Here is a 144179-nt window from a genome sequence, read left to right on the forward strand (position 1 = left end):
ATACTATGGTCCTTATCCTAAAATAACAACAACAACAACAAAAGTACAATACACTCCAGCCAAGAAACTGTTTGCATTCTGGTTTCATTCAGCTGCTTGTCTAATTGTTATCTCCTAACAAGCAAGGCCAGAGGGGTGGGGCCTTAGGTCTTATCCAATCAGGGAAGCTGCATTAAGAATTATTCAATCAGGGCGGCATCTGTGGCTCAGTCGGTAAGGCACTGGCCCCATATACTGAGGGTGGCGTGTTCAAATCTGACCCCGGCTGAACTGCAACAACAACAACAAAAAATAGCTGGGTGTTGTGGTGGGCGCCTGTAGTCCAAGCTACTCGGGAGGCTGAAGCAAGAGAGTCACTTAAGCCCAGGAGTTGGAGGTTGCTGTGAGCTGTGTGATGCCATGGCACTCTACTGAGGGCCATAAAGTGAAACTCTGTCTCTACAAAAAAAAAAATAATAATAATAAAATAAAATAAAATAAAAATAATTATTCAATCACAGCTACAGCCTGAAAATAGCGGTGGATCCAGGATCTGGTGCAGGATTTTTCTGTTGCTCTGGCTACTAAGTTGTAGTCTTCTCTTCACTGTGGCATCTCCAGGGGCACCCAGGTATATCTGCTGCAGCTTCTCTCACCTTGTGACCTGCAGGTCTGGGGAGATCTGTGGGAGATCTGTAGGGAAGTAGGAGGGACACCCTAGAAACGGAAATGGTGAGTTTATTGGATGAGGTGTCCTGAGAGTGGGAGCTGTCTAGTTGAAGACAAAATGGCTGTAGCCGGACCAGGGGCCATGTCACTTTAGCTTTGAAATCTTAAAACAATAGTGTGCTACTGGCACCCCTGGTCTTCATAACAGTCTTGGTTAAGGTTGCTGTTGGGCAGGCAGCTGGTGCATGGGAGCCCTGCTGCTTCCTCGAGTGTTTACTTTGACCACGTCCCAGAGAAATCTCTGAGCAGCGGTTTGGTTTGCCTGCACGACCATGTCCCTCCAATGTGGTGACAGTGTAGGGATGTTCAGGGAACAATTCCAACTGGGTGTATGCGGCTAGTTGAAGGGAGGGCCTGTGGTCCGTGAGGCCCCCGGCCCCTCCATTCTTCTGTTAAAATAAACTGAGGTACTATTAAAAGGTTAAACAGTTCATTTTTTTGAACAAACAGCAATTCATGAATAGGAGGACCCTCAGCGATGAGTTGAAATTCGGAGGCCTCAGGTTGGAGGTGAAGGGAGATTAAAGGAAAGGCTTTCACAGGGTGCATAAGGAACCAAACCAAATTGAAGAACTGACTGGGTATGGTTATTCATTCACCTTATTTGGACTATCCAGGTGAATCTTCCCTGGTTTTGCAGAGAATTAGCGGTTTGTGATTACTTAAGCCTAAATTTTCTTCCCTGCTTAGTTGATGTTGGGGTGCAGAAAATGATTCTTCCAAAAATTGTAGGTTAGGCGTTCTGTCTGTTTTTAAAAATGGAAAAGCCTTTCCAAAATAAGCCTGAATATGAAGGTCTTTATAACTTAGTACTGCTTTCCTCACCCACAAGAGTAGAGATGGACTCACTAAAATGTCCTTATGTAACAAAAAAGCTTCTTACCCTAAAATACAAACAGTTGCCTTCTATTGCTTTCCTGTTACCGCCTTACCCAGTGAAGGTGGAAAATCCAGCCATTCTTGCAGCATGATTTTTTTTACCCTCAACAAAATTTCTGCCTCTCAAGTTCATTCAGATCCCTAAAAGAATAATTTAAAAGACAGTTGATTTCCCCCTGGTCAATGCATTTTCTAATCATTTTTGGGCTTCCTGAGAATGGTCTATATCCCCATTTCTTATTTTATAAAAAATAATCTTTAAGCTTCTGTACCCCAGGGGGTGGTTGGCCTAATCTCTCTGTGATTTCCCCCATACAGTTGGTACATTAATGAATTTGCCTTTGTCTTTCGAATATGTCATTTGTATCAAAGAATAAAGGGGAAGGTTTTGCATTAGAGAGAAGTGGGTTGTTCAGTTGGTCCTGCATGGGGGATGGGAAAATAATCTCTCTAGGGCAAAATTAGAGTATAAAAGTCCACATTTATTTGCTACCCAAAGGGAAGAAAGTGGGGGCAGATGTGAGAAAGACAGATGAGAACAAGTCGTGAGTGAAGAGAAGATGTGAGAGAGAAGTAGGGAGACAGTTTGGCATCACAAAGAATGAAAGGAAGAATGGCCAGGCTGAGGTATGGTGGGTTGCAGAATTTAGTGGGAGGCGGGGAGGTAACTGCAGCTGAATTCTCAAGGCATTGTGAATGTGAGTGCTGCCTTCTTTTTGCTCAGGAGAGTTTGAATACAGATGTTTTCTAGGTGTTTCCAATCCTCTGACCTGACAGTTCATGAAGCCCATTCTACCTGGGCCATTTAGGCTTACAGGAACACATTCTAAAAGACAAAGGAGCCAAGGAAATGTAAAAAGAAAGAATATACGTTTTCTTTTGATTTGTTGGGTTCCTGGTTGGTTCGCCCAATCAGAAATGCACAGTGGGTGGGGGTGCCTTTGTCCAGAGACAGGAAGCAGGTGGAGAGATTTTTTTTTTTTTATTCAGAGTCTCACTTTTGCCTTAGGAATTGTGTCCTGGCATCATAGCACACAGCAACTTCAAACTTTTGGTCTTGAGCTATACTCTTCCCTCATCCTTCAGAGTAGCTGGGACCATAGATATGTGCCACAATGCCTGGGTTCTGGTTTCTTTTTTTGAGACAGAGCCTCAAGCTGTTGCGCTGGGTAGAGTACTGTGGCATCACAACTCACAGAAACCTCCAACTCCTGGGCTCAAGCAATTCTCCTGCCTTCACCTCCCAAGTAGCTGGGACTACAGGCACGCGCCACAACCTCCACCTATTTTTTGGTTTAAGCTATTATTGCTGTTTGGTGGGCCCGGGCTGGCTTTGAACTCCCCAGGTCAGGTGTTTGTGGCTGGTGCCTTAGTCGCTTCAGCCACAGGTGCCAAGCCTGGTTCTGGTTTTAGTAGAGACTGGGTCTTGTTCTTGCTCTGGTTGGTCTTGAACTCCTGAGCTCAAGGGAACCACCCACCTTGACCTACTAGAGTTCTAGGATTCTAGGAGTGAGCCACAGTGCCAGGCTTAGACTGGGAAATATTTGAAAATCTTATTGAGAATCTTTGGGTTAAAATAATATTTTGAGAATTGATAATGATGGTTTAATATATTGAATCTTTCCCTGTGTCGTGGTTCACTCCTGCTATCCTACCACTCTTAGGCAAGTTGATTGCTTGAGCTCAGTAGTTCCAGACAATCCTGAGAAAGAGTTACAACCCGAGTCCTCTAAAAATAAAAATACAAGTTGGGCCTTGCGGTGAACATTGTAGTTGCAGCTGCTTAGGAAACTGAGGTAACAAAATCTCATGTGCCCAAGAGTTTGAGGTTGCTGTGAGCTAGGGTACCCAGCACTCTAACCTTGGGCAGCAGAGTGATACTCTTTCTCAAAAAAAAAGAAAAGAAAAAATTGGAAACAATAGAAATATTCATTCAGCTGTTTTATTTTTTATTGTGAACTGAAGTAAGTTTTAAGGGTCTCCAGTCAGTAACCCCCATTTGGCCTAGAAGATTCCTAAAACTGAGTTGCTAGCCAGGAGGCAGGAGAAAAGATTTGCCTCCTCATGCTTCCCTCCTTGAAGTCCTTTGTGACTCCTAGGCCTACGGCCCTGCCAGACCCCAGGTCCTCACTGTACACAACAAATCAATTGACTCTGCCAGGCCTTTTGTCTTCAATTAACTTACCAGGTATCTGAGACATTTCTTTTTCTTTTTTCACATTTAAGGAACTGAATCTTTAATCATTAAGTGATTTAGCCAAAGAATCACTGAGTTCTCCAATTATTGTCTATAATTTTTGTTACCCATGGCAGAAGCCTCTTGCGTACTTTCACTTTGATTTCCAGTCCCTCCCTTATTAATTTTTTTTTTCTATTGTTGGGGATTCATTGAGGGTACAATAAGCCAGGTTACACTGATTACAGTTGTTAGGCAAAGTCCCTCTTGCAATCATGTCTTGCCCCCAGAAAGTGTGGCACACACCAAGGCCCCACCCCCTTCTCTCCTTCCCTCATTCTGCTTTTCCTCCCCCCCCATAACTTTAATTGTCATTAATTGTCCTCATATCAAAATTGAGTACATAGGATTCATGCTTCTCCATTCTTGTGATGCTTTACTAAGAATAATGTCTTCCACTTCCATCCAGGTTAATACGAAGGATGTAAAGTCTCCATTTTTTTCTAATAGCTGAATAGTATTTCATGGTATACATATAGCACAGCATGTTAATCCATTCTTGGGTTGTTGGACATTTAGGCTGTTTCCACATTTTAGCGATTGTAAATTGAGCTGCAATAAACAGTGTAGTACAAGTGTCCTTGTGATAAAAGGATTTTTTTCCTTCTGGGTAGATACCCAGTAATGGGATTGCAGGATAAAATGGGAGGTCTAGCTTGAGCGCTTTGAGGTTTCTCCAAACTTCCTTCCAGAAAGGTTGTACTAGTTTGCAGTCCCACCAGCAGTGTAAAAGTGTTCCCTTCTCTCCACATCCACGCCAGCATCTGCAGTTTTGAGATTTTGTGATGTGGGCAAATCTCACTGGGGTTAGATGGTATCTCAAGGTTGTTTTGATTTGCATTTCTCTAATATATAGGGATGATGAACATTTTTTCATGTGTTTGTTAGCCATTCGTCTGTCATCTTTAGAGAAGGTTCTATTCATGCCTCTTGCCCATTGATAGATGGGATTGTTGGCTTTTTTCATGTGGATTAATTTGAGTTCTCTGTAGATCCTGGTTATCAAGCTTTTATCTGATTCAAAATATGTAAATATCCTTTCCCATTGTGTAGGTTGTCTCTTTGCTTTGGTTGTTGTCTCCTTGGCTGTACAGAAGCTTTTCAGTTTAATGAAGTTCCATTTGTTTATTTTTGTTTTTGTTGCCATTGCCATGGCTGTCTTCCTGATGAAGTCTTTCCCCAGGCCAATATCTTCCAGTGTTTTTCCTATTCTTTCTTTGAGGATTTTTATTTTTTCATGCCTTAAATTTAAGTCCTTTATCCATCTTGAATCAATTTTTGTGAGTGGGGAAAGGTGTGGGTCCAGTTTCAGTCTTTTATATGTGGATATCCAGTTCTCCCAACACAACTTATTGAATAGGGAGTCTTTCCCCCAAGGTATGTTCTTGTTTGGTTTATCGAAGATTAGGTGGTTGTAAGATGTTAGTTTCATTTTTCTATTCTGGTTTTCTATTCAATTCCAAGTGTCTATGTCTCTATCTTTTTTGTTTGTTTGTTTGTTTTTTTCTATGTCTCTATTTTTGTGCCAGTACCATGCTGTCTTGACCACTATGGCTTTGTAGTACAGACTAAAATCTGGTATGCTGATGCCCCCAGCTTTATTTTTATTACTAAGAACTACCTTAGCTATACGGGTTTTTTTCTGGTTCCATACAAAATACAGAGTCATTTTTTCCAAATCTTGAAAGTACGGTGTTGGTATTTTGATAGGAATGGCATTGAATAGGCAGATTGCTTTGGGAAGTATAGACATTTTAACAATGTTGATTCTTCCCATCCATGAGCATGGTGTGTTCTTCCATTTGTTAATATCCTCTGCTATTTCCTTTCTGAGGATTTCATAATTTTCTTTATACAGGTCCTTCACCACCTTCGTTAGGTATATTCCTAGGTATTTCATTTTCTTTGAAACTGTGGTGAAAGGAGTCGTGTCCTTAATTAGCTTCTCATCTTCACTGTTATTGGCACATACAAAGGCTACTGACTTGTTGACATTGATTTTATATCCTAAAACATTACTGTATTTTTTGATGAGTTCTAGGAGTCTTGGGATTCTCTAAGTATAAGATCATGTCATTAGGAAAGAGGGAGAGTTTGACCTCCTCTACTTCCATTTGGATTCCCTTTATTTCTTTGTCTTGCCTAATTTTATTGGCTAGAACTTCCAGCACTACGTTGAATAGTAAAGGTGACAGAGCACAACCTTGTCTGGTTCCAGTTCTAAGAGGAAAAGCTTTCAGTTTTACTCCATTCAGTAAAATATTAGCTGTGGGTTTGTCATAGACAGCTTCAATCAGTTTTAGAAATGTGCCACCTATGCCTATACTCTTCAGTGTTCTAATTAGCAAAGGATGCTGGATTTTATCAAATGCTTTTTCTGCATCTATTGAGAGGATTATATGATCTTTATTTTTGCCTCTGTTAATATGGTGGATAACGTTTATGGACTTGTGTATTTTAAACCAGGCCTGCATCCCTGGGATGAAACCTACTTGATCATGATGAATGACTTTTTTGATGATAAGCTGTAATCTATTGGCTGGGATTTTTTTGAGAATTTTTGCATCTATATTTATGAGTGTGATTTGTCTGAAATTCTCCTTTTTGGTTAGGTCTTTTCCTGGTTTTGGTATCAGGGTGATGTTTGCTTCATAGAATGTGTTGGGGAAGATTCCCTCTTCCTCAATGTTTTTGGAATAATTTCTGCAGTATAGGAATAAGCTCTTCCTTGAAGATTTGATAGAATTCTGGAGTGAAGCCATCTGGACCAGGGCATTTTTTGGTTGGAAGCTTTTTGATTGTTTCTTTAATCTCTGAGGCATTTTTTATCCCTGACTCCTAGTCTTTTAGACAGCCTATCTGTTTCAGTCAATTGTCAGCATAAGTATCTTTAAACTCAGCTACAACCTGTAAGTTCCCCCTTCAGGATGTTTCACCATTTGTGGTGAACTGAAGATGATATGTTTTTCAAGTATTGATTCATGACCTCACCTGTAATCCTTGGCTCCCTAAAATGTATAAAACCAAACTGTAACCCCAACACCTCCCATTCATTTACCTGAGATTTCCTGGGTGTGGTTCCAGTTCTTGGTCCTCAAATTTGACTCATAATAAGCCTCCTTTAATATGAGGATACAAGTGATTAGGTTCCATTGTTTGTGCTTGTGTGCTCAAGTTCCCACATCAATCCCCTTTCCTTCTCCCCTGTAATTTTGTTATTATTTCACTGTAAAGACCAACCTCTTTTTTTTTTTTTTTTTTTTTGTAGAGACAGAGTCTCACTTTTATGGCCCTCGGTAGAGTGCCGTGGCCTCACACAGCTCACAGCAACCTCCAACTCCTGGGCTTAAGCGATTCTCTTGCCTCAGCCTCCCGAGTAGCTGGGACCACAGGCGCCCGCCACAACGCCCGGCTATTTTTTGGTTGCAGTTTGGCCGGGGCTGGGTTTGAACCCGCCACCCTCGGTATATGGGGCCGGCGCCCTACCGACTGAGCCACAGGTGCCGCCCAAGACCAACCTCTTACAATTAGTAATTTATAATGAAGAGGATACCCAGACAAAATAAAATCTAAAAGAAAAAAAGACTTTGCCAGTGCTGCATGTAATCCCAGTACTTGGAAGACCTACACAGGTGGATTACCTGAGCTCATGAGTTCGAGACCAACCTGAGCAAGAACAAGACCCCATCTCTAAAAAATAGCCAGGCTTTGGGTGGGGGGGGGCCCTGTAGTTGCAGCTAACTGGTAGGCTGAGGCAAGAGAAAGTGAAGAGTGGTTTTCTTCCATAGGAACGCAGTGCTCTCCATCCCTGTCTGCCTAATTGCCTCCTGTGTATTTTAAAATTCTGCAAGGGAATATTTTCTCCTCATGTTTTCCAAAGGTACAGAAAGCTGAGTCTACATCTACTCTCTGTTTCCTCAGCCTAACTCTTCTAGATTTTACATTGAATCCTAAATTTTTAGTTCCTTTCTCGTTTTTCCAAATAGCAATTTCCCATCTAATTTGAATTATCAATTGTTATTTTTTCTTATTGCCATGTCAAACAGATGCAGTATTTTTGTTGTTTGTGATTTCTTTATATAACAGTGGGTGATTGTTTTGCAAAATTTTGTTTTTATGAATTTCTGAACATGTTTCATAAGAAGAAAGCAGACAATAGCCTGTGACACTTGGTGGTAGCAATCTTTGTGCTTTACTCCTTTATCTTGCCTAGGGACACACTCCTTCCCAGAAGGTCTTTGCATTGAGATTCCCCACTGTTAACTGTACAGGATGATGTGTCCTTACTCCTTGTTTATCCCCGTCCTGAGCTTGGCACTTGTCTGAGAATGACTCTAGATGACCGTAGCATCTCTGCTTTCTGGTATGTTCAAAAAAATGCCAGTCCTGGGACATTTTCTCCCAGTGCACAGCCTGAAGTCACAGGTTTAGGGATAGAATCCGGCCAGGGTCCCCAAGAAAGTGAGAAGATCAGTCCAGGGATTCAGGATAGGCTTTATTTTAATGGAGCAAAATGGAATCTGACCCAAAGTCATCCCCTCTCGCACAACTTCAAGAGACTTTTATTAGTGCAGTTAGAATGTGGGAGGGGGTCATGAGAGGCGAGAAGTCATTGCTGCAGAGTGAATGATGCTGGGTCTGAGAGTGAGATTAGCATTACTGCCTTCCACACAAGCTGTTCATCTTCCACAGAGGCCTTATCTTTAGAGCCAGCCCAGACCAAGGTAGGAGATTCTCATGTTTCCCAAGAACACCAGCCTTGAAGCAATTCGGGAGGTTGGGGACGGGGTTTCTGTGACCATGCCATTTGGTGTCTGACTTGCTTTCTATCACTAGCTGTCCTCCCAGGATGGTTATACTCTTGTCAGTGTGTCCTGAGGATTTATAGGATTTGGGAAGGGGGCTGCTGCAACCATGCCATTTGGTTTCTGGCCTGATATTTTTGGCTGCCTGTCTCCAAAATAGGTATACTTTTCTCAGGGTCCTGAGGATTTCTTCCCCACAGGAAGTGTGGGACTAGAGACCCTCAGGGGTGTAAGTGAATGCCTTTCAATTTGACAGTCCTCTCATGGTATACCCTTCATGTAAACAGTTACCCCATTGAAACTTTAATTTTTGTTATACTAGCCTCACTTTTCATTTCTGGGAAATTTTACTTTTCAGCTCTTCAAATGCTAGTATTCAGAGGAAAATGCAAAAATTATTTCCACCCCATGGATTCCAGATATTTCAAGGTAGGAAAACTATCCCAAAGGATAAGGATAACCCATCCCCAGCAAGGCAGTTTGAAACCTGCTACACAGTGCTGGGCCAGGTGGTTCAAGCCTATAATCCTAGCACTCTGGGTTGATGAGGTAGGTGGATTGCCTGAGCATCAGGAGTTTAAGACCACACCGAGTGAGAGTGAGACCCCATTTATACCAAAAATAGAAAAACTAGACAGGCATTGCAGCACATACCTGTGCAATGTCAGCAACTCAGAAGAATGATGTAAGAGGATCTGGTACCCAGGTGTTGTGGTTGCCATGATGCCATGACACTGTACCCAGAGTGACAGAGACTCTGTCTCAAGAAAAAAAGTTATACCTGGGTGGCGCTGGTGGCCCCATATACTGAGGGTGGTGGGTTCGAACCCTGCCCTGGACAAACTAAAAAATAGCCAGGGGTTGTGGCGGATGCCTGTAGTCCCAGCTGTTTTGGAGGGTGAGGCAAGAGAATGCTGAAGCTCAAGAGCAGGGGTCCTCAAACTCCACATGAGGCAGTGTGATTGTATTTGTTCCTGTTTTGTTTCTTTCTTACTTCAAAATAACATATGTGCAGTGTGCATAGGAATTTGTTCATATTTTTTTAAAACTGTAGTCTGGCCTTCCAACGGTCTGAGAGACAGTGAACTGGCCCCCTGTTTAAAAAGTTTGAGGACCTCTGCTCAAGAGAGTGGGAGGTTGCTGTGACAGCACAGCACTTACTGAGGGAGACATAGTGAGATTCTCTCAAAAAGAAAAATTACACAAGGGTGGTGGTACATACCTCTAGTCCCAGGTTCTCAGGAGGCTAAGGGAAGAGGATTGTTCTTCCTCAACTGTTTGAGGCTGAGCTGTGATGCCATGGCACTCTAGCCAGGGTGACAGAGTGTGAGTCAATCTCAAAAAAATACCTACCACAATTGCCACCCAATGGCAATACATATATTAGGTTTAACATTTTATAATAAAATAAGATGCATCAAAGTAATCAGAAGTTGAAAATTAGGCAAATAATATTAACCAAGTAGAGGGCTTTTTTTTCCTTTTTGTTAGTGACCAATATTAAAAGCATAGTGGGAATACATATTATCAATAAGCATTTAATACACCTTGTGTGAGATTTCATGTAAAGTCAATGAGGATAACAAGATGATTTCAGCATGATTTTTTTTTTTCCTTTTGAACCAGAGTTTGAGTATATCACCCTCGGTAGAGTGCGGTGGCTTCACAGCTCACAGCAACCTCTAAATCTTGGGCTTAAGCAATTCTCTTGCCTCAGCCTTCCAACTAGCTGGGAATACAGGTGCCCACAACAACAGCCAGCTACTTTGTTTTTGTGGTTGCAGTTCTCATTGTTTAGCAGGCCCACGCCAGGCTGGAACCTGCTTTCCTCGGTGTATGTGGCTGGCGCCCTACTTAATGAACTACTCATGTACTGGATGAAAGATTATTTAACACACTAGTGTCATCTTCTAATTTTTGTTTCTTTACTCAAAACTTGTCCATTTTAATTGAACATTATGTAATAAAAATTAAAAAATGCCAATCCAAAGTATTAAGAACAAATAAAAACTCATAGTTTAAAAAATATACAGGCATTAATTAAACAAACTTGAAAAATTTCAAAACTAGACTTTGCAAATTCATCATGTCCAACCACTTCACAATTTCAAATACAGATAGAACTGTACAACATATTCATATTCAGTACAAGCTGCATGGTCTTACTACTTCAGGCACAATAAGGAATTGCTGCGTAACATGACTTCATTCACTTTGGATGATTTTGACATACATTGGTGTTCATTGGCAAATTCTTGTTAATTTGTATCATGTATGAATGAATCTCAAAACTTTTTTTTTTAAGGCTGTACCTCACACAATTTAGAAATAAACCCCTGTGCATTTTTTAGATCAACAAAACATTTGTTTTCATAACAAAGTTATACATGTATAATCACTTTAAAGAGGTTTAAACATTGATATGCATACCTACTGTGCTCTGAACATCTTTCAAAAATAATTCATGATAAATAAAAGTTTTCATAAAAAAAAAAAAGAAAATGTTTATGGCTCACCAATGAGCCACTGAACACTGTTTTCAAATCAGTGACATAGTGCTCAGGGGTTCACCTGTACTCCTAGCACTTGGAAGGCTGAAGCAGGTGGATTGCCTGAGCTAGTCACAGGTTGGAGATCAGCCTGAGCCAGAGAAAGACCTCCTCTCTAAAAAGAGCCAGGCATTTGTGGCAGGAACCTGTAGTCTCAGCTAATTGGGAGGCTGAGGCAAGAGAATCACTTGAACCCAAGAGTTTAAGGTTGCTGTGTGGTATGACTCTGTGGTACTCTACCAAGGGCCACAAAGTGAAATGTTTAAAAAAAAAAAAGAAAAAGAAAAAGAAAAGAAAAGCAAAAAGAAAAAGAGAGAAAAGAAAAGGAAAAAAGAAAATGTCTTGAAAGCAGGGTATAGCTCTTACTTAATAATGGGCTCCCAAGCCCAGCACAAGCTAAATACTCAGTAAATATATTTTCATTCATTCAGTTTATATTTGTTAAACAGCTACTCTGTGGTAAGTAGGTGGCCCTGGACTATCTAGATGAATAATATCATGGTTCTTTCCAAAAAAAGAAAAGAAAAGAAAGGAAATTACAATACACTCCAGTCAAGAAACCCTTAGACTCCCGGTCTCCTTCAGCTTCTTCCCTAATCTTATCTCCTGTCACTCAAGGCCAGAGGGGTGGGGCCTTAGGACCTATCCTGTCAGGGAAGCTGCGTTAAGAATGATCCAATCAGAGGTACAGCCTGAAAGTAGAGGTGGATCCAGGATCTGGTACAGGATTTTTCTCTTGCTCTAGGGACCAAGCTGTGGTCTCTTCTTCTCTGTAACATCTCCAGGAGGACCCACGTGTCTTTGCTGCAGCTTCTCTCACCTTGTGACCTGCATTTCCTAGGAGATCTGTAGGACACCTTGGAAACAGAGAAATGGTGAGTTTATTGGATGAGGTGTCCTGAGAGTGGGAGCTGTCTGGTTGAAGACAAAAATGGCTGTGGCTGTACCAGGGGCCATGTCACTTTAGCTTTGAAATCTTAAAACATTAGTGTGCCACGGGCACCCCTGGCCTTCTTAACCAACTTGGCTAAGATTGCTGTTGGGCAGGCAGCTGGAACCACGGGCATCCTGCTCCTTCCTGGAGTGGTTACTTTGACCACGTCCCAGAGCAATCTCTGAGTAGCTGTTTGCCTGCAGGACCACATCCCTCCAATGTGGTGGCAATGGAAGGATCTGTAGGGAACAATTCCAGTTAGGTATACGGGGCTAGGTGAAGGGCAGGATCGTGGCCTGTGAGGACCTAAGTTCCTCCATTCTTCTGATAGAATAAACTCAGGTAACATTAAAAGGTTAAAGAGTTTAATTTTTTGAACAAAGGGCCATTCATGAATTCGAAGACCCTCAGCCGTGATTTATAATTCGGAGGCTCCAGGTTGGCCGTGAAGGGTGTTTGAAGGAAAGCAAGGTGCTTGAGCATCCAAACCAAATTCAAGAACTGATTGGGTACGGTTATTTATTCACCTTATTTGGACTATCCAGGTGAATCGTTCCTGGCTTTGTTCCCCAAGGATAATTAGCGGTTTGTGACTGCTTAAGCCTAAATATTTTTCCCCGCTAAGTTGATGTTGTGGCACAGCAAATATTCTTTCAAAAATTGGGTTATTTTTAAAAATGGAAAAGCTTTTCTGAAATAAGCCTGAAAATCAAGGTCTTTTTAACTTAGCATTGCTTCCCTCACCCACAAGAGTAGTGATGAATTCTCTAAAATGTTGTTATGCGACAACAAAGCTTAATAAAGCAAAAGTGGTCGCCTTCTATTACTTTCCTGTTACTACCTTAACTAGTGCAGTTTGAAAATCCAGTCATTCTTGGAGGATGATTTTTTCTTCAACAAAATTTCTGCCTCTCTAGTTCACTCAGATTCCTAAAAGAATAATTTATAAGACAGTTCACTTCCCCCTGGTTCATTCATTTTCTAATCATTTTTGGCTTTCATGAGAATGGTCTATATCCCCATCTCACCTTTTATCAAAGTCTTTAAGCTTCTGTACCCCAAAAGGAAGTTGGCCTAATGTCTGTGATTTCCCCATACAGGGAGTACATTAGTGAATTTGTTTGCCTTTCTCTTTCGAATATGACATTTGTGTCAGAGAATTAAGGGGAAGGTTTTCCATTGGCCTTTGCATTAGTGAGAAGTGTGGGAAGATGCTCAGTTGCTCAGTTGGTCCTGCATGTGAGATGGGAAAAGAATCTCTATAGGGCAAGATTAGAATATAAAAGTGCTCATTTATTTGCTATTAGAGGGAAGAAAATGGGGGAAGATGTGAGAAAGACAGATGAGAACAAGTAGTGAGTGAAGAGAAGATGCTCTGGAGAGGAAAGTAGGGAGACAGTTTGTCATGGCAAAAAATGAAAGGAAGAAGGCCAGGGTGAGATACACTGGGTTGCTGAATTTAATAGGGGGTGGGGAGGTAATTGCAGCTGAATTCACAAGGCATTGTGAATGTGAATGCTGTGGATTTTTTTTTTTTTTTGTAGAGACAGAGTCTCACTTTATGGCCCTCGGTAGAGTGCCGTGGCCTCACACAGCTCACAGCAACCTCCAACTCCTGGGCTTAGGCGATTCTCTTGCCTCAGCCTCCCAAGTAGCTGGGACTACAGGCGCCCACCACAACGCCCGGCTATTTTTCGGTTGCAGCTTGGCCGGGGCTGGGTTTGAACCCGTCACCCTCGGTATATGGGGCCGGCGCCCTACCGACTGAGCCACAGGCGCCACCATGCTGTGGATTTTTTGCTCAGTAGAGGTTGACTACAGATGTTTTCCAGGTGTTTCCAATCCTCTGACCTGATTGTTCATGCTGCATTGTTCTACCTGGACCATTGAGATGTACAGGAACTAATTGTCAATGGGAAAGGAGCCAGGGAAATGTAAAAACAAAGAATGTACATTTCCTTTTGGTTTGTTGGGTTCCTGCTTGGTTTGCCCAACCAGAAATGCACAGGGGGTAGGGGTGCCATTGGCCAGGGAAAGGAGCCCGGCTGAGACTTTTTTTTTTTTTTTGAGTCAGAGTCTCACTCTTGCCTTGCGTGTAGTACCCTGGCATCATAGCTCACAGAAACTTCAAACTTTTGGTCTTGAACCATCCTCTTCCCTCAGGCTTCAGAGTAGCTGGGACTACAGACTTGTGCCACAATGTTGGCTAGTTTTTCTTTCTTTTTTTTTTTTTTTTCTTTTGAGACAGAGTCTCAGTGTGTCACTCTCGGCAGAGTGCCGTGCTGTGACAGCTCACAGCAACCTGAAACTCTTTGACTTCAGCGATTCTCTTCCCTCAGCCTCCCAAGCAGGTGAAACTACAGGCACCCACCACAACACCTCGCTATATTTTTGCCAGGAGCCAAAAACTTAATGAACCCACTATGAAAAATTACTGCAATTAAGTTAGGTACAATGAAAGTTACAGCCCGTAAACATTTGCAGGCGATAAGAACATTCTGACCGTTGGCTCCAGGAAATAAGGTTACCACACCTGCTACCAGGAATTCCCCACCCACTCATATCTCATACCCCCGAGCAGACTTCCTCCTTTGCTTGTGCTTAAATAGCTGTTAAAAAATAAAGTTTTTGGAGCTTGATCAGAATCCTGTCTTGCTCTCGTTCCTTGTGTCTCTTGTCTTTTTCACTCCTTCACCCCCTATCCTAGGTCCCTGTTGAATTAGCCTCGCAGGCCGGGGCAACTGGCACCCAACGTGGGGCAATTTGGGTCTGGGTTCCGAGAGAGCGTTGCTTCCTAAAGGCTAGCCGCACCTTGGACCACTGCTTCAATGGAGGAGCGAGTGAAGATCCGCACCGTGATCGCCACAGAGTCACCCTCCTGTGAGACAGATCCGATTTGGGTAAGTGAAGCAACGAAATCATGGGACAAGCATTGAGTACACATGACTTATTCTTACAGGGACTTAAAGAGTCCTTCAAGACACGAGGAACTCAGGTGAAGAAAAAAGACCGTAAGAGATTTTTTGAATTTGTCGTTGATATATGCCCATGGTTCCCCCTTGAAGGAACAATTGATGAGAGACGGTGGGCCAGAGTAGGAGATTCTTTTAAAGATTATTATAAATCTTTTGGCCCTGAAAAAATTCCAGTTCAGGCCTTCTCTTATTGGAATCTTATTAATGATGTTTTAAAGATCCATAAAAAAATGGCCAGATATTCAGGAAATCATTATGGAGGGAGAAAAAGTATTACAAAGACTTTCCCGACCACCCTCTATTTGTGACTCTGTATCTATTCCCATACCTGAACCCAACATACCTGTATTGATAAAAGCCCCTACCCCCAATCCTAGTACTACCACACTTAAGCCGGTTCCTACAAAACCCACCCCACATGAGATTTATCCCTCCTTGACACCCCCCTTTCCCCCGGTCACAGATGGGCCTGATGACACCCTCAATCCTGATGAGGCTTCATCTCTAGAGGAGGAAGCCACCAAATATCATAACCCTGATTGGCCACCCCCATCAAACCCCCCCCTTACGCCACTGCCCCCCCATTTTTCACCCCGGTCCTAGACACGACTGATGAGGCTGACTACACCACCAGAGCTAAAACCCAACTTGCACAGAAAACAGCTTGCCTTAGAAAATTACTGGTTGAAAAACGAGAACATCTCCAACTGATAAAAGAATTGAAAGCCCTCCATCTAGAATTAGCCTCCCATTCCCCGCTGCCCGACACTACAAAAAATAAACCAAAACAAAAAGCCTGTAGATCTGTACTGGCTTTCCCGGTTACCAGAAGTAAATCCCAACCTCCTCCCGATAGTTCACATAAGAATGTCGAAGATGAAGAAGACCCCCCTGACTCAGATAATGCTGAGGCAATTAATGAGAATGCAACCTCGGGAGACTCTGATAATGAAAATGAACCTTCCGAGGACGCTGAAAACATAAAAGGGGATATTAAAAATCAGCATTATCGTCACCTTGGCTTTAAACATATGAAGGACCTTAAAATGGCAATAACTAATTATGGCCCCGTGGCTCCATTTACCATTTCCTTAATAGAAAGTCTAAGTGACTTTCTGGCTCACCCCCAACGATTGGTATTCTACAGCCCGTGCTGCATTAACAGGCAGTGACTATGTTCTTTGGAAAACTGATTTCGTTGAAAATTGTAGAGAAATAGCCGCTCGCAATTCTGAAAGCAAAGCTGCACGGGGATGGACCAAAGACAAACTTTTGGGACGCAGCCTTTATGATACCAATGAAAAACAGGCTCGATTCCCTCCTGGTCTTTTGGCGCAAATTCAAACTGCATGTCTAAAGGCGTGGAGACAGCTCCCCCCTAAAGGATCAGCCACTACCTTCCTGGCCAAAATCCGCCAAGGTCCCGATGAGCCTTACAGTAATTTTATCAGCTGCCTTACAGATACGGCCCACCGGCTTTTTGGACAGGAAGAAAGTGAAAGCGCCTTTATTAAACATATTGCTTTTGAGAATGCCAACCCCACTTGCCAGGCTGCCATAAGTCCCCACCGCCACGGTGCCGATATCTCTGACTGTATCAAATTATGTGCAGGCATTGGTTCCGCCCATGCCATAGGACTTGCCATTGGTGCTGCTATTAAGGATTTTTGCCTAATAACCAGCCTAAAACTTGATTTAATTGCAAACAACCAGGACACTTTTCCAGAGAATGCACCGAGCCTAAGGCGATACGTGCGCCTCCTCTCTCAATATGCCCCAGATGTAAATGAGGAAAACACTGAGCCTCTGAGTGCCGCTCAAAAACTGGCTCGCAAGGAAACCCCCTTCCTCAGAAGCAGGGAAACTCCCAGAGGGGCCAGCCCCCAGCCCCAAAACTAGGGCAGAACCCCAGGGCTATCAGGTTCGTCCCTCAAACCCAAGCCCAACCATCAACTCTCTCTACCGAGCCACCGCAGGCAGTGCAGGATTGGACCTTTGTTCCTCCACCACCACAGTACTAACCCCTGAAATGGGAACCCAAATTCCGCCCACGGGAGTCTATGGTCCTTTGCCCCCTAACACTTTTGGCCTCCTCTTGGGACGTGCCAGCTCCACCCTTGGGGGTTTAAGCATCTTTCCTAGGGTAATTGATAATGACTATACTGGTGAAATTAAACTCTTAGCCGCATCCACCTGCGGTCTCCTCACTGTAAAATCCGGCCAGAGAATTGCTCAATTACTTTTAATCCCCCTCCAGTTTTCCAATAAAAACTTCCTTCAGGATTTCAGAGGTTCGAATAACTTTGGTTCGTCTATGCTTATTGGGTGCAGAGTATTACCCAGGACAGACCCCTCCTTAAATTAAAACTAGAAGGAAAAGCTTTTAACGGCCTTATTGACATGGGAGCTGATGCTACAATTATTTCTCAGGCAAATTGGCCTCCCTCTTGGCCCCTTACAGCCTCACTGACACACCTGCAGGGCATTGGCCAAACTTCCAATCCTCAACAAAGTTCTAAAATTCTTAATTGGACCGATGAGGAAGGAAACAGCGACACTGTACAACCCTATGTTGTGCCCGGATTACCTATCAATTTATGGGGCAGAGATATTCTTACTCAAATGAATCTTATAATATGTAGCCCCAATGAAATAATTACCCGCCAAATGCTAAAGCAGGGGTTTCGACCCGGACAAGGCTTAGGAAAGTTTTCACGGGGAATTAAAGACCCTATTCCAATAACTGAAAAATTCGATCGTTTGGGATTTGGTGCGAAAAATTTACCCTAATGGCCATTGACATTCCTGTACCCCACGCAGACAAAATTTCCTGGAAAACAGATAAACCTGTGTGGGTTGACCAATGGCCATTAACTTCAGAAAAATTGGCTGCTGCAAAAGCGTTAGTACAGGAACAACTCCATGCTGGCCATATTGAACACACCACCTCTTCCTGGAATACGCCTATTTTTGTTATCAAGAAAAAATCTGGCAAATGGAGACTATTACAAGATTTAAGAGAAATCGATAAAACTATGTTTATCATGGGAGCTTTACAACCTGGTTTATCCACTCCTGTGGCCATCCCTACTGACTACTTTAAAATAATAATAGACCTTAAGGATTGCTTTTTTACCATCCCTTTACACCCTGAAGATAGACAAAGGTTTGCCTTTAGTTTACTAGTTACTAATTTCAAAGGACCTATGTCCTGCTTTCAGAGGCAAGTTTTACCCCAAGGCATGACCAATAGTCCAACACTATGCCAAAAATTTTTAGCACAAATAATACATCCCTTCCGTGACCTCTGGCCCTCTATTTATATCATCCATTATATGGATGACATTCTTCTAGCCGGCCCGGAAGGTCCTCAAATACTTTACTGCTGCCAAGAATTATCACAGAAACTAGCAGATAAAGGACTTCAAATCACTCCTGATAAAATCTAATTACATGATCCTTATATTTTTTTAGGATTTGAACTTTCCCAACAAAAAATTATCACTCAAAAACTTCAACTCCAGACAAGCCACCTTAAAACCCTTAATGATTTCCAAAAATTGTTAGGTGACATTAATTGGATCAGACCCTACCTTAAGCTCACTACTGGGGAGCTTAAACCACTTTTAGATATTCTTAAGGGTGATTCTAATCCCTCTTCCCCTCACACCTTAACCCCTGCAGCCACAAATGCCTTGCACTTAGTAGAAAAGGCCATCCGAGACCAAGGAGTTTCATTTATTTCATATAACGAACCTCTCCTTTTTGCAATCTGCGCTACCTCACATACACCTACTGGAGTTTTTTGGGAACAAGGCCCCCTTTTATGGGTCCACCTTCCGGCCTCCCCCTCAAAAGTACTTGCCCCTTATGCCTTTTTGGTCGCTAAACTCATTATTTCAGGACGTGAACAAAGCTGTCAATTTTTCGGAAAAGACCCTGAAAAAATAATTGTGCCATATTCTAAGGAACAATTAAATTGGCTTATGCAAACTACAGATGAATGGCCTATAGCTTGTTCCTCCTTCTTAGGAGTACTTGATAACCATTACCCTGCTGATAAATTACTCCAATTTGCTAGAATTCATCCCTTTATTTTTCCAAAATATACTTCTTTTCAGCCCATTTTAAATGCCTACTCAGTGTTCACAGATGGCTCCTCTAACGGAATGGCAGCTTATGTCATTAATGGACAGGCTACTTCCATCCGTTCCCCTTTTACATCTGCCCAACTTTTGGAACTTTTCGCTGTCTTACAAGTATTTCACTTATTAAAAGATTACCCTTTCAATTTATTTACTGACAGTGCTTATATTGCTCATTCCCTTCCTGTCCTCCAAACTGTCCCATATATCAAAACTTCCACAAATGCTACACCCCTTTTTTCCAAACTCCAAAAACTTATTGCTTCTAGATGCCACCCCTTTTTTGTCGGGCACCTTTGGGCCCACTCTGATTTACCTGGCCCTCTATCCAAAGGGAACAGTTGTGCTGACACAGCTACTCACCCGGTTTTTCCAGTATTGATCAATTCTTTTGAACAGGCCCAACAAAGTCATGCTTTACATCACTTGAATGCCCAAACCCTTCGTCTTCTCTTCAACATTACTCGTGAACAGGCACATCAAATCATTAAACAATGTCCTGCCTGTGTGACACTTCTCCCAACCCCTCATCTAGGCATAAACCCCAGGGGCTTAATACCAAATGAAGTCTGGAAAATGGATGTCACACACATCCCCAAATTTGGCAAGCTTAAATATCTCCATGTTACTATAGATACCTTTAGTGGCTTCATTTTTGCCTCCTTACAAACTGGAGAAGCATCAAAAAATGTTATAGCACATGTCTTGACCTGCCTATCCATTATGGGCAAACCCAAAATTATTAAAACTGATAATGGCCCCGGATACGTTGGCAAAAACTTTCAAGCCTTTTGCCACCAATTACACATCAAACACATCACTGGCATTCCCTATAATCCCCAGGGCCAAGGCATTGTTGAACGTGCCCATCACACCATTAAAAACACTTTACACAAATTAAAAAAGGGGGGATGGTATCCTCAACGAGGCTCACCCAAAAATATTCTTCATCATGCTTTATTTGTCCTTAATTTTTTGAGCATGGATGCTCAGGGAAAAACCACTGCTGATTGTTTCTGGCACTCTGAGACTAAGAACAGCCACGCCACAGTAATGTGGAAAGATCCCCTTACCTCTAAATGGAATGGACCAGACCCAGTCCTCATATGGGCAAGAGGATCAGCCTGTATTTATAACACCAAAGAAGGAGCTGCTCGATGGCTCCCTGAAAGACTAGTAAAACAGGTTAATAATGATAGCTTATCCAGGGAACCATCCCTTCCCTGAGAATACTTATCTCTTCTCTTTCAGGAAAATGAAAGGACCCTGCACAATGCTGCTATTCCTGTTAATACTTTTCCCAGACCAAACCTCTTCAACCTCGAACGACAAGTCAGTTACCAACCCATTCGCTTGGCGCTTCTTCTTTACAGAAAACTACACATCTGAGGGTAAACAATTCAGCCAACTCCTGGCTACAGCTGACTGCCCAACTGCAGGATGCCAGTCACCTATTTATCTTGACTTTTCAGATTTTACAGCTGGCACTACCTTCGTGCCAGTCTTATGTTTTTTATTTGATCAAACTCACCCTAACTGTAAAAATTACTGGTATGAGCAAAATGTAAGTTGTCCTTATTACTATTGTAATATGCATGAGCTCCGTTCCATTGGACAAAACTATCTGCTCACCTCAGTCAGTTATAACTCTCATCAGTTCTTTCACTCGCCAAACAACAAGATGTATACGTGGGTCATTTGGGACCCGTGGGACTCACCCTGGAAGTCCGGTGAAGGGAGCCATGTATATGAATAGATGCAATACATGGCCTAGCAGCAAATTATATGTTTGGCGCTCCCTTGTTCAAGTCCAAACAATCCTCCATGCTACTATTCAAAAGCAAGAAAAGGAATTAACTGCACAACTTTCTCCCACGTCTTCACAAAATCCCTTTTCTTGGCTCTCCCTTCTCAGAGAAGGCCTTTTAATTGCCAATGTTACCGGCCTTGGCAATGTTTCTGCATGCTTTCTTTGTGCTGCCTTAGGGTGCCCCCTGTAATAGCAGTCCCCTATCCCTCCTCACTTAATCATACCCTTACAACCGATAACCCTTTTGAGCCTGTTTTTGTTGTTTCCCTGTTCCTGACCCCTGAGCGAGAGCAATTTGATTTTTGTTATTCTAATGCTACTTCTCATCTTTGTAACACAACTTCTCCTCCCACAAATAACCTTACTGCCCCCAACGGCTTTTTCATTTGGCGTAATGGCACCCTTTCCAAAAATCTAACAACTCTTATAGATAAGGAACTCTTATGCCTTTCCATTACGCTAATACCTCAGCTTACTCTCCGTACCCCAGCTGAATATTTAGAATCATTTAACCCACCCCATTCTAGAGCAAAATGAGCTGTATTCCTGCCTCTAGTAGCTGGCGTTTCTCTCGCAACTTCTGTGGTGGCTGCTGGACCGGCGGGAGGAGAGTTAGGACACTGCCTTGTTACTACAGCTACACTTTCTCAACAGTTCCAATTAGCAGTAGAAGCCTCGGCTGAATCTCTAGCTTCTTTACAACGACAAATCACTTCTCTTGCTCAAGTAACTTTACAAAATCAGCGGGCTCTAGATCTTTTAACAGCTGAAAAAGGTGGAACATGCTTATTTTTAGGGGAAGAATGTTGTTATAATATTAATGAATCTGGTGTAGTAGAAACCCAAGTTAAGAAATTATATAAGCTTAGTATTGATTTACAAAAACAAAAATTTTCCGCTGCTGCTGATGATTGGTGGAAATCCTCTATGTTCTCCTTATTAATGCCCCTTGTAGGACCCCTGATTAGTCTCTTGCTGTTAATCACCTTAGGACCTTTTATACTCAACAGATTAACTAATTTTATTAAAAAACAAATTGACTCCTTGGCATCAAAACCCTTACAAATACATTACTACAGACTCGACTTGGCTGATAGAGGCCTGGCAGAACCTGAGAACGATAGACCTCCTTTGAGAACTGCATAGAACTCAGATCTATGCATTCTGGTTTGACCCAATGCGAACACAGCGTGGGTACCTATATGGGGTGCGAGGCAAAGCACTGCAAAGGGAGGAAACTATCGTCCACTCTGAGTCCCCTTGGAAGCAATCCTGATTTGCACAGAGGTTGGTGTCAATCTTCAGTAAAGCCACTCCATTAAAAGGCTCTACCTCTCCTCCCCAAAAGACACCAAGAGCCACCTAAAATGTGGAAAAATTCAATCCCGCGGGAGGAATCAGGTCAACACTTCCCCCCATAGGTCAATGCCCACTCATCCATAAATAAAACGCTCGTTCCTCACCTAGCCGCCTCAAACAAAAATATAAAAAGGGAGGAGATGCTGGGAGCCAAAAACTTAATGAACCCACTATGAAAAATTACTGCAATTAAGTTAGGTACAATGAAAGTTACAGCCCGTAAACATTTGCAGGCGATAAGAAAATTCTGACCGTTGGCTCCAGGAAATAAGATTACCATACCTGCTACCAGGAATTCCCCACCCACTTATATCTCATACCCCCGAGCAGACTTCCTCCTTTGCTTGTGCTTAAATAGCTGTTAAAAAAATAAAGTTTTCGGAGCTTGATCAGAATCCTGTCTTGTTCTCGTTCCTTGTGTCTCTTGTCTTTTTCACTCCCTCGCCCCCTACCCTAGGTCCCTGTTGAATTAGCCTCGCAGGCCGGGGCATATTTTTGTTGCAGTTGTTGTGGGATGTGTTTGAACATGTCACCCTTAGTGTATGTGGCTGGTGCTGTAACCACTGTGCTATGGGTGCAGAGCCGGTTTTTCTGTTTTTAGTAGAGACCGCGTCTTGTTCTTGCTGTGGCTGGTCTTGAACTCCTGGGCTCAAGGAAACCATTCATCTTGACCTCCTAGAGTGCTAGGATTATAGGAGTAAAGCACAGTGCCCAGGTTAGGCTGAGAAATTTTTGAAAATCTTATTGAAAATCTATGAGTTAAGGCTCAGTGCCTGTAGCTCAAGCCCTGTAACTCAAGCAGCTAAAGTGCCAGCCACGTACACCAGAGCTGGGGGTTCAAATCCAGCCATTGCATGCCAAAAAGCAATGACAAAATGACAACTACAACCAAGAAATAGCTGGATGTTGTGGCAGGCACCTGAAGTCGCAGCTACTTGGGAAGCTGAGGCAAGAGAATCACTTGAACCCAAGGTTTGAGGTTGCTGTGAGATAAGATGCCACGGCACTCGAAAAGTGATGACCAAATGAGACTCTGTGTCAAATACAAACAAAAAAGGCTTTTCACAGAAGCCCCAAGGTCACATTTACAAAGTCTTCCACTTAGTGAGTCAGTTTTTAAGAAAGTGTACAAACTTTCGTTGGAATGTTTCCTGGAACCTTGAAGCTAATACTTGTTTTTACTTCTATATAAGCCCAGGGAAACTGAGAAATGAGAAGGGCACCCAAGGACAAGGAAAAGACAGAGGCAGTCGGGGAGCTTGCTGAAATGAAGCCCTTTCTTCTTAAAGCACAGAGGTTTGGGTGGTTCTTTCTATCATGCCTTCTTTTGCTGCAACAATAAGAATAATTTTAAGTTAAAGTTTGGTTTTCTTAGATAGGGATGTAGTACTCTCCACCCCTGTCAGCCTAATTGCCTCCTGTATATTTTAACACTCTGTAAGGGAATAGTTTTCTCCCCCCATTTTCCACAAGTACAGCAAGCTGAGTCTACATCTACCTCTGTTTCCTCAGCCTAACTCTTCTATGTTTTACATTAAATCCTAAATTTTCAGTTCCTTTCTCATTTTTCCAAATACCTACTTCCCATCTAATTTGAATGATCAATTGTTTTCTTTCTTTATCACCCACGTCAAACAGATGCAGTATTTTTGTTGTTTGTGATTTCTTTATTTAACAGTGGGTCATTGTTTTCCAAAGTTTTGGTTTTTATGAATTTCTGAACATGTTTCATAAGGAGAAAGCAGACAATAGCCTGTGACACTTGGTGGTAGCAATCTTTGTGCTTTACTCCTTTATCTTGCCTAGGGACACACTCCTTCCCAGAAGGTCTTTGCATTGAGATTCCCCACTGGTAACTGTACAGGAGGATGTGTCCTCACTCCTTGTTTGATCCCCGTCCTGAGCTTATCTGAGGATGACTATAGATGACGGTAGCATCTGTGCTTTCTGGGATGTTCTAAAAATGCCATTCCTGGGACATTTTCTTCCAGTGCACAGCCTGAAGTCACAGATTTAGGGATAGAATCCGGCCAGGGTCCCCAAGAAAGTGAGAAGACCAGTTCAGGGATTAAGGATAGGCTTTATTTTAATGGTGCAGAATGGAGTCTGACCCAAAGTCATCCCCTCTCACACAGCTTCAAGAGACTTTTATTAGTGCAGTTAGAATGTGGGAGGGGGTCATGAGAGGCGAGGGAAGTCATTGCTGCAGAGTGAATGATGCTAGGTCTGAGAGTGAGATTAGCATTACTGCCTTCCACACAAGCTGTCCATCTTCCACAGAGGCCTTATCTCTAGAGCCAGCCAAGACCAGGGGAGGAGATTCTCCTGTTCCCAAGAACACCAGCCTTGAAGCATTTCAGGAGGGTGGGGAGGAGGTTTTTGCGACCAGGCCATTCGGTGTCTGACCTGCTTTGTATCACTAGTTGTTCTCCCAGGATGGTTATACTCTTGTCAGCATCCTGGGATTTACGGGAATATGGGAACAGGGCTGCTGTAATCATGCAGTTTGGTTTCTGGCCTGCTTTCTTCTACTCCCTGTCTCTCAAATAGCTACACTTTTCTCAGGTTCCTGAGGACTTCCTCCCTACAGAAAGTATGGGACTAGAGCCCCTCAGGGGTGTAAATGAATCCTTTTTTTTTTTTTTTTTTTTTTGCAGTTTTTTTGGTGTGGTCTGGGTTTGGACCTGCCACCTCCAGTTTATAAGGACCACCTCTAGTTTATGGTGTGGGTGCCCTACTCCTTGAGCCACAGGGGCCACCCATGAATGCCTTTCAGTTTGAGAGTCCTCTCATAGTATACCCTTAATTTTCGTTATACCAGCTTCACGTTTGATTTCTGGGAGACATTAATTTTCAGCATTTTTCAGATGCTGGTATTCACAGGAAAATGCAAAACTTATTTCTGCCTTCTGGATTCTCAGATATTTCAAGGTAGGAAAACTATCCCAAAGGATAAGGGTAACCCATGCCCCGCAAGGCAGCTTGAAACCTGCTACACAGTGCTGGGCCAGGTGGTTCAAGCCTATAATCCTAGCACTCTGGAAGGATGAGGTGGGTGGATTACCTGAGCATCTGGAGTTTGCGACCACCCTGAGTGGGAGCGAGACCACATTTATACTAAAAATGAAAAAAGTAGAAAGGAATTGTGGCACATACCTGTGTAATGTTAGCTACTCAGAAGATTTAGGCAGGAGGTTCTCTGGAATCCAGGTGTTTGTGGTTACCATGAGCTATGATGCCATGACACTGTACCTAGCATGACAGCGTGAGACTCTGCCTCAAGAAAAAAAGGAATAACTGGAACCCAATACACACACTTCATGTGCATTCACAGCTATTGTGCAGTTTCTCCTGGGAGGGTGGCCATTGGGGAATTCTGTGAACAGAATGAGGGTGTAAGCATGTCCCAAGGTACAGGGTGACCGTACTTGAGAGATCTCTGTATTCCAGTCACCACTGACATTCCCTAAATTTTTTTGGTGAAACGTTCTGTGTTTTTTTCTTCAGCTTTAATTTTTCATTGATTGTAAAATGTAATTCATGAACAGAAAATAAAGAATAAAAAAATTTCCCTGAAGAGGCAAGACAGAAGTGGAGGTCAGAAAAGGGAGTGAAATAGTCACCTATTGATTCGTAAAAAAGGAAATCACTTTTGCTTTCTATCTTAGTGAGTTTGTAAGGTTCTGCAACCTCTTATTGTTTGAGGATGATTTCAAATTGTAACTCAAAGCCTAACTTTGCAATGATACCAGGAAGAAGAAAGAGACAAAGTGTGGATTGAGTTATGGCTCCATAAAAAGGAATACATTTCCACACGAAAATGTGGTAGATCAATTGGTGAATAATAAATATTCACAAAACATCAGTTCCTCTCTTAGACAGAGTGGAGAACCTGTAACAGTTAACACTTTGTTCTGTTTTCTGTCATCTGGAGAGTGAAGCTTAATGTTAAATACTATGGAAGGGGACTTGGGAACTTCTGGAAGTGTTCTCAGATGATTCATTCCTAAATGTTTTTTTTTTTTTCATGGACTGAATAGTTAAGTGACATCATTATTGTCTGCAAAAACAGATACTTTTGATGTTTGTGCTGACATAAGTAATGTAAGTGCATTATAATTTTCATCTATCCTATTGCAGATTTTGGTGGGTTTTTTAAACACTTGAGATTTTCTCATTCAAGAGTTATTGTTATTGAACAACCTTCCCTGGGGACCAAAGGTCTGAGTCCAGGGACTAAGCCAATGTCAATCTTGGTTCTGGAAACGGTGGTCATTGAGGACTTAGGATGTCTCCCTTGCAGGGTCACAGCCTCTTCCCACCAGCCATGGGAGGAGCCCTTTGTACTAAGAGGAGCTGAAGAGCCCTGGACAGCTGGGGACCCAAAGGCAGATGTGGTTGATGGCAGTGAGGGGTGATGTGACGCCCTTCCTGAAGGTTTAGCTGGTTTGTTCTGGGGGTATTTGTAGACATTATTTAATAGTAGACATTTGAAATTACATTTTTTTCTTACAGACAAAGTTGTATTTTGTCACCCTTGGTAGAGTACCGTGGCATCATACCTGACAGCAACCTCAAACTCCTGGGCTCAAGTGATTCTCTTGCCTCAGCCTCTCAAGTAGCTGGGGCTACAGGTGCCTGCCACAATGCCCAGGTATTTTTGTTGTTGTTGTTTTGAAGGCCCAGGGTGGGTTAGAGCCCACCAGCTCCAGAGCATGTGGTTGATGCCCTAACCACTGAGCTATGGGCACCCAGCCTGAAATTACATTTTATTGTCCAACAACACAAAAAAGTCTTTGGGTGGCTCCTGTGGCTCAACGGAGTAGGGCACAGGACCCATATGCTAGAGATGGTGGGTTCAAACCCAACCCCAGCCATAAACTGCAAAAAACAAAACAAAATAAATTTTTCATTATTGTAAGAAAGTATTGCTTGGGGAAAGTGCCAAGTATAAGATCTGGAAGCATCACACTCAATGGCTTTCTTTCACAGAGAAGAGAAAACAAGTTTTGAAAAAAGGTGGGAGATGGGGGCAGAATAGAGGTGGAGAAATCATCAGCTTGGTCAGGAAATGTTTCTCCTTGAAGTCAGCCTGTTCCTACCAGAGACCTAAAGAGTGGTTAGATGTTGAAGTCAGAATTGGCCAAAGTTTTGGTGTTGGGAAAGGAGAGAAACTTATGAGAAATTTCATGAAAGAGTCTTTTGTTTACACTGCTGAATACAGAACTGTTCAACTCATTGTTTATGAGCAAAAAATAGGAATTTGCAGAGTCTATGCCTGGTTTGTCATAAGTAAAATAAAGATAATCATCTACATAAGGGGAAGGGCTGATTTTTGCAGTGATTTGCTTTTGAGAACTCAGAGGATACGGAATTTTTTTTCTTTTTTTTGAGATAGACCCTCACTCTGTTGCTCTGAGGTTTTGGGCCCTGGTTGCCCACAGCAACCTTAAACTCTTAAGCACAAGTTATCCTCTTGAATTAGCATCCCAGTTTTGGCAGTACCCACCATAATTCATGGCTACTTTTTGTAGTAGAGATGTGGTCTCACTCTTGGTCAGGCTGATCTTAAAGGCTGTAGGTCAAGTAATCCATCCCCCTTAGCCTCCAATAGTTCTAGGATTGCAGGCCTTAGCAAAGAGGCCTGGCTAGGACATGGAATTTCTTTAATGACAGCTACTTCCCGGATGAATTACAAACCCCATCATCTCCCAGCACTTTCCCTTGCCCTATATGTGTCTTTTCATGTAGCTTCTATTTTTTTTTTTAATAAATCCTGGCTGTGTACATTAATGTGCTGTTTTTATATACAATTTAAAATACTTTTTTTTTTTTTGTAGAGACAGAGTCTCACTTTATGGCCCTGCGTAGAGTGCCGTGGCCTCACACAGCTCACAGCAACCTCCAACTCCTGGGCTTAGGCGATTCTCTTACCTCAGCCTCCCGAGTAGCTGGGACTACAGGCGCCCGCCACAATGCCCGGCTATTTTTTGGTTGCAGTTTGGCCGGGGCCGGGTTTGAACCCGCCACCCTCGGTACATGGGGCCGGCGCCTTACCGACTGAGCCACAGGTGCCGCCCAATTTAAAATACTTTTATGAAACGAATTAACATAGCCTTCACTGCATTTTCTTAGTTATTGTGTTAAGACATTTGTATTCTACACTTAGTATATTCTGATATGTCTTTTTTTGGTTTGTTTGTTTTGAATACAGTCTCAACTTTGTAACCCGTGGTAAAGTTCCATGGTGTCATAGTTCACAGCAACCTCAAACTCCTGGTCTCAAGTGATTCTTTTGCCTCAGACTCCTAAGTAGCTCAGAGTACAGGCGCACACCACAAGGCCCTGCTATTTTTTTTAGAGAAGGGGTCTCTTGCTCAAGCTGGTCTCCAACCTGTGAGCTCATGGCAAATCATCCACTATGGCCTCTCGGAGTGGTAGGATTACAGGCTTAAGCCACCGTACTCGGCCCTCATATAGCTTTTTATGAGTGGTCTACTTTATATAAAATTGGTGAATATAAGTAATGTGGCTTTTTGACTTCTGTGAGTATTTGTATCAAATTATTAAACTTCTGGACATGATTGTGGGAGCCCCTGATTCACAAGCAGTTGCACAAAATTACAGAAGGGCCTTTAGTCTAGTCACAGTTATCTGCAGTGAGACCAGTGTGATGGGGCTAAGACCTGAACTTGTGAGATATCTGTTAATTCTGGGTGGTGTCAAAATTGAATTTTGCAGATGCAATTCTCATTGGAATATTAGTTGTTATTTAGCAAACCGCGTTTATTTTCTGTCACAAGTGTTAAAGAAAGACATGACAGAAGCCACGGCTGGAGAAAGATTGCAACTGTCACAGGAAGGGGCACACCGGCTTTCAAACTAGAAATTGTGCAGTGATTCTACTTCCCCTCCTGTTAGTGGATGCTGTGGGCTTAGATGACAGACGCTCTGAGGTCAGATTTCTTCTCCCAATTCTTGTGCCTCCAGGTGATTCCCACCCTTTTATGCACCTGCACACTAGACAGTGATGTGCTCTTACACTTCTCAAGCAGGGCTCCACCCTCTGGAATCCAGCCCACAATTCCTCTACTCCTAGAGTGTTCACCAGTTACCCACCCCAGTGCCCAGAAGACTCCTGGGTTATTCTATGTCTCTGACCTTGAATCTGTATCAGCAACATGGTCCTTCTTCAGCCGTGCTGCCCACCCAGGCAATGATTACTTCATCTGCCTGCATAGAACAGAAATTAGCCTGACCATGTCCCAGCCTGGGCAATTATCTGTAGCACCAGCAAACCAAAGAAGTGACAGAGGCAAAGATAGAAATCAAAGGATATTTTATTAAGACAAAGTTTGTAGACATTCCTGGAAATAGAAAAAAAAAAAAAACACAAATTACAGATGGATCTTTGATTGTTGTTAAGGGTCATTTGAGAACTGTGGCGCTTAAACACGACAAGGCATAGAAAGGAAAAAACAACTGAAGCTATGGGTACTGAGGCAAAACGGTTATGTTCCTGGGAAGCTTAGAAAAGTTATATTTTACATAGGATAAAGTGAATGTCTGAACAGAAAAAGAGAGTGAAGGAAGAATCAGTTAAGTGGATGTTCCTGGGTATGTGAAAGAAGAATTGATCTTGTCTCTGTGGTATACTTGGAAGACAAACTTAAAAGAAACATTATTAGTATGGAAAGAAGCAGATTTTTGTTTTAGGAGCTAGACTCAGCCTACAGAGCCAGAGGGACAATTGCATGATTTTGCTTTGGGGTACCCAGCAGGGAATTCCATTCCCTGAGGTTCTGGATGACACATGTTGTTAGTACCAACCATTCATAAAAAAAATGTCTTAAATGACTCAGCCTCTGGTCTTGACCTCTGCTTTTGCATACAAATTTGGTCCTGAGATTTTTAGTTTCTTTTACAGGCCAATGGCTCAACCAGTACATGAACAAACTCTACACTGCCCCTCTCATGTGTCCTTGATAGCTCCTGTCTTCTGATTATTTTCACTCCATAAACCCTCTTTCATGCTGTCTCTGTGGTGGCTGTCAGTGTCTCCTGGAATTATGTCCACGAGTTCAAGGAAGTGGCCTTAGACCTGTCTCATGTAAGAGCAAATGGAAACTAGACATACCAGACAAATACCCCAAATTGAATGTAAAGATTTTTCTCTCTTCCTTTATCTTAAAGATTTTAATTTAGAAAATTTTGTATGTAAATTTTTTTCTGCCTCTTTGAAATATAAGTACATAATTTTACCAGATAAATAATCTTCTTACCTCCTTTTCAAATTCAGGTCTGTCTTTCTCCAGGGCTCAGGACTCATTACTTTGAAATATAAATAGTCCAGAAGATAGTGACCTTTGTCAGAATTCCTGTTATGGTGCAGGACCTTCCATTAGTGTGCCCCTGGCTCCTTGTTTGAAACTATCTTCCATCATGTAGACAAGTGAAAATTTTTCTGTCCTTGGAATATAGTCCAGGTCAAACACAAAGACCTTTCCAATTATAAGGTAAATTTAGGGTGAGCTATATATAACCAATGGTGCTGTCAAGTCTTCTAAGTGAGGACTAATTATGGTCACTTCGTTGACCTTTACAATCTCTGAGATGAACATCACACTTTGTTTTAATTGTGTAATGTGGCAGTTCTTTTTCTGTCTACCATTTTGAAGGTCATTTTGGAGTTGGAAAGAATTCTCTTTGTAATTATAAAGTAGTTTTACACACCATCCAGAATTACCAGATATGATATAAACACAGAAGAGTCCCATGGAGTGTTACTCAAGGGGGCGCTTTTCATCTCAGCCTACCTGTCACAGCACACAATTGTACAGCAAAGTGCCTGGTGTCCCAAATAATTAAGCCACAATGGTCCATCTGCCTTTTTTCAATATCTATACTTGAGCCATGGTAGTACACAGTGTTACAAAAAGTGCCCCTACAGTCACAAAACATAAGGAAAATGTGAAATTATACCTCTATGTTGTATCTGTATTTACAAAATAGTTTTTAAAAAATGTCACAAAACAGGCTGGGTGTGGTGGCTCACGCCTGTAATATTAGCAGTCTGGGAGGCAGAGGTGAGTGGATTGCTTGAGCTCATGAGTTTGAGACTAGCCTGAACAAAAAATGAGATCCCATCTCTGGAGTTAATCACTGATTTTTAGGGTGTACTCTGTATGATAAATACTGCTCTCAAATCTTATTTGAAAGGCAATTATTATTCATTTTGAGGGTTTTTTTTTTTTTTTTGAGAAAGAGTCTCAGTTTGTAGCCCTGGGTGGAGTGCTGTGGCATAACAGCTCACAACAGCCTCCAACTCCTGGGCTTAAGCCATTCTCTTGCCTCAGCCTCTTGAGTAGTTGGGACTACAGGCGCCCCTCATAATGCCTGGCTATTTATTTACTTTTTTTTGGCAGTTTTGCTGGGGCTGGGTTCAAACCCCCAACAGGCACCACCTGAGAACCTTTTTAACACACTGGATTTTCCTAGTTTTATAAACAAGTGACTTTTTGTATATCTGAAATCTCTCAGTAGATTATTTATGAGTCACATCACATTCTTGTTTAATTGAGTGGTAGAAGCCTTTTTTTCTGCTTTTACATCCTGGTTAGAGTTTCTGTGTTGGGAAAATATTTATTTTAATCATATTTCCTAAAACCTATTCAAAATTAAAAAAAATTAAAAGGTGCCCACCAGGCTTCTTACTAGAGGTCTTTGTCCACAGTTTTGTAGCACAGAAATTGCCTGTCCCAACATGAGTACACAGGAAGGCCTCTCTGCTAGTTTGAGGTCTGCTGTCCTCTGCAGAAAATTGTAGATCATATTCCTATAGAAACACTTTCATGGGCTCAGCGCCTATAGGACACTGGTTATGGTGCCAGCCATATGCACCAAGGCTGGTGGGTTCGAGCCCGGCCTGGGCCAGCTAAACAATGACGACTGCAACAAAAAAATAGCTGGGCATTGGGCTGGGTGCCTGTAGTTCCAGCTACTTGGGAGGCCGAGGCAAGAGAATTGCTTAAGCCAGAGAGTCTCTGAAGTTGCTGTGAGCTGTGTTGCCATGGCCCTCTACTGAGGGCAACATAGTGAGACTGTCTTACAAAAAATAAAAATAAATAAAAAAGGGTGGTGCCTGTGGCTCAAAGGAATAAGGTGCTGGCCCCATATACCGGAGGTAGCGGGTTCAAATCCGGCCATGGGCAAAAAAAAAAAAAAATACCAAAAGGAAAAGAAACACTCTCATAAGGGGGCAATCAGCAGTTCCAGTCTTTCTCACAATGCACCTGGAATCTTCAGACTTGAAGATGATTCTGACATTTGGGGTTTGTGACACCAACTGGGATGAGAGAATGTGCACGGAGTTGATCTGAGAAACTCCTCTTCTGCCTCCTCCTCTTGCCCAAATGCAAAGGAATATACAGTGGGTGCTATCAAATTCATGTCTTTCTAGTGACCTAAATCTGCAGCTGTGAGTCTGAATCCAAGGCCTGAGGCTCCTCAAAATGCATTAGCGCAGGCTCCATAGGAAAATCTTGTTTTCTTCCCTCACTGTAGAACCCAGGAATACAGAGCAAGCTGGATCTCATCTAGAATCTGCACACATGACCTGGCCTCCACCTGGAATTCAGAAGATAAGGCCGGACTTTGAGGTGAGGTCACCCCCAGGGAAGACCTATCCTGTAGTGTTAGAGATCATCATAGACTTTGTAAACATAAAGGACCTTTTGGAGTGGGGGCCCAGAATGTTAGAGATTTTGCCCAGTGACCTATTATAGCTGTGTGATATAAAAAATAGAAAGGCTGGGCACCACATTTCAACTTTGCTGGGAATTATTGGACACCTTGTACCAACCTTAGGGCATTATAAGGAGTAATTCACACAATGTGAAGTTCCCAGCACAGTGCACCATACCATGCTGTGAGCACTTAGCACCTGCTCAGTAAACATTGCATTAATGCGCGGGTACATGAGGTTTTCCAAATGCAGATGTACTCAGATACTGCTGCCTTCTCTAGCCACAGTAAACCTTAAAGTGCCAGCAGAGAATGTCGCGTTACAGAATGGTGACTGATGGTCTTTTCTGTGGAACATAAATATGTGTGTTGTGATAAATGTTGACATAAGGGACTCTGTGTGCTGTGGCTGCTGTCTTCAGCTGAGAGCTGTTGATAATGAGTCTGGGGGTAACATAAGCATTGACATGGGAATTGTTAAAGAGTCCAATTCATAAACCTCTCCCACACCTACAGATAAATTTCCTGAGTAGAGCCCAAAATACCACATGTTTTCTATGCTCATTGAAACTTTAGAGATGAGTGTTAGCTAAGTGGCTCTCGGCCCAGGCTTCCAATTAGAATCACATGTCCAATTTGTAAAAACACCATCACCTGTGCTCTCTCCACAGTTTCTATTAGGCTGGTGGAAGCATCCATGTGACATTAATTATCTGCCCCACGTGTTACTAAGTGGGGCCAAGGTCAAGCACAAGTGCTCTGAGGTACATTAATGAGAGTTGAATTCAGCCTTTGTTCCAGAGAGAGGTACCAGGACCTGCTCTGCTTTGTTGTGATGGGAGCCTGTCAGTATGGTCCATGTGCCCGTTGCTGTAGCAGAAAGTGCTGGTGTGTGTGGGAAGGGAGAGCACCCGAGGGTAGGAAAGAAGAAACTCACATTTTGGTCTCCATGAGGAGTTCATCATACCTGATGCTTTCTATTAAAAATTAGAAGGGAGTGTAGTTTTTTCTGCTCTTGAAGGCCCTCATGCCTGTGAATGTTATAAAAGCAAGTAAAAAGAGTATGCTGACTCCTTTCAGGGTTGTTCTCTAAATATAATTCTAATTTGTCTAGACAATCTCACCTGAAAAGAAATCGCAGACTAGGAAAAGGAGAAGACACGGCTGGTTCTCAGATACATATATCAAAGGTGAGGGACTGTGTTTACTATTGCTCCTGGAATTTCATGTGGAACTTACAAGGTTAGAATTTGCAAATCCTTTCTTCTTTACTTCTGATGTTTCTGCTAATGAGTTTCTTTTCACGACTTGCCCTGTAAAATCCTTCTCCTCCATGTTAAAGAGCATTCTCTACGTCCCAGTTCCACACATGCCATGGGCAAGTTTCCCAGTAAATGTACAACCTGTAATATTGAAGAGGTTCAATATTTCAATATCTTTGCTTACAGGACAAAATATATGTGAATCTTTGTTTACAGGACCACATGGGATAGTGAGAAGTGTGGATGTGCAGGACTCCTACTGGGGATTGGGTCTGATCCTGGTGTATGAGTGAATAAGGGGAACATGTTCTGTTTAGGTTCCATCTGGATGCTCCATTAGAATCTACTCAGAACAGGATTAAGAAACTGCAGACAGTGAATGGCATTAATTGCCCAAGGTAACTCAGAGAGTTCTGAAAAGGGGAAACATAAGAATACACTTTCTCTTTAGGATACTAAAGACAAACCATTTAAATAAACTTTTAGAGATTAGAGAAAATGGGAGCTTTCTGTAGCATGAACTTTGCATTAAACTAGTATTTTTCTTTCTTTTTTTTTTTTTTTTGAGACAGTCTCAAGCTGTCACCCTGGGTAGGGTGCTGTGGTGTCACAGCTCACAGCAACCTCAAACTCCTGGGCTTAAGTGATTCTCTTGCCTCAGCCTCCCAAGTAGCTGGGACTACAGGTGCCCACCACGACACCTGGCTATTTTTTTGCTTGTGGTTGTCATTGTTGTTTGGCAGGCCTGGGATGGATTCAAACCTGTGAGCTCTTGGTGTATGTGGCTGGAGCCTTAGCCGCTGAGCTACAGGCGCCGAGTCAAAAATAGTATTTTTTATTATTGCTGTTTTTGATTACTACTATCACAGCAGTGATGTTGTATTCTCCTGTGTTTAATGGTACCTAATACAAATTGGCCCATGACAGTAGATGTTAATTTCATTCACTTGGTTAAGTTGCTCTATAATTACTTCACTATAAAGTTAATTATTTTTTCTCTTTATCATTAACAATGTCTTGGGGGAGATTTGCTGACTGATGTTCTCAAACTATCACATTTAATCTAGAAGCTTCACTTCTTATTGCTTCTTTGCTTGCAGATTGCTTTGAAAAATGAGTTCTATCTTTTTTATTCACTGGTCAGATAAAACCAAAGTCTGCCACTTCCTGGATCCTTAACATAATATTCTCTTTGGGCCAGAAGGGTGAAGTTTTTTGAAATGCAAAAAGGTGACCTCTGCTGAGGTCAGAACCTGCATTTTAAAAAGATCTCCAATTCATTATTGTACACATTAAATTTGGGGGGATACTTTTAATTGATCACTTTTATCTATATAAGAAATACTCACATCTTGTTCTATATGCTATAAATATAGTATTCAAAATTTATATGTCTGGATACTCTTCATTTTGTTATCCAGAAAGATATTACCTATATGCTAGTTTAATGAATTTCGTGCCGTCCTTATTCCTCAGAATTAGAAAATACTTTCAAGACTTTATTTTTTTTACTTTGTAAAACATTAATTTTTTTCTTTTTTTTTTTTCCACCCTCAGTAGAGTGCCCTGGTTTCACAGCTCACAGCAACCTCACTCTTGGGCTCAAGTGATGACTATTTTCTTGAATAAACATTACTTTTTTTTTTTTTAATCTTATGGATAATCCTAGTCACTCACATTTCAGAACCAGTTTTTATAACTTTCATATTCCCTCTGAAATTAAGAACTCTTTTTATGACCAGTTGGTAAATATGTGTCCTTTTCAGGAGCTATTGACATTCAGAGATGTGTCTATAGAATTCTCTCCGGAGGAGTGGGCCTGCGGGGACACTGCTCAGCAGAATCTGTACAGGGATGTGGTGATAGAGAACTACAGAAACCTAGTCTCCCTGGATTGAGGATAACTTCAATACACAATTCCTATTTTGCACTAGGGGCATCACTTTCTTTTTCTGTAGATTGCTTCTTGAGAATTTCTGCTTCACATGAAAATGTTTTATATCCATGCTTTTGAGAAAATTTGGAGGTTTGTTCACATAAAACAGAAAAAGAATTAGATTCTTGTCTTGAAATAAACCTTCCCCTTTCTGGAGCTGATTCTGTATCCTTCACTCTAGTGGTAACTGTAGAACGTCGAGAAATGGTCTGCACCTTAGAATCCGGTTTCCATCACTAATTATTGATTCAGTGGCAGTGGAAAGAGGTGCTCAGGAGCTGTCAATTTAAACTATTTTGTTATTCTAAAGGGCCTATCAGCAAATAATATTTTGGGAAACAATTTTGCAGAACTTTCTATAGTCTTCTCTCTTCTTTACTCAGGACAGTACTAGATTGGTAATTGAATAATCCACAGCAAAATTCATAGAAATTCTTTCTAATAAAACAGGACTTCCTGCCTCTAAGCCAGACCTGATCACATGTCCGGAACAAAATAAAGAGCCGTGGAATGTGAAGAGAGAGGAGGCAACAGCTATATACACCCAGGTAGGTGAGAGGGAATGAGGCAGATAGCACAGCTGAGAGGGGCAAAGGTCGAAAAGAAAGCCAGACTTTAAAAAGTGGTTTGAGAAGCTCTGATTCATTAGAAATTTTTTTATTAAGTCTTTTGTACATAGATCATAAATACATTTATGCCCATTTCAGTGTGTTGATTATTTGTACAAATTAGAGTGCTTACATCATACTAATCAGCATAGCTTTCATCTCATTTACTCAGTTATAGCATTAGGACATTTGTGTTCTACACATGATAGAACCAACTCGTATTTGCAATGTGCCCCATAGTTGTGGTCCCCCTACTATCCCCTACTATCCCTCACACCCCCTCCTTATCCCTCTCCCTCCCCTTCCCTCCTTCATCAGAGCCTAAAGTTGTGTTTCATTTTTCATATGCAAGTGTGAGTTATTATAAATTGGTTTCACAGTAGTACTAAGTACATTGCATACTTTTTTCCCCATTCTTGAGATACTTTACTAAGAAGAATATTTTCCAGCTCCATCCATGTACCCATTGACCCATGAATGGATTAATAAGTTGTGGTATATGTATACCATGGAATATTACGCAGCAGTAAAAAAAAATGGAGACTTTATTTACCTCCTTTATGTTTACATGATTCATTAGAAATTATTTAGAGAGGGCTGAGTATGTCTTTTTCTCTCACAGAGGAGCATCTTCTGTTCCATGCTCTTAAATTCTCTAAGAACTCTACTACCCCCTGCAGTGATCTTCCTTAGAACTTATTTGAGAACCAAACGTATTTTCCTGGGTTAGAAGGGACTAAATGATCTGACAGCATTTTCATTGATTTGGAGAATATGGGAATATCTGCACATATTTTTGAAGAGCTGTATGTTAAACCATATATAGATATAAAATATATATATATATTTTTTGAGACATGGTCTTGCTTTGTTTCCCCAGCTGGAGTCTAAAGGCTGATTAATCATAGCTCACTGCAATCTCAAACTCCTGTGTTCAAGTGATCCTCTCACCTCAGCCTCCTTCATAATGATAACTATATGCATGCCTGGCAGTGCCCAGCTAATAATAATAGTAATTGCCATTATTATTATCATTTTTGGGGTGAGTTCTCATTACATTCTGAGGCTGATTTCAAAATCCTCATCTCAACTGATCCTCCTGCCCTGACCTACAAATTTCTGGGATTACAGACTGAGCTGCCATGCCCAGCTCAATTTCTAAAGTCTTTTTTTTTTCCTTCATGTCTGACATGTGTGAAGGGAATGGAAGAAATATTGAGAGTTGTTTCATAAATCCAGGTTTTTTGTTTTCTTCTTTATGATTTTTAATTCTCAGAATGATTCAGAGGTGATTTTACAGAAATTCAGACTCACTAATTTTATAAAAACATTATTTTTAAAAAATACTATAAAATTTAATGTGCATATAGTTTCAATACTTGGGAGGTTTTAGGCAGCTGAATCACTTGAGCCAAGAATTTGAGGTTCCTGCAAGCTATGATAATGCCATAGTACTCTACCTGGGGTGACAGAATGGAACTCTGTGTCAAAAACATCTAATGTTATTTTACTGCTAAATATTTTTTAGTATAAAATAATCTTAGAATTTTCTAAGAATAATATTAAATAAAGATTATTATCTAAGATTGTTATCTTAAGATTATTATCTGATCTAAAATAATCTTAGAATTTTTCTATGCCCAAATTTCTCAACTGTAATATAGTTTATGTTATCTGCTGTCCTTATATAATTCTTAAAAATATTATGTCATTGAGAAGCTTAGAATTGTCGACCATATTTTATATCTCCAATTGATACCTAATATTTTGATAACTTTTATTTCATAATTTTCCTCTGTGCAGTAAAGTATCAGAAATGTGTCATTTGTATGTCTGTATATATAAATGTGTGTGCATGCGTATAACAAAAATTTTTTCACAAATAACATGACTTCATTTATTACTTATAATGTAATAATTTGATATGTATGTACATTGTGAAATAATACACTGAAGGTAGTAAATGCATCCATCATTTTACTATAAACTATTTATAGTGAGAACACTTAAGATCTACTGTCTTAGAAAATTTTAAGCCTACAAAATATATTATTATTTTTTTTGTCTTACTATATTATTAACTGTAAACATGGTGGTATACATCAGTTTTCCAAGATTTATTCATCTTACAAGTAAAAGTTGCTCTCCTTGGTCATCGTGACCACATTTTTTCTGCCTCCCAGCCCTGGCAACTGCTGTTGTAGTCTTTGCTTCTATGAGCTCAACTTTTTAATGCTACCTAAAGCAGTATTTCTTTTTCTGTGCCGGCCACATGTTACTTAGCATAATGTGCACCAGATCCATCTCTGTTGTTGACATTGCAAGATATTCATTATTTTTTTTTCATTTCTTTCTTTTTTTTTTATTGTTGGAGATTCATTGAGGGTACAAGAAACCAGGTTACACTGGTTGCATTTGTTAGGCAAAGTCCCTCTTGCAATCCTGTCTTGCCCCCAAAAGGTGTGGCACACACCAAGGCCCCACCCTCCTCCCTCCTCCCCTCTCTCTGCTCTTCTTTCCCCACCCCTCCCTTCTTCTTGCTCTCTCTGCTCTCTACTTTCCCCACTCCCACTGTGTCCTTAATTGTCATTAATTGTCCTCATATCAAAGGTAATTCATCATTTTTATGGCTGAACAATAGTCTATGGTGAGTTTGCACTCGTAGTTTTTTATTTGTTCATTTGGAACAGCCATTTTAGTAGATTTCATTTTCTTGGGTATAGTGCATAATGCTGGAATAAACATGGGGTGCAGATATTTTTTTTTGAGATACTTATTTTTATTTCATTTAACTATCAATAAGTGAGATTTCTGGGCTAATATGGTAGTTATATATTTTTAACTTTTTAAACAGATCTGCATGATGACTCTAGCAATTTATGAACAGCAACATTTTATAGGGTCTGCTATTCTCCACGCTCCTGCCAATACTTATTATCTCTTTTCTTTTTGATCTTAGCCATCATAGTAGATATGAAGGGATATTTCATCATGGTTTTGATTTACTTTTGCCTGATTATTGATAATGTTAAGAACTTCTTCATGTACCTGTTGTCTACTTGTGTTTTCCTTTAAAACAATCTTTTATATTTCTTGCCTATTTTTCAGTTGTATGATGATGATTGATGTTTTTGCCTTTGAATTTTATGAATTCCTTATATAGTTTTAGATATTAGCATCTTATCAGATACGTAATTTGAAATATTTTCTCTTCTCCAGTAGATTTTCTTATTTTGTGCAGAAGTTTTTGGTTTGATGCTGTCTGACTTGCTGATATTTTTCTTTTGTTCCACTTCTTATTGTGTCATATCAAAAAAAAATCATTGTAAGACTTATGTCAAGGAAGTTTTTCTACACGTTTACTTTAAAAAAATTTTAAGGTTTCATGTCGACACTTGTTATCTCTTTCCTTTTTGATAATAGTTAACCTAGTAGTTATGAGGTGACATCTCACCATGGTTTTGATTTGCATTTGCCTGATGATTGTTAAAGTTGAACACCTCTTTATGTACCTGTAATTTTGGGGAATGGCATAAAAAAATGGTCTAACCTCATTCTTTTCCTTGTGACTATTCAGTTTTCCCAGCACCAAGCATTGAAGAGACCATAGTTTCTTCATCATGTATTCTTGGTGGTCCCATTATACATTAGCTGACGTTATGTGCATCAGTTTATTCCTGGGGTCTCTATTCTGTCCCATTGTTTCTTGTGCTGTTTATGTATGTACTCTGTTGTTTATGTACATACCATGTTGTTCTTATTACTGAATCTTGAAATATAGTTTGAAATTAGAAAGAGGCTTTCTTCTTCCTTAAGATTGCTTTGGATCCTCAAAGGTTCCATACACATATTAGACTTTTTTTTTTTTTCAGGACACATTAAAATTTGCTTTCATACCTCTTTGGGGAAAAAAAAATCACACTTGTAGTGAATGAACAAGAAACATTTTTATGCTATTATTTTTATCTACCATGTCGTGAATTCATAGGGAAGAGGTTCCAGTAGCTGAGGAAGGCACATTGCCATTGAATGTGACAGTGTTGATTGACTTTTGAATTCATGGGAAATAGGTTCCAGCACCTTGTATCACTGTTACATGAGGTCTATTGGCCATCCTGTGTGCTATGCTGTATACCTATTATGTCATGAGCTCATGGGGAATAAATAGGTTCTTGCACTTAAAAACATGGGTCCACTGGTACTCCTGTGTGCTATGTTATATGCTTATCATGCCATGAATTCATAGGGAATGGGTTCCAGTAGCTCAGGTTCCTTTCTGTTAGTTCTCACAAAGTGGGCTTCTCTGGGTAGCACAGGCTGGCGCTTCAGTTGAACCCAGGTACCTTTCTCTTTGACTTCCTTCTTTTTCTGATCATTTTCCTTCACACATGTTAGGAAGCTATCTCGGCTCTTAGAGTGCTTAATATGCTCAATATGAACATTAATGCTCTTGACAAGGATTTTGCCCTTAACTTGTTTGTTTGCAACAATGCCAACAGCATGCTGGGTAACATTGTAGGCTCTTCCAGTTTTGCCATGGTAATATTTGTGTGGCATGCCTTTTTGAACAGTGCCCATTCCCTTGATGTCTACAATATTACCTTTCTTGTAGATTCGCATATATGTGGCCAAAGGAACAACTCCATGTTTTCTAAAAGGCCTAGAGAACATTTATCGGGTGCCTCTCCTCTTTCCCTTTGTGTTTGTCATTTTGATGAATTACTGAAAGATGGCATCTCCGCTAGACATTTTTTTGAATACTGTGAAAAATGCCCCTGACATTTTTATAGGGAGAGCATTGATTCTGTAGACTGTTTGGGACAATATGGAACTTTAACAATATTTATACTTTCAATCCATAAACATGAGACATATTTTAAATTATTCATGTCTTCTTCAATTCCTTTCCTTAATATCTTTTAGTTTTCGGTATAAAGTTCTCTTACCTCCTTGATTAAATTTATTGCTTCAAAATTTGTTATTTTGATGCTATTGAGATTGTTTTCTTCCTTATTATTAATTAAATTATTTATTTTCACCCTCAGTAGAGTACTGTGGCATCACAGCTCATAGCAACCTGTAACTTCTGGGCTTAGGTGATTCTCTTGCCTCTCACTGTGTTGCCCAGGCTAGAGTGCCATAGTCTTGACCTAGCACACAGTAACTTCAAACATCTGGGTACAAGTGATCCTCCTGCCTCAGCCTCCAGAATAGCTGGGACTACACATACCAGTTACAATGTCCAACTTATTTTTTATATTTTTGGTAGAAACAGAGTCTCACTCTTGCTCTGCCGAGAAAACAGTGAAAATTTTACTTTTGAATTTGCATGTTTTCATCATGTTCTTGCCTAATTGTAAAGCTTAGGACTTATAGTATGGGTTAGAATAGAAGGATTAAGAGTAGAAAGACTATAATCATCATTAGTCTCTGTGCATTTAAAGGCTCAAAGACTTCTTCCAGGTTTCATACATTGTTTTTTTTTTTTCTTTTTCATGGAAAGATATTTTCTTGTTAGGTATTTGGTATAAAGGAATCTGCTTTGGGTTTTCAGTGAATAATGGTTGTAGTAAGGTCACAAGTATGCCCCTTGCTCTGCAGAGGAGTCTGCCTTTCACCTGTCATGAAAGGCTTGTGTGGTTTTAAATCTTGTCTGGTTTCTAGGAAAAGTGGACTGCCTTCAGAATTTTGATCTATAGGGTAGGTACTAGGGTAGGCTTTTGAGGTTGGGTCTGCACATGATGGGTCTGATACCAGAGGTGTGGATAGGCCTGGTTCCAATTGAGTGCTGAGAAGTTTCCCTCCAGGTCACTGTGTGGATCTATGCACAGTAAGTGGACTGTAGCTAAAAGAGCTGCAACTGAATCACAGGAGTGGTTTCAGGAACATAGCAAGAACAATTCTTAATTTCACCTTGTGTTTAGGCATGGATCAGTGTTATCATGGTGTGGAAATAATACTTGTCATTTGCAGATAATTTTTAGAAAGATTTATACCTCTGTATCTCTTCTAGTGATTTTTTTTTTTTTTTTGCATGGAGTCTTACTATTTTGCCCTCATTGGAGTGCTGTGGCATCACAGCTCACAGCAACCTCCAGTTCTTGGGCTTAAGCGATTCTCTTGACTTAGCCTTCCAAGTACCTGGGACTACAGGCACCCACTACAACACCTGGCTTATTTTGGTTACAGTTGTTTAGCTTGCCCAGGCTGGGTTTGAACCCACCACCTTCAGTGTATGTGGCTGGCGCCTTAACCACTGTGCTACAGGTGCCGTGCCTCTTCTAGTGATTTAAATATTATTTGTGGTGAAAACATAAATTTACCATCATAAATGTTCAATCTGCCTCCATGAGTGCAGATAGGTGTGTCTCCCCCCACATCTCTGAATGAGCAAGACCACTCCTAGATTTTGGCTGAAAAGAGTTGGAGACTTAGTAGAACCAAATTAGATGAGACTTTTTTTAATCTGTAATCAGGACAATGGGTCCTTAACTTTGCCACCTGGATGAGACCCTGCTTTCTCAACCTGGCCCTCTTAGGTCAGGAGTTCCACTAGGATTTAAAAATCTTATATTTAACACCCAAAATTTATACAAATGTATTTGTTTCATGGATGGATGCCAAATTATTTTTGTTGTGTGGAAATATGAGTGAATCCTCCCAATACACTAACTTGGCAAATTTCCTTTCACTGTTTTTAATTTCTGATTTGTTTCTTTTTAAAATTTTCTATAATTGTTTTCAAAGGTTAAGAATAATATACTATGATTTTCACATTTTATGAGGTGAATTAGATAATAGAAACATCTTATTTAATAAAATATAAATTTTATTTAATGTAAATATTTACATTTACTTCAGGGAAGAGAAGAATCAGTAGAATTTTCATCTACTTTCCTTCATTTATATTTAATTGATAATATAATTTATTCCCAAATATTTATTTCATCTTATCTTTTTTCTTTCTTTCCTTTTTTTTTTTTTTGAGACAGAGCCAGAAGCTGTGGCCCTGGATAGAGTGCCATGGCATCACAGCTCACAACAACCTCCAACTCCTGGGGTTAAGCGAGTCTCTTGTCTCAGCCTCCTGAGTAGCTGGGACTACAGGCACCCACCACAATGTCCGACTATAGTTTGGTTGTAGGTGTCATTGTTGTTTGTAAGCCCGGGCTAGATTCAAACCCGTGAGCACTGGTGTATGTGGCTGGCACCTTAGCAGCTTGAGCTACAGGCGCCAAGCTTCCTTTTTTATGTCAGTTCAATAGAAGAGTACATATAATTGCACTACCTTTTTGCAGTTAGGAAAAGTCAAAATTGTATTTGATTTCTTCAGCCAGGAGATATACTTCTACATTGTATCTATTAGGTGGGGACTTACTCTACCCCTTAACCTTCCCCCTTCCCTCTTCTTGAAGTAAATTGTGGTTTTCGTATTGTGTAAACCTGTACTTTGTTCATCTGCTAGTTTCCAATTGTTATAGAATACATGAGATGTTCTTTTTTCATTCTTGAGATACTTTACTATGGAGAATGTTCTTCAGCTCCATTCAGGTAAATATAAAAGATGTAAAGTCTCCGACTTTTTATGGCTGAATAGTATTTCATGGTGTACATATACCACAGTTTATGAACGCATTCATGGGTTGATGGGCGCTTGGGGTGTTTCCACACATCTTTGTGATTGTGTACTGAGCTGCTAGAAACCATTCGAATGCCCTTGTGGTAAAATGTGTTTTTCTTTACTTCTTGGTAGATACCTAGTTATGGGATTGTGGGACCAAATGGAAAGTTTACTTTTAGCTCTTTGAGCATTCTCTATACATCTTTCCAAAAATGCTGTATTAGTTTGAAATTCCACCAACAGTGTAAAACTTTTTTTCCTCTCTGCACTATTGCCAATTTCTGAAGCATTAGAATTTTGTGACATGGGCTGTTCTCACTGGGTTAGGTGATATCTCAACAGTTTTGATTTGGAACAATGAGCATTTTTTCATGTTTCTTGGCCATTCCTCTTGTCTTTTTGGGAGAAGGTTGTGTTCATTTCTCTTACCCAATGCTTCTACATATTTATTTCATATATCAGTTACTCTCACTGCCTAGTAGAAAAATTGTATTTTTATCTTTATTTTCAAATGGAATTTTATTCCTCTAAATGCTGGAGTATGGCCTTTTTATTTTGGGTACTAATAGCATCTTTGTGTTAATAACATAATATTTAGTGATATAAAATACATGCTAAAATTTTCTAATTAGTCTTTGTTTCATGATTATAATGCATTTTCTATAAAACTTGTGGAATACGCCATGTACCATTTATTCAAAATGGTTGCTCTCCATGTGTGCACATTGAGAAATAAGTCATCTAGTCTTGAAACTTCATATTTTTGTATTCCTTTTTATGAACAGATTCCTTGAATCAGTTTATTGTTTTTATTTTATGTTTATCTTGGTATCATTATTTTGAATAAGAATTTGAGACTTTGTATATAATTTAACTACATGTAGGGTTTGATTGAAACATAAATCAGCCATACATTTATCACCAGTAAAATTGTCAATGTTAGTCTGTGTGTCTCTGTGTATTTTTGTGGGGACTGAAGACCCCATTCTTGACAAGGGAAACACCCACAGAAAATGGGAAAAATTAAAAAGTAATCTGAGTGAGTTGGAACAAAGGAAAATCAGCTAGTTTGCCTTTAAACCAGCTTCTGCTAAATTTCTTATCTGAGCAAGTTTCCTACTTTTCCTAGAACTCTGGCCTATTGGGGATATAGCTTCCTAACACCCCTGTTGGTTCTGTAAACACTCTGAAGAATAATGGCTATAGAAGAAGCTGTGGCAAGGGCTGACAAGATACATTAACTAGGCCATTTCCTGCCCAGTAAACAGTTAAAGCAAATACCCATTGTGGAGATTTGTATTTGGTTGGGGCAGAGAGGAAGGGAATAGCTTGAGCCCTGAAATATGGGTAGGAGGGCTTATATTTTTTATTACAGAGGAAGACCCTCTGTGGTGGTGATGAGAGGAAAATCCCTCTTCTACTGATTATTCAGAGGAGATTGACGCCAGTGATGTCTCACTCCACAGTGAAATAGTGGGAGAATCAATGTGTGTGACCTCAGAGAGAAGGCTGCCCCCACACAAGGCTCAGGTTTTGGATTTCTCAAGGCTGCTCAAATCCTTAAAGTTAAGGATTACAGAAACAATATGCTCACTTAGAGAAACTGCTGGCAACTTTGATCCCTTCTCAGCTTGTCCTTTGGGCTAATGAGCAAATAGCCTTCAATAAAAACTGAGTGGAACTGACACTCAGGGCCACCTGTCAGAACCCCACATGTAGGCGGTCGTCCCATGGGTTCCCACCTTTGAAAATTCAATTCTGGGCTTGGTGCCTGTAGCTGAGCAGCTAAGGTTCCAGCAACATACACTGGAGCTGTGGGTTCAAATCCAGGCTGAGCCTGCCAAACAACAATGACAACTACAACCAAAAAATAGCTGGGCGTTGTGGTGGGTGTCTGTACTCAGCTACTTGGGAGGCTGAGACAAGAGAATCTCTTAAGCCCAAGAGTTTGAAGTTGATGTGAGCTGTGATGCCATGGCCCTGAGAGTGACAGAGTGACAACTCAAATAAAAAGAAAAGAAAAGAAAAGAAAATTCTGTTCTGTCTGTCTTGTTTCTTTCTTTCTCATTGTTTCTATCTTTATATTTCTTCAGTCTTTTGCCCCCAGATCCACAGGTCTTAACAAACCCTGCCCCTGGGTCAGAACCCCAGCAGACTTGGTTCATGGCTTACCTCAAAAATTTGTTTTTTTGGCTTTTTCAAATGGTTGTTTTAGTCTTTCCAGGTGAGTAAATCATAGAAATAAGTCAGGACTTCTGTTATGCAGTCTTAATATATTCATCTTGTTTTTATTGATTCATCTGTATTATGTTTGTGTAAGACTAACACTTGTAATTTAAAGGTAATTTTTAGAAAGTTTTATAGCTCTGTTTCCCTTTTAGTTCTCATTTAACAAATCTTTATGGTAGAAACATAAAATTTGACATTGTAAATGTTTTAATTGTACAGTTTACCACTGTTAAGTATATTCACTTTCTGTAGAAAATACTTCTAGAATTTTTACGTCTTGCAAAACTCAAACTCAGTATCTGTTAAATAAACAACAGCTAATTTGACCCTCTCTCAAGTCCTTGACAAACACCATTCTACTTTCTGTTTCTATGAATTTGACTACTTAAGATATCTCATATATTTGGAATCATATACTCTCCTTTGCTTTCTTACTACCTTATGTCAATTAACATAACATGTTTCAAGGTTTATTTTTAAGATAACAGGGAACAGGATTTCCATTTTAAATAATGAGTAATATGCCACAATAATGTTTTTTACAAGTTTCAGGACATGTGGGTTGCTTCTACTACTTTTTAACTTTTTTGAATAATGCTACAATGAACGTTAAGTGTACAAATATCTTTTCCAGGTCTTGCGTTGCATGCTTTGGATAAATATTCAGAAGTGAAATTATTGGGTGATATACCAATTCCATTTTTAATTTCTAGAATCATCCATACTTTTTTTTTATAGTGTGTACCTTTTTTTTTTTCCTAAAAGTATGCATGGGTTTCAGTTTCTCTACATTATTACAGTACTTTACAATTTCATAATTGTCATTCCAAGGGGTGTGAAATGATAATTCATATTGATTTGATTTGACTTTCTCTAAAGATTAGTAATTTTTGAAGATCTTTTCATATGCTTCTTGCATTTGTATGTCTTCTTGGCAGAAATGCCAGATCAATTCATTGTCCATTTTTTAAGGAAGTTATTAACTTTTTGTTCCAAAATTTTGGTCATGGTTTATTTTATCTGAACATTAACTCTTATTAAATACGTATATTACATCTGTTTTTACCCATTTTTAGGAAGAATTTTTACTCCACTCAATGTTCTTGGTGATGTACAGAAATTTCAAAGTTTGATGTAATCTCAGTTTTCTCTTCTTTATTTTATTTATTTATTTATTTTTTGTGGTTTTTGGCCGGGGCTGGGTTTGAACCCGCCACATCCTGGCGCCCTACTGCCTGAGCCACAGGCGCCACCTTCTTCTTTATATTTTTGCTTATGCATTTGTTGTCACTTCCAAAAAAAAAAAGTCCCAGGGCCAATATCGTGATCTTTCCCTTACATTTTCTTCTAAAAGTTTGACACTTGTATTTCTTATGTTTTAGTATTTAGTACATTTAAGATATATTTTGTATGTAGTGCAAAAGCGGGTCTAATTTCATTTTTCTCTCACATAGATATATAACATTCATAAACATTTATTGAAATGATTTTTTATTATCATTTCTACTTTTTCCATTTGTGTTCATGGGTATTTGGGGGGATGTAATGTATACATAACGGTTCATTTCTGAGCTCTCTTCTGTTTCATTGTATTTTTTAAATCTTTTTTTCTGTTGTAGAGGAATGCATTTCTTTGCTTTTTCTTTTTTTGAGACAGAGGCTCAAGCTGTCACCCTGGGTAGAGTGCAATGGCATCATAGCTCACAGCAACCTTTAAATCCTGGGCTGAAATTTCTGCTTCCACCTCCCAAATAGCTGGGACTACAGGTGCCCACCACAATGCCCGGCTATTTTTTGGTTGCAGTCATCATTGTAATATGGCGGGCCCAAGCTGGATTCTAACCCGCCAGCTCAGGTATATGTGGCTGGTGCCTTAGCCGCTTGAGCCACAGGCACCGAGCCTGTTTCCATTTTCATAGTTGATTTATATCAGGAAGAGTAATGCCTCTTTGGCTTTTTTTTAAAAAATTAAATTAATATAAGCATACACAATTAGATTACATTGTTTGCTTTGTTAGGTAAAGTTTGAGTTGTAGTTGAGCCCTTTACCTGGGAGGTATTCCATATACCCTCTAGATTGCCCATTAGGTGAGAACTTAGCCAGCCTTCTTCCTATTCTTTTCCACCATCCTCTTTTCTCCTCTTCCTCTCTTGAATTTGTGTTTTTCTCTTATGTTTGCATGTAGTTGTTCATCTAGTAATTTCAAATCAGTATTAAGTACATTAGATGCTTGTTTTTCCATTCTGGTGATAATTTACTTAGGAGGATATCCTCTAAATCTATTCAGATAAATACAAAAGATGTAAATTCTCCATATTTCTTTATGGTTGAATAGTAATCCATAGTATACATATGTCACATTTTATAATTCTTTTTTTTTTTTTTTGGCAGTTTTGTATGGTGCTGGGTTTGAACCCTCCACCTCTAGCATATGGGGCTGGCGCCCTACCTCTTTGAGCCACAGGCGCCACCCCATATGTCACATTTTATTAATCCATTCATGATTTGATGGGCACTTGGGTTAATTCCACATCTTGGCGATTGTGAGTTGAGATTCAATGATCATTCTAATGCAAATATTTTTATGGTAAAATAATTTGTTTTCCTTTGGGGTAGACATGCAGAAATGGGAATGCAGGATTAAATGGACAGTCCACTTTTAATTCTTGGAGCATTCTCTATACTTTTTTCCATAGTTGTCAATTTGCTTTAATGTATCCTTAACTGTGCAGAAGATTTTTGGCTCATCAGGTCCCATTTATTTATTTTGTTGTTGTTACAATTACTAATGAGGTCATCTTCTTAAAATATTTCTACGGGCTGATATTATTCAGAGTATTGCTATGTTTTCTTCTAGAGTTTCTATCATTTTATGTCTTACATTTAAATCTGTTATCTATCATGCGTCAATTTTTATAATCGGTGAGAGATGAAGGTTTTGTTTCAGTCTTTACATGTGGCTAACCTGTTTTTCTAACACCAGTTTTTCTAACACCATTTATTAAGTAGAGATTATTTTCCCCAGTGTATGCTTTTGTTTTGTTTATTTGTTTTGTTCTCAACCTGTGGGTCGTAACCCCTTTGTTCAATGTGTAACAATGAGCACATTAAGACAGTTGAGAACCACTAGCATAGATGATGTTATGAGGCTGGTTTCATCTTTAGGTGTTCTATTCTGTTCCATGCATGTATGTCTCCACTTTTGTGTCAATGCCATGTTGTTTTGATTATCACAGACTTGTAGTATAACCTGAAGACTGGTAAAATGATACCTTCACATTTGTTTTTATTTCTTAAAATTGTGTTCACTATTCAGGGTTTCTTCTGATTGCATATGAAATGAAGAATTGTATTTTCAAGTTCTTCAAACTATGATACTGGGGTTTTCATGGGGATTGCATTAAATAAGTAGATAACTTTGGGTAGTATAGACATTAACAAGATTAATTCTTCCCAACCATAAGAATGGTACGTTCTCCCATTTATTCATCTCTTCTGCTATTTCTTTTCTTAGTATTTTCTTGTTCTCTCTGTCGAGATCTGTCACATCTTTTAGGTATATTTCATATTCTTTGAAGCTACTTTGAAAAGTATCATGTCTTACATTTGATTCACAGCTTGACTGTTATTGTGTATATGAAAGCTACTGATTTTTGGACATTGCTTTTACATCTCGAGTGATTACTGTATTTCTTGACCACTTCTAGGAAGTGTAGTTGAGTACACTTGTAGTTGAGTGCCTAAAGTTTTCTAAAGATAAGATTATCTCACCAACAAAGAACAAAAGTTTAACCTCCTCTGTCCCCATTTTGATACACTTGATACAATTCTCATCCCTGATTGTATTAGCTAGGATTTCCTGGGCTATGTTAAATACTAGTGGCAATAGTGGACATCCTTGTCTGGTTCCAGTTGTAAGTGAAAATGCTTTCAGTTTTACTCTATTCAGTACATGGGATAAAGACCACTTGATCATTTTATATATATCTTTGTGTATATATAGATACACACACATATATATGTGTATATACATATATACGCACACCTCTGTTCTTTTTTTAAGTCTTCACTTTATCTGTTTTATTTATATAACAAAAATTATTTATTGAGTGTCTAATAATTGATTCTCTTTGAAACAATGCTTAATTATAGTACAGAGGTATGACTTGATGTTTGTATCCACTGGGCCTTTTGGCAAACATCCATTGTAGATTGAAAGTTTGTAGTCACGGGCGGTGCCTGTGGCTCAGTCGGTAAGGCGCCGGCCCCACATACCGAGGGTGGCGGGTTCAAACCCAGCCCCGGCCAAACTGCAACCAAAAAATAGCCGGGCGTTGTGGCGGGCACCTGTAGTCCCAGCTACTTGGGAGGCTGAGGCAAGAGAATCGCTTAAGCCCAGGAGTTGGAGGTTGCTGTGAGCTGTGTGAGGCCACGGCACTCTACAGAGGGCCATAAAGTGAGACTCTGTCTCTACAAAAAAATTAAAAAAAAAAAAAATGAAAGTTTGTAGTCACAAACTCTAACCTTTAGGCTGAGTTAAAAGGAAAATGGCTGCCATTTCCATAAAACTTAATTAAAAAATAGAAATTACAGTGTTTCAAGTGCACAGTCTTAATCAGAAGGATTACTTTCTTTTTTTTTTTTTAATTTTAACTTGCTTGTTCATTCTTCTTCGTACTCTTTTTGTTGTTGTTGTTCATTTTCTTCTTCCTCTGGCTATGCTTTTTTCCCATTGCCTCCCCAGTAGCTGGGATTACAGACGCCTACCACAACATCTGGCTGTTTTTGATGTTGTTAGTAGAGACAGGGTCTTAACTCTGGCTCACTGCTGCTCATACTGGTCTGGAACCTCTGAGCTCAGACAATTCACCCGCCTTGGCCTCCCACAGCGCTGGGACTACAAGCCTGAGTGTGTGGGTTATAGTGTATATTCACTGTTTTCTGTTTTTCGACATCTGCTTTCCCAGAGCACTGATGATGTCTTCTATCTCTTTTTCAAGTTTTGTCTTGGGGCTTCAGTATCTTCATTTGGCAAATAATGTTACTAATTCACAAAGCAACAGTCTTGAACTCCTGGCCTCCAGAAGGTTCCGAACAGCATGGACTGCATCCAGCTTACCTTTTTAAAAATAAAAATGTCTAGGTAGAATTTGTCAACATTTATAAAATTAGACATGTAATTTCAGAATTTAACGAACTCTCAGTCCCAACATTTTTTATTCCTGACAAAAATTCATAATTCTTAAATCTGAAACTGGTTTGATAACTTTTCCAGACAGACAAAATAGGAAACAGTCCGTAGACCTTGCCATTTTGTTTCAAATTAAGAACGGAAGCTGATTTCGTCCATTTTTAAATTTTAAATTACACAGAGAATAGTCACACAATGAACAATGCTATTTCTGTTTGTACATGAAGGAAAACTGACACATGGGTAAAGTTTCCTTGCTTAGTCAAGTATCAATTTAACATAGTGAATTCTTCTTCCCTGTGTGAGTTAAAATGACACCATCCTCTCCTTTCTCTGTTAAGACCAACTGAAAACAACCTACAGTCCACGTGAGGTCCTCACCATCACAGAGGCTCTGTGCCTGGCTTCACAGGCAGCTCCGCCTGTAATACAAGGAGATCTGTGCTCTCTAGTGGCTTTCAATTTAAGACATAGTGACGTCCACTTCCGGCTCAAATTCAGCCAGGACGGCGTACAAATTGGGTCTTCACAGGGAGCAAGGCCTTCTCGCCTCCACGAGACTCACAAGACCAGGCAGGCGGCGGTTGTCTTGGCCGCGCGGGCTGCGGGGCGTGGCTGGGGAGCAGGTTGAGGCGGGCTGCGGGCGAGCGCGTGTGCGCGAGGGCAGGCTGGACGCCGGGGGCTCCGCCAGGGGCGCGGGCGGCTGGCCAAACTATCCGCCCCGGGGCAGCGCGCGCGCGGCGGTTGGCCGCTGTGCCGGGAAGGGTCTTCGCACGCGGTCAGGGCAGGCCCGACCGGCGAGGCACCGCTCGCTGCGCTGAGACGCTCCAGTCGGGCCGGCGGAGGCTGAGGAAGGCGGATACTCGGCCGGGACGCGCGGGGAGGAGGCGGCGGCGGCGGTGGCGCGGGGCTGCTGGAGACCGACGCGGAGAGGCGCGGGGGAGCCGCGGAGGAGCCGCGGGGCTATCGCCACGGCAGCCCAGGAAGTGAGAAGTTGGCGGGGACCGTTATCACCAGCTGCCGCGGGCCCAGGCGCTGGCGCCGTCCCACACCTGTATTCTATTTGCTAGGATTTTGAATATTGTTGGATTGTATTCATTAGTGAAATTGGTGTGTGTGTGTGTGTGTGTGTGTGTGTGTGTGTTTCTTAATGGGTCCTTTTTATGGTTTTGGTATCAGGAAGATATTTGCTCCAGAGGATGAATTGGGAATGATCTTTCCTTCTCAATGTTTTTGAATGGATTCTGCCCCATAGGTATGAGCTCTTCTTTGAATGTTTGTTTAAATTCTGGTGTAAAATCATCTGGTCCAGGACTTTTTGTTGTTGTTGTTAGAAGCTATTTTATTTTTGCAATTACTGTGCTTGATATCGGTCTGTTGAAGAGTTCTAATTCTTCCTGGTTAAGTCTAGATAGGTAGTATGATTCCAGGTATTAGTCCATTTCCTCCACGATGTTAAATTTCTGGGCATAGCAATTTTTGGAGCAATCAGAGATAATCTCTTGTATTTCTGGGACATCTATTGTTATTTCCCTCTTTCATTTCTCAGTGAGGTTATTAGAGATCTTTTCTGTTTCTAGTTAGACTAGCCAAAGTTTTATCAATTTTTTTATTTTTATCAATTTTATTTTTTATTTTATTTATTTTAAGGAACCAACTTTTAGTTTTCTTAATCTCCTGAATGGTTCTTTTCTTCTCAATTTCATTTTCTTCTGCTCTGATTTTGGTTCTTTCCTTCTGCTAGGTTTGGGATTGGATGGCTCTTTCTTTTCCAGTTCCTAGAAATGATGCATTAGATTGTTGATTTGTGCCTTTTATAATTATTGGCTGTGGGCATGTAATGCAATAAATTTCCCTCTTATGACTGCTTTCTCAGTATCCCAGAGGTTGTTCATCATCATTTTGTTAGACAAATCTAATGATTTTCTCCTTTATCTTCTTGAAATAGTTGTGTTTCGCGTAAGATCATTTAGTTTTTATGATTTTGGGAATGAAAGTTTTTGTTGGAAATGAGTTCGACCTTGATTCCATAGTAGTCTGTAAGCTACAAGGTATAATTTCTATTCTTTTAAATTAGGCGAGGTTTGATTTGTGTCCTAGGATGTGGTCAGTTTTGGAAAATTATTCATGAGCTAATGAGAAGAATGTGTATTTGGTAATATTGGGGTGGTATGTTTTGTAGGGTCATGTTAAAGTCGATCGTTTCTTTGCTCAGTTTGTGTTTGGAGGGTCTGTCCAGTTCTGTCAATAGGGTGTGAATTCCCCAGAAATTATGCCTTTATAGGATATTATATTGTTCAGACTTGTTAGGGTTCATTTTGTAAATCTGGAAACATTTAATTAATTTGGGTGCATAAATACTTAGGATTGAGATGTCTTCTGGTATTGTTCCCTTGACCAGTATATAGTGTACTTCATTTTTATCTGTCACGGACCGCCAGTCGATGGGTCTCAGTCCGAGGGTGTTCAGGGTGAACGTTACAGGTGGATTGAAAGGTTGACGCAGGATGAAAATGACAGACTGCTACACACCGAGTGATGAAGAAAGCAGCTGTGACTTTACTTTTTTAAGCATGGTATTTATACATTTTCTTTCCAGGGTTAAAACAATGTAATCATTATTTTGCTTATGCTTGTAAATTATCTTTGTGTCTCCAATTATCTTTGTGTCTCCATATGTGGTTTATCATGCACTATATATTTTCAAGGTTTTTCTTTTTGGAGGGAGGTGATTTCATTAGTAACACCTGGTTGCTTTCCCTTATCTAGGAATGTCAAGGCTTGTAACTTCTCTTAGTTCTGTAATTGGTTTCAGTTTCTTATGATCTCTTTTAAAAACAGCTGAACATATTCTTTTATGTATAATGCTTGACTACTTCTATATATTTTTATTCTAATTAGTAACTATATTTTAATTCATAGTTAATTGCTTGTTAAACATTAAACTACTCTATTGATTTGTGTTACATATGAAAATTAGTGAAGTAAGATGTTTTTCTAAGTAAAGTTTTATTGTAGATGGTGATAATGCATGTTGTGTTAGAGAAAAGTTTTTCTGTGAGAGGCACCGTGGATGGTGGGTGTGCATATTGTGATGGAACATTTTGTTTGCCGTGTCTACATTGTCTCAAGTCACTGACATTTATGGTAGGGACGTGCTGTTGACCAGGCTTACTTAGAGCCACTGAGTTCGGCACAGCCATTCTTGCTGTGTTTAATTGTGAATCAGTAAGTCACTGTGTTTATTCTTAGTTTCTCAAAACAATCAGGCAATAATCAGTCATTCAACTGAACAGACAGGTTTCAGGGTAAAGGTTTCTTAGGCTTTTATGCCGCACCTCATGACTTCCTACGTTCACTAAAAGGCATGCTAGGCAACTTATGCGCTGCTGTCGCAAGCCAGGGGAACTGGGGGTAACGCTCCGGGGAGCACAGACCGCCTAACCACGTACTTTACAACGCGGACAGAGCCATCCCACCACGGCCAGATGCCGGGGGTGCGGCATTTATCATTCCTTATCTTTTGTGGTTTGAAGCCCAATGTATCTTGAAATTGTGACCCCTGCTTTATTTTGATTTCCATCTGCCTGAAATATTGATTTATAATCCCTCACCCTGAGTCTTGTTTTGTCCTTAGCTGTTAGATACGTTACCTGAGGACAGCATATAGTTGGCTTGTGCTTTTGATCCAGTCATCTGGTCCGTGTCTCATCAGTGGGGAATTCAAGCCATTCACATTTATTTTTTTGTTTTTTTTTTTGGGGGGGGTTTAATGGTTTATTATAATTTATAAGTGTCATTTTAAAAACATCAGTTGGTTTAAACCATGTAGAAGTAAGTATGCAAAAAATGTGCAAAACAAAACATATTTAAGTATATAGATGAAATTCCAAATTGCTCAGTCATTTCATTATTATGCTATGGCAGCCAAGTAATCCTTAACTTCAGTTGGAGTAAGCCTCCTAAATCCCGCTTTGTTGCAGATTCCAACTTCTATGTTATCTTCTGTCATTTGCCCTTCAAAGCTTTCCTTTAGGGTTAAGATAGCTGTATGAATAGCATCTTCAAGTTCCAGATCTTCAATATAGCTTTTCTTAAGGAAAGCTTTCCCATTTATGTAGTTCTTTCCCATTGCTGTGGCTATGCAGGCAAAGTATGCTTCAGATGGGTCTGACAGAAATAAATATAGTCGTCCCTCATTCCAACCACAAATAAGTAAAGAAACTCCAAATGGACGGACACCACCTGATTGGGTATATTTCTGCATCACAGAAGCTACTCTCTGTACCAGCTGAGCCGTGGGAATGGGTTCTTGGTAAACAAGATAGTACTGCTGAGCTAGTTTTCGAGCTCTATGCATAAGCACTCTGTAATCTGGGCCCATGCCGCTGTACACCAAACCTATGTGCTTGGTAATTGGTTCCACTTTGTGTACACTTCGTTCATCATACAGAATGGATTTCTGTTTCTTCTCAGTTGCTAATACCACACCATTTGCAGTTCTAATTCCCACTGAAGGGGTTCCTCCAGCTGCATCAGCCAATGCATATTCAATCTGAACAAGTTTACCAGATGGGCTGAATGTTGTCAGAGAAAAGCTGTACCCGTGCTCTGCCATCTTTACCCCCATTCACATTTATTGAGAAATTAATAACTGTGATGGATTTGTGTTTGTCTTCTTTTGTAAAGGTTGCCACCTACATTTATCACTTGTATCACTTGAGGAAGCTAGGCTTTGACCTTTATTTTATGACCTTTAATTTCTTTGCTTGTGGTACATTGTTATGTTCAATGTGTAATATTACTCTGGAATACTTCCTGGAGAGTTTATCTTATAGTGGCAAATTTCTTCAATGATTGCTTGCAAGGAAAACATTTGATATATCCATTGAATATGAAACTTCGTTTTGTAGGATACAGAATCCTAGGCAGGAAGTTGTTGTGTTTGAGTATATTGAAAATGAGAGTCCTATCTATTCTAGCTTGTTATTTTTCAGCTGAGAAATCTGCTGTCACTCTGATGGAATTGCCCTTGTAGGTCACCTGGTGCTTATTCCTGGTGGCCTTCAAAATTTTCTATTTCATTTTGGCCAAGTTTTTTACAATGTGTCTAGGAGATGCTCTGTTTGAATTGAGATAAACTGGGATTTGATAATTATCAATGGAGTATCTCTGAATCTTTGGTAATACTTAAACATTTTTCATTTATGATATCCTCCAATAGGTCTTCTGTGTCTTTGGGTCACTCTTCCTTTCTTTTGAGTATCCTATAATTTGTATGTTTATATACTTTATAAAATCCCATAATTCTCTAAGATTGCTATTCTTTTACTCTCTTGTATTTGTTTGTTTGTTTTTGTTTTTTGAGATAGAATGTCACTTTGTCACCTGAGGTAGAGTGCCGTGGTGTCATAGCTAATAGGAACCTTAAACTCTCGGGCTCAAGCAATCCTCTTGCCTCAGCCTCCCAAGTAGCTGGGACTACAGGTGCCCGCCACAATGCCTATTTTTAGAGATGAGGTCTCACTCTGGCTCAGGCTGGTCTCAAACCTGTGAGCTCAAGCAATCCACCCTCCTTGGCCTCAAAGAGTGCTAGGATTACAGACGTGAGCTACCACACCTGACCTTTACTCTCCTCTTTTCTGCCTCATTGAATAACTGAGTTAGCTCAAGAGCCTTGTCTTTAAGTTCTAAGATTCTTTCTTCTTCAAGGTTTATGCTGTTATCGAAATTTTCTATTGCATTTTTAAACTCCTTGAATGACTCCTTCAATACTTTGAACTCTTTTCTAATTTCATCATGTCTTTTGATTGTTTCTTGGGTCAGTTTTTTTATTTCCATTTGGTGACTTTCCACTTGCCCTTTAATTCTCTTCATCACCTTGGACATCTATAATCTAAATTCTTTTTGTCTTTTCATTCTTAATAGCAGCTTGGTAATGCCTTGCAGGATTGGTCTATTCTAGTTTTTCAAGTTGATATACTTTTTATTTGTTGGATCCTCTGCATGTGTTATTACTTCTTGTTATTTCCTTCCACTACTTAACTTTTCGCACTTCCTAGTTGTCCTTAAGCCTCTTTGTTTCTGTGCTTTGAGATTAAAGTTGCCTTTTGGTACCAGGATTAAAAAATGAAAAGGAAGGAGAGTAAAAGAATGAGAAAATGAGAGATATAAAGAAGAAAGCTAATGATAATAATTGTAACAGGCCGTGCATAGTGAAGCATACCAGCAATATCAGTGATCTGGCGGCTCTAGGGCAGGTGTAATACCCAAAGTTAGATGATTCTGACCAGCCTGATCCAGAATGAGACCCTACTTCCATCAAATATAGAAAAAACAAACAAACAAAAACATGAACCTTAGTGAGGAACAGCTGTTGCAGCCCCTCAGGAGGTCAAACAGGACCAGGAATTTCCAAATCCAGGTGTTGAAGGCCACCATAAGCTAGACTATTGCTGCAACACTGCCATGGAGGCCTTAGAGAAATGGTCTTCCAAAAAACCAAACACAAAAACACTCAAAAGAGAGAGATTATCTTGATTGTTACTTAAGAGATTTATGAGAGAAAGATGAGAAAAGTAGAAAAATAAAAAAAAAGAAAGGAAAAGGAAAGGGAGAAGAAAATAGAAAAAGTATAAAGTTACAAAAAAGAAAAAAACAATAAAGTTTTAAAGAAAGGAAAAAATTTAAAAATACTTGTACTGCGTGGTCCATAAGTAATGCTCCAGGATTAGGAAAAGCATAATAAAAAGAAAAAACCTTTTCTTCCTAATGACAATAGGTGGCACTTCTTGGTTAAGAGGGGAAAAAAAACCCCAGTACTCTGTATTCTGCATGTGGTAGGGGTGGGATGTTATCAGCTAGTTGCCAAAGAGATCCAGTCTTGTTTTCCTGATTCATTGATGTTATTCTGGGCTTGGTAGCTAACTGTTTGAGAGGTGAATCCCCATGGGGGTGGTAGAGGCAAACTCCTAAAGCTTATGCCAGACTGTGAGGTGAGGAGGCGGGGAAGACTCTGCCATCCAAACAGTTCCCTGCAGCCACAGATGGGGCAGTGTCATAGGCATAATCTGCTCACCTCTGCCCATGTGTCCAAGGAAGTCAGCCCTAGGGTAGCTCCAACTGCTAGAGTCAGAAGCATTAACATAATGGGATACTGTGAGGCTGCTCCAAGCTTGGCTCCCTTGGGTGCCAGCCAGCTCAAGGTTTTAGCATTATCCACTCCTGCCTGTCAGTCTCCCTAGGCAATGGGGGCCAGGCTGCCAGGCCTCCCACTGAACAGGCTCCAGGTCAGATCTGCCCAGGCAGTGGCTCTTACGAGGGTATATGTGAATCCTAGTAAATGTGGAATGTAAAGGTCTTAGCAAAAAAACTAAGAAAATGCTACAAAAGCTATGTTAACTAATGTGATGAAAATGTGTCAAAAGATCTATGAACCAAGTGTATGGTGCCCCACGATCAAACTAATGTACACAGCTATGGTTTAATAAAAATAAATAAATAAATAAATAAAAATAAAAAAAATAAATAAAATGATAGCCTGGGTTCAGGCCCTGGCTTTGTCCCTAAGAGGCAGAATATACTCTCTCCAACCCTTCAACAAAAGGCCAACTTCAGTGCACCTGCACATCCTGTGGGACCTATATTCCTGCTTGTTTCATATCAGTCCTCAGGCATGAATGGACAGGCCCTCTCAGAGTTCAGTTCAATCCCCAGTCCACTCCTACAGAATGCCATGGTGGGGTGTGGGGAAATCACCTGCAAAATTGGTCCCCCAGGGATTCCACATGCAGGCTTTCTCCCTGGGTTGCTGCAGTCCTTTGCATCTGCTTTTCATGTGTGCCTCTCACCCTTCTTAACATTATGCTCCTGGTGCTACATTCTGTCTCACTGTGCCTTTGCAATGTTGTTTCTGGACAGGACAATGAAGATGGAGGCAACTAGAGTCCACTCATCAATTTTACTGAGATCAGCTGATGAAGAAATGTCTCTAGTCTGTCATCATGGAGCCTCCCTTTCTGCATTCTTTTAAAAATCCATCTGGGTATTTATGGACTGAAAATAGATTAGAAGATTTTTTATATTTTCACAAATATGAATGGATTATTTTGTTTCAACATATTACTGGTGTAAAAATATTTCACGTTACATGGATCATTTTTGTGATGCTACAGTCCTGACTATAGGTATGCCCATCACTCATATGGTATTCACAGTACCCACTAGGTTGGCTTAGTCCATTTGCCTCCTTCCCTCTACCCCTTTCTCTTGGTTGATTTCCACAGACTTTTACTTCCTTCTATGCACATGTGAGCTCATCAGTTAGCTCCAATTTAATAGTGACTGTATGTGGTGTTTGTTTTTCATTCTTGAGATATTTCACTTAGAAGGATGGTCTCTAGTGCCATACAGATTGTTGTAAAAGGTATTAATTTATCATTTTTTGTGGTTGAGTGGTAGTCCATGGAATACATATACAACATTTAATTAGTCCACTCATGAATTTGTCAGCACTTGGTTTGTTTCCACATATTGGCAATAATGAATTGTGCTGCAATAATCATTCAAATGCAGGTATCTTTTTGGTAAAATAATTTCTCTTTTTTGGGGGAAAATAACCAGTAGTGGGACTGCTGGGTCAAATTGTAGGTCTACTTTAGTTCTTTGAGAAAACTTCATTCTCATTTTCATAGAAGTTTTACAAATTTATCACCACTCCAACCAAAAGCATACAAAAATGCCTTTCTCTCTGTGTCCATGTCAGCACCTATTGATTTGGGAATTTTAATAAATTCCATTGTAACTGGAATAAGGTGATAATCTCATTGTGAATTTAATTTGCATTACCCTAATAAGTCATGAAATTGAATATTTTTTCGTATGTTTACTGACCATTTTTTCTTATTTTGAGAATTGTCTTTTCATGTTTTTTGCCCACTTGTTTATAAGATGGTTTGTCTTTTTCCTGTTGGTTGCTTGAGTTATTTGTAAATTCTAATTACTAGTCCTTTATTGGAAGTGTAATTTGTGACTATTTCTTCCATTCTGTTGGTTGTCTATTTTGATCTGTTAATTGTGTCTGTAGCAGTGCAGACGCTTTTTAGCTGAAACAAATCCTAGTTTTGGTTTTGCCATGATTGCCTTTGGGGTCTTTTTCTTAAGTTCTTTGCCTAGAATCATATTTAGAAGAGCTTTTTCTACATTTTCCTCTAGAATATTTATGATTTTGTGCCATAAATCTTTTGTATATCCTGAGTTTGAGTGGTGAGATCTAGTGGTCCTACTTCATTCTGGTGCATGTAACAATACATTTTTCTCAGAGCCATTTATTAAATAGGGCTTCTTTTCCCCTGTGTATGTTATTGCCTGCTTTGTCAAAGATAACTTGGTTGAAGGTAGGTGGTTTTATATCTGGGTCCTCCGTTCCATTGGTGTATTTCCATATTTTTGTAGAAATACCATGCTGTTTTTGTTAAACTACAAGGCTATAGTTTCATAGTATGGCTTCAAGTGTGGCACTGGGAGTCCTACAGATTTGTTCTTTTGGTTAAGATTTAGGCTCTTTTGCCTTGGTGTGTGTCACACTTTATGGGAGCAAGACATGATTGCAAGGGGGACTTTACCTAACAATTGCAATCAGTGTAACCTGGCCTATTGTACCCTCAATGAATCCCCAACTATAAAAAAAAAAAAGATTCAGGCTCTTTTATGGCTCCAACAAAGTATAAAATAATTTTTTTCTTTATCTGTGAATTATGACTTTGGCAACTTGATGGAGATTGCATTGCATTTATTAATCACTTTAGGTAGTCTTGATATTTTAACATTATTGTTTCTACTAAGTCTGGATATTTGTTTATATCCTCTGCAACTTTTTTGTTCAGAGTTTTATTGTTTTCCATGTTAGAGAAATTTTACTCTCTTACTTGCATGTAAGTATATCCCTACTTATTTTATTTTGTTTTTGTTTTATGAATGTTACTTAGTCTTTGATTTGACTCCTGGCTTAACTGTCATTGTTATATAGAAATGGTATTAATTTATGTATATTGGCTTCTTATCCTAAGACTTTGCTTAATTTATCTATTAATTCCAGAAGACTCTTGGTAGAACCTTTGGGGTTTTCTAGGTACAAGATTATATCATTGGAAAAAAGCGATGTTTGACCTCCACTTTACCAGTTTGGATATCCTTAATATTCTCTTCTTTTTTATCTTGCCTAGGACTTCTAGCACTATGTCAAAAAGGAGTGGTGATAGTGGGAATCCTTGTCTTACTCCAGTTCTTATGGGTAATGCTTTCAACTTTCTTCCGTTGAATATGTTAGTTGTGTGTTTTCCAAATATGACTTTTATAATTCTGAGATATTTTCTTTCTATGCCTAGTTTGTTCAGGGTTTTTATCATGCCTTGTTTGCTATCCTTGCATATGGAATGAAGTCATCTTGGCGCTTGATTTTTTTTTTCTTTCTTTTAGTATACTGTTTTTCTCAGACTGCTAGGTTTTTTTTTTGAGTGTTTTTGCACCTGTATTCATAAAAGATATTGGTTTCTACTTTTCTTTTGTTATCATTGTGTCTTTTCCTGGCTTTTGTATGACTATAACATTAGCTTCATGGAATGAGTTGGGGACGTTTCCCTTTTCTCAATAATATGGAATAATTTCTACATTATATGTACCCAGTATTCATCGTAGGTTTGACAGAATTCAGTTATGAACATATCTTGTGCAGGGCTTCTCTTTTTTGACTAGATTTTTCATTACTGGTTTAATCTCACTTTTCTTTCTTTTTTTGGTCTACTCAGTTTCATTTCTTTCTGGTTAAGTGTTGGAGGTTGTGTGTTTCTAGGAACTTTTCTATTTTCTCTCTGTTCTCTAGATTATGTGCATGGCGATTTATCTAGTATTCATGGATGTTTTTTCAATGAAAATTTTGAAATTATTAATGCTTTATTGTAAGTATTGTATTCTCTCAGAACTGAGGGGGAGGGGAAGGACATGTTTTCTGTATTATCTGTATAACATGTAATCTTGTAGTAAGTTCAGTTAATTGTGTTTTTGTAGTACACTGTTACGTTACAAATTTACAATTTTATATTCTTTACTCAGAATGTGTTTCTACTTTATTTAAGTAAACACAAAAAATGTAAAATCTCCATCTTTTCTTCTATCTGAATAGTGTTCCATGCTATATATGTACCACAGTTTGATAATGTATTTAGGAGTTGATGGGCACTTGGGTTGCTTCCATGTCTTGGCAATTGTGAACTGAGATGCAATAAACATTCTGGTATAAATATCCTTATGGTAAAATAATTGTTTTTCTTCTTTATAGATACCTAGTTATGGGATTGTGAGATCAAACGGAAGGTACACTTTTAGTTATTTGAGAATTCTCCATACTTCTTTCCATAGAGGTTGAATTGGTTTGCATTACCACCAGTAGTGCAAAAGTGTTCTTTTCTCTCCACGTCCACGTCAGCATCTGCAGATTTCGGATTTTGTATTGTGGGCTAACCTCACTGGAATTAGGCAATATCTATAGAGGTTTTGATTTGCATTTCCTTGATGATTAGGGACAATGAGTCTTTGTTCATGTGTTTTTTGGCCATTCACGTGTCATCATCAGTGAAGTTTCTGTTCAAGTTTCTTCCCATCTTATGACTGGGTTGTTTGCTCTTTTTGTTGATTAATTTGAGTTCTCAGTAGGTTCTAGTTATCAGCTTTTGGTCAGATTCATAGCATGCAAATACATTGCCCATTCTGAAGGCTGTCTGTTTGCTTTAGCTATGGTACCTTTAGCTATGCAGAAGATTTTTTGCTTAATGACATACGATTTATTTATTTTTGATGTTCCCGCAACTGCCAAGGAAGTCTTATTCATAAAATCTTTTCCCAGGTCTATTTGTCAAGAGTTTTCCTCAACTTTCTGTTAGAATTTTTGGTTTTGTGTCTTAAATGTAAATCTTTTATACAGCAGGACTCAATTTTTGTCAGTGGTAAGAGGTACTGATCCAATTTCAATCTTCTACATGTGGCTAACAAGTTCTCTAAGCACCATTTATTAAATAGTTATTCTTTTCTTCAGTGCATGCTCCCTGGGAGTGGCACCGTGTGTGTGTGTGCGTGTGTGCGTGCATGGGCGTGCGTGTGCGTGTGCGCGTGCACGTGTGCGTGTGTGTGCGCGCGCGCGCGCAGGGTCAAAGAGACTCAGATCCTGGTGTAGCTGAACGGAGAGATGGTACAGTCCAGCCTTTGACTCTGGCTGTAGGCACAGACACCTACAAGGTGTTTTCAAAACTGTAGATCCTGCGCAGAGCTGGTAGCCTCCAGAGTCACTATCCTGGTTGCTGGAACCTTGGGGCCAGACAGGGAGCCTCGAGAGAAATCAGATGTATGCTGAGAACCACCCCCTGAAGGCTACCACACATCCTGAATTCCAAATGCTGAGGGCCTAGGGACCTGCATTTTGTCTCTTGTAATGGATGGTTCTTATTTATTCCCAGGCACTGGGGAAATGTAGGGTAAAGGGTACACACCCAGGATCTTCTGCTACTGGACCTCTCAGCAGCAAAATCTCTGGAGGGGAGAAGAGGACTGTGCCATCCTCCACTACTGACACTTCCAGGATTCCTCAGAGCTCCTTGTTAGCCCCCTGGGCTTCTTCAAACCCTTAGACCCTTACTGCTTTGGGGTTTACTTCTGATTTTTGTTCTCTGGCCATCTGTCAGTTAAATATTTATTCAAAAATAAAGAGAAATACATACCAAGTATTTAACTAGTCCCAGGAAATAGTTGTAGAGTGGCTGTACCTTTTTGAGCACAGAGCCTGTGGAAGAACACATGATTTATTCTTCCATGCAGAAGAAAGGGTGGAGTGACTGACCAGGCCTTAAATCTCTCTGCAAAATGGGCATTCAATAAAAGCTCAGGACTTTCTTTATCCATTCATTGGCCTTATTTTTTATTTTTGAAAATTAATACATCCACGGGGTGGGTTATCAATAGCTTCTTCCCCTTAACCACTGCTCCATAAATGTCTCTGAACAGAGTGATTTCACAGCCATAGCTAGATTACTGAGTGAGGCCTAGGGTGATGAAAGGAAAGAGAGCAGGCGGAAGTGTCTTTCTTGGCTGCTGCAGGGACCAGGGAACTAGGGAGGGAGACCAGCAAAGCCTTGGGCTGGAGGCCCCAGGTGTTTGTGCCAAGACTGAGTGTGGTTCCTGCAAAAACAGTCCCACCCTGAATGGGGGAGGCTGAGCCCTTGTCAAGTGGGTGCCGGGGGGCCCGTGCTTGTGAAGTGGCTGCAGCAGGCAATCTCAGCAGGAAGGTTAAGGGCAGGTGTGTGTCCACTCCTAACAATCTGCAGATTTGATTGGCTTGACTCACACAGAGCCTCCGAAAGCCTGGAATTGGTGGTTGATGTTTAGAACTCTAGGGATTTCACATAAAAATATGTTTCTGGCTTCTTGGGAACTTTCAAAAGGCTTTGGGCCCTCAAGCTGTTTGGCTGACGAGCCATGGTCAGCCAGAGCTGCTGGCCTTGTGACAAAAAGGGCCTGGCTCTATGTGCCCAGTTCCACCCAGACCAGGTCAGGAACCGAAGTTACATGCTATATGCTCAGGTGGGTTGGCTTCCTGCCACCTGAACATCTGGTCTTTCTTCACCCACTGGGAAAGACTCAGACTAAGGGGAGGCAGGGAAAGCCAGGGAACATGGGACAAGGCTGGGGTGGATGCTGTCAGGTGGAGTAAAGGAAACACTCACAGGTCTGGAGGCTCGGGTGACGATCCTGGCTCTGCTCTCTTATACCAGGACAAGAGGGGAGAAGGTGGAGACCCATCTGTAGACTCAGCTGTCCCTCAATAGGCCCATTTGACAAATGTCTTTCTACAATCCCTACAGATCCCTGGCCTGCTGGGGGGCTATCCATCCCAGCTGTGCGGACCCCAAGGCAACCTTTGTAGATCTGGGACAAATAGGCCTGTATCCTTTATGGACAGGTAACATCTACCTTAAGGAAGGGAGTGCCCAGGAGGGTCATTACTTGGTTTTTCTGAAGAAAAGAAACCCAGAAAGGTCCTGATTCACCAAGCTTTAGGCAGATCTGTGTGCTAGGTTTCTGCCAGGTGCTGAAAAGCTTGAGTAATAAGCAGCCAAGAGGCAGCACTGAGCTTGGGGTGGAGCCAGCAAGGGAGGTGGAGCCAGAAGTGCTGAGGACTCAGAGGGGACTTCCTGGAGGGAGCATGTGAGCTGTGGGGATGCGGGTGTCCCCAGCAGAAAGCACAGCCTAACAGCTGTTAGCATAAAGTGCAAAGAGTCCCTCTTTGGTGTCTCTAGCCCACTATTCTTTTCTTTCTTTTTTTTTTTTAATAAATTTTTGATTGCAAATTTATATGAGGGCACAAATTTTTAGGTTATATTGTTCTCACTTCCAAAGTAAAGTTCAAGATGTAGAGGAACCCCTCATCAAGGGGGTTTGCTAAACACTCTATCATTGTGCACATTAGGTGGAATCCACCAAATACCTTCTCTCTTCCCATCAACTGCCCTTCCCACATCCCCCTCCCATTTCCTTCTTCACCTCTCCCCCTTTCTAGACTATATTTTTCTTTTGTCATTTATATAAGGGTGTAATTGTTTATATATTGGTTTCATATTGGTATTGAGTACATAGGACTTTTTTCTTGAGATACTTTACTAAGAAGAATGTATCTCCATCCAGGTAAACATAAAAGATGTTAAGTCTCTATCTTTTTATGGCTGAATAGTATTCATTGGTATGCATATACCACAATTTGTTAATCTCTTCATGGGTTGATGAGAATGTGGGTTGCTTCCATGACTTGGCAATTATGAATTGAGTTTCAGTAAACACTCTGGTAAAAATGTCTTTGTGGTAAAATGATTTTGTAGATGTCTAATAACAGGATTGTGAGATCAATGTGAACCTCCATAGAGTTTATATCAGTTTGCAATCCCACCAGCACTGTAAAAGTGTTTCCTTTTCTCCACATCCACACCAGCATCTGCAGTTTTGAGAGTTTGTGATGAAGGCTCATTGTACTGGAGTTAGGTAGTATTTCACCTGAGTGGTTTTGATTTGCATTACCCTGATGATTAAAGACGATGAGCATTTCTTCATGTGTTTGTTGGCTATTCATCTGTCTTCTTCAGAGAAGTTTCTGTTCAAGTCTCTTGACCACATAGAAGTGGGGTTGTTTGCTCTTTTTGTGGTGATTAATTTGAGTTCTCTGTAAATTCTAGTTATCAGGATTTTGTCAGATTCATCACAGGAGAAATTTCCTTCCGTTCCTAAGGCTATCTGTTTGCTTTGTTTGTGGTACCCTTAGCTACACAGAAACTTTTAGCGTGATCCAATCCCATTTATTTATTTGTAGTGTTGCTAGATTTGCCATGGGTATATTCCTCATATAGTTTTTCCCAAGGCCAATATCTTGAAGTGTTTTTTCCTCACGCTCTCTTCTACATTTTCTTTTGTTTTATGTCTTAAATTTAAATCTTTTATCCAGTGAGAATCAATCTTTTTCAGTGGTGAGAGGTGCAGGTCCAGTTTCAGTCTTTCACATGTGGCTGACACGTTCTTCCAGCATCGTTGTTTAAACAAGAATTATTTTTCCTAGTGGATCCTTTTGTTAGGCTTATCAAGATCATATGGCTGTATGTGGCTGGGTTCCTCTCTAGATTCTCTAATCTATTCCATAGATCTGAAGGCCTCTTCTTTGCAGGTTTTAGGGCAGCGCTCTGCCTGGTAGATGCTAGTAGTGTTAAATGGTTTCCTTGATCTTCTATCTCCTATTGTCATCATTAGGATTCCGGAAAGCCAGCCTATTGTCTGGTTTAGGAGGCTGGATACTCTTGCAAACTTTTTCTCATTTGATGGCTCCTAATTACTCAGGAGCAGAAGTGGCTAAGTCTTCAAGGTCCCTTTCCATCCTACAGTCTCTTGGAACCCCCCCCTTCCCTGATGGCATTTCCACTGTGTGAAAAAGAATAGCACCCTGGGAATCCACAATGGTGTCAGCCTAGCCAATGTGGACTCTGAGAGTCATTAACTGTGTCTTAGAGGAGGCTTTCCTGAAGATGGGGTCACTCCACTGTGTCTTCTGTTAGTGATTTGTTCATAATTGACCGTGAAAAGAAACAGGAAAAAGGCAGGGCAGTCCCAGAAAAGTAGAGTGGAGGGAAGAGAAAGGAGCCTGTGTGGCCTTTTGTGGCCTGCTGAGAAAACCAGGAGGAAGGAGCTTGAGGACCACCCAATGCAGAAAAGCCACATCTTCAAATCCCCAAGCCATGGGTCTCACCTACTCCTAATCTGAGCAGTCGGGAGATCAAATAATAATTGGAACTCTTAGAACACCCCCAAGTTTTGGAGTTGCCCATGATCCCACCATGAACAGAGGACTGGAGGCAAAGGTGTGTTTCCCCAGGGTAGGAGGATGTATCGCGTGATTATAAGATGTACTGAGAGTTGCAGAGACAGGTGGCTTTTAGTTCCATCTATTCTCCATTAATTGTAAAATACTAATTACATTACATCATGTCTTTTGATTAGTGAAACTTATTTGGAGTAGTCTATCTGATCTTTCCCATCTAAGGAGGGGAAGTCAGTCCTTTCCAATGACTTTTGAGATTTGAGTGATTTCACTTAAAGCAGAAAAATAGGCCCTTCAGCCAGGAAATGGTGAGTCTGTGATTCTGTGGGCAAGGAGGACTCCACAGAGCTGAGTATTCCAAAGATAGGCTTCCACCCAGGCCATGCAAACACTGGGCTGCTAATAATGCAATGATCAGACCCTGCCACTTCTTTCCATTCTTTATTTTGTCCCATTTTTGAAAAATCTGACCCATATTCCTGACTTGCAAAAGAGGATGTGAAACAAAATTTAATTGAAATAAATTACACATTGCCACATTCCCACATAAAGGTTGTTAGATGCCAGTGAAATCCACACTTTGAGGAATTTCAGCTCTCTCTATGATAGGAGCCTTTTGCCATGTACAGGACAGGGCATCAAAGGGGTGTTTTGCCATCCTCATCCACCATGAGGAGTGTTTGTCCTTGAATGCTGAATTAGCAGCCAACATTATGGCCATAGCCACAGATAACGGTGTTGGTCTGTTGGACCTGGCCTCTCTTTATTAGAAATATGCAAGCATTAGTACCTTTGACAGATGAGAAAACTGAAGTCTTGGCATTAGGAGCTTGCTCAAGAGCATGCAGCTGTTAAGTGCTGGAATTGGAGCTGTCGCCCAAGCTGAGACCCAGGTGCTCTCCTTGCTCCTGGGAATCCACAATGGTGGCAGCCTAGCCAGTTCAATCATTTGAATGTGTTTGAGGTAATTTGGGGCTTCAAGGTAATGCTGGACATGACATTAACCTCTTGTTTTGAAGATTCAAAAGAGATGTTTATCCATGACACATAATATGCTGAAAACTTGTCTGTGTTTGCAGAGAGAGGAGAAAAAAGAGGTTTTTTTTTTTTTTTTTGAAGGGATGCTCATTTCTCTTTACACATTCCAGCTTTTTAAGCTTCTTTGATACGGGTGAGGGGAAAGAGTTTAGAGAGTTTAACCATTTGGGTAAGGTTTCTGATTCTTTGTGGTTATTGCTGCAACAATATGGCTGTCAGATAGGAAATGAAAGAAGGACAGCCTAGGCCTTGATCAGGTATATGGACACACTTGTGTGTTTGGAGTGACCATCAGTGACCAGGATCAGACTTCCTGAGGCTGCATCCCTGTGCATCATGCAGAAGAGTGTGTGCAAAAGCTCTTAGCAAGTGACACAGCCTGATGGTAATAGTGATGGTGAAAGGAAAAAGAAATAGAAAACGAAAAAGAAAGGCTGACATGCTTTTTTATTCAGGGCTTCAAGGAACAGAATTGGGTTTTATTTCTAGATACCAGAAAGTGAAAATTTCAGTGTGGCTTCTTGTTTTGCATGTATTTAAAACATAAAATAAACTGCTGGTTTTTTGAAAGCAAACGAGACTCCCTCTTTCCTTCCTGAAACATCTCCCCATCCCCAATTTTAGCCAAACTGTGTGTGTAAACAGTATCTTAATTGACTTCAGGTTAAGGAAGTCTGGAAAACAAGTTACAATTTATAAAAGCATAATGGACATCCTTGAGACCTCTTCACTAATCCAACTACAGGGATTTATTTACCAACCACAAAGTGGGTGCAGGATGTTTGCTACATATTCAGTGGGTGGAAACAAATAGCAGAAAGATTGGACTAGTGTGCTAGAGGACTACATTTGGGGAGAAAAGATTCTCCCTGCAAAGCAGAGGGCCAGTGCCAAACTTGGTCCCAAATGATCAACCTTCACAATGAAGTTGGTAATGGAGGCTCATTTAGATCTCTTTCATCTAATCTCTCTCTGTGTTTAGTGTTGTGTCTATTTTGAGATTCAGAAAAGAAATATTTGAATTTGCAAAGTAAATTGTCTTTTGGTTGTTTATTAATGATCATGTACATTTTTCTTTTTGATCGCTTGGAGCTAAATCTCGGCATTTAGGTTTCACCTGTAAAGCGGGATCATGGGTTTCTTTGGTAGTTCAGAGAGGCAGCATCTGGAGCCACAATGCCTGGTTTAAAACAACAGCTGCCCCAGTTCCTGCTTCACATGGGCACATTATTCACTGTCTTTCCTCCTCAGTTTTTGCACCTGAAAAAGGGGAGGATCATAATAATGGGACTTAACTTTAGGGTGGTGTGAGGGCTGAATGGCACACAATCTCTCATCCCATTCTTAAAACAAACAGATAGTATCTCATTAAAAAACGTCTCCCACCCATGAATAATTTTTCCCCCTTTTGGCAATGTTGGATCTTCTTTCCTTTTCATTTTAGTAAATCATTTTGAAGGATTTTCAGAGCTTGACTGAATATACTGGCTGGCTACTAGGAGTTTTGTGACCTGGGGGTGGGGGTCAGTGAGGCTGCTTCTAACAGTCTGAGTTACAAAAGGTAGAAGAACATGTTCGCAGAGGAGTTTAGGGGGGCAGGTAGAGGAGATCAATTTGTGTAGACTAGATGCCTCCTGAACAAAATCCCCAATATCTTAGAAAAGCAAACTAATCCAGATGGCTGACTGGCTGGACAGGCAGAGTTTAGCAGCCTCTTTCTGTATTAGGAGGTCACCTCTACTGTCCCCCACCCCACATACACATGCCAAAAAAGACAGACTTAGCATCTGGGCCAGTTATCCCAAACTTTAACATTTGTAGTGCTCCACGATGACTGCACATTGAAAAGTTTATGCTTCCCCATCATCCCCTTTTATTTTGTAATTGTCTGTTGTTCACAGTACTGATTTGTAGAATTGGGCATGATAAAGAGTAGCTATTTTAAATTTATCCAATATGCCCATCTGTATGGATATAGTCTGCGGGTATGGACCAAAGTGTCTCATTTCTTTATGAAAGGAAAGATGTGCCATTCCCTCTCACACATAATAGACACACATTAAAACAATACAATGTCCCTGAATGTTGATAAATGTGACTGCTCTTGTGATAGTGTTTTTGGTGATACTGTTTTTGGTGAGCCCATATGGGCTCCAGGAAATATATTAATGTTTTCATGAAAGTTGTGCACAGGTAGTAAATTATCTGCAAATAACATTGGGTATCAGCTTACAGTGCACTGGATATTTATTTACTTAAAGCATTTTGTGTTGGTGGTTTCATAGGTCTGCTCCTACCTCACGTGTGATTTTGGAGGAGGCAGTGCACAGCACAACTCTGGCAAAAGCCAAGTTACAATATTGGCTCCCCTCCCATTTTAAAATTGTATGATGAAAGAAACTACAATTAAGGGCTGATGTGGTCATTTTAAGTGACACAATGCAAAACAGGAAATGATTGAACCAGTAGAGATCACCCACTAGTTTATTTAGCTGGGTGTGTACGGGCAGGCAACTCCTCTGCTGAGAGAAAAAGCACACAAAACATCACCCAGTCCTCCTGACATTGGTATTTAGACAAGGGTGCTACAAAGCAGAGATTGGAAACTCTAACACCACAGATGCCTGGCTGTTGAAGCCCATCAGAGATGCCACTTGGATGCCAGGCAGCAGTTATCACTAGGACCTGGCATTGATGTGGCTGCTTCCAGAAAGATCTTGCCAGACCTTTTCACTTCTCAGGAGAAAATGGAAATCCATGTTGTTATGTGACTTTTTTTTTTTGCATTTTTTTTTTTAAGGTAACATTGGTCATTCATTACATTTTTTTTCTTTAATAGTTTTGGGGACAGAAATGTAAAAATAAATGTGTGTCTACAACTTGTAACCTTTGGGAAGGACAGATGTATTTATGTGTACAGGAGTGATGGGATCTATGATACTGCCACTGAGCCACCATGGGGAAAAGAATGTGGACTTTGGGGACTCATAGTCAGATTGGGCAGACCCATCCCTGCCCCATGAGGAAGCAGTTAAGGTGGAGGGAGAAAGTAGGGAATGAAAAGCCAAACAGACCCTAATTTGCATTCTCTTCCCCATCCTCTTCAGCACCCCCTTTAGCACACAGGCCTTTCAGAAATGGGCTATTAAATAAACATACCCTGCTGAGACAGGGGATTAGTCCAAAGTTACAGCAGATCCTTGTAAAAGGGCATTCCTATCCTCAGTTCCCCTGGTAACTAACCAACACCCAACCCTGTAAATCTAACCTGGCAAAGGCTTGCTTTTCTTCCCCACTCCAACTGAAAGAAAGGTATAAAAACTCTCTTCTTTTGTCATGCAGGTGCAGAGAATTTTCAGATGTGAACCTTTCTTGGTCATCCAGCCGATAAAGGACCTGATACTCAATTGAAACAGTGTGTTGCCATTTTCTCTATAATTCCACTTGCATTGGGTACAGCATTTGGAGGCCCCAGTGAGATCTCGCTAGCTGGAGTGTCCAACTCCCTGTGACGCCCCCTGGAGAGGGCAGAAATTAAGGTGAGGTGCACCCTGAGACTTTCCAGGCCCTGTAATTTCCTGAACTCCTCTTGAGGGCTCTGAAGAAACTCAGATGAATTCCACCAAAATCCTGGATCTGAAACTCCCTCTCAAGAGCTAAGTGTTCTTTTTCTAAGTGTAGTTTATTTGTGTTCAGGAAGTAACTTTACATTGCCAAGAACAGGCCACCGAATAGTCACAGAGACTGCAGTGCCATCGGGATGCTGCCAAGTGCCCCAGGGAGCCATGTTAGTGCCCAGGAAGAATGACAGGCACCCAAGAAGGAGGCACAGGGACTCCTGAAGGCTTCCCGGAAGAGACCCATGAGGGAGAGATAGGAGCTCCTGAGGTTTGGCTCATGCTGGATAGACCTTCCCAGGTTCCTGAAAACACCAGGATGCCAGTTGGGAGCCTCAGCCTCAGAGGCACATTTGATTTGTTCTTTGTTCATGAGTTTGTTTGTCATTATTGTCATCAGTGTGCTGACTATTGTTAGTGTCTGTTCTGATTTCTATTCTTTTTGATTGGGTTCACATTTGTGGGAACTCAATAAAGTGAACCCCGGACACCCCTCCAATGCATGTCAAAGAACTTTACTGCTGGCTTATCTGATGACTATGGAGTCCAGTATTCTAAGAACCATCTCTGAGTCCACTGTGAAGTTGAATGGGCCAGATTTAATGTAGGGTGGCTTTCTACTGGCTCCCTTGACCCAACTCTCATGACTGTGGTCCATTGAGTGGTCACTGGGAAGCCAGGTCACCTGGACCAGTTCCCCTACATTGATCAGTGATTGATTTTAGTCCACAATCCCCTTCCCTGGCTTTGTGTATGTGCAGTGGGTACAACAAAGTGAGACCACTCAAGGAGAGAATATGCTCAGATGCACCTGGTAGCTACCAACTGGCTGGCAGAAACTGGCATCTGCACTGGGAAATGTCTAAGACAAGGTAGAATCGATCCAGGGTCCCCACTATTTTAATGAAATTAGGTGTCGATCAAAAGCTGGATGTTAGATTGCTGGCAGGATTGGTGAGAGGTGTAGGAGAGTGTGTGTGTGTGGTGGGACTGAGACTGGACACCAACTGTAGAGTTCCCCTTTTCCCCTCATGAATCCTAGGAGAGTGTTTGTTTACCTTCTGTGGCTAAATGACAGTTTGTGTGAGAAATCGAGGGCCAGGTTAAGAAATGTGTTGGAATTGTGTGCATGTGAATGCTTGGAAACTAACTAAGATGGGTAATAATAGGCAGGTGGAGTTCATGCCCCCATCCCCTTTTCATAGGGAAAATAACTGTGTGCTGGCTGCTGTCTGTATCCCTGTCTATAAAGTGTTTGCAGTTTGTCTGAGGGAAAGGGATGAGAAGCACATGGAAGAAGCCTGACCAGTTAAGAACTGTGCTGAAAGATTTTGAAAAAGGGCTTGTGGAGAGACTACTGCCACATATCTCTGGGAAGACTGAGAAGTTTAAACAAGAATAACTTACATGCCCTGATGTTCAGGTGATTGTGGTATTATTTAAGATAGAATTTGTTTTAAACCTGTTACTAAAGTTAAAATGTTCAAAGATTAAAGAACTTCTACCTCTTTAATATTTCTAAGTTTGCTGGATTTGACCATGAGCTTGTGTTCTTGATTTTCAATCTCTGAATTGGGTGAGCTCATTCCCTTACTTAGGCCAGCAACTGCAGGGCACAGCCTAGCCCACATGGCTCCTTTCTTCCCTTCTCCAACTTTTCCCACTGGCTATTCTGAAAGAAACTGGATGTTCCAGGTTTTCTGCTTTCTGTTTTGGATGCAGATCCTGTTCTTGATGGCCATCTTTACTATGTGGCCGTGTTTGACTTAAGGGAACAATGAAAAGACATCAGAAAGAATACTTATGTTATAGTATTGTTGCTGGAGTTTCTTTCTTTAGCGAATCCTTAGTCTCAAGGACTAAGAATTAAGCCTATGGGCCACAGATCAATGATAAATTGGGATTTTGTTGGGGGGAGGGGCATGCAGACAGAGTGAAAAATGCCAGAGCTTCTGGTCGTGGGGAGGAGGCCCAAGTCAGAGGTCTCCTGAATGGGTCCTTTTTCTAGGATTAATGTTGACACTAAGGGAAATTTTGGCCAGGACTTGGTAGTTGGGAAGATGCCTTTAAAAACTGATTGAGTGTTTTAACAAATAAATGAATGCAGTCCCTTCACTGGAGCAAGGTTATTAGGTTTTTATCGTAGGGAGGGGATTAGGATATTTACTCTTTGTTCAGGCTGCTTTAATCCTGGATTTGCTCAGTTCACATTGGGTAGTCTGCAGGGTGCAGCCTGTTTTTGCCTAGAAATGGGAATGTGATTTCTGAGCTCATCTGAGCCTAAAAAGTGGGGCATCCCTGTCTAGCCCTGAGTGGAAAAATCCTGTATCAATATTATATTCCACAAAATGTCTCTCTTTTGTAAAACATAATAATTTGATTATTTAAATTATTTGGGAAACTGAAGTCTTTGTCAAAGAATAAGATTCTTGCCTTCTAAATCTTCTAATTATCAGTTTAGCCATGTAAGTAAGTAACTTCATAGTAAACTGTGATCTTGTTTTCTAATAAGTAGTTTTTTTTGAGAGTAAAAAACAAATAGGCAGAAAAGAAAATAGCATTTTGTAAGAAAATGATCTTATGTGGTAAATTTTGTCCTGAAACAGAATGATTGTTTAAGAATGTAAAAGGCAGGGCAATCTAGAACATTTAGAATGTTTTTAAATTGACTGTGCAGGATTGAATAAAGTTCATAAAATTATTATTGAAAGAATTATATATAATCCAGATGACTCTCCAGTACTGCCTTTAAAATCTTTTGACTTGTCATCTTGTTAAAGTAATGTTTTCAGCCTGTAATATTTGACAAACCTTCCAAAATAAAAACTCTAAATTTGTTCTTTTTGAAATATCAAGACCACTGAAAATCTGAGAAAGAAATATTAAACTTACTCAATATACCAAAAATGTATAGAAAGTATTGTCAAATATGAAATAATTTTATATAGATTATATTAATATGTATAATCCAATATATAAAATATTGTTCTGTCTTAATATATATTATCAGTAATAATTTTAATTCATCACAAAAAGTATGTTTTGTAACTGACTGAGTTAAAAGTTTATCCTTCAAGAGAAATTATTATAAAAGACTGAGGAATTCTCTCCAATTCAAATTTTTGGTGTCTTTGATAATTAAATAGCATCGTGCTAAAAGGAACTTCCAAAACTTTAATTAGAAAACTAACCAGTCCATAAGTATTCTTATCCTAACTTCAAATTCAGAACAATAATCAGTAACATGGAACTCAGCTGGTTTGTTACGGTTTTTTGTTTTAAACATTGCTGATTCTTTCTGTGTTCTGTTTTCCAGAAGTCAAGAAAACCATTTTCTGTCTTTTGAGCTTTGGGAATGTATATACTTACAGGCAGAATGTGAAACATTTGTTTTTCCTCTCTCCTTGATTTCTCTTGAATTTGAAAGCCATCTGTAAGTATTCCAAATTTCTAACAATACATTAATTTGCATAAGTTCAATAAGAATATATTTGGTTCTATAGGATATTATAAAAACACTGGTATTTTACCAAGGCGTTGAGTGGAATAGCATTTTCAGAGGTGTCCAGACTACCTTAAAGAATTAAAGTTGACTTTATAAGGCCAAAAAAAAAATAAGTTCATTGAAAAAACTGGACAGAAACCCATGAATAACATTTCCTGGTCTGTAATAAATAAAGAATGTCACTTTTTGACAGGTCTGGGAACCAAAATTTGCTTGGGGACCTCAAAACACAAGGAATTTATCCAATGCATATAGGTATCTAATGGCACAGATGAAATGTGGGCTCATGGAAGGCTTTCAAGTCTAACCTGAGATTCCTTATAAAAAGTTCCAGCAAAGGCAATTTTAAAGGGAAGAAAGGCCTAGGTAACTAACAATTATTCTTGCTGCACTTTATGGAAATGATCACACACAGTATACTGAAAGTACAGCTTATTTTGGCAATTGAATTAGTTCTGCTATCATTTGTTTTTAGTAAAGTGAGAAATTAGAGAGAGAAAATAGTTCAAAGAAAAAAAAAAAAAACTAGCATACCTGTATTAGATTCCAGCCTTGTCTGCAATGCCAGCTCATAAAATGAGACATAGCTGTTTTACTAAACTGATCTGTTAAATGGGACTAAGAGATGGGCCAAAGAATATAAAGCTATATACAGTAATTATATTTATTCTTTAAAACTGTGCTAAATCTGTAGATAAGAATACTAATGTTCTCACTGTGAATTTCCAGGTGAATCTTAGCCTTGAAATCCAGAACTTGCCGATATTTATAGTTAACTGCTAAATGGTTTCATTCTCTTACACTGAACCCAATCTTGACTATGTCCTTGTCAGTATAAGGAAGCCAGAGAGCCACAAACATTTGCAAGGTGGCTGAGGTCAGGCAGAATTTCTGTGAAAGACTAAATGAAACCTACAAACTGGCCAACCATTATATGAAATTATTAAGGGAGGAGAGAACAGGCCAATTGAGTAAAAATCCAGCCAACCAAAAGCCTTTAAGCTGCTAAAGGAAAAACTATGAACAGTCCTGGTGCCAGGCCTCCCTGACCTGGCCAAGCCCTTTTGAACTATACATATCAGAAAGAAATAGAACAGCTGAGGAAGTGCTCAACCCAAGTGTATTATCCTTGCAAAGACCAGTTGCTTATCTCTCTAAGCCACTTGCCAAGGGCCTGAAGAGGAGGCTTCCATACCTAAGAACAAATGTAGCCCCTGCCATACTACTGCAGGAGGCTGATAAGTTGACTTTGGGAGAAAACATAAGAGTCCAAGTACCATATGAAATGCTGACTTTTATGAACACCAAGGGTATCATTGGTTGATCAACTCATGCCTCACCGAATACCAAAGCTTACTGTATGAAAATCAGAGGTTGGTTACAGAGGTTGCATACATGAGGCCATACACTTAGGAAAGAAGCAAAAAGAAAATTAAGAGACTTCTTGGGAGACACTTTTATATTCCCCTACGTACATATGCTTGATTGTAAGAAAGGAAAAAAATCAATGAGGAAAACACAAACTCTTCTTTACAGGTTAGCAACTATAAAAATGAAAGTGGTGGATGCTGAGGGGAAATGGATAAAACTACTGATCAAATTGGATTTGGCAGTTACATGAGACCTTCAGTCCTCCTGCCTGTTCCTGTTCTTTGAAAGGTGATATCTGTGCTTCTCTGCTCAGTGATTGTGTAGCATTTGTTGAACACAGCTTTCACTTCCCCAGCCTAGATGATGTCATAGAAAATAAACCCCTGGAGGCGGAGCAAGATGGCAGCCGAGTAACAGCTTCCTTGCATCTGGGCACCGTGAGTCTGGTGAGATAGGACTCCAGGCATCTCTGGCTGGTGGGATCTGCCTACCATCACCCCTGAGAGGATACAGGGAGTCAGCGAGAGACTTCTGGACCCCAAGAGGAGGACTAAAACAGTGGAAAACCAACAAGTGGTCGCGTGTGTTCAATCTGTCTAAACCCGCCCGCAAATGTAAGTTCAGTAGCAGCGAGACTGCAAACCAGAAAGGCCTTACCTGTGAACTGTTTTGGTGTCTTTGGACTTGGCACTCAGCTGAACTGCCTTGGGGAGAGCCTGAGCGGGAGTGCGGAGAACTTTGGCCTTTGTCTAGGGCCCCAGTCTGAGCCGCTGAGCCAGACGGAGCTAATAGTGTTTGACTCTGGGTCACAGGCAGACAATGTGAGCGATCTGCCCCGGCAAACTCCACCCTCAGGGTCGCAGAGCTGGAATTGGGTGGGAGCTGGGCCCCAAGTACCCTAAGGGCGGGGTCTGAGCTGCCTTGCAGCCCTAACCATCGGGGGCAGAGGGAGACACAGGGTAAGTGGATAGCCACTTCAGCAGTGATTCCAGCGACAAGCACTTCCCTGAGAAAGCTTCTGCTCAGTAAGTGAACAAGTTAAAAGTGCCTTTTAAGTGGGCTGAAGAGAGATTTAGGGTGTCTACCTGCTGGAGTTTGAGAAACTAGCAGCGTCAAGTCATATCAGAACTGTGATTAACATCTCATACCCCAGAAGACCACGTGTTGCCCAGACAATATTCAATAACATATACATACTGCTTTGTTTTTGGTTGTGGTTTTTTTTTTTTTTTTTTGGTTTGGTTGTTTTTTTTGTTTATTTTGATGTTGTGGATTGTTGTTTTGTTTTTTAAGTTCAACCTTTTCCATACAGATCCTTTTTCTTTCTCAATTTTTCTAGTTTAATTATAATTTCCCATTGCTGCCTATTTCAATAAATAGAACCTCATTTTTGTTAGTGTTTCTACCGCTATTATTTGGTTTTTCCAGAAATTTTATCCCGTAAAGTTATCTGTTTGCTTGTTTTGGTTTGATTTGTAGCATTTTTGTCCTTCCTCTCTACTTGGTGGATGTGGGGTACTGTGTCTGATCAGGTTAGCAAAGAGCTGCTGACCTCAAGGGAACCACCCAACTGGGCACCACCAGAAGGTGGTATTTTTTTAAGGTTGTATCAAAGTACCTTACTGTACACCTATATTGCTCTGTCTCACTCTTTCTGTGCCTCTCTTCTTTTTGTCAATATTCACTTTACCCACCCCCTCTCCTTTCTCTATTTTTTTTTTCCTTATCACTCGGTCCTCCTTTCTTTCATCCCTTTTTTGCACTTAAACCTTCTCACCCTTCTGGTCCTGTAACCCTTAGTCCACAGGCACGAGAACTGAAAGAGCAAGAGGAAGTGAAAGGAAAATTAGGGCAAGGAAACACATAAAAGAAATCACCCATGAGGAAGAATCAGCAGAAAACTCAAGGGAACATGAAGAACCAGTCCAGAACAACCCCGCCAAGGGACCATGAGGTAGCTACTGCAGAGGATTCCACCTATACAGAAATGTTAGGAATGACAGAAAGGGAATTTAGAATACACATGTTGAAAACAATGAATGAAATGATGGAAACAATGAAGGAAACTGCTAATAAAGTGGAAAATAACCAAAAGGAAATCCAAAAACAGAATCAAATCAGAGATGAACGATATGAAGAATATAAAAAGGATATAGCAGAGCTGAAGGAAATGAAACAGTCAATCAGGTAACTTAAAGATGAAATGGAAAGTATCAGCAACAGGTTAGACCATGCAGAAGAAAGAATTTCAGAGGTAGAAGACAAAGTTTTTGAGATAACTCAGATAGTAAAAGAGGCAGAAAAGAAGAGAGAGAAAGCAGAATGTTCACTGTCAGAATTATGGGACTTTATGAAGCGTTCCAACATACGAGTTATAGGAATTCCAGAAGGGGAAAAAGAATCCCCCAGAGGAATGGAAGCCATACTAGAGAATATTATAAAAGAAAATTTCCCAAATATCACCAAAGATTCTGACACACGGCTTTCAGAGGGCTATCGGACCCCAGGTCACCTCAACTCTAACCGAGCTTCTCCAAGACACATTGTGATGAACCTGTCCAAAGTCAAGACAAAAGAAAAGATTCTGCAAGCTTCCAGGAGTAAGCGCCAGTTGACCTACAGGGGCAAATCCATCAGATTGACCGCAGACTTCTCTAATGAAACTTTCCAAGCAAGAAGACAATGGTCATCTACCTTTAATCTACTTAAACAGAACAATTTCCAGCCCAGAATTCTGTACCCTGCTAAGCTAAGCTTCAGAATTGATGGAGAAATCAAATCATTTACAGATATACAAACATTGAGGAAATTCGCCACAACAAGACCAGCTCTACAGGAAATACTTCAACCTGTTCTGCACACTGACCACCACAATGGATCAGCAGCAAAGTAAGAACTCAGAAATTAAAGGAAAGAACCAAACCTCCACACTGATGCAAAAGATAAAACTAAGCAATGGACTCTCACCAAATAAGACTAATAGAATACTACCACACTTATCAATTATCTCAATAAATGTTAATGGCTTGAATTCCCCACTGAAGAGACATAGATTGGTTGACTGGATTAAAAAACACAAGCCATCCATTTGCTGTCTGCAAGAAACACACCTGGCTATAAAAGACAAATTAAAGCTCTGAGTCAAGGGTTGGAAGACAATTTTTGAGGCAAATGGAATTCAGAAGAAAAGAGGAGTTGCAATCTTATTTTCAGATACAAGTGGATTTAAAGCAACTAAAGTCCAAAAAGACAAAGATGGTCACTTTATATTGGTCAAGGGAAAAATACAACAAGAAGACATTTCAATTCTAAATATCTATGCACCCAATATAAATGCTCCCAGATTCTTGAAACAGACCTTACTCAGTCTGAGCAATATGATATCTGATGATTGCATAATAACAGGGGACCTTAACACTCCTCTTACAGAGCTGGACAGATCCTCTAAACAGAAATTAAACAAGGATATAAGAGACTTAAATGAGACCATGGAACAACTGTGCTTGATAGACGCATATAGAACACTCCATCCCAAAGATAAAGAATATACATTCTTCTCATCACCCCATGGAACATTCTCCAAAATTGATCATATCCTGGGACACAAAACAATTATCAACAGAATCAAAACAATTGAAATTTTACCTTGTATCTTCTCAGACCATAAGGCACTAAAGATGGAACTCGACTCTAAAAAAAATGCTCGATTCCACCCAAAGGCATGGAAACTAAACAATCTTCTGTTGAATAACAGATGGGTGAAGGAAGAAATAAAACAGGAAATCATTAACTTCCTTGAGCATACCAACAATGAAGACACAAGCTACCAAAACCTGTGGGATACTGCAAAAGCAGTTTTCAGAGGAAAATTCATCGCTTTAGATGCCTACATTCGAAAAACAGAAAGAGAGCACATCAACAATCTCACAAGAGATCTTATGGAATTGGAAAAAGAAGAACAATCTAAGCCTAAACTCAGTAGAAGAAAAGAAATATCCAAAATCAAATCAGAGATCAATGAAATTGAAAACAAAAGAATCATTCAGAAAATTAATGAAACAAGGAGTTGGTTTTTTGAACAACTAAATAAAATAGATAAACCATTGGCCAGACTAACGAGGAATAGAAAAGTAAAATCTCTAGTAACCTCAATCAGAAATGATAAAGGGGAAATGACAACTGATCCCACAGAGATACAAGAGATCATCTCTGAATACTACCAGAAACTCTATGCCCAGAAATTTGACAATGTGAAAGAAATGGATCAATATTTGGAATCACACCCTCTCCCTAGACTCAGCCAGGAAGAAATAGAGCTCCTGAACAGACCAATTTCAAGCACTGAGATCAAAGAAACAATAAAAAATCTTCCAACCAAAAAATGCCCTGGTCCAGATGGCTTCACTCCAGAATTCTATCAAACCTTCAAGGAAGAACTTATTCCTGTACTGCAGAAATTACTCCAAAAAATTGAGGAAGAAGGAATCTTCCCCAGCACATTCTATGAAGCAAACATCACCCTGATACCAAAACCAAGAAAAGACCCAAACAAGAAGGAGAATTTCAGACCAATCTCACTCATGAACATAGACGCGAAAATTCTCAACAAAATCCTAGCCAATAGATTACAGCTTATCATCAAAAAAGTCATTCATCATGACCAAGTAGGATTCATCCCAGGGATGCAAGGCTGGTTTAACATACGCAAGTCTATAAACGTTATCCACCATATTAACAGAGGCAAAAATAAAAATCACATGATCCTCTCAAAGGATGCAGAAAAAGCATTTGATAAAATCCAGCATCCTTTTCTAATTAGAACACTGAAGAGTATAGGCATAGGTGGCACATTTCTAAAACTGATTGAAGCTATCTATGACAAATCCACAGCCAATATTTTACTGAATGGAGCAAAACTGAAAGCTTTTCCTCTTAGAACTGGAACCAGACAAGGTTGTCCTCTGTCACCTTTACTATTCGACGTAGTGCTGGAAGTTCTAGCCAATACAATTAGGCCAGACAAGGAAATAAAGGGAATCCAAATGGGAGCAGAGGAGGTCAAACTCTCCCTCTTTGCTGATGACATGATCTTATACTTAGAGAACCCCAAAGACTCAACCACAAGACTCCTAGAAGTCATCAAAAAATACAGTAATGTTTCAGGATATAAAATCAATGTCCACAAGTCAGTAGCCTTTGTGTACACCAATAACAGTCAAGATGAGAAGCTAATTAAGGACACAACTCCCTTCACCATAGTCTCAAAGAAAATGAAATACCTAGGAATATACCTAACGAAGGAGGTGAAGGACCTCTATAAAGAAAACTATGAAATCCTCAGAAAGGAAATAGCAGAGGATATTAACAAATGGAAGAACATACCATGCTCATGGATGGGAAGAATCAACATTGTTAAAATGTCTATACTTCCCAAAGCAATCTACCTATTCAATGCCATTCCTATCAAAATTCCAACATCATACTTTCAAGATTTGGAAAAAATGATTCTGCGTTTTGTATGGAACCGGAAAAAAACCCGTATAGCTAAGGCAGTTCTCTGTAACAAAAATAAAGCTGGGGGCATCAGCATACCAGATTTTAGTCTGTACTACAAAGCCATAGTGCTCAAGACAGCATGGTACTGGCACAAAAACAGAGACATAGACACTTGGAATCGATTTGAAAACCAAGAAATGAAACTAACATCTTACAACCACCTAATCTTTGATAAACCAAACAAGAACATACCTTGGGGGAAAGACTCCCTATTCAATAAATGGTGTTGGGAGAACTGGATGTCTACATGTAAAAGACTGAAACTGGACCCACACCTTTCCCCACTCACAAAAATTGATTCAAGATGGATAAAGGACTTAAACTTAAGGCAGGAAACAATAAAAATCCTCCAAGAAAGCATAGGAAAAACACTGGAAGATATTGGCCTGGGGAAAGACTTCATGAAGAAGACTGCCATGGCAATTGCAACAACAACAAAAATAAATAAATGGGACTTCATTAAACTGAAAAGCTTCTGTACAGCTAAGGAGACAATAACCAAAGCAAAGAGACAACCTACACAATGGGAAAGGATATTTGCATATTTTCAATCAGACAAAAGCTTTATAACCAGGATCTATAGAGAACTCAAATTAATCCACATGAAAAAAGCCAACAATCTCTTATATCAATGGGCAAGAGACATGAATAGAACTTTCTCTAAACACGACAGACGAATGGCTAACAAACAGATGAAAAAATGTTCATCATCTCTATATATTAGAGAAATGCAAATCAAAACAACCCTGAGATATCATCTAACCCCAGTGAGAATGGCCCACATCACAAAATCTCAAAACTGTAGATGCTGGCGTGGATGTGGAGAGAAGGGAACACTTTTACACTGCTGGTGGGACTGCAAACTAGTACAACCTTTCTGGAAGGAAGTGTGGAGAAACCTCAAAGCACTCAAGCTAGACCTCCCATTTGATCCTGCAATCCCATTACTGGGCATCTACCCAGAAGTAAAGAACTCCTTTTATCATAAGGACACTTGTACTAGACTGTTTATTGCAGCTCAATTTACAATCGCCAAAATGTGGAAACAGCCTAAATGCCCACCAACCCAGGAATGGATTAACAAGCTGTGGTATAGGGATACCATGGAATACTATTCAGCCATTAAAAAAAATGGAGACTTTACATCCTTCGTATTAACCTGGATGGACGTGGAAGACATTATTCTTAGTAAAGCATCACAAGAATGGAGAAGCATGAATCCTATGTACTCAATTTTGATATGAGGACAATTAATGACAATTATGGTTATGGGGGGGACAGAAAGATGGAAGGAGGGATGTGGGTGGGGCCTTGGTGTGTGTCACACTTTATGGGGGCAAGACATGATTGCAAGAGGGACTTTACCTAACAATTGCAATCAGTGTAACCTGGCTTATTGTACCCTCAATGAATCCCCAACAATAAAATAAATAAAATAAATAAATAAATAAATGCTCTAAAAAAAACAAAAAAAAAGAAGGAAAGAAAATAAAACCCCGATATTACCAAGACCTGAAAACCTACAGGGACAATAATATGTAGGGATATATTCTCTGACTGTTACTTTAGTCCTTTGTATCTGTTTTTATAAGATAAACATTTCATTTTTTTAATGAGTGATAAATTTGTAAGGAAAAGCTGAAATTAAACACTCTTTAGAGTTATTGTAGTAATCCAGCAATATACAAAAATTGAAAGAAATAGATCTTGATCTTTAAAAACTTTCTTTACAACAAATGGTGCTGGCACGACTGGATAAACACATGTAAAAGACTGAAACTCAATGCACAACTTTCACCACTTACAAAAATTGATGCAAGATGGAAAAGAGACTTAAATATAAGACACAAAATGATAAAAATCTTGGAAGGAACTGTGGGGAAAACTCTTGTCAATATTGGACTGGGGGATGATTTTATGGACAAATACTTCAGCCGTCATTGCAACAACAAGACAAAAAGACAACCATCAGAACAGGAAAAGATATTTGTAACTTATATATCTGACAAAGGGTTGATAACTAGAATCTACAGAGTACTCATATTAATCAACACAAAATAAACAATCCCATCTACCACTGGGCAAGAGATATAAACGGAACCTTCTCTGATGATGACAAATGCCTAACATTTGAAAAAAAATGCTCATCATCCCTGATCATCAGAGAAATATAAATCAAAACCACCCTGAGACATCACCTAACCCCAGTGAGAATGGCCCACATCACAAAGTCTCAAAGCTGCAGATGCTGGTGTGGATGTGGAGAGAAGGAAACACTTTACACTGCTGTTGCGACTGCAAACTAATACAACCTTTGTGGAAAAAAGTATGGAGAATCCTCAGAGAACTCAAACTAGACCTCCCAGTTGATCGTGCAATCCCATTACTAGGCATGTACCCAATAGAAAAAAAATCCTTTTATCATAAAGACATTTGCACTAGACTGTTCACTGCAGCTCAATTTACAATCACCAACATATGCAAACAACCTAAATACCCAACAACCCAGGAATGGATTAAGAAGCTCTGGTATATGTATACCATGGAATATTATGCAGCCATAGTATTATTTTTTATTTATTAATTTTTGTATTAATATTTTGTATTAACCTGGATTGAGTTGGAACACATTCTTCTTAGTAAAGCCTCACAAGATTGGGGAAGCAAGAATCCAATGTACTCAATTCTCATATGAAGGGAGTAGATGACCTAATACAAGGTGGAGGTGCTTTAAATTAAGTAGGCAAAGGGAAAAAGATACTTCATGATACGCTGTGCTCTTGTGTTTCAGATGTAAGGAGTTACTCTACTGGGTGCCTTGTTGGAATGATTACAAAAACATATTTCTGACAGTGTCTCAGAAGTTGAAGGATACCACCTTATTGGACAGAATTTCTATTGTTTTCAAATCTAATTTTTAAACAAATAATATTTCAAGATGATAGTCAAAAATTCTTTTACAATGAAATGCAAACAATTTAATGTCTCCGGCTATATGAAGCACTTGTACTTGTGGCATGAGCTAAGGTCCACATGGTCCTTGAGACCTCCTTTGTGCTGCATACTAGGGGCTACTGGTACAAGATTCCTCGGGCACTGGCAGCTACTTTATCTAACAGGTTCACTATAAATTCATGTTGCACGTGTTTAACATTTTCAGTTAGTATTAGAAAACATTATAAATGCACAGGTTGATGTCATTTGCTTTTTGTTTGTTTCTGTTTTTTTTTTTTTGTGAGTATGCTTACTTCCCATGTTATGTTTAAAAAAAAAAAGTTACTTTGCAGGAAAGAAATCTGAAGAAATCCTAGACTCTTCAAATCAATATTCCAGTGATTTTAGTGGTATTTGAAAAACACTTTATAGGTTATTTGTCCATTCACTATGGTGTATGCACAAAATAAAGCCAATGGCAACACACCTTCTTCCACTCACTCTTCACAAAACATTTACATTTCCTTAAGGATGACTTGATCAGTTATCGTTTAAAATTTTTCATAAAGAACATCTTTGTTCTTGTTGAAAATTGAAGTCAACATAATTAAAATCACCAAGTCATAGGGTCCACTTTAAAATGTACTTGTAACAAACCAAATCTACATTTTGAATCATTTTAGCTTTCATAATTTAGGAATTTTCCCAGATGATTATGAAGACAGTTGAAAAGTCCAGTAAATTACTTACTTGCATTAACACAATTTGCATGAAAATATTTTGCTAAAAACGTTAGAGACCACAGTGAGAGCCAGCAAGAGATTACACATATTTGAAACTTGGAAAATTTTATCAGTTAGAGAATATACAATGGCTAAAATGAATATTTGATTTCTGAAACAGAAAATGCCACAGATAACCTTGAGTCTAGGCAAACATTTAAAACCACATATGGTACTAATGTTCTGTACCTTTCAAAAAGTGCAGGACTTTAGTCTTCTCGGTGTCTTTCTGCCGGCCCTGTGTCATGCAATGGCAATGATGACGACGCCAGGGCCATTTGATGTTATTTCTCCAGGACAGACAGGAACGTCCCTCATCAGACTTGTCCAAAAGACCGATTTCATCTAGTATGGAACGGATATTTTCAATTACTTTGGAATATATAAATCTTAACATTTTATAGAAATCCCCGTTAAACAGATCAATACACAGCATATAAACTATTAACAGGGATGGAAACACTGACTGAGTTCTCAAAATGACACTATATAAAAGAAACTCAGTTTTAGATTTTTACCAAAGTCTGAAAGTACTCTACATTGTAACCAACTGAACTACATAAGGGTCTCGAATCACCTGATCATGGAGCTGGACAGTGGGAGGGGTTGTGATATCAACTGAAATACCACAATCTGGGCAAAACTTCAGAATTACAATTGGAGAGTACAATTCTTTGGAGTTGCTTTGATCTTGCCTGGATATACTTCTGAATGTATCTAGTGCAACAAATAGTTATATAATTATTAAAATGATTCCCTTCAATAAATATTAAAAATTACTCCATAAGGCCATTTTTAATGTGAACACCATTCAAAAGATAAGAAAGCCGAGGTGAATTTGAGGAATTTAACTATGTTCATGTTTAATATTTTTCATTTTTTAAATCTCTCTCTTCCATGCCTCAATACAATGGACAGTAAATCTAGTATATAGCCACCTCCCCCGCCCAGCATCGCTGGCACTCCTGTGGTCTTTCTTCATCTCTCCTACTTGATGACGCCATAGGGAAGCTACACTCATCTTTGCACTCATGTATTTTCTTAGTCCAGGGACCTGGACATTTTCTAGGCCTCTTCTTCATCCCTCATTACCATCATTCCCAACAGGGTCCTTGGATACATTTCTGAATGTGAACCATTCTTCCCTTTTCTAGTTCCACTTCACCTTTCAAGAACTCACCATCCCTTAACAAATTTTCAGAGGTTTTCTTTTTAACTTTAATAATATTTTAATAATTTTCCTTTGGAAATTATGTGTACAGCCATGATTAACTCCTTGGCTTATGGTTATGATCTCAAAGCACCTATTAGAAACACTCAGGAATCTTTGGATAATGAAAAAATATTCCATACACAGCAGTTCTCAATGTTTGTGTCACGACCCCTTTGTTCAATTTTTTACAACGTGGCCTTTAGGAAGGTTGAGAACCACCGCCATAAAGAGAGAGACAAGCTGGCTGACCAGATATACTAATGCTGGATCATCTGAGAAAGTATTTTAGATGAAAAAGAAAGAATCAATCACAGATTGGGTATAATTTCTATGGAGAAGCATCAGAACCTATAGATGATTCCATGACAAAGTTTCAGAGGAAGTCATCCTAGTGTACAGTGAGAAGGGTAGAGAGAGCAATTTCTTCTCTTTCCCCCACATCTCTGGCAGTTCATGGGCTCTGTACCTGCTGGAGAGACTTTCTCCCCACATGAGCACACAGGCTGCTGCCACCAGTGAGCTGGGAACTGCTTGTGGACAGGTCACGGGCGTCCCAACCCACAGCGCTTTCTGCCCCCAGAGACTCAAAAGGGGATGGCAGGTGCTATATTGCTTCTCTACCTAACTTGGGCCTTTGTCCTTCTCAGAGCTCTTCAATTCTTCAGGTTTTGTTCTGTTTCTTTCCACACACACAGATTTCTCCAGCCCAGACTGTGAAATCCACAGGGTTCTAGGTGATTTGCTTGACTCCAGAACATGGACCTTCTGCCCAGGGTGGGCATCTATTTGTACTCCTGCAAACAGACTCTTTTCTGTGCCTGCCCTTCTCACACATGTCACTGCCAAGAGCAACCCAAAGGCAACTCAACACCAGCCCCTTTCTCCCACACATTGTCAGGACCCATTCTATGCAGTCTCAGAGACATGCCCATACACAAGCACTAACCGCCAGATTAGGCTGCAAGTTCTTCAAAAGGACACTTGCAACCTGAATGTTTATACCACCACAGTCCACAACTGGAAAGATGTCAAAACACCCCAAGTGCCTATCAATTTATCAGTGGATAAATAAAATATGATATATGTATACTATAGAGTAGTGATCATTCATTTAAAAAATGGTGATCATCTATGTTTTTGAACAACCTGGGTAGAACTGGAGGCCATTCCACGTGGTATATCACAAGAATCGGGAAAACACCACATATACCTAACACTAAATTGCAACTAGTAGATCAATAGTTATGTGCACATCTGGAACTAAATAGAAATCAGGTAGGAGGGTGGGGAAAAAGGTTGAGTAAATTCAACCTAACTGGTCTAATGCACACATTCTGGGTGAAGGGCACACTTACAACTTTGACTTAAAATGTATAAAAGCAAATTATGTAACTAAAACGTGTGTACAACTGTAATATTCTGAAATAATAAAAAGACCTAATACAGGTGCAAATGTAGCATATTAAAATTTGTAGAAATGTCAAAATAAAAGCTGACAAAATGCTGACTCTGCGTCCTTTAAGCACTCAGCTCTCCCTCACTCACTCCCTTAGTCCTGCCACCTCTGCTTCCTACAATGCTTTAGAAACTCCGGCCATTCCACTGGCTGCCTCCTTCTCATGCTTCAAGTCTCAGCTGACTTGCTTCCTCCTCAGTAGGCCTCCCTTTCTCTGCGATCCAGTCTAAGTAGCGCCCCTGCTCATACTTTCTACTTTCAGAAAATTATTTCCCTCGCACACCCCACCGGTCACCATGCAGCTTGGTGATTTGTTCTCTTAAATGGATGACTTGCCTTCTTTTTAGTTCAATTTTCTAATCCTGAGGATTTGCCATTTCAAATTGCTAATCTACATTGATTTTAATTTTGATATTTGATCTTTAGATAGAACATTTATTTTTACTTTCTATGTAGTTACTAGAGGATTTATTTTACCTTGCCAAACTTCAGGCAGAGGATTATTTATATACTTAAATTATTCTAGCCTAACTTATATGAACAGCAAAAAGAAAAAACAGCACGTGTCAATGAGAGATAAAGGTAATATTAGTTAGAGGTGGTGAAGAAAATAATGCTCAGTTCCAGGCTACTGCCTAGCTTTTCCTGGGGTAAAAAAAAGAACACAGCCCTAAACCAAGAGTTCACTGATTGTTTGGTCATGTGTTGGCATCAAATCCTTCCTTTTTTTTGGAGACAGATTCTCACTATGACACCCTGGGCAGAGTGCTGCGGTGTCACAGCTCACAACCTTAAAGCCCTAAGCTCTTGGACTTAAAGGATTCTCTTGCCTCAGCCTCCCAAGTACCTGGGAATATAGGCACCAGCCACAATGCCCGGCTATTTTTTTGCTGCAGTTGTCATTGTTCAGCTGTCCAGGGCTGGGCTCAAATCCATCAGCCCTGGCGTCTGTGGCTGATGCCATAACCACTGTGCTAGGGGACCGAGGCAAACGTATGGGAGAGGGCACCTGAATTTGACTTCCTCTTTTTTACAGTAACACTAATGCTTTTGATGACTTGCTCATCAGAAGAATTACAGTGTCCCAAGCACAACTGGAAAAATAAGGGATTACTATGCTGTTCGTTGCTTTTCCTTATAAAAATTATTGTTTTCAGATACAGACCTTCTGTCACCCTCTGTGCTAACTGCCCATACGACATGATGGGTTTCCCTGAGCATGGTTTATACAAAGAGAAAAAAATCCATTGGGTTATTGTTCTCTTAAACAGTAAAATTCACCATATAGTAGTTACAGAGCCTCAGAGTTTCAAGTAAGTGCTGAAAACAGAGTTCCAGAAAGAGCAATAATTCCTCATGGGGCATTAAACAACAGTGACTTCGTTGATTCAGCACTTGCATAAATTCTCTGTGGCAAGGGGTAAGGCTTGTAGAATATTTACATGGAATGGCACTTTTATTTCCTTAAAAAAGGGCTCAGAGTTGGTAATGAGCTAAAAGATATTCTGACAGATGTAGTACATTCATAATTCACTTTCTTTTTCTTTTTTTCTTTCAGATTAATAATATAGTACAAATGATTAGGTTACAGTGTTTACATTAGTTAGGTAAGGTCCCTGTTGTAGTTGTGTTCTACACCCGGGAGGAGTGCCGTATACCTTTACGTTGTGCCTGTTAGTTGGGGGAGTATAAGTCACTGAATTTCAGTCCTTACTATTTGGAAGTATGGACATTTGTTTGAAGCATGTTTCATGGTTCCCTTATATAGTTATGTTTTTTCCTTTTTGTTCTTTGGAGACAGAGTCTCACTCTCTCTTCCTGAGTAGAGTGCTGTGGCATCACAGCTAATAGCAACCTCAAACTCCAGACTCAAACCATCATCCTGCTTCAGTCTCCCAAGTAACTGGGACTATAGGCATGTGCCACCATACCTGGCTAGTTTTTTCTACTTTTAGTAGCAATGATGTCTTCTTCTTGAAGACATCAATTGCTCAGCCTATTCTTGAACTCCAAAGCTCAACCAATCCACCTGCCTCAGCCTACCAGAGTGCTAGGATTACAGGTGTGAGCCACTGCAACTGGCCTTGTATAGTTTTTATGTGGCCTCATGATATTACATGGGAGATTCACCAGAATCAAGATTTAATAACTATGTACAAAAATGCCCAGCAACAAATTCTAGGATAGATCTGTCTGTATGTGTCACCAGCATCAAGGTGTCTTTTAGGATAAATAGATCAAGACCAATGGATGCCAATACTGCACTAATGAGAGAGCTGTCTTCTCTCTTGGCCGTATCTGGTCTATATTACCTAATTATTTAAAATATAAGTTGTTACTTATTCTAAAATATATCAAGAAATAATAAAAAAGATTTCTGCTAATGAACAGTATTAAAATAAAATTTCAAAATTGATATTACATGTCTGTGCATATGTACATATAAGTATATGTTTCAAAATTATGTGTACATATGCATATATATATATATATAGGAATAATCAATGAAAAATGTAGGAAAACTATTTCTTCAGGTAGAATATTGTCCATACTAATCACTTTCTCTTACATAGAAATAAAAATTAAGTCCTTCGTAAGGCATTCTTATTTTTTTTTTTTTTATAGTTTTTGGCCAGGGCTGGTGTTTGAAACCACCACGTCTGGCATATGGGGCGAGCACCCTATACCTTTGAGCCAGAGGTGCCACCCAAGGCATTCTAATTTAAATCTACTTTTAACTCTTTTATAGAAAACATATTAACCCCACAGTAGACCAGGTAATGAGATGCACATATGAAGTAACATCGGTTTATTTCCATGTGTAACTCATATAAAACTACAAATAGGTAGCTGATTATAATTGCAATAGAAAAAAATTCACATTTAAACATATCTCCCCTTGGGTTGAAGAAGAAATAAATTGATTTCCTTTCTTTTTGTAAAAATACTGTATTTAAAATTATTCTCTTGAAACAATGAACATTTCATATTATGGGAAGTCTGATAAGCTTCAGTAGGAATTTTTTTAACTCAAAAGTGTGATAATGGTAGAAATGTTTTATGTTAATTTGAAGTAAGGTGCATATGCTAAAAGCCCTTAGGATTTCATTTATTAATTCAAGTTCATTTATCATTGAATCCAAGTTCTAGAAATTGAACCAAATAAACTACACCATAGTCAAGTCTAACAACTCATAAGAACTCTTAAGGAATATTTTTGATCACTAAGAACAAAGTTGAGTATCCCTTCTCCAAAAGTGTGGGTCCAGGAATGTTTCAGATTTTGGATTTTCTCAGATTTGGAAAACCTGCATTATGTCCACTTACTGGCAGAGCATCCCCAGTTCAAACATCTGAAATCCAAACGCTCCAATGACCATTTCCTTTGAACACCTGTTGGCATTCAAAATGTTTCAGATCTTGGAGCACTTTGGATTTCAGATTTGGGATGTTCAATCTGAACTAAGAGAATGTATATTTAGAGTGACATTTTCAAAGCACTACAAAATTATTTCCTTGTGAATATGTGTAATGAGCATTTTCTTTACTCAAGGAAAGGAATGGCTATCCCTCTAAAGTTTTTTGGTGACACTGTTAACTAGATCAAAATTTTCTCACCTCACTGGTTTCAAGAAAGTGAAATCCAAAAGTATCATAAATGTATTTACCTTCAATGAAAGGCGCATAGATGTACATGTGAGGAGTATGTTTAACCTTTGGTGTTTCCCTGCGGATGAAGGCGTTTGCCTGGCAGACCTGTGCCAGGGTCCGGCCACTGTACTGAAATTTGGACCAGGTGAGAAATCTGGGTTTAGGTGCCTGCTCCAGCCTATATGGGAAAGAAAGGACCTAAGTTAGATGTGAGGGCTTAAAGAAACTTTAAAAGTACATAGCTTAATTAGATTATATCTCAAAAACAATGCTACCTAAGCTTTCTCATGAGAAAACATTATAAATGCTCCTAAACAGACAGTATTATGACAGGAATAGTGTGAGTAAATTTACATTCGTGGATACACAAATGAGATGTCTTTCTCAACCTAAGCAAAGGAACAGAGGTTGTCACTGTTTATTACAGGTTATTTATTTGTATTAGATTAAATCATTTCCATATATACCCATTTTAATTCTTCCTGCCAGCTGTACATGCTAAGTAGCAGTCCATTACAATTAGTGTTTCTTAATACTTAAGTCTATTTCTTCTGAGAAAAAACACCTAACTTGGAAATTTGCTCCATCCACTGATTCTTTCCCATCAAGAACACAACACACGGTTGCTCTGCACAGAAGCAACTGATGCAACTGGAGGATGGAAGATCCTGTCTTGTTAGCACAATTCTACTTTTTAAACCCTGGGTTCACAATAAAATCAAATTTCCTTGAGGCCAAATATATCCAGACATTTCTAAATGTTTATGTTTAGTAAATAAGACAATCTTTTTGGAATAAAATGGACATTATTTTGTTTCCATTATGTGATCAAGAGCTTACTAAACAAAGAGTCTCAGAACTCTTGTACAATTCATTAAATAAGACTACAGTTGATAACACAAGAGTATGGAGAGCTCTTTCAAAATTTTCCTATTGTTTGCCCAAAGAGAGTGATTGCTTAAAGAGCTCTTTACCATTTCAAGTATTACTAGACATTCTGTATGATTTTTTAGAAATCTTCTGCAATGAAAGTTCTGGAATTCCAGGTGAGTCTAAATGTCATAAATACAAGAAGGGATCCTCCATCAACTCTATTCACCTGGACAAACAGCACATCAAAACTAATTGATAAAAGAAGAACCCATACACTCTGGCTTTCCTGGCTTGTATCTATTCATGGAGGGTAGCAGAGGTGTTTCTTGCTTTTCAAAGGAAACACAGGTGATGCTACAGAGAAGTGCAAATTGCCAATGGCCAGTGCCTCCAATTATGCGTTGAAAAGTCGCCCATGAGAATGCTGGAACTGCAGAAATGTAGACTAGTTACAAGACTCCCTTTGTAACTTCAAAATCACTAAAAGACATCTATCATTTCACTTTGGTATTATAAAAATAACTAAAAAGGACTAACCTTTATAAAAAGTTTAAAGGCCTTGAGCAAGATGTGCATCAATGATGCATCAAAAAGGAATTCATACATAAGAAGTACATGACCATTTGAATTTTTTAAATCTTGCCATTATAAATCAAATATCATTAATAATTTTTATGGAGTATAGAAGAATATTTAAAAATCCATTTTCTGACTCAGCTCCCTTAGCACAGTGGTTATGGTGCTGGCCACCTACACCGAGGTTGGTAGGTTCAAACCCAGCCTGGGGCCAGTTAAACAACAATGACAACTGCAACAAAAAATTAGCCAGGCATTGTGCAGGCACCCGTAGTCCCAGTTACATGGGAGGCTGAGGCAAGAAAATCACCTAAGCCCAGGAGTTTGAGGTTGCTATGAGCTGTGCTACCACGGCACTCCACCAAGGGCAACATAAAGAGACTTGGTTTCAATTTAAAAAAAAATCCACTTACTAAAGTTAATCATACATTTAACTAATATAAGTATTTCCTCGGAGCTCTCTATGAAGCCACCAGTGACACCAACACACATGGGATTACTCTGGCCCTACAAGAGATAGTTTAATGTTAAGCTACAAGACTGTCGTGTTAATCTCTAGTTCAAATGACAATAAGAACAATTTAGGCATTAAGAAAAATACAAAGAGGATCCTATCTGCTGTCAATACAACTGAGCAGTGTAACATCCTGGATATGTTTACAAACCCTTGGAGCCACACTACCTGGGTTTGAATTCTATATCCACCACTTACTACCTTAGGGCATGTTTCACAGCTCTTCTGTTCCTCATTCTGTCCATATGGATAGATTTGATATAAACCTTAAAACAATCCTTGTACAGCCCTTACAATTCCATTACATACCCAATCACAAGAAGAAGCTTTATTATATTCTCATTCCACTAATAACAGAAAGATTTGTTTATTTAATGACGTCAATCTGCAAGCCCCTACAATTTTCTGGAAAAAAAAATGATTTTTCCCTTTTATCTAAAACAAAACAAAAACCACTGATCTGATTCAAAGAGTTCTGTAGACAAAATACATTTGCCTTTTCTTTGTTATCTATACTGTTTTACATAGCTTTGTTACGTAATACAACGCTATGCAAAGTTTGAAATGTTAAAAGGGCTGTTGTTAACCATTATCTCAATGGTTTGCAGGATCAAATTGGTTTACTTTTACACTTTACTCCATGGTACATTAACAAAAATAATGAAGGGGAAAAATGCTAACATATCTCAGAAACTCTTGCTAGAAGAATGTAAGAAGAGGACGACACAGTGGTGGAAAGTGTGGGCTTCAGAGTCACAGGGCTGGGCCTCCGTCTCTGCTCAGTGCCTGGCTGCTGTGTTCTTCTGCAGACACCTGCCTATAAGCACCAGCTACCTTGCCTGGGCTGAGAAATAAATGAATCATTGTAATAGAAACCAATCAATTCTGTGTCTGACAACAAGCAATGCTCAATGTATGTTAGCATATGGTCAATCCTTTCTAAAAGAACTATTGCTATTATTAACATTATTGCACAGCAAAAGCTGCTGTCATCTGTCTTACATTTGTGTCATAAATGTCATTTACTACCTTTATAGCCAACAGGCTACTCTGGAATTGAGCAGAAATTGGTCCTAGCTACCAAGAGAAATTATCAACACATCAAAGAATTATCAGATCAGTGTAACTGAGTCAGATGGACTCAAGGATTTGTTATGAGTTACATTTTTCTTCAAAAGAAATATGGATGAGTAATCTCAAAAATATGGGTTATTTTAATGTTACGAAGGAGTAATTTGTGCCAGCTGATAACTCACTTTCAAAATAACAAACTGTGTTATGAAACTAAGAATAATTGTGGTAATTATAATGAAGATAATCTGTATAAACCACTAAAAATAATTCTGTTTTCTGTGTTTTATCCTCATTTGATTTTCAGAACAATCTTATCAGAAAGATATTATGGTTATCACCAAAGATGGATGATGAAATTGGAGCTCAGAGAGGCTGAGCCACTCACCACAGTCACACAGCTAGTGTGCGGTAGAACAGCATTAGCCCCAAAGCCCAGAGCAAAGACCTTAAAGAGGAATGGTTTAGACACAAAGCTGTGTAAAGTGCAGTGATAGAAAACTGCAGAAATGGATAAAAGAAGGATGAGCAAACTACATGTAAACAGATGTCCTTGAAGAGAAGTATGAAAGGAGATAGGACATAGCTAAAGATGGATAGTTAGTCAAAGGAATTTGTTTGTTTTTAAAAAATCAAGACATGAAAATTTTTATTGGGCAAGGAAGCCAAATGCATGCAATGGAACGTAAAAATTTTATTGTATAAAGCAGGATTCTTTATGAGGCACAAAATGAGGGACCAAGGCATAGAAATCGCTATCTCCTCTTTGTGACAGGAGATGAGGGGAAGAATGAAAGCTAGTTGGAGAGGAGGAATGATGCTTATGTCAGGGGAAAAGGGGAGAAAGAGAAGTTGCACGACACTGACAACACTCATGACCCACAGCTTCTACCAACAGTGACCCACACAATGGATGGCATCAGAGGAGAGTGGCAGGGGGGACTATGAACTCAACATGACTGTGGACATCTGGAATGGCAAAGGAAGTAAAAAGACTGCTTGATTGTCCAGTTCCACTGAGGATCTGGCTTATGCTGTGAATTACTTATCTGGAATAGCACTAATCCTCAGGATTGTGTTAGGTTCTGCTACAAAGAATACTTTGCCTGTGTTGCCATCACTGTGCTGCTTACGGTGGAACTGGTAGCACAGGTACAGAAGGGGTACAGTCAGCACAAAGACTCATCCGGGACCAACAGACTGGGAAGGTCAATGTGAAGACAGGGCTGGGCATGAGGGGGTATGGACAGTTCTGACAATGTAGCCTGGAGGCCAGATGACAGGCCTCAGGCTGGTTTGGGAAAGAAGTTAAGCCAAGAAGGGGCTGACAAGATCATCTAAATGGAAGCTAAGATGAGTGACAGTAAAGAGAAAAAAGGTAGAAGGTGCAGGGCAGTGTGGTAGTGGTGGGAGGAAAGTGGTTTGAGTCAGGAATTGGACTTCTGGACAGCAACAGAGTGACTCAGGTCTGAGTGGCTGAGTACAAGACAGGGCTTTAGGTCACAAAAATGAACATGGAAGGGACTGCAGACAAAAGAGATAAGGCACAAAGTAGAAGAGAGAACCCAAGGACACCAGGGTGGATGAACCTAATATACTATCCATGTTACCATCTGTAAATCAGTAGAGGCTACCAAGGACAATACCACACTACATTTCTAAAATTACCTGATAAAGGTATGTTGCTCCACACACTCCTTCCAGAACCTTTTGGCTGCCTGGGGACATGGCATTTTATTTTATTTTATTTATTATTATTATTTTTTATTAAATCATAACTGATATGATCATGGGGCATCATACACTCGCTTCATAAACCACTTGACACATTTTTATCACAGTGGTTTACATAGCCTTTCCAGCGTTATCTCAGTTACTGTGCCAAAACATTTACATTCTACATTTACCAAGTTTCGCAAATACCCCTGTAAGATGCACCACAGGTGTGATCCCACTGATCCCCCTCCCTCTACCCACCCCCCCTTTCCCACTTCCCCCTATTGTTAAGTTGTAGCTGGGTTATAGCTTTCATGTGAGAGTCCCAAATTAGTTTCATTGTAGGGCTGTGTACATTGGGTACTTTTTCTTCCATTCTTGGGATACTTTACATGGACATGGCATTTTAAATGCAATGGTGCCATTAAATTTGTTCTTCTGGAATAAATACACAAAATCTATCAGCATATTCCCTTAAAAGGCAATGAGAAGCTACTGAGAAACATGGATTTAGATGGCTCTATAAAAAGTCTTTCTTCTTGAAAAAGGTAAATATTGTATATCTAATGTACTCATACAAAATGGACTTTTCATAGATTGATACACCATTTTCTATGAAAATCAAGTAGAAGTTATTCAACATCAACCAACCGACCAACTTCAGTGTCCACTAAACTCCTTTTATTGCATTCCTATTCGTCTCCACCACTTAATTAATTTAACAACAAAAACCTATTGTTCCTTCCCTACTGTGTGCTAAGAATTTATGACTTTCTGTGCATGTCTGTGTGTGTTTAGTAACAAAACTAGATATATGCAGGCTGATGGTCAAAAAGACTGACCTTTTTTTTTTTTTTGTAGAGACAGAGTCTCACTTCTTGGCCCTCGGTAGAGTGCCGTGGCATCACACATCTCACAGCAACCTCCAACTCCTGGGCCTAAGCGATTCTCTTGCCTCAGCCTCCCGAGTAGCTGGGACTACAGGCGCCCGCCACAACGCCCGGCTATTTTTTTGTTGCAGTTTGGCCGGGGCCGGGTTTGAACCCACCACCCTCGGTATATGGGGCTGGCACCTTACCGACTGAGCCACAGGCACCGCCCAAGACTGACCTTTTTATAATGGAATACAGAATAGTTCATTTTCTTGAAATTTTAGTGGAAAAGAATTTACTTAGCTCAAGAGGCTGTAAAGCAGCAAACTGACACAAGGGATTAGATATGCCAACGGTAATGAACGATTGCTTACCTCTTCGAGCCTCAGTCTCAGTAAAAACTCACTGCCCTTACAGGAGACCTTTGAGATGTTACCCCAGTCAAAGCGACAGAACGTCAGCTGTTCCTTGTAGATGAACACGCCATTGCCAGACACGCCCAGCTTGATGTTCTGCAAAGCATAACCCAATTAAACATAATTAGAGCTGTCAAAGTTATATAATCAAGAGGCTAACGAGCTCTCTCAAAGAAAGAATGGCAACTTAATGCTTTTGTATTTATAGTAATAGTACACAAATTAATAGAAACCGTAAGACATAGGCACATCTGAAATCTATTTATCTTAAGGACTCAAGATTTGATTTGCCAAACAGTTATTGCAACATGAATATAGGACTCAATTTTCTTTTTGTTTGTTCATTTTTTGTTTTGAAACAGAGTCCCACTTTGTCACCCTCAGTAGAGTCTCCTGGTGTCATAGCTTATAGCAACCTCAAATTCTTGGTCTCAAGCAATTATCTTGCCTCAGCTTCCCAAATAGCTAGGACTACAGGCGTCGGCCAGGAGACCTGGCCATTTTTAAAGACAGGGTCTTACTCTTCCTCTGGCTGGCCTTGAACCCATGAGTTCAGGCAATCCACCCACCTCAGCCTCGCAGAGTGCTAAGATTACAGGCATGAGCCACCACGCCTGGCCCTAGGACACAATATTCTTCAAAAGCCATAGACATAAGTTCTCCAGCTCTGTTTGAACAATAACAAGGAAGAAAGGAATCAACTGTATCAACTATCCTGAAGGTAAAGGAAATAGAATACGCTTTCCTGAAGGCTATTCAAGCCATTAGAAATTATCTATAACTTTTTCATGATGTTTATTCCAATATGTACTTTCTTTCCACAAGATGAAGTAATTTAAGATGATATTTATTATTATAAATGAACTTTGAGTAAATATCTAATAATTTTTTTTATTTCAAATTTATATGAGGGTACAAATTTTTAGGTTATATTGTTCTCAGTCACATTTTATTCTGAAAATACCTGGAAAATTTCTGTCTATAATTGTTGACATTCCTCACAGACCTCAGTCAGTGCCATACCATGGGGTAATCACTCTCTTCTTTCATGTTCTTTTTCATTTTTGTTCCTTTTCTGATCTTTCTTTTTAAATACCTGTATAAGTCTCAAATACAAGTTATCAGAAAATTTCCTGTATAATCACTCTGGTTCTTTTAGATATCTTTATGATCTTTGATCTAGATTGTGACGGAATATCAGAATGATCTATAGGATAACACAAAATATCTTTTACAACTTGTTTTTTACAATCTAAAGCAGCCCTGTCAAGTTTTGAAGTGGAATTAATTCAAGTTGAAAGGTTCTCTAAGTACAACCTACACATTGAATTTTGAAGACATTGTAGTAAAACAATCAAAACATCTCAATAATTTATTATATTGATTTCATGTTGATAATATTTTGACATATTGGGCTAAATATATTTACATTATTAATTTTAATTTGACTTGATTCTTCTTTTCCTAATGTGGATGCTAGAAAATTTAAACATTGCATGTGGCCTATATTATATTTCTCTAGCAGCATTGATTATTCCCAGAATATTTTTCACATTATGTATATTGGTTTTTTATTTCTGGTATAACAAAGTACCACAAATTTAGAGGCTTAAAACAATAGAAATTTATTATCTTAAGGTTTGGAAGTCACAAGTCTAAACGGATTGGCAAAGGCTGTGTTCCTTTTGGAGGTTTTAGGGGAAAATCCATTTCCTTGTTCAGCTGCCACCTGTTCTCCTTGGCTTGCAGCCCCTTCTTCCATCTTCTAAGCTAGCAGTGTAGTGTTTTCAAGTCTCTCCCTCTCTTTTTCTCTACTTCTTTCCTCTTCTTTTATCTCTGTTTCTGTCACCACATCTTACTCTGACTTTGACCCTTCTGCCTTTCTCTAAAAAAGACCTTTGTGATTACCTTAAATCCATCTGGATAATCCAGAATAATCTTCCCATCTCAAGACCCTTAATGAATCACATCTTCAAAGTTCCTTTTTCTGTGTAAAGTAATATTCACAGGTTCTAGGCATTAGAACCTGGATATTTTGGGGGAGAGCATTGCTCCAGGTATTATATTAAGTACTTTAAGCTGTACTTTCTGGATTTGTTAACTATACATTGTGGTCAACCATGTTTATATAATATAATATTTAAAACATAATGAAACTTTATTATTTTTTCTATTTTTTTAACAATGAAACTTTAATATCAACAAGCAAACATAAAAATCCATAAGTCAGAAGTGACAGGGTGCTATGAGGTCTCATCTACAATGCCACCGGCAGTGTGACCTTAGTTAAATCATTTTTGTTCTTGGGCTTTCCCTATTTAACAAAAGAATATCTTTGGAATCTATATAGACTTAAAAAATGCAATTATTTTGGCTACTGTTCAGATATACTTTGGTTGATTTAATGATTAGTTTGACCCCTGGTAAGATGAATTTCAGCTATAAGGTATTGTGTGTCTTCCCCAGACTTCTGAATGATAAGAATATGAATTATGAATTGGTTTAATGTATTACACATTCTATCATATGGTGAGTTAACTTTTTGTTAATGTAAACTATCTATCCTAGTAGTCTATAAAATTTGTGACTCATAGAAAATCTTGCTTTGAACTTTTTGACATTTCGCTGCTTAGTCTACTTAAGCAACTGCTTTAAGAAATTATTATTTTCCTCTTGCCTTCTCTCCTCCTAGTACAATTTAGAAACAAAGGACCAATTTGATCTTTTGTAATAAATACTGTTTGTTAGCTTGATTATCTCAAGGGAACGTTTGGGGAACTTGAACAACTTCTTATCATTAAGTGTCATATGGTTTTAATTACCTTATTTTATTATTTGTTTCCTGGTCATCAAAAAATTTTATTCACAGACAAGCAAAATGCAAACTCCAAAACCAAACATTGTGGAAAAATGCCATTTTGAAACATTTGTGACATTTGTCCCAGTTTGATGCGCATAATCAAAAATTAACTAAAGAAGCAGATTTATGTGTTTGGAGATAGAGGCACAGATAGATGGGTAGAGAGAAAGAAAGACAGAGAGAGAGAGATCCCTTCTTTAAGGAGATGTCATTTTAAGGTTTCTTTTATTTAATATTTTGGAAATTATACAGCCAAATATTTTGGGAAAGGTAGAGATGTTAACTAAATCAGTTATTGAATGACAATAAAAATCTAGGCTAGTGTTTACCATCCATTGTATAATTAGGATAAAATCTTATCCAGAAAAGGAGGAGCACTCACACCATGCCTGTGAAGTCATTGATGACAATGCCAGGGAGAAAACTAATTTTTCTTCCAGCCTGAACTACAGAAAGTTAATTTTCATGTGGCTTTCCTACCATTACGTCAAATTTTACAGTAATTTTTACTAATATTGGAAACATAGACTCAAACAAACTAATAGTCTTCAATAACTGTTAATGAACAATATTCCATACGATGGCTTTCTAGTAGTGTTTCTTCAGCATTAAAGGATACTTTAAATACAATTTGTACAACTTAACTCATTCTAGACTTCACTGCAATGTTAAAATCAATCATGTATGATGAAATCAAAAGTCACTAAAAAATCAAGAGAGATGCTTTGAGGTTTTTGTTACGGAAGTTCAGCATAAATACTATCCTATCTCACAACTATTATATGAAAATCTGCATTCCAAAATAAATGAAATATTCTACAAAATAATAGGACATCCCAATAATTCGATTAGCTGAAATCTTTGAAGTTGAAAAGTTATGTTTTTTAGTAAATAATACTTGTACTCAGCCACAAAAAAGTCAATCTGTTATCAATCTATTAACAACTTGGATGGAACTGGAAACCATTCTTTTAAGTGAAACCTCACAAGAATGGAGAAACAAACACTTATACTCAATACCAAATTGGAACCAATTTATTAATAATTTACATGCCCGTATGGAAACAGATCTCAATGAAAATCAATATGGGGGGAGCTAGAAGGTGGGGATAGGCAAATCACACCTGTTGGGTGCATACTATCTGGATGATGGGCATACTTATTACTTTGACTCAGTCTGTCAAAAAATAAAGTATGTAAATATAACATATTTTGAAATAAAACATTCTGAAATAAAAGATTACTTGTACCAATTAAATATAAGTATAAATTATAGATTTTAATAAAGAGCTATTTCAAATAGAAACAAAACAGAATCCTAATTATTAGCATAATGGCACCAATATTTGGACAATTTTAACATATCAGAAGGATTTTAGTTTATTTTGAGCATCTGGAGTTATTTCTAATTTAAGTCCTTTTAAGAGTTTGCTGAAAAATACACTTTAGCGTCTCTACCCAACACTAGTGAAGAAGGCCCAATTCTGCATGTGGTGTTCTCATCCTGAGACATCCAGTCTCCATCACCACTCCCTTAGTTTCCATCACCAGTCTACAGTCTGCGGACTACAAAGATGCGTCTGTGTATTTAGCATCCAAGCAGGTGGGTTGTCCCAACACATACCGGAAATATTCAGCATCACTCAGGTGTTCTGAGTAGTCTTCTAATTAAGCAGGATTGCGTGAGAAGATTCTTCCCTGTAGAAAGAACCTCTTCGTAAACAGCTACCTTTGCAGCAGTTAGACCTTGTAATGTTACAACGCTTTCTATTTTTATGTCTTTCATAATTCCCAATTGCTATTCATTCATATTTAAGTCTTCAGCACTTAAGATGAGGTTACATTAGGGGAATTCAGAAGATGGTAGAGGCATATTTTTTCTCCAGACTTTCTTTAGAATCCTGTTTAATGATATTTTATAGGTTATTTCTTTTCTTCAGATGTTGAACAATGATCATTCACAACATTCTTACATAATAAGCTTACTACCAGCCAGAATGTAATTAATTTGACCCAGTACAAAAAGACATGCATTTATGTCATTTATCAAAAATCCCCAACTTCTTCAGAACTACTTCTTTTTTAAAAAACCAATGATGAAATACTTGTTTACCTATTTGTTAGTTGAATCATACTATTTCATTGCATGATCAATTTGGCATTAATAAATTAATAATTTTTACTTGATTGAAACCAAAATAGATATATAATTCTAACATGTTTTTTACCGGAGGTGAAATTTAAGCAATATGGTTAAATTGGTATCCCCTATAGCCCTCAGATTGGCCAGTCTTGGCCTTTTATTTCCCATTATTCTCATTCATAGAAATTTTTTTACTTCTCTCCTCTATTAATTTCATTTTTTGAAGAGATTAGCAAGCCCATTCAATATAAAGAATAAATTTGTTTTCTTCATGTACCAACTCATTTCATTGCTTGGTATATTAAGTCTTTCATTTGCTAATCATTTGTATCATGAGGGATACAAAGATTAAGTTTCTATCCTGACTGTAAAGTTAGTCCCAGGGAGAGAAATGGATTCGGTTCACATATTTATCCCCAGCCTTCTTTCCTCTTACCCTCCTTATCCTCCTTCTTCTCCTTTTACTCTTCTTCCTTCATTGACTGTCTTTCCCTGTCAACTTGTTCACACTGACACACACTGAGAATGAACCTTCAGTTCGCTATTATTATCTAACACCTGTTGGGATGAATGCTGGCATCCTCATAACAATAAGTACTTGTCATTTACAAACAACAAATCAATTACCAACAGCAAGCTGAGGATCTGAGGTAGTTGGTTGATTTAAAGTCAAATCTCCTGTGATACACTTTGAACTGTGCTCAGTATTCAAGAGCAATTCAATAAATGGTTGCTGAGAAAATATGTCCACCTCTCCAAATTTCAGAAATATTATATCTACTTCTTCCCTCTTGTCTGTGCTGTCATCAAAGGAAATTAAATTGGCATCTCATGTTTCCTTATCACAAAGCAGCTTTGGTTATTTCCAGGAACTCTTCTGAATGGCGGCACATTGACTGTTTGACAATTAACTCAGGCTTCATCTTTCATGAGTCCAGGATGAAGTGAGTGTTATTAACTGCCCATTGTACTTCTGTGATTGGTTTCTAGAAAATTCTTTTCTAATATTTGGTAACTTCTCAATTTTTGCCTGAATTATAGAAAATAATGTGTAGAGACTTTGAAATGAGATACCCACGTCTCATATTTCACATCTACAAAGCCTCCCTATTTGAATTTACATACATATTTTAAATACTTGGGGAGAATTTTCTTTTGTATTGTAGTTTGCTTTATAGCTATTCTGGCTTTAGTGGTTTCTAGTTGGTCAGACTGAACCTATTCAATTGCCTGATTCACAGTATTAGAACCCTGCTACTATTGTGAGATCAAAAGACATGCAAGAAAGACCTAGTTGAGGATTATGGTTATTTTTTCCTCTTTCATATTTTAACCACATCTTTTCTCATTTGGGAGGTGATTTTGCTTGCTAGAAGGAAATCCTAATACAGAAATAAATAAGCACCAATATTTCTACTTCTTAGAAAAATAAAATAGTATAATTTTAAAAACTATACAAAAAGGCTGGGCACGGTGGCTCACTCCTATAGTCCTAGCACTCTGGGAGGTGCTAGGTGACTAGCTTGAGCTCACAGGTTGGGCACTAGCCTGAGTAAAAAGCAAGACCCTGTCTCTAATAAAAATACAAAAACTGAGGCAAGAGGATAGCTTGAGTCTAAGAGTTGGAGGTTTCTGTGAGCTCTGATGGCATAGCACTCTACCGAGGGCAACAGCCTGAGGCTCTATCTCAAAAAAACAAAAAACAAACAAACAAACAACTCTAGGAAAATCACATAATGATATTTAAAATTTTTGTACTATTTTTCCTTTTTTTTTTTGAGACGGAGTCTCACTACATCACCCTAGGTAGACTACTGTGGCGTCGCAACTCATATCAACCCCAGCCAGCTCTTGGGCTTAAGGGATTCTCTTGCCTCAGTCTTCCAAGTAGTTGGGACTACAGCACTGGCCACAACGCCTGGCTACTTTTTGGTTGTAGTTGTCATTGTTGTTTGGCAGACCTGGGCTGGATTTGAACCTACCAGCTCCAGTGTATATGGCTGGTGCCCAAGCCGCTGAGCTACAAGCACTGAGCCATTGTACTATTTTTTCATATCTACATATACTTAGTAAATTTTATAATTCTGTAAGGGTTCACAGAAATGATCTAGCCCAAGTCTTTCATTTTAATGAAATATTTATGGCATAGGGACAGATTACAGTGTTACACAGTAATATTAGAATGACCTTTGTCCTTAAGACTCAGGCTGAGAAATAGAGCCCCGCAGATTCAGTTGCCTTCCCAATCCACTATCCCCCGTTCTGCTCAGCAGTAATCTCTACCCTGAATTTTATGTTTAACATGATCACACATGTTGATATACTTTTCCTTCATATGTATGTGCCCACATGTGATAGATAAAATTATTTTGCCTATTTTTGAATTTTGTATATAAATGCTATCCTACAGGCTCTTTTTACAACCTGCTTTTGGAGGTAGTGCTCACTACATGTATTTTTGAGATTCATCCGTACTCACTCATGTAGCTATAATACTTTCATTTTTCTTGTTGCTGCTTCTAATATTGCAGTATATGAATATTCTATAAATTTTTGCCCGCTTATTTATCTAAAGGTTTCAGATCACCTCCTTTTTTTCTCTTTCAAGTAATTATGCAATTAGTATTTCTAAAACTGGAAAGAATGGATTTTAAGACATAAGAATATTCAACTATTATTAAATTGCGGAACTACTCTCTAAACTAGTATTATTACGTACTTGCCATGATTTCTCCACATCCTCCTCAATATTTGGTTTTGCTAATATCCTAACTGTAAATGAAAGTCTCATCATTGTACCTGATATTTCTCTAATGACTAAGCAGATTGTATCACCTTTTCCACATGGTTATTGGGCACTGAGACTCTTCCTTTGTCAATCAACTGTTATCTCCTTTGCCCATTCTTCTTTCCATATTTTTTATCTTTTAAAACAGATTAATAAAAAGTCTTTACATATTTTGGATACTAATTCTTCCATTGCAAATATCTTCTCTCAGGCCATGCTTTAACTTTTTTGACTTGCATAATGTTTTATTTTAATATAACAAATTTAGCATTTTTTTCTTTACAGACTTAAATCGTAAAGCTAATTCCCTCTAAAAGTTTTGAAGTTTTTTTTGTTTTTTTTTTTTGTTTGTTTTTTTGTAGAGACAGCCTCATTTTGTCACCCTAGGTAGAGTGCAGTGGCGTCACAGCTCACAGCAACCTCCAACTCCTGGACTTAGGCGATTCTCTTGCTTCAACCTCCCAAGTAGCTGGGACTACAGGCGCCCGCCACAATGCCAGGCTATTTTTTTGTTGCAGTTCCCCGCCGGGTTTGAACCCACCGCCCTCAGTATATGGGGCCGGCGCCCTACTCACTGAGCCACAGGCTCCGCCCAAGTTTTTAAGTTTTGCTGTGCATCTTTAGGTTTTTAATCTATGTTAAATACATACTTAGGTGTGAAATGAATTTCAGTTCATTATCATTTTATCATATGTTGTATCTAATGTCTAGATGATTCATCTTTCCTCACAATCATCAAATGCCACCTGTTATTCATCAAGTTTCCACAAATGCATGAGTAATTTTTTAAGTTTTTCTATTCTTTTCCATTGGACTAATTTCTATTCCTGAACCAAAGCTACATTACCTTAATTACTATCATTTTATATTAAGCCTTATTAGTTTATACAGAAACTCCCGGAATCTTGTTTTCAGACTGTAATGAAAACTTGTCACCCGTTGCTGTTGCAAATACATTTGAGAATTAAGTTTTCAGGTTCCAGGATGAACTGGACTGGAATCTTAATAATAATTACATTCATTTTATAGATGAATTTACAATATTGACTCTTCCTTAGAGGAAGATGTATATTTCTTAATTTATGTGGTTTTACTCCTTAATTTCAATTGATAAATTAACTGTATACCAAAAAGTGACTGCTAAAAGTCACAAAGCCAATTAATAACAGAGTCAGTGGATGCTGGAAGGTGTTTGACCCCCTAAGTGCTTGCGCAACAAAAACGCTTAAATAGTTAAGTGAAGAATGAAGATCTTGGAGTCCTTGCATCTACAAAAATCCAACTTTTCTACTTTACTAGGCCCTTGATAATCAAAGTGTGCTCAGATGGCTTAGCGAAACAGTCCTGAAATTCATTGTGTTGACTCTTTCTCTGAAGCCTGTCAAAAAAATACTAGTGTTAAAAAAAAAGAAAAGAAAAAGTATTAGTGGTAATCATGAGGTCATTGAATTTCAAAGGACGCAGGTAAGCAACATTGAGGCCTGGAAAATATACTCTAGGTCCTGCCACCATGTGAGTACAGGTGCATGGAAGCTATCACCTGCCTTACTGAATGAACATCAAAAGTCCAAAATAAGAAAAGATTGTCTTTAAAAAATGTCCATAATCATATTTCTTTAAAGTACACAAAATGTTCAGTGTTTTTCTACAAGCAGCGTAAGCAAACAAATACAATTGCTTTGAAATCACCGAGTTGCCTCAACTTGGCATTTTAGTTACTAAATGCCATTGGGGAAAATTTTGTACAAAAAAAAAATAGAATACTGAAGAGAAAGTAGCACAGAAAATTCAGTCTTTAAGCATTAAAGAAAAAAGATCATATGGCGTATTCAGGTAGTACTGTGCCATTGGAGTCCCCTCCTGTTCCGTCGTCCTGTTTGACTTCTCACTACAGCCCCCATTACCTACTGGGGGGAGCAAAAAGGTGAGGAGGGGATGGGAGAAAGCGAGTGCCTGCAATATCGCCTCCGGCCACTAGGGGTACCTTTGTACCATTTTTCATCCTGCACCGATCTGAAGTAGAAACCTATATTAGGGTAAAACCAGAGTCCTCGGCATTTTTTGCGAGCAGTGAACCTAGAATCCGAAAAAAGATTTTTAAAAGAAAAGAAAGAAGCCACAGTTTTTCGGTCTCCCGAACAGGGCTACAAATCGTTCCACTGGACGCCAGCACGGAGAATTCATTTTTGAGGTCAATTTCCAATCGAGATAAATCTATTGGATTAGTAGGATTATCTGATCGCAGCTGAAAGAAGTAACGTTTGATCATTTGTATTTCTTGCCTGATGGTTGGATTTCTATGGAGGTGGCTTTGGGTCGCCAGGATTCTGGATCGTGGTTGCATCTGGAAAGAAAAAAGGATCAATCGACACGTTTTGGAAGTGTCCGTGGGTGAATAAGAAGGAGGGGGTGGCAAAGCCCGGGTTGCGGATGCTTAAAGAAAAAAAAGAAGAGAAAGCGTCTTGAATCCCGAAACAAGAATCACCGGGTGCTGGAGATTTCAAAAAGGCAGCTAGAAATTGGTAAATACTTCGACCATTCCGGCTTGAATTTGACAGCGACTTGGGGTAGAAACCGTCTCCGTGAATTACTGGAAGGGGCTGGGGGCGATGAAGGGGCTCCGGCTGTGGATTTGTCTCACCGAGGGTAAGTTCGGGTCGCTGTTGCTGGGGGTCGGGGGGCTGCCGGGGCGTCGGTGCCGCCGCGCGGAGGGAACCGGAGAGAAGGGGGTGCAGCCTGCTTGCGCGTCCGGGGGATCGCGGGGGAGCTGCCTTCCTTCGGCATAAAAGCCGTATTTTGTGACGTCGGTGGGGGAAGCCAAGCAGCTCTCCACGATCGCCACTTTGCCCCGAAAACCTCTCCGTGGGGACCTCCCTCCGGAATCCGTGCCTTCTCCCAGCTACATTTCAGGCAGAGGCGGCGGCGCCGCCGGGTGCACCTGCTGGTGGGGGAATCGCCCGAGGGGACCCGGCGGCCGCGTCAGCTCCGTGTCTGTGGCTGTCTAGGCTTCTCGGGAAATCATGCCGGGGGACTGGCCATTTTCATGCTGTCTCTTCTCCTTGCCTCTCCTCCTGCCGCTTCCCGCCTCCCGCTTCTCTCAGCCAGACGCTAAAGGGTTACAGGGTCACTGCATGGAGTAGGGACGGCAGAGCCAGTGGCCACACCAGCCGCCTTGTGATTCACTCGCATTGACTCCCCCATCCAGTCCGAGGGACCTTTCTCCGAGTTGACCAGCCCGAGACCGCGGCAGCCGCGGGGCCAGGACCGGCCGCTGCTCGCTGGCCGCGGTGTTCCTGCGCCCCTGCCCGGCCGCTGCTCGCTGGCCGGCTTCTCCTCCCCGCTGAGAGCTGCCAGTCAACTTCTCAGACATTTTCTTGCAGCTAAATTTGGGGAATTACATTTTTCTGTCTAAAAATGTTTGAAAATTTGTCTGTCTCTCAGGAAAACTCATTTTTATTTGCAGAAGGAAGTCAGTTTCAGCAGCTTTGATTACTCACTAAGTGAATATTAACTGACTCAGGAAACTAAAAGTTGCTTTGGAATCCAGACAAGCATTTTTTTATTCTGAACTAATTTTGGAGTCCACAAAGCTTCAGAACAATTATATATTCGCGACTGATTTATTTAAGGGGTGTATATAGATGGGTTAAGTGTGTTAATACAATTTCCCCTTTGAAATGCTCTGACACTTCAGCGTCACAATTTTAGTTGGCTTTTTGCTATTTGGGGCCAATTCGTTAAATTTCAAATGTTCAGACATTCAAATGCACTGAGATAAAACGAAGCTAGATAATTGTTAAAGGATAAAATACTGCACCTTGTACATCTTGTATTTTGAACAAGAGCGTTAAGTATTTTTTAAGGGGTCTCTGCTTACAGATTGGAAATCGTGTGCTGATACCGTTATGGTTCCAGCTTTCAAATCTCTCCACTACGCCTGAACTTGTCAAAAGGCAACTCTTCAATGTCATCTGAAGCACATTCATTCTCCAGCACTTATTTTGGGACGTTCTGGTTATTAAAAGATGGGTCTCACCAAACTTTCTTCCTGGATTTGTGTGTGTGTGTGTGTGTGTGTGTGCATTTCTTAACATCTAATTTTGAAGATGAAGTAGGAACATATAAATCTTTTGTCTCCCAAGAATTCTAAAGTGGAAAAATTAGATATTTCCTATTTCTTCAGACTTTTTGTAAGTGTATTTAAAGATTATAGAAGTAGCACAAAATAGTTTCTGCAAGCAGAATTGTTAATTTTAAAGAGATTTCTGGGAGACTAGTTTTGCCTCTTTTGTGCTGCTGTGAGTCACGTGATTCATGTGAAGAATGGATGTTCTGTGTATTGGTCCACTCTAGCCAATTATCCTGGCTGCACAGCCCAGTAATATTCAACATCTTTTACAGAGATTAAATTGATAAAAATGACCTGTGGCAGATAACGTAGAAAATGATAATAGCATATAAATAATGAAGGTAAATGGTAAGTGGGCTGGAATTGCTCTTTTTGAGCTTGTAAAGAATATGACTGCTAATATAAATATGGATGGAGAATTTAAAACATAGAAAAGAAGCTCTTTTTAAGAGCTAATTTACATACTTTGAAACCATTAAATCAGTGTCATTGCACATGCCAAAATGCAAGCATGGAAGACTTAGCTGAACATAACGTTGGTAGTGGCCAGACAGTATTTTTCTGTGAAAAACAATGAATATATATATATTTTTTTTCAAAGAGGAATTGCATTTATTATTATTCTGTAAAAGTAAGTTGGTAATTGACCAAGAAGTAAATAACTCAGCATTGTAGAAGGTAGGAGCAGAAAAAATACTGCTGTGGTTTCTTAATAAAGAACATGAGTTCCAAGACACTCTGATTTGGAGGCTGCCCGAGTGCAGTCCAGGGAATACAAACTAATAAGGTATCAGGGCTTTAAATCAGGAACCACGTAGGATATACGCCTGAACAGAGATATTCATATATTTCCAAACAAAGGAAATACTAATGCCACAAGGATTATGTACTCATCTGACACAATGGCAGGGTTGCAACATCCCGGATGGAATCCAGACTTTTTTTTTTTTTATCTTCAACGGAAATACACTGAAATCGCAACTGAAGTCTTTCGCCTTGATCCTATCACTCTAATAAACTCACTAACCACACGTGTAACCGCATACGAAGCTACCACTGTAGAAACGCAGACTTGGTCGCTTGTTTGCCTTTGTGTATGCAGGTGCTTTTGTGCACAAGAGAAAAAAAGAGGACAGGTAAAACTCTGTGATAGGAATATTCACAGTTGTGCATCTGAGGAGGCTTTTGTTTTGTACCATGGTTTAAAAAAAAAAATGAAATGTCCTGTTTTAACCAATTCTAAGTACACAGTTCAGTAGTGGTGAGATATTCCCCTTGTTTTGAAGCACAGCTCCATAACTTTTTCGCTTCAGAAGTGAAACTACAAACCCATTAAGGACCTTCTCTTTCCCCCCCTCCCCTTCATTTCCAACCACCACCGTACCTTGTCTCTGGGCAGTTGACTAGTTACCTTATGTGAGCGGAATCATGCAGTCAACAATGAATATTTTTTATACTTTCATTACATTCTGTCAGTGAAAATGAAAAGGGGGAAATTTTGACCTATTGTTCGGTATTATTATCATGTGGGGTAATTGTGTTCTCTGTTTCTACAAGCAGTCCTTCCACAAAACGTTGGTGAACTGTGTGGGTAGTAAATCCACTTTGGAAGACCTAAAAATGGGAACAAATATGTACAAAACTTATGCCCTACAAATTTTTTAGAAGCTATGGGCAGTAAATGAATAGTGAAGTATACATTTAGATAAATGATCCCTCTGAGAGTGGGTCACTCTAAGAACGATGGAAAACTCTGTAGAGTTCACCTAGAAAGTTAATTACATTTAGCTCCATCTTCTCCAGATTATGTGTTTTTGGTAATAATTATTAAAAAGAACATGGTGGCCTTCATCAGATATGATAATTACGTGTCAGAGTAACACAAAAAAATATGGTAATTTTAGTTAAAGGGATAGAAGCTCTCAACCCTAAAAATTGCAAGCACAGTTCCTAATATAAGTGACAAGAAAAATGATTGAATTCCCCAAAGTTTATCACTATGGAAAAACTGATACTGCCATCACTGAAGCTCTGGTTGACAAATACACCTGTCCCTCAAAAACCTCCCATGTGTTCTGAGTGGCCCAGTATTCAGGAAAGGCTAACACATTGGCTATGTATCTTAGTTCTGTGATTTTTGATGCAATTAACCACATTAAATGTTATTTTACATTCACTGAATTTTTTAAGGAAATTACCACACGCTCTTAATTAAAAGCAAAATGAAAAGGGTGATTCTTTCTTAATGATTTAATGCAGTTTGTTAGTTTCATACATGGCACACCAAAGTGTAAAGCTTCCATCTCTTTTGCTTTATTAAGAAATAAATAAGAACCCAACTTTCAATTAATTTAAATTATTAATATCTCAAATTTGAAAATGCCAGAGCAATAAAAATATCAGTGAACACTCACAATCAATCTAAGCTATACTTTTTTTATTACTTTTCAAACAATAATTTAAAACACCTTGAGATAGCTAACCTCCTAATCTTGTGGGATAACAACATTCTCAACTGGTTTTAAGAATGGTTCCTTAATGGTAACGAGTTTGTTTGGGTACTTTGGTTGTCTTATTAATGAAATCTCGTTGATAAAGTCACATGTTGCTAAGTTGCTATAAAAGAATGTAAATTATCTCTGCTTTTAAGTAACCACCCCAACAAACAACCCCCCCACCAAAAAAAAAAAAAACATTAAGCAGCAAATCTGGGTGAGAGAAAGACTGGCAACTCTAAGCTGAACTGAGATGGGAGAAAACTAGGAAATCATTCCAGGCATTTGAAATTATGAGACATTTAACTTTGGGGAGATTTTGATATGAATTTCTTTTATAACAGTCAATATAATCTCTTCTGTGCCTATTTCCATTATGTGTAAGAGAAATCCTAGTCAATGGCAAAACGCTTTACTGCTGCCATTACTGCAGACTTTATAGATCAGAGATGGGTCAGCATGTGAGCTCCAGCAGTAATGCCTCTTTTGTGTGAAACCTTATGGGCCTTGCAGGCACTCTCTCATCCTGACACTCATAAAACGTTCAAGTCCCATATTTATTATTTAATTTTCTTCCTATATATAGCAGCAGAGCACTTTAATATAAGGATGTGTGGCAAAAGAAAGAAATGACAGGCGAGTGTGAATGGGACTAATGAGTTTCAATAGCACACGTATTAGGGACTGCTAAAGGAAGTTTAATCAAGAAAAACAAGTTGAGCATGAAATTCATTTTGGAAGAAATGCAAGTTAAGTTACTACTACAGATGAAAAATCAAAAACCACAGTGATATATAACAGGAAATAAAGTTCCAACCTCAGAGTAGAACAACTTAATACAGTTTACATTTTAGGACTTGATTTTAAGTTAATGAACTCAGATTTGCCTTCTAAAGTAGCAGAATATATACTTTTTTTTATGTTGTTTTCACTTTTCCCTGGTTTCCATACCAATTTTAGTTTAGTGTTTTAACTGTGTATCCAGCCACACTTTTTGTACTAGACCACAAACTTTCTTTTTCATAAATCTAATTTCGAGCACTGCATGTACCTAAGATTAGAGCTGTCCACTGGAGCCCAGGCCATCCCGTTGGAGGTTTAGCATGTGGTGCTTCATTAGGAGAGCTATGTATTTATCTTTTTTTCCTATACATATGATTCTGTTTAATTATTGTCAAAATTTAGTAAATAAGTAGATTTATTTGTTTGCTTGCTTTTTATTTATTTATTTGGTGGTGGCAATGTGGGGATGGGGAGCAGAATTTGGGGAAGAGATACAATATTATTTTCTTACAATGTACTTTTCTTACATTTTGGTCTGTATCTAAATCACACACACTTTCTGTAGATAATGAAGAAGTCAGATGATGGTGTGAAGATCTGTGCTTCTCAACAACTGCCTTTTTGGAAACATCCAGTTGATGTGCTAATTCATTTTTTATACAGATGTGTAACAATGGTGATTCTTTTCTCTTCAGGGGAAAAAAGGAGGTTAATTGCAATGCTTTAAAGTGAGTCAAAGCTTGTTGCTTTTAAATATATATATAGTCGTGGTGAACATTTTCATATTGTTATATGGAGTACTCACTATACTTGGAAGGTCAACGAGGTCAAATATGAAATCGAGGAAAAACCAAGTTGAGATTATCACTATTATAAATCTTTCCCATAAGGCAACCATCCCTCCAATGACAGAACTGACTGGGAAACATGGTGATTGCTACCTACAGCATTGACCAATCGTCACAATATTCATACCTCGAAAATAATACATGAGCCATTTAATAGTTAACCATAGCGCTAAAAGGAATAAAAGTTCCCTCAGCAACCATTTTGTTTCAAGTCAGTGCATCTGTCATTTTTAATTTAAATCTGTATTACTTAGCTGTCCAAAACTTTACACACAAGTGGCAGTGCCATCCAGCCTTTCTCTTATGGGCAAAAAAAGTCACCAGTTTCATTACCTTTTTAACCCTGGTGAGTATTTTAATACATATGTTAGGATGAGACCGATGCCAAAAGTTTCTCTTATTCAGAGTTGTAGGTTTTAATAACAACATCTAAGGAAGAAAACATTTTACATTTTGAAAGAATAATATAGTAGTAGTCTGTATAACCTCCATGATGGTGGAGGATTTTTGTCTTGTTTGTCCCAAGCTGGGGGTGCTTCTCCCAAGTGCCTAGAAGAGTGTCTATCACATCACTAGGGAGTGATAAATTTTTGTAAATGACTGAAGAGACCTGGGTTCCAGCCTAGGATGTTAGCAATAACATTTGTAACCTCTTTACTTACTTGGTCTCTTCATTTTTACTTTCCTTTTAAATGTACAATCAGTAGTTATCTGAATTGAAGAATACTTTGAAGTAATGTACAAAATTTCACACAGAAAATGTCATGTTTTAGAATATTGACTTTTAGTCGGAAAGATTATAATTGAAACTTTTTAATGATTTTTGCATATAGAGTTTATTTACTGAATTTGATAAATTATTGAATCAAGACTTTCAGGTATAATGGGATCATTTCTGCTGTTATAATTTACTGAAAGGTACATTAGAATTATTTTCCTCCATGAAGAAAACATGTCTCAAGGAACTCTGGAGTTACTTAAAGTCATTTCAACTGGGTAGAACATGGACAATTAGGCAATAGACTTAAAATATAACGATGGGCAAGTGTTTTTATCATTGAACACGTCATACCTTTTTCACTTTATATCTTTTACCATTTAACACTTTATAATCTCTATTATTTAATTTGAATTTAATGGATTTATTTAGCAACTTATACTCCATGTGTATATTAAATCTTCTTCAATTCTATTCATTGTCTTTACACAAATGACCCATGAATTTTGCTATTGTTATTAGTACTCACGGAACTGTAATATGAGGAAGCAAAAGAGTTGTGGTTATCTGAAGAGGATTGCTTTTATTTTTTTTGTAGAGACAGAGTCTCACTTTATGGCCCTCGGTAGAGTGCCGTGGCCTCACACAGCTCACAGCAACCTCCAACTCCTGGGCTTCAGTGATTCTCTTGCCTCAGCCTCCCGAGTAGCTGGGACTACAGGCACCCGCAACAACGCCCGGCTATTTTTTGGCTGCAGTTTGGCCGGGGCTGGGTTAGAACCCGTCACCCTCGGTATATGGGACCGGCGCCCTACCCACTGAGCCACAGGCGCCACCCGAGGATTGCTTTTGTAATATTCTTTCTTTGGGACCACAGGTAGACTCTCAGCCAGGTCAGGGTTGACGGGAAGCTGTGATTGTCACTTGGTGCCTTATGTGAGAAAACTTGGCTGCCTTAGTCCAGTTTCTGGTAGGCAGTTACTCCTTAAACAATAGTCACTACAGTGTTTGCCAATTTCAGCAGAAGCCTGGGACTGAATGGGCACAAAGGTTTAACTACTGTCTCTCTGCTAATCATCCTCCAAGGGGTCAAGATTGACACACCTTGGCACGGGGCCATACCAAGTGACTTAGCACTATCTTTGCCAAAGTTGTACTATACTCTGGCAACAAGGGAATTTTAAAGAGGACTTTAATTAATCAGGGCACTAAGAATGGCAATTTTCTACTCTTTTCAGGCACCAGCAACTCACTAGAAACAAAATAAGCTTCAGAGTGAGTTGAGGATGTGGCACTCTTCTCTGGCTGCTCTATTAAGGCACAGGCAGGTATAATTACGTTGCTTCGGCAAGCAATGACTTGTGACCCACTGGTGGCCCCTTTCAGACAAAATCATCAATTTAATATCAAGGGAGGTAATCAGCTCTACCTGGCTGTGTTTCCTGAGCTCTTGAGTGATTATTCATTTTCTTCCTGGGGATCACAGGGTCACCAATTAGTTTTTAAAATATGTCCTGCAGTATTTTACATATACACTAAAATTGTTGCCTGTGACTTCTCAAAAACATTAGGTCTCATTGATTCTTACCCCTTCACAGCTTCCACCTTCTTGTACATTTGGAATCAGGCTTCCTAAATAGACTCTAGTGTTTAGAGATTCTACCTGAAAGTAAGTTCAGAGTAAATATAAAGTAAAATTTCTTTTATACAGTTAATATTAAGTGGGTTTTTTTAGCCCCCTTTTCTTCCAATAAATAAATAAATAAGCAAAGAAGAAACTTTCTAATATTTAGCTATTAGTTGTAATAATTGTAATGATGGTTATAGCAGAAAACCTCAGTGTGTAATGCAGAAAGAAATGCTGTCAGTTTAATCTCTTTTGCTTTTGTGTTGTCAGAAAAGCTGTTATGGCATCTTAAAATCATATTTTGTTCCCAAACAATAATCGAATTAGCTGCCAGTCTACATAGATATCTATGCACATTCCTGCACGATAAATTTCCTTAGTACTTTAATTTCCACCTCTTTTGAGTTTCACTCTTTCTTGCCGCAAGTCTAACTAAACTAATGCCTTCACAGAGGTCAGGCATCAAAGATGGATAAATAAAATCTGAGTGTTGTGTTAATTGATGAAAAATAGTATAATGAATTAATGAGTCATTCATTCAAAGAATAATGAATCACTAGGACCACTAGGAAGTAATGCATTTTGGGGGGAATAGTTATAAAAAACTCAGGGCGTAGCCTCTATTCTAAAATAGTGAATCTGACCTGATCTTGTCATTTTTATGATTGTTATCGCTGTCATCATGCTGTGACAAGAGCTCACACATCTAAAATGGCCTCCATGTTCCTAAGCTGGCAGCTCCTCTCTCCACTCCAGCCTGTCCCACTCTTCCCTCAAGTCACACTGATCTCTTTGGGAAGCCATGGGCTCCAAGGCAAGTGGGTTTCCTCTTGCCACTGTCTGAAACATTCTGACCCCGGGTCTTCAACTAACAACCCCTATTCATCTTTCAGAACCTAGTTCACAGCTCACTTCTTCATGAAGATCATTCTTCTCACTCCAGACTTCACATTTCCCCTCTGAGCACCCTGCATTATCTCTCTGGTGCAGCAGTTAGGACTAGTTACCTGTGTAATTGACTTTACATAAGGTTGGTCTCTGCCCTTGAATAGTAATGTCCAGGAGAATCAGCACCATTCCTATCATATTCACATCGGCCTCTCTGAAGCCTGGTACTAAATGTTTGCTGACTGTAACAACAAAGGTAGAAGCTGAGATTACAAATTACCATGAAAAATAAGTGCTATTGATTCACTTAAAAGAAAGGTACTAAGTGTTTTGAGAGATAAAGGAAGGGAGTGATTTTATGGCTTGATTAATCATAAAAAAAAAATGTTCCTACTGACCTTAGAGTCAGGTCTTGGTGGCCGTGAGCTGGCATCCCTCTGGGAAAATACCAATGGGGGGAGTATTCTCTAGGAAAGAAGATCTTGATGGGTTTGTTTTTTAGCTCTTCCTTTTGCTGGCTTTGTGGCCTGGTAGTTATCTAACCACCTTAATCCTCATTTTTCTTATTTGTAAGAGTATTTGGCTTAATAAGTCTCTTATGAAGACTAAGTTTTTGAACAGTACTTGGTAAATTGGTGGTGATCTATAATGGTTGTTCTTGTCATTGTCATTTTCACATAATTGTAGACGTATCCTGTTAATACTTTAAACTGAACATGGAGTTAAAGCTTTATTTGGATTCTTTTTCACCAAACTATTTACTACATTAATGGTTCCCACACCTTTGTGATCATGTAATTTATACTTTTGATAACCAAACCCTAAAATGTATAAAATATATACATATATTCCTACATAAATATTTCTCTAAACAGATTTTAAAACATACACAAAAATAGACAGTAAGAAGATAGGAAGGATAAAATCAGAATTTTTAAATGTTTTGTAAATTCTCATGCCTTTATTCAATCATTAATTAATATCTTAAAGCACAGGCACTGTTCACAGCTAATGAAATGAATGTAAATTCATACTTCAAGTTATCTTCTTGAGGTTTTCAATTTTTTTCTCTTTCTTTCTTTCCTTCCTTCCTTCCTTTCTTCTTCCTTTCCTTTTTCCTTCCTTCCTTCCTTTCTTTTTTTCTTTCTTTCTTTTTGACGAAGTCTCACTCTGTCATCCTGGGTAGAGTGCTACGGCATCATAGCTCACAGCAACCTCAAAAATCTTGGGCTCAAATGATTCTCTTGCCTCAGCCTCACAAGTACTGAGACTACAGGCACGCACCACAACAATGTCCGGCTAGGTTTTCTAATTTTATTAGAGACAGGGTTTCACTTTGTTTAGGCTGGTCTCCAACTCCTGGCCTCAAGTGATCCACCCATCTTGGCCTCCCCGAGTGCTAGGGTTAGAGGTGTGAGCCACTGTGCCCAGCTGGCTGTTTTCAAATATTTTTGTCTGACTTTTTATTATACCTGATTACATAGTCTTTGTTTTTAATCTTATAGCTGCAGAGGAACTTGTACTAAAATTTGGAAAAGTGTCATTTCTGTCCTTTTATTGTCTTAACTTAAAACTGTATTTCTTGTATTTCCTTTCATCTACACGTATTTTATGGGGGAAAAAACTTAATCCAGTAGTCCATTTTATAAAGGTTACTTTAATTACAACTAGATTAAAAAATTATAAATCTGGTCGTTCAGTAATGCAAACTATAGCACAATGCTATACATTGAAAATGAGCATTGAGGGCAGTGCCCTGTGAGCAGGGTGCCGGCCCCACATACCGGTGGTGGGGGGTTCAAACCCAGCCCTGACCAAAATGCAACAAAAAAAAAAAAAGAAAAGAAAAGAAAATGAGCATTGACAACGATACTGTTGGAAAATATAATGTGTTCTAGAACTATCGACCTTCCCAATAAGTCCTCACATGCAAGCATATGACATAATAATGTGAAGACACTGGCGTGGACTCTATGTGTATATTGGGAATGCTTAATTTCTCGTTTGTTTTTATGTAAAAAATTTGGTAAATAGAAGTTCAACTATTTAGTTCTCTCATTGCGTCTGATCATCTCGTGATGCTGCTTTAGAGGTTGCTGCTCCATAATATTCCCAGTTTTATTTTCTTGTGACTAAATTTGAAAATACTTTTCCCCTGCTAGGAATGTTTAATGCCTTTTCATCATCTGGTGAATAAAATCGAAGCTCTTTAGTCTCTTAATGAAGGGCTTGCTTGATGTGACTCTAGCCTGCCTTTCCAGTCTTATCTAATGTTCATCTTCATTTGCTCTGTATTCTGGCCAAACGAGACTGAACCCTCCTCAGACAAGCCTCTTTCTGTCCTTTCTGTCACAAGGCAGGCTTTGGGGACTGGAGGACAGATGGCAGAGGTTTGTCTGCAAGAAGTTTGTTGGGGAGCACTATTGGGAAGCATAATTGTCAAGAGGTGAGGGGACCCTATCACCTCCTGCCTCTGCCCATTTCCCTGGGGAGCTGCAGTGGCCTTTAGAGCTGTTGTCACTGAGGAACAAGCCCAGGCCTTTGTCATGATCATGTCACCCAGGAAGGTGAACCCCACAATAGCCACTGCACATTCTTTATACTGCCCCTAGAACAAGCCTTGTCCGAGATTGCCTCTGTGATCATCAGTGGTTTTCCTAATTATATTTATTCTTTTAAGCCCCAAGTTCCCCTTGATTTATGAACTTTTTCTAATTCACTAGCTGGAGGTAGACCCAACTTTTCTTTTAAAGCCTAACATCATTTTGTACAATTGCATTCATTTGCTTATTCATCCGATTTTAAGTACTTATTATGGGAGTTAATTATATATTAGTTACTTTAACTATCCAGTTGCTGAAAGATCTCAGATATACTCATTGGACAGCTTTTTCGCAGGCAAGGAACTCAGCATGGCAACAGCAGGAGAAGGCTTCACATTAACCAGAGCCCCAAATCTCAGACTCTGTCCTCCCACTGCTCAAGCTTCTTTGCCCTACTGCTGCTGTGTCACACAGGACACCTCAGTCCCCAGACCTTGAACCACCACTAGTGTGTGTATGGAACCTCTTGGTACAGGAAGCTCAAATCTGCCGCTGGTCGGGTTCTCTTAGAGTGAGTCCGTTACACAGGCGCATCCCTCCAACAGGGCCAGTCTTGGCTGTTGAAAACCTCCATATTCCATTGAAACCAGTTATTATTAAATTGAATTATCATATTTGTTGTTATTATTACTTTAATTCATTTATTATATCCAATTGTTATAAGCATGGTTGACATGGTGGTGTGGTCTGACTTTGAAACAACTCATTGAGCTGTAGGTAAAAAACATTATTTGTCTTTAGTTAATACCATTAATATTCATTATTCTTGGTTTCTATATTTGCAACTTTGCCTATTCACTGATGTTTATTTGTAATCCTAAAATTAATACCTATGGTACTGTCACAGTCATTCTATAGATATAAGCAATACAGAAAAAAAAACACTGAGTCACCCTATGAACATATTCTCCACTGATGCTCAACAGAGCATCCCTCTGCCTTCTTGTTCCAAGTCTATGAACAGAGGTTGGAGGTAGTGGTGGCAGGGTGGAGCAGTGCTTACAGGGACCAGTTGGAGGGGTTTGGATTTCTAACTCTGGCACCTGTTACTATGGTGGCCTTAGGCACTTACCACTTCAGAACCTTAGGTTTTGTTTTGTAAAAGAGAGAAAATAAAATCTACCAGGATGAGTTGTTTTAAGGGTTTAAAATTATAATCTATGTGAGATATGTCTGTATATGTACATATGTATGTTTACTTTTCTAGGAATGCTGGATCTGTGTTTCCTCGCTTAGTGTTCTTGGTAACTTTATAAAATCTGTTCATGTTTTGTAGGATCAGCTAAGGGTCATCACCAAGCTCCAGGCAGCTCTGGAGGTAAGCGTGCAGTCAGTCCAGACCAACTGAGATATACCCAGGCTTGCACTCTGTAAAGGATTTCCATGTAGATTTTATGACAGATATAAAGATATTGTTTAAAAAACACACACAAAATCCTCTCCCTCAGATATGAAATTCAGTTGGGAGGAGTTGGGATCAACAATAAAACAAACAATAAATCCAAAGCAAAAGAATAAAGAGGTAATATTGTTTTAAAAAGACATATAAAAAGGCTGTGCAAAGATGCAAGTCAGAAACTTCGTGCAGGTCCCACTCCCACCTTCATTTTGCATTTATTGAGCGATGTTCTCACTCTGGTCTCCAACTCCTGGCCTCAAGCCATCCACCCTGCCAAGAGCCACTTTTTTTTTTGTCACTATGTCATCCCTCCATAGAGTGAGAGCGCCATGGCGTCACAGCTCACAGCAACCTCAAACTCTTGGGCTTAAGTGATTCTCTTCCCTCAGTCTCCCGAGTAGCTGGGACTATAGGCACCTGCCACAATGCCTGGCTATTTTTTGTTGCAGTTGTCATTGTTGTTTAGCTGGCCTGGGCCAGGCTCCAATCTGCCAGCCTTGGTGTATCCTGCTGGCGCCCTAACCACTGTGCAACAGGCACTGAGCCGAAAGCCACTTTTTATGTTACTTATTCCTTTACAATATTGTAAGATTCTTGAGAGCAATGAGTAGATTATGTTTGTCTTTAAATTCTCCATAACATTTAGTAAATAATTTACACATTGTAAAAAGCCTATAAATGTTTGTGGAGTGATTGAAAGAGTGCATGAATATGGCCACCCACTCTCCTTATCTAATGTCCCAGATGGTTCTCTCCACTTTTTTCCTGGGTCACTCAGGAAAAAAACTAGTTGAGGGACTAGCTATTTTTAGAACTGTTGGGAATGAGATAATACATTACCATTTATGAAGCCCTTTTAAACTTTATTCATTATTATTTTTTTCTGTGAGATGCACATGCTTTACTTAAGGGAAGAGTAATGGAGGAACTTATGAGCTAGTATCCCCACTCTCTGCAAAGTCAGGTGAGGCTGGTCCTGTGTGGATTGATGCTGCCTGGTCCACTGAGTAAGAGTTCTCTGACCCCTTATTATAATGTATTTATTTTAAGATATTTCAAGCATACAGAAAAATACAGAGAATCCCATAATAATAATGTGTGTGTGTGTTTGTGTGTGTTTATCACCAAATGCTGTCAAATTCTAAGGTTTTTTTCAAACTTGCTGTAGTTAATTGCTAGCTTTTTAATGCCTAAACTCCAAATTATCAATCCCGGGCTTCAAGTAATGAATTAATTTTTGGAATTAATTTTATTTTCTTCCTTACCAAGACATGATACCCTATTATTCTGCATTTATGTGTCTTTGAATATACAGTATTGTTTGGCATACTTTAAGCTTTATTTAAAGATTATTTACTGTACCTATTCTGAAACTTGTTTTGCTCAGAAATTTTGAGATTTATCTATGTTAATGTTTTAGGTCTAGCTCCCTTATATTTGCTGACATATGGAATTTCAATTTGTGAATATATCATGATTTATTTATCAGTATCTATTAATAGATATTTAGATTATTATAGGATTTTTTTGATTACTAAAAATCATTACACAAATAATTATTTCACATGAGCTGTGTAATCACATATAAACAGCTGATCGCTTCAATAAATGGAGTAAAAAAGATATTTTAAAAGTAGCAAATACAATCTAAACTTCCAATAAGAATAGGTGTCCAATCTTTTTTTTTTCTACTACTCTTTGGAAGGACAAGAATTTTGCGGGGCCACACATTAAACACACAAACACTAAGGGAATCTAATGAGCAAGAAAAAGATCCGTGTGAATAATCTTCTCGATATCCAACACCAAAGATAAGCAAAATAGATCTCAAGTAATTTGCATGTGGCCCACTGGCTACAAGTTGGACATGCTGGAAGTAGATCACTTTTATTTTTCTGCTTCAGTGAAATTGTCAAAGTATTTACTCAGACTTTGTCCCCTGAAGAAAAAGTCCCCTGAACTTTTTCAGTTCAATTTAGAATAAATAATTTTTTAAAAAAGGGATAATTGTGAATTGGGGGGCTGTATCATGTGAAGTGATCCAAAGATGAGATGCTTTTCATCAGATGGCAACCAGCTCCTGGTTCTGCTACTGAGTAGTTGAGAGACTTGAGCCAGTGTACTTAGCCACTTTGAATATCAGTTCTTTATAAGTAAAAATGGGGTAACTATTACACCCATTGTACTGCATTGTTGTAAATGAGATGTAACTGCATGAAAACTAAGGATATGCTATACACTAAGGAAGTACCAATAAACAGCCAGAAATTTGAGACTCTATTTTTAGGCATATACATATTTTAAATTTCAGTAATTTAACTAAGCCTTTTTTTTTCATTTCAAGTTTTTATGTGCTATTCACTCTTTTTTTTTTTTATTGTTGGAGATTCATCGAGGGTACAAAGAACCAGGTTACATTGATTTCATTTGTTAGATAAAGACCTTCTTATAATTGCGTCCTGTTCCCAAAAGGTGTGTTACACACCATGACCCCCCGCCCCTCCCTCTCTCCTTCCCTTTCACTGCTCTCCCCTTCCCCACCCCCCACCTTCTAACTAGGTCATTAATTGTCCTCATATCAAAATTGAATACACAGGATTCATGCTTCTCCATTCTTGTGATGCTTTACTAAGAATAATGTATTCCACTTCCATCCAGGTTAATACAAAAGATGTAAAGTCTCCATCTTTTTAAATGGCTGAATAGTATTCCATGGTGTACATATACCACAGCTTGTTAATCCATTCCTGGGTTGGTGAGCATTTAGGCTGTTTCCACATTTTGGCGATTGTAAATTGAGCTTCACTAAACAGCCTAGTGCAAGTGTCCCTGTGGTACAGGATCAAAATGGAGGTCTAGTTTGAGTTCTCGGAGGGTTTTCCATACTTTCTTTCAAAAAGGTTGTATTAGTTTGCAGTCCCACCTGCAGTGTAAAAGTGTTCCCTTCTCTCGACATCCATATCGGCATCTGCAGTTTTGAGATTTTATGATGTGGGCCATTCTTGCTGGGATTAGGTGGTATCTGAGGGTGGTTTTGATTTGCATTTCTCTAATAATTCGAGACAATGAGCATTTTTTAATGTTTGTTATTCATTATCAGTCTTCTTTAGAAAAGGTTTCATTCATCTCTCTTGCCTAGTGATCTAAGGGATTATTGGCTCTTAATATGTTCATTAACTAGAGTTCTCTGTAGATTTTAGTTATTAAGCTTTTGTCTGATTCAAACTATACAAATATCTTTACCCATTGTGTAGGTTGTTTATTTGCTTTGGTTGTTGTCTCCTTAGCTGTACAGAAGCTTTTCAGTTTAATTGTTAGTCATGAATAACTGTTATTAGAACAGTAACTTCTGAAAGTGTATCTGGTTTTTATTTTTCTTTCTTTCTTTTTTTTTTTTTCCGTGCTTACTCATTTTCTTTCCTCCACAGCAGGTGTAGTTAGGTAGAAATGGGTTCCTAATTTCCATTTCCTACCGAATGACTTCAGAGAAGATGCATCAACACTTCCCCGTTGCCTGTGCAGGCTCCGCCAGGGCCCGTCCGCTCCGCCACCGGAGCGTGCACAGTTAGGTAGCGTGTTGCATGCTCGGCGGTCTGGGATGGAGCGCCATGTTATTTTCTAGTCTTCTATTCATTTTTCAGTAAAAAGAATATCCAAAGAATGTTCCAGAAAACCCGGCAAGAAAATGTGTAGAAAAGGAGGTATGTATAAAAGTGAATATAAAAAAATGGGGGGAAAAGCTTGCAGAGGAAGAATAAGATATTCTCCCCAAGGATGATTTGCTGGCGCTGGAAAGTGAATGGTTAGGTGATACTGGGAATCATGAAGTCTCTCAAGAGATAGAAAGACGAGTTAGGAGAGCTCCAGCTGAGTAGATAACTTTGGCGAAAGTCATTGGTGGTGCCCTGTGTTCTGGTGCTAGCGGAATTGGTAAGACTTGAATCTCTGCTCGGATATAGAGGGAAAGTTACTTAGGTTGTTAGGATTCCTAGGAGAAACCAAAACAAGGCTGTCTTACCAACTGGTTGCTCTGATCTCTGAACTCTTTTCTACAGATAGAGAGTTGTGTTTCTCATAAAACTGATTACATCAGTCAGAAACCTAGTTTTTTGGTGTATTCTTGACTCCTGTAAACCATATTAATTTTTCATCATAAGGGTAAATTTGTTACAACTATTGGGGAAGTATCATTATTAAGCAACAGGATTTTTTCTAGTCTATTCGTTTTCAGTGACTTTTCCAGAAGAGAATGAGATTTTGCAGATTTTATACTGAATATTTACAGTCTTAAAATTACTTTAACATTTTTATATTTATGTTAAACAATTTAAAACATAGGGAAGTGCATGATTCAGAAGCTACAATTAAATCAACCTTCAAATCATCTTCTAGTCAGATTGAGCACATGTAGACACTGACAGCTGCAAGCTTTCCTCTGAATGCAGCTTGTCCACACTTCAGTAAATCACTCATAGCAGAGTATGATTTTCTAAGGCAGTAAATCATCTAAGTGTTATTTTGACCTTATTCATAACATTGTGGAATTTCTGGTCTTCATACAGAAGTCATATTAATATTCTAGTGCTGCATATTCTCTCTCTATGCACATCTGATCTCCTGGCGGGAACGAAGTCAGTTTTCATTACAGCATCCTTGTGTAACCTCCTGGCAAGGGGTGTCTAAATTGTTCTGATTTACCAGGATTATGCTGCAAGGAAGACACTCCATACGACAAAATTCTTAATCATTGATCAGAAGTATTTGAAGTAAATTGAGTTTTGTTTTGTTTTCCTCTCTTTTCTCAAACAATACTGGTAGAATGAGATTTAACCTTGATTTTTTTATTGATGCCATGATTTGAGTTAAAAGCATAATATACTTAAGATGAGTATGGAGGTAACAAAGATGTTTTACACAACTTTAAAAAAGTCTCTTATTTTTCCCCAAAAGAAAACAACTGCAATAATTTACATGCCTTCAACTAGTGTAAGATACTGCAGTAGTTATTACTATGCACCTTTCAAGTACGTATAATTAGCTAAATTTCTTTTGACTCTTATCACAAAGATGTTGATTCACAAAATCATAAATAAAGATGCGATTGAATAATGTGTAAGTAGAGCATAGTATGTTAAAATAAGTATAATCAAGAAAAAGATAAATACACAAAAAGCTAAGCTCTTAAATGAGAAAGTGACCTTTCTTCTTATACAACTGTAGAGGGAAAAGAATTTCCTAGAAAAATCCTTTTTGTTGTTCTTTGCATTGCTTGTTCTGTGTGCTTTATAAGCGAGTTGGCAGACAGCATGGGCTGTGCTGCTTGCCCTCTCAAGCTCTGCACTTACTCATAATTTGACTGGGGCCAACATCTGTAGACATCCACTTGAGACTGCCTGGACTATGATTCAAATCTACTGTGCTTATGCATTATAAATTAAGCATTCTAAAATGTTATTTGGCCTCAGGTATTTAACATATCCTATTATTATTAAATAAGTTCTGCTTATATATTAACTTTTTGTATATTATCCCAAAGTCTAAATAACAAAAAAATCAAATTTAATTTTTTATAGCAATAGTATTTTTAATGTAAACAAAAACTGTAGCTTAGCCTTTAAGTAAAGTAGAGGAATTTTTTCCCCCAACTTTCAACTTTTTTTCTTTTTTACTATGAAGTGTCTATTTTGGCCATTTTAGGAAATCATATTATCTTGGCCAAGAAATTGTTAGTCATTTTATACCTGTTTACACACTAATGTACATTTCGTATGTACTACGAGTTCTCCATAATTCTAGTTTGTAAATAATGATTCAGAACTGTGAGAATAGTTGCTTTGCCTTTTGTCTAGATGCTAATAAAACTCTGTCCTACTGTTATTTAACCTACTTTTTTTTTAAGTGTGTACGGTCACCTGCAGAGGATGGATTTGCATTTCTGTAGCAAACATACTGCAATCTGTGCGCACTGTATTCATTTAGAACTACCTTCTATTTGCCAATTATAAACCATGTACTATTCAAGGGCATCAGTAATGAAAGAAACAAAGAACGCTCTTTCCATAGATCTTACAATCAAGTAAGTAAGAATTTTCTGTATTTTGGTCTGTATAAAAAAAGAGAAAGTCAGGTGGTACCTCTGGCTCAAGGAGTAGGGCACCAGCCCCGTATACCAGGGGTGGCGGGTTCAAACCCGGCCTTGGCCAAAAACTGTAAAAAAAAAAAAAAGTCTGTCCCTTATCCGGGAAATGTTGTGTTATGATTTTTTAAATAAGAGCTTTTTACAATATTTTCCTTTGCAATTGAAGTGGGAAACTCATTTTTATCAATAGGGTGATAAAGCAGGTCCCAGTTGCACGTTTTAATCTAGCTTTTTATATTTTCCATGATAGTTTTAAGCAGATGTTAATTACCCTCTAGATATTTCCTCAGGATTTCATCCTGACAAAATAGAAAAAAAAGGAATGAATTCTTAGAACAAGATGACTACCAACACGTGAACAAGTAGGCAGATACTGTGATAGAGACTGGAATTTTGATCTGGAGGATAGGCGTCTGCTTTTATATAATAGATGTTTTGCATAATTGATCCATTTAATCATCACAGCAACTTTATGAGCAAGGGATATTGCTATCTCTATTTTACAAGTAAGAAAGTAGGCTCTGAGAAATTGGGTATTCTGACCCCATTTCTGCAGCTTGTAGGTGGTGGAGGTAGGTTTGGCCTCAGTTCCTGCCTCTGTTGGACGTGTCCCATTATGCTGAATTACCTTCTGTGATGGTTTCTGTAGGAGAGAGTCGGGTCTCTCCACTCTTTCTGTACTCTTTCTTTTGTACATTCAAAGATGTCATGATTTTTTTCGATTCTATCAGTTGACCATATTTTAGACTAAGTCCATGCTCATCTTACTTGAGTTGAACTAAGTCAATGATAGCAACCAATTCCCCCTAACGTGCTTGATGCTCATTTTAGTGAAGACTTTAATAGTGCTGCACCTGCTTTTTCCACTGTCCAGACCAACATCTGGGCATGCTCCTCCCAGCTGTTATCCAAGAGGAGCTTTTACTTGTTTAGATTTCCTCTGTTTTTCTAGGTTGCTCTCTTGTTAGAGTTGCTAACAAACAGTGGAGTGGTCAAATATTAGGCAGTAAACAGCAGTAGTAGGAACAAGGGACCCAGAGAGTCCACAAACAAATTGATTGGCTCTGGATACTCTGGGGTTATATAGTCTTATATTTTTCCAGCACTTTGACTCTTATTTACATAACTCTTCTGAGATGAATATAGAATTAACTTTTATTTCTGTGGTTGTGAGACATTATTCACCTGTTTTTTGCTTAACCTCAATTTTTGTTATACAGAAATTTAAATCTTTATAGATGTCTCTGGTACAATTCTTTGTTCCTTGAGCCTTTCTTTTCTAGTTTTCAAAAGTATTTTACCTTTGCATCCTGTAGGTAAAAGCCTCTATCTGAGGTGATGTTGAATTCATTCCAGAGCCTTTTCCACAAATTTGGGGTAGGTTTATTTGGTTGGTTGTTTACATTTCACAGAGGGAGTGATTTTTTTTTCCCTAATTAAACATGTATAGTAATGACTTGGATCGCCATCAATAGATTAAGACTTTTAAAGGGGATTACATTGCAGTACATTCACTCTTTCTACTCGATTATACATTTTTAACTTACTTATCCATTTGACAAATATTTATTGAGTGCTTACTTGAGACGATTAAATGCTCTTGGCTCAAGGGAGACATCAATGAGCAAAAGAGGACCATGGAACCTCGCCGGCCCTCCTGAAGACATCCTAGCGTGTAGAGACAGCATGTAAATGAGTAGCACAATAAACAGCTAAATTAAAAATGTGCACAAAGGTGAAAAATAACCAGAGGATACAGGGAGGATCGAGAGCATCCTTTGTAGAGAGCAAAGATAATTTAAAATAAGATGCTCATGGCCATCTCATTTAAACAAAAACTTGAAGGGTATTAGCTGGATATCTGGAAAAACCGTGAAACAAAGACTTAGTGCAAAGGCATTAATGTGGGAGTCTGCCTAGAATATTTAAAGAGCAGGTGGAGGTACAGCATATCTGGAAAGGGGGACAGAGAGGTAGACAAGGAGATTCCAAATGATCTGACTTCGTTCTTTACAAAACACTCTGGTGGGCATATTGAGAGCAGCTTGTCAGAGTTTGGAGAAATGAGGAGAGCAACAGGAAGCTGCCATGCTTCGTGCAAGACCCGGGCATGGTTCAGCTCAGACTGGGGTGGTGACGATGCGTATGGTAGATTCTCTGTGTATTTTGAAAAATCACATTTTTCAGTGAATTTGTTGTTGTGTGAAAAAGAAGAGCCAAAGAAGATACCTAGACTTTTCATCTGAATACCTAGAAGAACAGAATTGCCACGAATTAAGTGGAAAAGGAGGGATGTGCAAGGGTTTGAGGACAAGCAGAGTGCAAAGATGGTAAGTGTCAAATATGGGGCATGTCAAATTCAAGGTGACCCATAGGCATTCAAAGGTAGATATCAGGGAACCAGGTTCCTGACCAACACCTGAATTAAGTTCAGGAGAGAGGTCTAGGTGAAGATATAAATGGGGGAGTCACGTTGATATAGAAGGTAAGGATTTAAAATCTTGAGGTTGAATAAAAGTAGGAAGTGAATGAAAATAGAGAAGTAAGACACTAAGCATTAGTCCATGGGCCATTTCAACATTATGCAGTTGGGAAGAAAAGGAACTGAAGTGGAGACAGAGAAAGAGTGACATATGGGACTGGAGGAGAACCAAGATGTGTGTATTATCTGTAAATTAAGAAAATGCCTGCGAGTAGACACAGTAATCAACTCTGCCAAATTCTTTTGTGGGTGGTGTGGCCTTTACACAGTGGAATTGGTCTAATGGAGATTTGGAGTTGCTTAGCAAGGACCTTTTCTCTTTGAAAAGAAGAGAATATGAGAGAAAGAGATCCAGCCTTCTCTTTTAAAAGAAAAATATGAGAGAGGACAATAAATGTTGATTTTGTTACTGTAGGGTAAACGAAAGAAAGAAAGAAATATTTGCACATAGTTAAAAGGGAACAATATAAAATATAGGCACAGAATGGTAGAACTGCTGGAACGTCGTCCTCGAGTGCACGAGAACCGTGGGATTTAACACAACATTGCAGGGTTGGTATTCAAAATGATATGGGTAGATGACTTAAGTTTACATGTACATGGGGAGAAGCAGAGGTGGGACGCTATTCCTGGTCCCATGGTTTCTTTTTAATTGACGTGTAATATTAAGGGAAATTGAGACAGAATTAACACTGCTGAGCTCTTCCTATGGTGTAGGCATTGGCCTTATTAATTTATTTGATAACACAACAAGCCTGTGAGATTTTTATCCTCATGTAACAGGTGTAGAAATGGAGGACAAAAGTAGTTAAAGTATCTTACACAAATATTCATAATTTTTCGGTGATCAACAAACTGTTTCCTTTCAGAGGACTGTTTAGAATGGAGGAACTAAAACAAAACCAAAAAAGGCACAAGAGCAACATTAACAGTCCTGTATATGTGGTATTCCACATAAATAGGTAATAAACTTGGTGGCCAATTTGCTAGTAGAAGAACCACTGCACACTGAAATAATTAGAATGTGTGGTTTGTTTATGCAGTTTGAAGATGAGCGGGGAACTAGATTGAACCAGACATTTGGCTTCATTTGAATTAGTAGCCATCAACAGGATAAAGATAAATCTTTTAAAAGCCAGCCAGCTTAAGTGAGAGCTCTGAAATGAAATAGAAGTAAAGGATTGTAAAGTTTTAAAAGAATAACATCAGTTGTTCCATTGTTTATTGACAGGCAGGGAGAGTCTCCCTAAGCAGATGATTGAAAGACCATTACAGCTGTCCAGTTCAATTGCTTTGGAGAATAGATACTTTTTTTCTTATAGAAACTGAGGTTGAAGTAGAAAACATTTAAGAGTTATGCTATACAGTAAATTCTTTGTAGTTTTCTCCCATCCTTGTCGGGGGTGACTTTTCTTTAGGTGTTGTTTCCGCACATAGACCATCTTATGAGGTTAACATGCTTGCTTTAATTGACTTCTGTGTCACTTACCATTGTGGATTTCATTGGTAGTATCCTGGGCTTACTATTTCTCCTATGAAAACTCTTCTCCCTCTGATCCCCACAGCAGTAGTTTAGGACATGACCAAATTCAAAAATCACACTCTGCGGTTATCAATATCCTAGTAGCAATTACACAAGCTCATTCAGGGTTTGGTAATCTTAAACTCTGGCCTGGAGGTGGAAGCATAATTTCTAATCATAAATCTTCACACAGTCCTTTCTAAGTGGACTAAGTACTTACAGTGTGACCCTTTCCACGTGAGTTGCCTCGGGCTGCAGTACCAGATGACCTCAAACTGGCTAACAACAACAGAGACTCATCCTCTCAAAGTCTGGAGAAGAGAAATTTAAAATCAAGGGCTGGAGGCCCTGCAGGAGCACGGACTCGTGTTGTTGACGGGCTGTTTGCTCTGTGTCCTGGAGTCCCATCACTCTGTCTCTGCCTGTTGTCACCTAGCTTCGTCCTGTGTGTGGGTGCCTGTGAGTGTCTGCAGCTTCACGTGGTCTGCTTGTGTACGCAGACCCACCGCAGCCCAGTATGATCTCACCTTCATTACATTTGCAGAAATATTCTTCCAGATTAGATCATCATGTTAGTTTTCTGGGTTTTCAGAACAAAGGACCACAGATTGCTTGGCTTAAACAACAGAAACTTTTTGTTTCACAGTTCTGGAGACCGTAAGCTTGAAATCAAGGTGTGGGCAGCCCTGCTTCTTTCTGAGGGCTGTGAGGAAGAATTGCGTCTCCCTCCACGGCTTATACACGGCTGTGTTCTCCAAGTCTCTCCATACAACTTTCCCCCTGTGTGAGTGTCTGTGCTCAAAAGCTCTCTTCTTCATAAGGACACCAGTTACAGTGGATTGGGGCCCACCCCGATGACCTTGCCAGAACTGATTACATCTGTTACAAACCTGTTTCCAAATAAGGTCACATTCTCAGATGCTCAGTTAGGAAGCTAATGTATGAATTTGGGGCAGACACAATTCAGCCTGTAAAGGTCACATTTTGAAATCCCCAATAAATATAAATTCTTTTTTTAATTTATTTTTTATTTCAAATTAATATAAGGGAACACATTTTTAGGTTAATTGTTCTCACTTCCAGAGTAAAGTTCTATTTGTAGAAGAGCCCTTCACCCAGGGGGCGTGTTATATACAATGTGCGCATTGGGTGAGATCCCGCCTCATGCCCTCCCTCCTGTTGCCAATCTTCCAATAAACATAAATTCATGAGGGATACAGAAGACAGGTCCACTTTTTTCAAACTGAATCCTCAGAATGATCTTACCATGGTGCCATCATTATGCCTATTGTATGGGTTGACAAAATGATTACTTATTGGGGTTAAATAATTTGCCTGGGTCACCAGACTGTCAGGAGTTTTGGGACCCCCCATTCCTGTGGCACCTGCCTCCACCACGATGGCCCCTCCTACAAATGTGGATTCTCCCTCCTCTTTTGAGAAGTTTCTTCAATTTGCTTTTCTGTATTTTTCTGTTGAGATAGGGTACTAGGCATTAGTCTAGAAGCTTTTAAATTCCCAAGTGTTTGACTTTGTGTCAACAAAAATGATTCCTTTTTAAAATAGATTTATTGAATTTAAACATTTTATCCAGATGGTTGCTTATATGCATACATGGTTTTATTTAAAATTAAGATGCTGGCAAATTAAAACTGTAGTACCATTGTTTTTCATTTCTGCTTCATTTGTCATATTTAGGCAATTGAAGGAAGTTTTTTGTTAAGAATAATTTTTAAGACCTAATAGTTTACTGTAATCCTATTCATCTGGAATGAATGATAACATTAGAGAAATTTAATTATAATGTGTTTTTCACTAAAAAAAAAAAGGCATTGTAAAATGTTGCAAAAAACAGATTTAAACATTGAGCAAAAGCAATCTTAATAAAAGAATCTGAAGTTATTGCAATCTTAATTATAACTTTGAAAAGTAGAAAAATATCTGATTTATCAACAGTGGTCTTAATTTTCTGCTCCTCATTTCAGGATTGAGGAAGAAGTATGCAGTATTCTCTCCCTCTCCCCCCCTTTTATTGAGGTAAATATCTTTGGAGTAGTTATGTCAAAATTAGGATATATTGTCTTCTAGTTTTATTTGTATTTATTTATTTATTTTGAGACAGAGCCTCAAGCTGTCACCCTGGGTAGAGTGGTGTGGCATCACAGCTCACAGAAACCTCCAACTCCTGGCCTCAAGCGATTCTCCTGCCTCTGGCTCCCAAGTAGCTGGGACTATAGGCCCGTGCCACAATGCCTGGCTTTTTTTTTTTTTTTTTTTTTTTTTTTGCAGTTTTTGAACCCACCACCTCTGGTGTATGGGGCCGACACCCTACTCTTTTGAGTCAGAGGCATAGCCCCAGCCTGGCTATTTATTATTTGCAGCCATCATTGTTGTTTGGCGGGTCCAAGCTGGATTTGAACCCACCAGTTCAAGTGTATGTGGCTGGCGCCTTAGCCGTTTGAATCACAGGCACCGAGCCTGTCTTCTAGTTTTAGAAAAATGATACTAAACCTTTCCTTTCTTCTTTTTCTCTCACAAAGGAGCTCACATTGTCTTTTCCCCTAAAAGCTTTGGGGCTTTTCTTATAAATCTTCTTTTCAGCATCTGACTTCAATTGGGAAGTGACAGGTGGAGGAGTGGGGCAGGGTATAAGTATGGACAGAATGAGCCCTGGACAAGTGACCTAATCTTACCCAGGAATTACAAATAAAGCTGCTCCCAGGAAAGCAGGAGGGAGTCCTGGGTAAAATGATTAAGAACATACATATGCTTTGTGACTTGGACTTCTAGGGGCCCCTGGAGCAGATCTGTCCCATGGGGGTCTCTGGAGAGAGGAATGCCTGCAGCCTGCTCTAACTCTCCATTCCTACTGAGTTCCCACTCACCATCCTCCTCAGCTAACCACCTTCCCTGGCCATGAGCAGGCCAGGCCTTCCTTTGCAGCTCTAAATTTTCATCTAAAAGAACTGACATGCTTCTCTACGCAGTAACTTACAAGCCAGGCAGATCCTGAGGACTCCGGACCGCTCTATTCTGGGTGGTCTGGTAGCCCCTCAGTGGCTCTGTTTCCCCACGCTGACTCCCACCAGCCCAGCCGCCCAGGCCCCCACCCCTGGGCAGCGCAGGGACCAGGTAACTTCCGTCCCTCACACTCTCCCTTCTTCCTCCCTCTCCTCCCCCTTCTAGTTTTCCTCTGCCCCTCCCTCACTCCCTTCCTCCCTCAAAGGCAAAAGGGATGCTGTTGTTAAAAAAAAAGAAGTGTTTTATATAGGAAATTATCTTCATTTCAGTGAAAACTGAAATATTCATAAATTTGGATTCTGAGGAGGACGTTTTTTCTCTAATGACCACTTACAGTATTTTGTAGTCCAAATGACTCTGAAAGGCCAGGGAGGAGATATTTTTTCTGAGGTTCTCCCATCCCCCACCCCCCACACCCCCCACACCCCACCCCATGGTTTACCAAAAGGGCAAGGAAAGAAAACGTAAAACTTCATGAAATGGTTGTTGGGGCTTCAGACTGTCACTAGGTGAAAATTTTGACTGTGACGATTAGTGCTTTTCCTATTTTTTCTTACTAATGCTGATTTTGGTGTTGATGTTGCTATACCTGCTTTTGTTTTCTGAGTGCGGAGGGCACTGCCTCCGTTTTCCCTGTGTTACTGTCCCTTCTATCAGAGAAAGTGCCCGTCTGGGGGAAACATGTGCCTGCCTCGAGCTTGCATTGCAATAATGCCCTTCTAATAACAGGAAACAGGACATTTTTGTTGATGACCATATTGATATTACCAAGTAAAAGTAAGCTTGATATGTATTCAAATCTCAAAACAAAATGAGGAAATAGCTGCTTCTGTTAAAAAAAATGTAGTGATGCCGATTTTGGGCACTGTGGTTCCCTATAATAAAACATTTAATTAAATCTTTAAATGTGTATGGAACAAAAAATATGCCTGTACACCAGGCATAACCAAGGTTATAATTACATCAGACCTTATGCCTGAGCCCATTTTAGTATCTCTGCCAAGAGTCAATGGTTTAAAACTTTCTGTCCATCTGTTTATCTGTTTTTTTTTTTTTTTTTAAAGCCTATAGTGTACCTGTAGAAATGGAATCCTTTGGCTGCTGACACAACAGCTGCTGGAGTACAGGCTGCTGCTCTGGGCCCCGTCTCCTCCTGTTGAAGGTCTGCTCTGCGGGGCCCAGCAGGCCCTGGGGATGCTGAAATGGAGAGAGCATCCAGGAGCTGCCCACAGGGATCCCACTGCCTCCTGTGGGAGGTGGCACAGACGAAATCGCAGCGGTGAGTGCCGGACTGGGGAATGCGCAGGGAAGGTATCTGTCTGTGGCTAAGAGATTTTCTGAAGTAGAAAGGGACCCTGACAGTGAGTCCTCAAGGACGAGCACTGTAGCCTCTCTGTGCCTTCGAAGGCTGGTGTAGTGTGTGAGGCCACCTTACTGAATTACTCCAGATGAACATCCCTTCAAATGCTCACTTGAAATGTTTGTTTGCTTGTGTGCATGTGTATAAGTCTCCTCTTACGTTTTTATTTGTGGATATTTTTACCTAGGTGGCAGTTGTTTCCTCATAATAACCTCACTGGGCCAGGCTTCAGAGACACTCCCTGCTCACTCACGAGGGACCGTATCTGCCACAGGGGAAGCTGAGTGCCCGCACTTTGAAAGAAACACGAATCTTGCTCACAAAATAAAAGATGTAGGCTGGAAATAAGAATCCCCACTGTGACAACCCATGGCAACTTAAATATATAGACTTGGTTCGAAAGTAACTTTTTCAGTGTTCCGTTCTGAACACTGAAGGTGCCGAGGGAGAAGGTTTCAAACAGACGAGGTGTTTCCTCTTTGGGAAGCTGGGTTGCCACCCTCCTCTCAGGACGTGACCCCCAAGGGCTGCACAGACACAGCATTGCTTCCTTCTGAGTCCGGACACCTCCTGTCCTCTTCCCACTGCCCCCCAGACATCCTACGCCCAGTCTATGTTCTTCACCCATCTGGCCGAACCACTCGACAGCCTCACAACAGGGCTTCTATTCTCTATCTTGCTCCTGAAATCTATACTACACATAGAAGCTTGGATTTTACTTTAAAGTCTGAAATCAGATTATATCACCCCTTTTGTAATCCCTGCAGAGATTCCCTGTTACCTTTAAAATAAAGGATAAATGTAGAACTCTTTACTGTGGCCTACAACTCCCTACATGACTTCTCTCTGCTGGTACCATCCCCTTCCATATATTTCTCCTTTCTTTCCCCTTTCTAGGCTTGCTGATTTCTTTTTGGTTACCGGAATGACAATCTCTGTCTAGCCTCAGAACCTTTGCACATGCAGTTCCCACTACATTTAATGTGTGATATTTGCCTCTTTGCCTGTCTTTTATAATTCAGCTCTTGGCAAGCTACCACCTTGTCAGAGCAGCCTTTGCTGACCACTCTATTAATGTAATATAGTCCTTTCCCAGCAGTTATTCAATTACTTCTCCCCATTTTCCTTTTTTAAATCACATTTTTATCTCCATTTGAAATTATCTAGTTCAGTTATGTGCTTAGTTATTTACTCTCCAACTGCCTAGGAAGAGCGTTTCTCTTGTTCACGGCTATGTGCCCAGCACTCACAAGACATTCAATAAATGGTCATTGAAAACATAAATAGCCTAAGAGACAATGCAATTTGTTTGCAAGAGCCTTCATCGCCCACCACCAGCATTTGTTTGAGTAATGCTACACTCGCTATCATCCCTCACCACACATAGTAAATCCTGATCCTTTCTACTCTGCAATCACCATTGGCTTATGGCACAGTGCTCCTCAAACAACGATTTCAAAGCCAAATTCAGGATCCTTAACTAAGAAATAGCAGCGTTCATTGGCTCAGTGTCTGACAGATATAACCTGGACTCTGTCGCAGGGGCCCTGGAGGCCAAGTGGCTGCTAACAGCCGAGCCTGTTGGCTCTCTGCCTGTGTGCATTACCTCCAGGCTTACTGCCTCCACACTGAGCTTCTATTTTAATGCATCTGTGTAACAGAAGCGCTGAGAGTGATTCTCTTTTTCCAGGCCAGAAGCTTCATTGTCCCTTCCCACCTTCTATTTTAATTTCCTTTTTCTCTTGCTCAACTCCAATTTACTTCCCCTAACAAATATATCCTCCTTTCTAATTATTTTCTTTTTTTCCCATTTGTCTACCACTTACCTCTGTGGTATGTGTAGGATGTCTTGTACCATTTTCTCTAAGGCAGTGTATTACGGTTCTGGAGGGGCAGATCAGGAATACTAGATGATCTGAGAAGCTGTCTAATGGGATTTATTTCAAGAGTTTCTTATGTAGCATGAAACAGCTCCTCCAGTGGCCAGTGCTGGGGATTCATCCCTCACGATTTGCCCTTGTGGTTCCTATCACCATTAGCATACACATGTGCGGTCACACTGTTATTTTGCTCTTTTTTCTTTTATTAGATATTAACAACTATGGGCTTTCCTGAGAGAATCCAGAAATCCCAATTGTATGGACAGCATCTTAGGCAGAGTTTGGTTGATAAATGAACAACTTTTTCTTTTTTTTTTTATTGTTGGGGGTTCATTGAGGGTACACAGAACTAGATTGCATTGATTACTTTTGTTAGATAAGGACTCTTTTATAATTGTACCCCCAAAAGGTGAGCCACACTCCTTGTCCCCCCACTCCCTCCTTCTCTTTCTTAGCTCTCTCCACCCCCCACCCCCTACGGTGTACTAGGACCTTAATTGTCCTCATATCACAATTGAGTACATAAGATTCTTGCTTCTCCATTCTTGTGATGCTTTACTAAGAATAATGTGTTCCACATCCATCCAGGTTAATACAAAAGATGTAAAAGTCTCCATCTTTTTTAGTGGCTGAATGGTATTCCATGGTATACACATACCACAGCTTGTTAATCCATTCTGGGGTTGGTGGGCATCTAGGTTGTTTCCACATCTTGGCCATTGTAAACTGAGCCGTGATAAACAGTGCAAGTGTCCCTGCGGTAAAAGTATTCTTTTTTCTTCTGGGTAGATGCTCAGCAATGGGATTGCAAAATAGGCAGCTCAGATCCCAGAGATTTTCTAGTGGATGGGACAGGCTGAATCTTGGATAGTTGGGGATGGAAAGCCATAGTCTGAGCCTCAGAGACCTAGAACTTCTTGGTAAATCTGGCAGTGAGATGCCCTGGATCTGTGTCTCCAAACACTGCAGAGGCGATGGGGGCACAGACTCCTCCTGGCAGGGCTGCCTTCGTGGGATGGAAACCTGTGCAGTCAAACCAACCCCTACACCTCCCACCCCCGGCCTCAGAATGGCTCCACCCTTGCTCACGTGGTCTACAATCTGGACATTGACAGTGATTTTTGAATAAGGGGTCCTGCGTTTCCATTTTGCACTGGGCCCCACAAATTATGCAGCCAGTCTTGCTTCCTGGTTTTGCACTTTGGATAGTTGGATGAAAGCTCTCAAGTGAAACACTGCCAACGTTTGTGTTTGTACCTTGCCAGTTCCTTTCACATCTCAGGGGAACCATAAGAAAGGCACATGTTGTCACTTGGGGAAATAAAAGGTCTTTTATTCTCTTATTCTTGTTTTAATGTTTCTTTTCATCCTATCACCAAAGTTACTGTGGGCCTGATAAATTCTGGAACCTGTGCTGGACGTGGAGGGTAAAAACAGCCAGACATGGAGCTTACCCATAGGACAATCCAGCCAGGGAAATAGAAATAATTACTGCAGTAGCTACTCCTTGTGCAGTGCCCACTGCAGGCAGGCATTGTTTTATTAACTTATGTAGTTGAAATAAACCCTGGAAATAGTTACTATTTGTGTTTCCACTTTACTGAAGGGAATGCACAAAGTTCCACAGTTATAAAGAAGCAGAGGCGGAATTCAAAGCTCAGCAGTTAAGCTCCACTGACTGTGCCCTTGGCTGCCAAGTGCAACAGATGCCAGAGGAGATATGAGGGGAATAAGTTCGTGTGTGCAGTAGGATGCTGCCCAGGGAGGGAATGGCCAGCTCTTTCTTGGATAGGAGCTGGTGAGAGACACTTTTATCCTAGTCATCATGCTTGACAAAGACTGTGAATCAAGCAGGAGAGGTTTCCCCCCACCAAGGAGGAGGTGTCTAAGAACCAGTTGGAGAGGGGTAGGTAGCAAACACCCTGTGAATCAGAGAATTCACTTGACAGGTGAGCCTGGAGTGCTAGCACCACCATACAGATCTTTGTGTGTGAGGAGCTGGGACTTTTTCTCTAGGTGACAGGAAGTCATTGAAGATTTAAGTAAAGACCAGGCATGATCAGACAAGCACTGTAAAATATTCTTTCTGATAGCAGAATAAATCATGAGCTCTAAGAATGGTGATAAAGCACGCTAAGGACTAACCAGAAGTTTTCTACAGTGATGTGTGCCAGTGACAACGAGGGCCTCCCTCACGGCAACAGCTGTGGGGTGGAAAGGGGCCGTGAAGGTGAGAGATGGCAGTGCAGGTGGATAGTGTTTGAAGATTGCTTGGCTGTGGGGAGGGCTGGGCAAAGGGTGGACCCCAGCACAGAGCAGCGGTTCTCAACCTTCCGATGCCACAATGTATTTTCATTGTTATAAAGGGGTTGTGCCCCACAAGTTGAGAACCACTTCTCCAGGGGTTCTCTGCCCAGCACCTTCCTTCTTCCTTGCCAACCTGCTTCCCTTACTTTCCCTAACCAACTTTTTTAAACATGACTCGGGATAACAAAATATTAAGCTGGAGAAAAGGCAAAAAGTGTTGACAGCAGAGGAAAAAAGTCTCCAGAAAGCACAAGGGCTGGATAAACTGTGAACAAATTGTTAATCTCCCACCTGCCAGATTTAAGACAAATTCTTGAAAATAATACCACAAATATTAATGCATTTTACTGAGTCATCTTTTAAAAATAGAACTTGAGGGTGGTGCCTGTGGCTCAAAGAAGCAGGGCACTGACTCCATATACCGGAGGTGGTGGGTTCAAACCCAGCCCCAGCCAAAAACTGCGCAAAAAAATAGAACTTGGGAGAGGGATAACTATGTCAGAACAAGACAGAGGCAGGTAGCAGGGAAGCGGGGCAGCGACAGCATAACGGCTCTGCAGCCCACCCAGGGCTGGGCCAGTTGGAGACGAGAAGTATGTGCACAGACAGCAAAATCAAAACCGCCGGCTGTGAAGAAGCAGAAGCACTTAGTTAAATGTGCACTGCTAGAAAGAGCAGGCAGGGGCGTAATCCACGTAGGTTTTTATTAATGACTAGGCACATGGACATAATTTTTGAGAACACTTCTAAGTCAGAACATACATATTGATGGAATTTGATGTGTTTTCTGAGCAGGTACTGTATGGCAGGCTCCATACTAGGTACTGAACTACAAATCAAGTCTTTACAAATTAGAGACACACAGATGTGCAAATACTACACTCCCATGTGCAAGCGAACTACAAATAATCAAATATGTATCCTACAAGACTAGAGAGATCATTGAGGGGAGAGAAATGTCATAGATCTTCATAAGAATGCAATAACTCATCAGCTTGGGGGGATAAGATTTCTTAAAAGAGAAATGTTTAGATCAGTTGTATCTAAAGGAGGAGTAGACTTTCACCAGGTAGAGATGTAGAGCTTTTGTTCAGCAAAGTTTTGTACTAAACTTTTGTGGCTAGTAAAGTCTGGGAACAGTAAATGTCCAGTTGCTTGGATTATAGAAAATATTGAATTTGGAGGAAACACTAATTGTGGTAAAATGTTAAAGGGTCTAGAAGACCAAAATGAGGGGTTTTACTATCAACAAGTCTGAATTAATGATTTGGGGGCAAACCGTTATGATAACAAGAAGTATGGTGAGGAGGAATGGGAAAGGCAGAGAAACGGAAGGAGAATGGACAAGAGGGAGTGATGCTACAGCTTATATGCAAGGGGGCTGACAGGAGGGATGAAAGACAGAAAAGATGATAGATTGGAGAGACATTTCAAAGCAGAAATGAGCAGATTGCAAAGTGACTGCATACGGGGTGGACGATGAGCAAGGAGACATTGGTGAGGCTGAAAACAGATTGGGGCCAGGATGGCTGGGAGGAAAACTATGCCGTTAATAAATCATATTTCCAAATCTACTCCACAGATAGACAAGCTTGTGAAATTTACAGAAAAAATTGATCATATGAATGAATTGACCTTTATTTTCTTTATTCATATCAGTATAAAGATATAAAACCTATTTATGCCTTTGTAGGATCTTCAAATAAAATATTAACCTCATCAATTCAAAGAAATGAATTGAAAAATTCTACTTTCATTTTATTATTAAAGGGAAAAAGATAATGCATCTTCTACACTAAAATTTCTCTATTATTGTCATTTCTGAATTGTGTGTAGTAGTAGTTTTCCAAAAGGGAAAGTGATAGGATGTATAATACTCCTTGGGAAAAAAAAAAAAAAGTAACAAAAAATAAAAGGCTACTCACTGCCATAGGCGGTGTGAGTATAATTCTCTGTGACATGCCAAGATTGGGGAACATGTACAAAGGCAATTACACAGACTCAGCCTGTTTTTCCAGCTATTTAACTGTTCCCAGCAAGTGCTGTGTTTCTCTGCATGGAAGTGGAATGGACCAAAGAATTTGAAAGCAGCAAAACCACAAGTCGTACTAGAGAATTACAGATGGGATTGGTGAGGACTTTTCCAGAGACTCACACATGTAGATCATTGAAACCACATAAACCTCAGAGAAAGACTGAGAAGACAGAGGTGGGACATGAAGCAGAGAATTATCTAAAGCAGTAACAGAAGCATCTGGGAATATTTGGGCATGACAGAAGGCCCAGATTGTGCTCCATGCTGGAAGGAAAAAAATAGTCTCAGGAAAAAAGGGAGGGAAACCTAAAACTAATTGTGAGAGCCTAGGAAGATGCATACGAGTATATGCTTGTCAGGTGGTCATGCTAAAGCCAGGATTGCATCAGAAACGTGTTATTTCACCTTATATAGTCTAATGGGGCAGATACCACACCCACGGCATTTAGCATTTTGAAGAAGTATCTTTGAGGCACAAATTGTGAAAATAAATCACAGTATGATTCAAGTGGAGTAATTGTTGTTTCGTCATTTATGAAAAATAAAACAGAGAACAAAATTACTAACTGACCCAATTAGTAAATACAACAAGTTGCTGTAT

At 39.5% G+C, this 144179-nt stretch overlaps 2 protein-coding genes across 4 annotated transcripts; one reads left to right on the forward strand and one right to left on the reverse strand.

Annotated features, from left to right (window-relative positions):
- Window positions 1-11929: 11929 nt before the first annotated feature.
- LOC128578950 (zinc finger protein 100-like) lies at window positions 11930-64693 on the forward strand. Of its 3 annotated transcripts, XM_053581286.1 has the most exons (7): window positions 11930-12052; window positions 14819-15011; window positions 20483-20622; window positions 32964-33058; window positions 34258-34333; window positions 36792-36889; window positions 64498-64693. In XM_053581286.1, the coding sequence occupies exons 3-7, from the start codon at window positions 20487-20489 to the stop codon at window positions 64666-64668; spliced, it is 576 nt and encodes a 191-aa protein (XP_053437261.1). In that variant the 5' UTR covers window positions 11930-12052; window positions 14819-15011; window positions 20483-20486; the 3' UTR covers window positions 64669-64693. The 3 variants fall into 3 exon arrangements, with proteins under 3 accessions (XP_053437261.1, XP_053437260.1, XP_053437263.1); XM_053581285.1 differs by lacking the exon at window positions 11930-12052 and having other exon boundaries at window positions 13912-15011; XM_053581288.1 differs by lacking the exons at window positions 11930-12052; window positions 14819-15011; window positions 20483-20622 and adding an exon at window positions 26917-27054.
- LOC128578948 (proteasome subunit alpha type-2-like) lies at window positions 55895-56609 on the reverse strand. Its single transcript, XM_053581284.1, has one exon. It carries the CDS (start codon window positions 56607-56609, stop codon window positions 55905-55907), a length of 705 nt encoding a protein of 234 aa, XP_053437259.1. The 3' UTR covers window positions 55895-55904.
- Window positions 64694-144179: the final 79486 nt, after the last annotated feature.

Source organism: Nycticebus coucang, chromosome Y, assembly GCF_027406575.1.
Source record: "Nycticebus coucang isolate mNycCou1 chromosome Y, mNycCou1.pri, whole genome shotgun sequence".
NCBI classification, from domain to species: Eukaryota; Metazoa; Chordata; class Mammalia; order Primates; family Lorisidae; genus Nycticebus; species Nycticebus coucang.

Coding starts and splice junctions, on each gene's coding strand:
- LOC128578950 (XM_053581286.1), top strand. CDS start 20,487: ATGAAAGGACCCTGCACAATGCTGCTATTCCTGTTAATACTTTTCCCA. Junction 33,059..34,257: donor AGATAAGGCCGGACTTTGAG/GTGAGGTCACCC, acceptor TAATTTGTCTAG/ACAATCTCACCTGAAAAGAA. Junction 34,334..36,791: donor CTCAGATACATATATCAAAG/GTGAGGGACTGT, acceptor CTAATAAAACAG/GACTTCCTGCCTCTAAGCCA.
- LOC128578948 (XM_053581284.1), bottom strand. CDS start 56,609: ATGGCAGAGCACGGGTACAGCTTTTCTCTGACAACATTCAGCCCATCT.